This window comes from Podarcis bocagei (assembly GCF_964188305.1).
Source record: "Podarcis bocagei genome assembly, chromosome: 13".
Classification (NCBI taxonomy): domain Eukaryota; kingdom Metazoa; phylum Chordata; class Lepidosauria; order Squamata; family Lacertidae; genus Podarcis; species Podarcis bocagei.
Genome location: NC_138138.1, coordinates 43,400,038 through 43,526,195, shown reverse-complemented (window position 1 = coordinate 43,526,195; position 126,158 = coordinate 43,400,038). Strand labels below are relative to the sequence as shown.

The following is a 126,158-nucleotide window of genomic DNA, read 5'->3' as shown; positions in this document are numbered from 1 at the left end:
CCTACAGATATTCCTTTGCCACCTTCCAATAAGTGAAAAGAAAAGTGTTAGGCCAAAAGGCACCTTCAAAGGCTTCCTCTCTATTATAACATTTAATTGATTACTATGGGCTAATATTTAGACAATCTAGAGCTCTCATAAGGGGGAGTTAGCTGAGTAGTATATAGACATGCATAAGCTAAACACGAAGTGAGATTATTGATTACTAGACATATTATATACTTTCATATGGACATACATATCCTGCTAGGCTACAGTTAGAAAAGCATATCCTAGTTTGTGCACGATGCAGTGAACCCAAGCTTAATGCCTTTTAGATAAGCTACTATTTCCCTGGTGCCTATGAATCCCTTTGCCAAATTTGTGCCTTCATCTTAATTTGTACCTGCTGAACTCTGGAATCTGTCCCAGTGTTATACAAATAAAATAAAATGAATAATCAATGGTTTAAAAATGTGTTATGTGCGCTTTTCACATTTGTGTACAAAATGATTTTCAACATATATTTTCCAGAAGACACAAATACCTTCTTCCTTTTGCAGAAGCTTTTTCCAGAGGGTATTGAGGAAGTGGGGAGCTCTATGTACAATTTCATGCTGGTGTGCCATCAGAAACCTTCACTTTTTTACATCATAGTTTTTAGCTGTCTCCAATTTTGAGGGTTGGCTTAGTTCAGAGAAGGGTCCAGGGGCCTGATCCAGCACCACAAGCACATTTTTATGTCCCCTTCCCAACCAATCCCAGAATCCCCCTAATTCGGCAGCAGCAAAACCAATCTAAAGATCAGACACAGTGTTCAGGTGGTCAGAGAGATTTATGCATGTGTCCTGTGTTCACAGGCATGAGAGTGTGAGGTGACCATAGCCACTTTGGGTCACTCACCAATGGCATGCTGGTCCTGGAGAGCTTCCTAAGGGTGAATGTGCCCTTATATCTAAAAAGCAATAGCCCTTTTAGCCCTGCCCCCTCCCTGTTCTAGAGGTGCTAGGAAGGAACATTCTCTTTACTCTGGTTGCCAATTGATTACTAGCCCCAATTCAAATGCTGGTTTCGACTTACGTGGTTCAGAATCTCAGTACCTCAAGGACCTCCCCTTCCCATATCAACCTACCTGAACTCTGCAGTGATCACTGGAAGCCCTTCTCTGTGCCCCCCCCCCTCCAACGGAGGTGCCAAGGGGAGCAGCAAGAGAAGAGGCCTTGCCAGTGGTAGCCCCTGGTTGTGTAGTGCTCTCCCTCATCACGCTTGCCCGCCAGTGATTTCATTTGCTTTTGAATGCCAGGCACATATATTTTTCTCCTGGCTTCTGATTTAATTATATAATTACATTCTTAATTACTCATGCACACTTAAGCACACACTGGGCTGGCCATGGACTCCCCTAAGCTCTAGATATTAAAAATGGTAGGATTTTGACGTATTGGGATAGGACAGGATAAATACAAGCAGCAGAGGAATTAGCCTATGGAAAATGATCTGGCCAAGCTTGAACCATTAAGAAACAATACAGGGCTAGTAAGGGCCCTTGGGAAGGCAAGAGAACTCTACTTCGCCCGCTGCCCTGAGCTGTGACAGAGGCAGGGCATTTGGAAGGTAGCTAGGGTCACTAGGTGTGATGCTGCAGGAAGAGTTGGGGGGGGCTTTGGCACAAGACCTCAAGTAGCAGCAGGGGAGGAGGCACCACAATTTGTGCTGGCTGGCTGAAGTTATTTTGTGAGAGTTGCCTTGGATTCCAGTGCTGAACTAATGAAGAAAACAAGCCCCTATTGGAGCTTGTTAGGGGCTTGTTAGATGGATTCCCTCCAACTAAATTCCTCTTTAAATACGTGAATAAATCATGTTTCGCAAAGCTTTGGCAGCATCCGCCCTGTCTTCAAATCTTAAAATGAGGTTGAGGGCCAAGCAGATGCCATCAGCCAAGGTCACCCAGAGTCCATGGGTTTAGGCGATAGGGAAGTTGCTTGCCTTTAGCCCCATCAGAAGGCAAAGGGCGGAGGGTTCTGGCCGCCAAGGTGGGGTGGGGGTGGGTCAAGGAATTGTTCATAAAGTGCCCCCAGGTAAAGCCCGGTGGCAAGATTTGGATTTGGAATATGCGGCAAGAGATGGAGTAGGCTGGACCACCAAGAGGAAGCAGCAGGAATCCTGAACTTCTGTTTTGAAGTGGCCACAGAAACTCATTTGGGACTTGGGGATATGAGTTTGGCGACTCCGACCATAATCCTAGGAGAGCCCTAGGAAGACTGAATGTGTGAATTAACCAGAGTGGACTGGGAACTGTGGAAGGGATGTTTGATTTACTTAAGGGGAAGATTTCTGTGGAAATTCCAGGCAAACTACTGCAGCAAAGGGAATCTTTGCAGGCCCAGGCAAAGACCTCCTCCCCTCTTGGTGACAAAACGAGACCAAGGACTCACACATCACGACGTCTACTGGGATTTAAAATGGCCACAACTTTTATTATCAATTTCAGATGTAGGAAACCTTGGCTTAGGCATTGGGGGTCTATCCCTCTCAGCCCTGCAGCCGGGGGAACTGAGGCACAGCTGGGTTCATCAGATCAGAGGGGGCACTGCAAAATGCATGTTTACACAGCAAGCCCCCCCCCCCGCGCACCTTTGGGGCATTCACTGTGCCAGTCACTCCCTTCACAAACCTCCTTTAACCCTGAAAACGCTGTTGCAAGGGAGGAAGAGTCACCATTTCGCGCTCCCCTATAAGAAAGATAGACTAAAGGATTCCGCCTAAGGTCTAAAACCACTAAAGTTGTGACAATTGCTATGGGGAAGATGAAACCTGCCATGCGGGGGGAATTCCTTCCCGGTCCTTTAACAGCAACCATCATAGGACCGTAGCAACGCCTGCGAACCTGAAAAGGTTAACCTTTAATAAAGCTGGTGATCAAAGAGAGGGTCAGGTGGGTGAAGCTCCAGAGCCAACTGCACACTTAGAACAGGCTCCGCCCCATATTCCAACCCCTGGAGTGGAGCAGAGTGAAGCCTGCTCACCTGCAGTCTGCTCACCTGGCCCCACCCCCAACAGCGCTGCGGATAGGTGTGTTTGATCAGGGGGGTTGGCGGAACCCCCAACACTCCACGGCACCAGGAAGGTGGGCCACATCCTGCAAATCCCAGTGAGGATCAGGGTTTGCTGCACGCCAGGGGCCTCAAATAGCACCCAGCGAGCGCTTATTCGGACTCTAGGGACTGTGGAGTGATTTACATAGAGGCTTATATAAGAATTGCTTATACAATCTTTCTGTGTGTCCAAAAGTTGTTTGAGATACATAACGGTCTGGCACATGTACCAGAGATGAGAGCTGGAGAAGGGGGAATATTATGGAATGATTCATTTTGCACAACACTAGAAAATTGTATATATTCCAAGTTCTGCTGATGCAATATTTTTGTTCCTGGCAAACTCTGCACTCAGGGGAGGGGGGGCATTTCCTGTGGTTGTTATTTCTGTACATTGTCTGAAAAAAACCAATAAATTGTGTATTTGGTTCCAATGTAGGTGGAGCAGTGTGTAGTTTCTCCTTAATCCGTAGCCTCTTCTATCCTATTTAAACAGCAAGCGTTCACACATTTCCTTCATTCTCCACCAAGAGGAGCAGCTGCCACCTACTACAAAACTTTCTGCCTGAATACCACGAATATTCGGACTCTAGGGACTGTGGAGTGATTGTAGTCCAAAATATCTGGAGGGCACCCGGTTGGGGAAGGCTGGTATATTAGCCATCAGAAACCATGGGTTGTATATGTTGCTGGTTTTCCTCCTCCTTCTTCCTTGCATATTAAGTCTCCTACACCTGTACAAATGTAGTAAGAGCAAGCTGCCCTTTGATGGCTCATAAACATAAGAAGCTACCTGTAAGTGAATGTTTAATCTCATTGTGGAGGCAACAGTTATTGCATGATCTTACCTATAGCAGCAGTTGCAGATAGGTAGCCGTGTTGGTCTGCCATAGTCAAAATAAAAAAATTCCTTCCAGTAGCACCTTAAAGACCAACTAAGTTAGTTCTTGGTATGAGCTTTCGTGTGCATGCACACTTCTTCAGATACCATGGACTTCCATTTCATGCGGCCGAATGTGGTGCCTTCCATGGTTCCAGTTGCAGATAGGTAGCCGTGTTGGTCTGCCATAGTCAAAATAAAAAAATTCCTTCCAGTAGCACCTTAAAGACCAACTAAGTTAGTTCTTGGTATGAGCTTTCGTGTGCATGCACTGTGTATCTGAAGAAGTGTGCATGCACACAAAAGCTCATACCAAGAACTAACTTAGTTGGTCTTTAAGGTGCTACTGGAAGGAATTTTTTTATTTTACCTATAGCAGTTAGTGATATAATCTTCCACCCAGAAGAGAGACATACTTCAGATTAACATGTTTAAAGGATCCTATTCTGGAGTCGCATCCCCCCTCTTCCTGCTTTACCTTTATAGAGCTGGTATACTGTCAGGGGTCAGTTTTATGTTGTCTCTTTGGTTTCTGCATGCAAGGATGCTGCTAAGGGTGTTGACCCTGCCGAATTTTCAAGGCTGATGATAGATCCCAGAAACATCAGTTCCAGCATCCCACTACAGTTGTACCTCGGGTTACAGACGCTTCAGGTTACAGACTCCGCTAACCCAGAAATAGTACCTCAGGTTAAGAACTTTGCTTCAGGATGGGAACAGAAATCACGCGGCAGCAGCGGGAGGCCTCATTAGCTAAAGTGGTACCTCAGGTTAAGAACAGTTTCAGGTTAAGAACAGACCTACGGAACGAATTAAGTTCTTAACCAGAGGTACCACTGTACACTACTTGAAATGCACACAGATGCACTTCCTTTTTAAAAATATAATAATTTGTATTAATTTTCCAATTATTACCTAATGATAGCCTCATTATAACAATGCCAATTTAAAATACAATTACTAATATCATTCATTCAAATAGCAAATTATAAAATTTAGATAAGGCCCATGTGCTAGATTTGATGATTTTGATGATTTTCTTTATTTCAGTGTTCCAAAATCTTATTGATTTTAATTACATTCCAGTCATAATAATAATCACTTATACAACAGCGGCAATATTTATAACTTCTATTTGTGTTGACATGTTAAATGATTTACAAGACTACAAGTGAAGATCTCCTACTGTATCATTGTTCTTCCTGTGTGTGACATTTATTCTATTCCTGGCAGGACTCAAGAAGGCTTCCAGATAAAAACAAGGATCAATAAAAACATAGGAAAAAAACAATAAAGGGGGGAATACACACCGATAAAATTCAAATTATTTAGATATATAAATTTTGTTTAAAACATACAAATAAAAATATCTGTTTAATGCATACTTTCTGTGTGGGATAAGGGTTAAGAGCTAACTTTGAAAGAGGACTCTGCATTTTCTTTTCTTTCTCTATTTTTATTTAGATTAATCTGTTTTTAATGGTATTGTATTATGAAAAAAAAGCTTAATAAAATTTTATGGGAAAACACCAAGGCACCAGCCCTTTGATTAAACGCAGGCAGTTCCTACAATCCTGTTGGTCTATACCTGCCAGCAGAAGGGCAGCAAGGAGGAAGATCCAGAGTCCAGGAGCATCCGTGGAGAAGGTCCTTCCATATAAAGCTGTTGAGTAGTTCAACCACTTACAGTGTTACATGCCACCTGCAACCTCCAGGGGGTGGCAGGCACTTATTGAGGGTCCATGTATCCTTTGGAAATTAGGCACAGTGGAAATGGTGGTGTGCTTATGATATATGATTTATTTACACATATGTAACCTGGATCTAGGGGGACACAGGTGGCGCTGTGGGTAAAACCTCAGCGCCTAGGACTTGACGATCGCATGGTCGGCGGTTCGAATCCCCGCGGCGGGGTGCACTCCCATCGTTCGGTGCCAGCGCCTGCCAACCTAGCAGTTCGAAAGCACCCCCGGGTGCAAGTAGATAAATAGGGACCGCTTACCAGCGGGAAGGTAAACGGCGTTCCGTGTGCTGCGCTGGCTCGCCAGATGCAGCTTGTCACACTGGCCACGTGACCCGGAAGTGTCTGCGGACAGCGCTGGCTCCCGGCCTCTAGAGTGAGTTGAGCACACAACCCTAGAGTCTGTCAAGACTGGCCCGTACGGGCAGGGGTACATTTACCTTTACCTTTAACCTGGATCTAAGGGACGCAGGTGGCGCTGTGGGTTAAACCACAGAGCCTTGGACTTCCTGATCAGAAGGTCGGCAGTTCGAATCCCCATGAAGGGGTGAGCTCCCGTTGCTCAATCCCTGCTCCTGCCAACCTAGCAGTTTGGAAGCACCTCGAAGTGCAAGTAGATAAATAGGTACCGCTCCAGCAGGAAGGTAAACAGCGTTCCTGTGCGCTGCTCTGGTTCGCCAGAAGCTGCTTAGTCATGCTGGCCGCATGATCCGGAAGCCAATAAAGCGAGATGAGCGCTGCAACCCCAGAGTCGGCCACGACTGGACCTAATGGTCAGAGGTCCCTTTACTTTTACCTAACCTGGATCTACAGTGGAAGGACTTCCAGCATTATACCCCAAGCAGGTCCTGTCTCTCTCATGGATCTAAAGCTGCCAGCCCCCATGGTACTCCGACCCCCTCCCTGGCTCTCTCTTGCAAAATGCAGCTATTTTATCTCTTCTGCTTGCATCCAGTGGCGTAGCGTGGGTTGTCAGCACCCGGGGCAAGGCAAGTAATTTGCGCCTCCTAACCCATAGATTTGTGCCCCCTAACCCTAACCCCCAGATGTTGCCCCCGGTGCAGCCGGGCCCCCCCTGCACCCCACGCTACGCCACTCGCGAGCGCCTCCTAAGCATGTGCAGAGCGCCTCCCTCCGCCCCCGCCACGTGGCGCTCAGTCTGCGCGTGGGCAGGCCCTTTGCGTCACGCGCGCTTGGCAATCCCCGGCACCTCTCCTCTCCTCTCTCTCTCCCTGGAGAAATGAAGCAGTGACCCGACAAGGAGAAGCGAAGGATGGGCGTGTTTCATCCCTGATCCGGATGAGATCAAGGCGCCGGCAACGGGAAGGAGGCAGGGGAGAAGCAGGAGCAGGCCAGCCGGGGCTGCTCCAGACTCCCCCCCATCTCTCCCATCGTTGCTGGAGGGGTCATGGAGGCACTGAGCCCGGGAGGACTCGCGCCCCCCCAGATGTTGCACCCGGTGCGGCTGGCACCCCTGGCACCCCCCACGCTACACCACTGCTTGCATCTGCACCCACTGCAGTTCTGACCCTCCCTCCTGGCCTTTTTTCCTTTCTAACTAACCAACTGTTGAAGGAGGGTAAAAGGTAAAGGTACCCCTGCCCGTACGGGCCAGTCTTGACAGACTCTAGGGTTGTGCGCTCATCTCACTCTAGAGGCCGGGAGCCAGCGCTGTCCGCAGACACTTCCGGGTGACGTGGGCAGTGTGACGAAGCTGCTCCGGTGAACCGGCACCAGCGCAGCATACGGAAACGCCCTTTACCTTCCCGCTATAAAGCGGTACCTATTTATCTACTTAAGGGTGCTTTCAAACTGCTAGGTGGGCAGGAGCTGGGACCGAAAGACGGGAGCTCACCCCGCCGCGGGGATTCGAACCGCCGACCATGCGATTGGCAAGTCCTAGGCGCTGAGGTTTTACCCACAGCGCCACCCGCGTCCCCATAGGCTGTCCCATTTGCACTCTGGCACAGAGACCCTCCATTGTCCCAGCTAATGACTCATCTTTAATGCACAATCAGCAGGCTTTGTTCTCCTTAATGGTTCCTCTGCCAGGCAGATTCCTGGACTGGAAAAACTGGTTTGGCTGGTCTTGTATTTTCAATGCCCCAAATTTCGATTTAGGGCCTAACTTTAATTAGACCTTGAAATTTAGTGGGATCTGCCCCCCCAACTCATAACAATATATTTGAAGGAATACAGTTCTGTTACTTGCAATACAATAACCTTAAAAACAGGGAAGGGACAGTCCTACCATTAGGTAAAGGGAGGAGGCCGCCTCTGACAACTCATTCTGAGCATTGGGAAATTTAATGCTTGCTTCTATTATTATTATTATTATTATTATTATTATTATTATTATTATTATTATACCTCGGGTTGCATACGCTTCAGCTTACAGATGCTTCAGGTTACAGACTCCGCTAACCCAGAAATAGTGCCTCGGGTTAAGAACTTTGCTTCAGGATAAGAACAGAAATTGTGCTCTGGTAGCGCGGCGGCAGCAGGAGGCCTCATTAGCTAAAGTGGTGCTTCAGGTTAAGAACAGTTTCAGGTTAAGAACGGACCTCCGAAACGAATTAAGTACTTAACCCAAGGTACCACTGCATTATTATTATTATGTTTTTCTTCCAAGGGAGAGGTGCTTGTGGGATATTGTTTCAGGTGCCACAGTAACATGGCCAGTCCTGGGTAACCTGTGTTTGGAATGGCGGGGGCGTGGTGTCCATATGCTATTCTGCATCAGGTAGCAAAATGTCTTAGGCGGGTGTTGCTTTCTGTGTTTCCCGCCTGCATTTGATCAGCTCCGAATGCCTTTTCTTAATTTCATTTCCTGACTTATGCAAGAGATTCATGTGCATGACGAATTTGCATGCACGGATATGATCGCAGTCACCGGGATCAGTCATGCCTCATGCTGCCCACCACTTGCGATGCAGTTCTGCCAGCTTTGCAAATGAAGACAGACGGTTTGTACTGTTTGTTTCTGCTGCTGAATGGAAAGTTGAGAGGACAGTGCAAATGACAAAAACAAAGCGCATCACCCAGCCTGAGTCATCATGCCCTAAGCTAAACACTCCACCGATGCTCTTTTGGGGCATTCTAGATGTGGGCTATTAACAGGAATATGAGGGATGGTCTCTTTGAAGTAGGCTCTGCTCCTAACCTGCAGACACTCATGTTATAAGAATTTTAAGGTCTTATATATAAAAAATAAAGGTAAAGGTAAAGGTACCCCTGCCCGTACGGGCCAGTCGTGTCCGACTCTAGGGTTGTGCGCCCATCTCACATAAGAGGCCGGGGGCCAGCACTGTCCAGAGACACTTCTGGGTCACGTGGCCAGCGTGACGAAGCTGCTCTGGTGAGCCGGCACCAGAGCAGCACACGGAAACACCGTTTACCTTCCCGCTATAAAGCGGTACCTATTTATCTACTTGCACTTAAGGGTGCTTTCGAACTGCTAGGTGGGCAGGAGCTGGGACCGAAAGACGGGAGCTCACCCCGCCGCGGGGATTCGAACCGCTGACCATGCGATCCGCAAGCCCTAGGCGCTGAGGTTTTACCCACAGCGCCACCCGCGTCCCCCTATATATAAAATAGATGTTCATAAATGTACCAAGCAAACACATACAAATATGTAAACCACATGTCTGAAACCCACGGAAAAGTCCTGAAACCATTTACTCTCTCCCAAAATGACCTCAAACATTTCTCTGCAAGGTCGAAGGAAATGGGAAATCTCCCCATTGTCTCTTTCACAAATCCTGTCTTAAGGGCACATTTAAGATATGAATAGGGTGTGAGTATGTGACCTGGATTCAGGAATTGAGTAACAAAAGAGTGGTCAGGATGCCCAGGTAATCCAATCAAGCAACCTAGCAGACAAGAGAAAAAAACAACGCACTCAGATTTCTCTTGTAGTTTGCCCCTTCTGTGATGTATGTATGATGTTTCTGAGGGTGGTCTGGAGTTTGAGGGTGGGCAATTTAAAAAGTCTATATAAGTGCGGACACACCTTTGTTCTGGGTCCCTCCCCCCCCCCCCCCGCGTGTGAGGGGAGCACCCTGTTGCAACAGCTTTAATAAAGATCAGGCTTACTAGCTGCTTTGCTTCTCAATATCCTCTGGTTGGTCTCTGTGATTTTCTCCCACCTATAGAGAACCTACAGAAGGACTCTATATGGGCTCTTGGGTCCCCCATAAGGGAAAAGGATCAGTTTACAGTGTGAACAAGCTGTAAGAGCTGATTATTTTCGCCCAGATAACGTTCCTGTGGGAGTAGCCAGGTAAAGTCCAACTGGCAGTTAAAGTCCAACTGACAGTTCAGCTGCTGTAGGGCGCTGGCTTTGGGATGCCATTTGTCTACACGGGATTTGCACCTTCCTGATTGTGAAGAGGACCGTAAATTAATTCAGCCTTGAACAAGCGAATAAGGAAAGGAGTGGTTTAATGGGAATCTAATAGCCAGTAACCAGATACAAGATATACAAGATGGCAGCGCGCATAGACGCTGTGGCTTAGTGCTCTCCCTCAGCGTTTTGTTTTGTTTTTATTATTTTTACTTGGTCTGAGTATGTCTGGCCGGGCAAGAAAGATTTACAGCAGGCAGGAACTTCTGAAGGTCGGGTTACAGTGTGAACAAGCTGTAAGAGCTGATTATTTTCGCCCAGATAACGTTCCTGTGGGAGTAGCCAGGCCACCGGGCTCTCCATGGATTACTATGCCTCCAGGGAGGAGGCGAAGGCGGCGTAGAGACAGGAGGCAAAAGCGAGGTTGTCGGGCTGGCGTCCTGGTAAGATTGCAGAGGAGTCCATCTAAACCTCCGCTCCCTAGCATATTTCTTGCTAATGTGAGATCTCTTACCAACAAGATGGATGAATTGAGGCTGCAGGCAGCAAAGAACAGCCTTGTAAAAGATTGCTGCGTTTTATTTGTCATTGAGACATGGCTTCAACCGTCCATACCAGACACAGCTATTCAGTTGGAAGGCTGTGCGGTACATCGTCATGACCGAGGCATGGACTTCGGAAAAACCAAAAGAGGGGGGCTGTGTGTATATGTGAACAAATGCTGGTCCAATAATTCGAAGACTGTGGGCAGTCACTGTTCACCGGATTTGGAATATGTGGCTGTTAAATGTAGACCAGCCTATCTCCCTAGGGAGTTCACAGCTGTTATGTTAACTGGTGTGTACGTGCCACCAGATGCCAATGCCAACTTGGCTTTGGGATGCCTGCAGGACCTTATCAGCAGCCAGCAAGACAAGTATCCTGAAGCTGTGCACATCATTGCGGGAGACTTCAACCATGTTGAACTTAAAACAGTGCTCCCAACGCTCTATCAGCATGTGAAATGTCCCACAAGAGGGGACAAGACACTGGATAAAGTTTATTCGAATGTAAATCACGGCTATAGGGCTTTACAGCTGCCACACTTGGGCCAGTCCGACCATATGTCTCTGTTCCTGGTACCAGCATATATCCCAGTCAGGAAACGGGCTCCCACAATATTAAAATCTGTTAAAATCTGGCCTGAAGGTGCTATTCACCAGCTGCAAGACTGTTTTGAGAGAACCAATTGGGATATTTTCGATAGTTCAGACCTGGAGGAGCACACGGCGGCAGTTCTGTGCTATATCAATCACTGCACAGACACTGTCACTGTAAATAAATCCATCCGGTTTTACCCCAATCAGAAACCCTGGATGAATAGAGAGGTCCAGTGCCTGTTGCGGGAAAGGAACAGGGCTTTCAGGTCAGGCGAGGTGCAGCTTTACAGTGTAGCAAGAGCAAACTTGAGGAGGGGTATTCGACGGGCAAAATTGGATTATAGGCTGAGGATTGAGGATAATTTAAGGAGCAACAACACAAGACAGATGTGGCAGGGGATTCAGCATATTACCAACTACAAACCTAACCTTGGTGCTGTCGACGGTGACCCCTTGCTAGCGGAGGAGCTTAACCTCTTCTTTGCTCGCTTCGAGAAGGAGCCACCTGAGACGCCGGTATTACAGCCACCAGCCCATAGGGGCCCCTCATTCACGGTAGAGGAACATGAGGTGAGACAGGTTTTGAGGATGGCGAATCCGAGGAAGGCGGCTGGACCTGATGGCATCACTGGAAAGGTGTTGAAGGGCTGTGCGGATCAGCTGGCGAGGGTCTTTACTAAGATCTTCAATAAGTCCTTACACCAGTCTATTGTCCCACCCTGCCTGAAGTCGTCAACTATTGTCCCTCTGCCTAAAAAATCCACAATCAGTAGTTTGAATGACTATAGACCAGTTGCACTGACTCCAATTATCATGAAGTGTTTTGAGAAACTGGTGCGCCGTCACATTATTTCCTGTCTTCCATCAACTTTTGACAACTACCAGTTTGCATACAGAGCAAATAGATCCACAGAAGACGCCATCAATACCACTCTCCATGCTGCTCTGTCCCATCTGGAGCAGCCGGGGAGTTATGTGAGGCTGCTGTTTGTGGATTTTAGCTCTGCTTTTAACACTATCCTCCCCCATAGACTGGTGTCCAAGCTAGAGGCGATTGGACTCTCCAACTCCACCTGTCTCTGGGTTTTGGATTTTTTGTCAGAACGTTCTCAGAGGGTTAGAGTAGGGTCACACATGTCCACAGCCCTTAGCCTTAACACCGGCTCACCACAGGGTTGTGTGTTGAGTCCCCTGCTCTACACTCTCTATACGTATGACTGTACAGCCATCTATTCCAGCAACAAAATCATCAAGTTTGCTGATGACACTACAGTGGTAGGGCTCATTTCAGGAGGGGATGAGTCCGCCTATCGGGACGAGGTGGAGCGGCTCTGTGTTTGGTGTGGAGAGAACAATCTGGCTCTTAATACGGCTAAGACCAAGGAATTGGTGGTGGATTACAGGAAAAAAAAAAAGGCGGACATTCAGCCCTTGTATATCAACGGGGAACGGGTGGAGAGGGTGGCGGAATTCAGGTTTTTGGGAGTAGCTATCGATCAGGGCATGACTTGGAGCGCACATACCACTGCTCTGGTGAAGAAGGCCCAGCAGAGAATTTATTTCCTCAGACTTTTAAAGAAGAACAATCTGAGTGAGAGACTGCTGGTGTGCTTCTACCGAGGCTCCATAGAGAGCATTCTTACATACTGTATTTGTGCTTGGTTCTCCGGTTGTACAGCTAGGGAGAGGAAGGTGCTCCAGAAGGTCATAACCACAGCCCAAAGGATTATTGGTCATCCTCTCCCATCTTTGGAAGAACTGTACGGTTCCCGTTGTCTTAGGAAAGCAAATAACATCCTGCAGGATTCATCTCACCCGGGACACGGTCTGTTTGCACTACTGCCTTCTGGCAGGAGATATAGAAACATCAAGTCAAAGACAAATAGACTGAAAAACAGTTTCTATCCAAGAGCTGTGGCCTTTTTGAATGCTGTAACTCGATAGTGTGACCTGGGAGTTTGATGGGTGTGGTGTGGGTGTGGCTGGAATGTGGTTTGTTTGGTTGTTGTTGTTGTTTTGCTTTTGATGTTTTAAGGGATGGCATCCAATTTCGTTGCACTTTGTACAATGTTGCACTTGTGTAATGACAATAAAGAATCTATTCTATTCTATTCTATTCTATTCTAAGGGAAAAGGATCAGTTTTTTCCTCATAACACTCATGTAGTGAGACACCAAAGGCAGAGTGCATTGCAGGGGGTGGGATTAAATGACCCTTTGGGTCCCTTCAAAGTCTACAATCCCATGCTTCTATGAGAGGGATGGAGCCTGCTGCCCAGATGCTCTGAGCCAACCACATTCATTACGCATGTTTATGAGTACCTGAAAAGAGCCTGAAAATTGACATTCACCCATGTCTAGTCCCAGGACGGGCTATGTGTCTTCTCTGCAGACCATCTTCCGAGAGAGATATTTTGGTGCTGAGCTGAATGGTATCTGCTTTCCTCCTTTTGCCACTTATCATGAGCTGTAAGTAGCAAAGGGGGATTTGAACCCTGATGAGATGCCCAAGGACTCGTAGTGCTGGGGTCTTTGCTGCCTGTGCCCCAGGAGTTCATGCAGGAGTGGGCTGTGGATGTGTGCTGCAGCTGCATTATGTATGTTGTTGTGTAAGGAGACAGGAGGCTGTCCTGAGTGGCAGGTCCCCCCACCAATGTCAGTTCACTGGCTTCCCTCCATGTATGGGCAGCATGTGGTTGTTGTCATGTTTGTTGTGTATTCATTTCAATCTGCCTTTCTGGGCATGCCTTCCACACACACAGTTTATGTTATGTACTGAAGTTCTCACCCTGGGCCAGCAGGGGATACTGTAGATAGTTTTCACTCAGGTCCGCATATGCAAATAAGGAATTGAAAGTGACATTCAGTGATTGGATAGTTACATAAAGTTGATACTGTTGCTTTGTAGTGGAGCTCTATATAAGCAGGTTAGCTGAACCCTTCAATCACTTCTGTTCTGGCCTGTGAATAAACAAGAGCTGTTTGAAGAATCGCTGTGTCGTCTGTTATGTTCACCCACAACTTAACAGTTTATAAAACACAAAGGGTGGAATCCAACACTAATGCAATCAAGCTGCAAGATCTCTGGTTAGAATGGCAGCTAGTATTTTGATGGTTACCAGTATCAGGCAGCAAAAAAATTAATGCACGTGTTCTAGGTGACATGTTAAATCGGGGATCTCCATGTATTTTGTCCTTCACATTTTCAATGTAGCAGGAAGTTCAGGGAGGTCTTTACGGGGGAGCAAGTATCTCTGGGAGGAAGAAGTGCCCTCACCTAGGTACACACTATACATTTAAAGGACATGATTTCACCCAAAGAATCCTGGGAACTGTAGTTTCTGCCTCTCTATAATACAAGTCCCAGCACTCTTAATAAGCTATGATTTCCAAAATTCTTCAGACTGAAACCCTGAATTAGCAAATATTAGTTTAGGAAGACTGAAGCACAAAATAGACTCGAATAAATTACTATCAAGTCTGGCAACTGCATGAACAATTAAAGTTTCACAAAGTGGAGGAATTGCTTTCCTGAGATTAGACAACATAAAAACCATCTCATCAGCAAATGAATTGATGGAATGTTCCGCTCCCTGAATGCCTACCTGCTTCTTATGACAACTGGGTCTAGTTTTATTCTCCAGAGTTCCAGTGACCGATACAAATAGCAGTGAGGACAAAGGATGCCCTGCTTAGTTCCTGTCTGATCAATAGATATAAGCTGACCAATACATTTAACCTGCGAACTATAACAGCCGATAACAGTTTGTGGGTCTGCATCCCTGACTATTGACCATGCTGCCTGAGTTTGATGGGAATTAAGTGTCCAACAACATGTGGATTTTGCAGGCTTCCCTTCCCTTATAATGATGGAGGTTTGTGAGTGTCAGTGGTTTGATTAACCCTTAGAGTCTTTGCTTATACAGTGGTGCCTCGCAAGACGAAATTAATTCGTTCCGCAAGTTTTTTCTTCTTGCGAGTTTTTCGTCTTGCGATGCACGGTTTCCCATAGGAATGCATTGAAAATCAATTAATGCGTTCCTAGGGAAACCGCCTTCAGACCAGGTCCGGGGACAGTCTGTCCCCTGACCTCTTCTGAAGGCTGGGGGGGGGGACAAGGGCTTTTCTTCCCACCGCCAGCCTTCAGAAGGCTGTTCTGAAGGCTGGCGGTGGGAAGAAAAGCCCTTCTCCCCACCTCCCGCCCAGCAAGCTCCGGGGACAGGAGGGCTTTGCTGCCGACCACCAGCATTTTAAAAGCCCCCGCTGTCCCAGGGCAATTTTAAAATGCTGGTGGGTGGCAGCGAAAGCTTCGCTGCCGCCCGCCAGCATTTTAAGATCGCCCGGGACAGCAGAGAAGTCTCCGCTGCCCCGGGGGCTTTTGAAATGCTGGGGGTCGGCAGCGAAGGCTTCGCTGCCGCCCGCCAGCATTTTAAGATCGCCCGGGACAGCAGAGAAGTCTCCGCTGCCCCGGGGCTTTTAAAATGCTGGGGGTCGGCAGCGAAGCCTTCTGAAGGCAGGCGGGGGGCGAAAGTCTTCCCCCCCGCCTGCCTTCAAAAGCTGTCCGGGACAGCGGAGAAAGGCGCTGCCTTTCTCCACTCTCCCAGGAAGGCAGGCAGGGGGGAACAAAGACTTTCGCCCCCCGCCCACCTTCAGAAGGTGTTCCCGCCCCGCCGCCCAGCTTCGGAGCACCGTTCCGAAGCCGGGAGGCGGGGGCAGGCTTCTCCCCACTGCCCCTTGCTTCAAAAGAGGTCCGGGGACAGCGGGAAGCGCTTCCCGCTGTCCCCGGACCTGGGGCTGCAGGGAGAAGATCGCTTCTTCCCCGCTGTCCCCGGACCTCTTTTGAAGCAAGGGGCTGCGGGGAGATCGCTTCTCACCGCCGCCCCTTGCTTCAAAAGAGGTCCGGGGACAGCGGGAAGACCCGCTGTCCCCGGAGCTTGCGGGGCAAGCTTCGTCTTGCGAAGCAAGCCCATAGGGAAATTCGTCTTGCAAGGCAACTCGAAAACGAAAAAACCTTTCGTTTTGCGAGTTTTTCGTCTCGCGAGGCATTCGTCTTGCGGGGTACCACTGTAATATTCTTCTGCCCTTTTTTCTCTTATTGAGCAGGCTGCGACTTTGCAAGAGGCATTCTCTACTGGCCTCCCACTTTTCCTGGGATGTAGCAAGACTGCCAAGGAAGAAAAGTTTAAAGGCATTTTATCAACATTTATGACACCCAATATATCAGTGATGTGAGACTTCCGGGGAGGTGCCTCCGGTAATGGCGGAATTCCTCTGATCGGGAGGAATCTGCTCCGTGGGAATCTGGGTCTGGCCACCACGGCGAAGGCGGAGACCCGTTAAAATCACAGGTCGGAGAAGCCTGTGAGCATGGGATTCGGCGGGCACCTTTTGCGCCTCCCCCACTCGCGGGGAACCCCGGTTTTTGGGGGTCCGGAGCGACGTGGGGTGAGCGGTGCGGTGCATCGAATTGTCTGCTTCTTCCACGGAGCAAAGCCACATAGCTGTTGCCGGAGAGCGCTGACCTTTTCCTGTGGACAATTTGACTTTAAAGTAATTACCCGTGAGTAGAGCTGAAGCGGAAGAATTGGATTTCTAAATGTTTAATTTGGTATCGTAACGGGGAGGTTCAAAACAGGAAGTGCGCCTTCCCCTTTTGTAAATAGACTGAGGCAATGAAGTTGCAAGCTGGAGTCTTGGAAAGCCTTTTGTAAAAGATTAAATTTCCATCGGCAAAGAACATTAAACCCCCTCTTGGAGGCAGGAGAAGAGAGGGGGAAGTTGCGGACTGAGTATGCCTGTGGGAGAGAGCGAAGAGATTTAAAATACCACCGCTCTGACCCTGGAAACGGGCTGCTAGCAGGACTGATGTCTTTTGGAATGTTCATTGACAGCGTTTAGAACGTTCATTGACAGCTAGCTAAACAAGAGAAATACATTGTTTCCACTGTCTCCGGCTGCTTTAAAAAGGAGTAAAAGTAACTGAAAATTGAAACTAATTTTGGATTGTTTAAAAGAGGATACTATTGACTATTACAAATAGAAACTGTTTCCCCCTAGTGGAAGCCTTTGAAACTGGTTGCTTTACAAGAGCTGGGCTAGGGGAATTTCCAGCTGCAAGTTAAAAACCGTGAGACTCTGGGACTGACCTTGAATCTTTTAAGTGTTATGGTAAATGGAAGAGGAAAAACAGACCAGTCAACTGCTGACAAAACATTAAGGTCTGGGAGGACTTGGCAACAATCCAGGAGAGGTCCATCATCGGCCCCCCTGCTCCTTCTGTCGCTGCCTTTGTACCAGTATATTTAAAACCAAGAGGAATGTCGACAGAAGAGGCTTTAGTGGCTGCATTATATAAGATAAGTGACTCACTGGATCAGCTTAACAGGAAAATGGACACGATAAATGCGAAAGTGGATGTTTCAATTACTAAAATTAACTTAAATACAGAAAGTATAAATAATACCAATACAGAAACCACCCAGAAATTGATACAGGAACCTACTTTGATACGGCAAACTGTGGAGGAAGCCAGGGAAAAAGCCGTTGCTGCTGAATGTAAAGTAACACAACTGGAGAGAAAGAGAAAGAGAGCCCCAGCCCTACAGAGGCAATTTGATGAACATAAGTTGACGCTTGCTATGACTGAACTTAAAGAAAAACAGATGAATTTGAGGATTAGAGTTCACCTTTGGTAGACATGCCCAAGGATTAAGACACTTTGGGAGATGATTCATAGCGAAATGAAAAAAGGTATTTAAATATACCCTTTTGAAGAAACCAGAGGCCTTTCTCCTGGGCATGGTCGGCCAATTGGTGCTAAGAAGGATAGAACTTTTTTCACGTATGCAACAATAGCAGCAAGAATACTCATTGTGAAGTATTGGAAGACACAAGATTTATCTACTCGGGAAGAATGGCAGATGAAGTTGATGGACTATATGGAATTGGTGGAATTGACTGGCAGAAATCCGAGACCAGGGAGAAGAGTCGGTGGAAGAAGACTGGAAGAAATTTAAAGACTATCTACAGAAATACTGTAAAATTAATGAATGTTAGAATGATGTTGGATAGAAACTAAGTGGTCTTTAGCTGTAATGCTATAAGAGAATACGAGAAAATGGTTATTAATAGGTAAAAACTTAATGTTATAATATTTTAAAATTGAAGATTAAGATGATTGAAGAGAGTCGGTGGAAGAAGACTGGAAAAAGTTTAAGACTATTTATAGAAATACTGTAAAAATAATGAATGTTAGAAAAATGTTGGAATGAAGTTATATGGCTTTAGTAGAAATGCTGTAAGGAATCAAGTATAAACAGATTAATAGAGTATTAAAGGGAAAAATAAGGTTAGAATGTGTTAAGATAATTATAGGATAGAAAACAGAGGAAGATGGAAAGGAATTGCTGAAACAATTAACAGAAGTGGAATACAAAAAGGGAGGTGGGAGGAGGTCGTGGAAATAAGGGAATGAAAGATAAGATATTGAAATTGTTCTGTGTTTTAAATGGTTTGTGTCTTGTTTTGTTAGTCTTATGTGTTAGTGTTTTGTAGTGTTTTTGTATTGTATTGTATTCCTGTATTTTTTTTTTGTTTTTCTGTTTTGTTGTGTTTAAACGGTTGGAAAATTAATAAATATTATTTTTTAAAAAGTGATGTGCAGCTGAGTGCGCCACCTGCTGGCTGTGCAGACATGCAAGATGGCAGGGGGGTGGGTTGCAGCTTCTAAAAGGTTTCTCTGGGAAACACCTGGTTATTTGAGTGTACTCCCCGGAATACCAGAGGAACTACACCCTTGGAATCTTCCACAAGGCTTTTGCCAAGCAGCGCACTGAAGTTGTGGGAGGAGATAATCAGGTGGAAATGCTCTTCTCAAAACCCGGAGAAGCCCAGAACTTCTCAGCATGGAGGGAAAGTGCAAAAACAAAGCCTGGGCTGATTTTCCTATTTGCAAAGCAATTTTTGTATGTGTTACTACTTTGTCATCCTTTTGGAGCTGCATTGTAACTTTGTACTTTTGCTTTTCCAGACTCTTGTGCTTTAATGTTCTCATTTTTTTGACTCTGCGTTTCCTTTCTTTTTGTTATGTCTGCACATCTTTGATAACAAATCAAGAAAATTTATTTATTAATTTTGGAGGGAAAAGCAATCTGTTTTAGTCTATTTTATTGTAGCTTTAACTTTCTGTTTAAAATTATGGTTGAAAATTCTTTAGTGCAAATTTTATTACAGTGGTACCTCGGGTTACATACGCTTCAAGTTACATATGCCTCAGGTTACAGACTCTGCTAACCCAGAAATAGTACCTAGGGTTAAGAACTTTGCTTCAGGATGAGAACAGAAATCGTGGGGTGGCAGCGTGGCGGCAGCAGGAGCCCCATTAGCTAAAGTGGTGCTTCAGGTTAAGAACAGTTTCAGGTTAAGAATGGACCTCCGGAACGAATTAAGTACGTAACCAGAGGTACCACTGTGTTTTATCTTTTTCGTAAACTGCCTTGAGGCTTTTTCTACAGTCAAGCGGTATATAAATTGTTTCATTTTAAAGAAAGATATGAATGGGGGAAATGCTTATTTTCATGTGAATGTGGTTTTGGAAATTGTAATATTGAAAACTGTAAATAAAATTTATATTTTTTAAAAAAATAAACTTTACTACATAAACAAATAAGTAATATGAGGTCTCTCCATCCACTGCACCACCATTGTAGGGAAATCTATGAGGAAGACGTTTGTATCTTGAGGAGATAGGTATTGGTTTGTACTAATCTTCCTCCCTGCTTATTATCACCCTGGGAACTGGCAAGCGTTTTTGGATTGGATTTACTGCTTGGGCTCCAGGGATCAGTTACAGCAGGATGAGGAAAGATAAATTTCTCAAATGGGCTCCGATCCTTGTGCTTTGATGTAAGCCCAGACTCCAGCCACTGGAGTCTCTCTGTTATCGATCCCTAGAGCTCCTGATAAATGAATGGGGAAGTATCCTATCTTGTTTGTGCTGTGTGTTATCTTGCTTAAAGACTGTTTTGGTCGTGCTGCCTATTTAATAAAAGCACTGAACTTCCTTCCACTTGTGTTGCTGTTGCCTTTGAATCCTCAAAGAACACTTGCATTTGGCAAAACAAGTGTTGAGGAAGGAACCACTGCTCCATTTCACTGCATTGCAGGTCTGGATTCTCATCTTCCCTGGGAAGGGAATTTGGGATGCAAACAGAGCTGCTGAAGGGGACCGAGAGTGAAAACTACAACCACCAGATCAGGTTGTCACTTGATACCACATCGCCTTATAGATGTTGTCGCCTGAGGAGACATCGCAGGAGAATGAACATGCATAATGGACCCCAGTACATGAAGCTACCCATACTCCTGAGCATTTTAGCATCAGCCAGAACTATATGGAAGAACCTTCTCCCTCTAGATGAAGTTTCTCAGATCTCTGTGCATTGGCAAGATCTTGCCATACCATAAGAACCAGGGCACCGCCAGCCATCCCTGAACTACCATTTAAAGAGACCTAATAGACTACTTGGGACGTGGGTGGCGCTGTGGGTTAAACCACAGAGCCTAAGGCTTGCCGATCAGAAGGTCGGAGGTTCGAATCCCCACGATGGGGTGAGCTCCCGTTGATCGGTCTCTGCTCCTGCCAATCTAGCAGTTTGAAAGCACATCAAATTGCAAGTAGATAAATAGGTACCGCTCCGGCGGGAAGGTAAACGGCGTTTCTGTGCACTGCTCTGGTTAACCAGAAGCTGCTTAGTCATGCTGGCCACATGACCCAGAAGCTGTACGCTGGCTCCCTCGGCCAATAAAGCGAGATGAGCTCCGTAACCCCAGAGTTGGTCACGACTGGACCTAATGGTCAGGGGTCCCCTTTACCCCTTTAATAGACTACTACAGTGGTACCTCAGGTTAAGTACTTAATTCGTTCTGGAGGTCCGTTCTGAACCTCAAACTGTTCTTAACCTGAAGCATCACTTTAGCTAATGGGGCCTCCTGCTGCTGCCGTGACACTGGAGCACAATTTCTGTTCTCATCCTGAAGCAAAGTTCTTAGCCCGAGGTACTATTTCTGGGTTAGCGGAGTCTGTAACCTGAAGCATTTGTAACCTGAAGCGTATGTAACCCAAGGTACCACTGTATAAAGCTTGGGGGCTGCTGTTCTTATGAAACAGGCAGTATAGAAAGAACCATCTTCTTGTCCTGAATCTATCAGAAACATTTCCAAAGGGGACTATCTGCCAAAGAAAGGAATGAAGACACATTATTTTACATTTAAAGAGCACACTTAATTTAATAATGCACTGTCAAAAAACAACAACACCCCACTAACATTTCCATGTGTAAGCCATAGCCAATTTAAGCATACTGTACAGACAACTAACCTCTATCAAGTATATTCCAGGAATTTAAGCCAATGAATTGAAAACCCTGAGGAAAGAAGAGCAACTGTACCTTTACAAAAGCTAAAGGAGAAGCTTCACAAAACTAGAAAAATGACAACCCTATCTTGTTGTTGGTCAGTCCAATCCATCTTCAAACTTCTTACAGACTCATGAGGTAATCATATTTATTTATTTCCAACTGCAGCTACTTAGAAGGACCAATTGCTCTTGGAAATGTTTCCATCTATAGGGGTCTAGGACATACTCTTAGAGTGAAAAAAGAGAGGGGAGACCTTTTGAAGCCTCATGAAAAAAAATGAGTGTTTTTACTTTTATTTGACAGTGGCACTCTAGAGGCTTTTGTCTCGGAAGAGAGAGAGAGAGAGAGAGAGAGAGAGAGAGAGAGAGAGAGAGAGAGAGAGAGAGAGAGAAGCAGCTCTCTTGTTGAGAGAAACATTTTGATCCAGAAGTTTTTGTACCTTCATCGTGGAGGAGGAAAGTGGGAAGGCTCCTCAACTAAAGGACAATCCCAATGTCTCTGCCCAGTTTGCTCCCATCCCTGTTTGTTCTGAGGAGATAGGGTTACCATACATCTGGAAAAGCTCAACAACCTGGCCAAAAAAAGCTCAACAACCGTTTTCACTTTTTGAAATAATGGCAACCATAATCTCTCCACATAGACAACACTGGAACTTGTTAGATTCCTCACATCTCACCCTTTAAGTCCCTGAGGTAGGAGAGAACAGACATACAGGCAGAAGGCTTAGAGGAATCTCTTTGTAACACCCCAACACAGACAGAACACCCTGGATGTTCAGATAACCACAATCCTAATAGTGGGTTGGTGTGTAGCAGTTTTTATTTTGCTGATTTTGGCTAAGGAAACAGAGCAACTGTGCATCAGCAGGGAACTGGAATGTGCCTTCCTGTCTTTTATTTTTTAAGCCAGGAATTTCTCTTTCATATTGTCCACAGAAACACATGACAAACCATACGGCTGAGGCAGGCTGTGTGCTGTTTATGCAGTTTTATGAACATGGCTGAAACAGAGTGGAGTACACCTGACAATTATTTGTAAACAAACCTTTCAGCTGTGCAATGATTTCATTCTAGATTGTGATAGAGGCTTCTAAATCTAATCACATTAGAAGTTGAAGTGGAAAAGGAGAACTTGCATCAGAGAGAGTGCAGTCACAAGAAATGTCCTGCACAACATCCCAACCAGTATTTGACTCAAACACACTACAGATGTTGGTGGGACACACAAAATGGTCTCCATAGGAAATCACCCATTCATGGACATGTCAATATGGAGGAAGGTGTTCTGGTCCAAAGCTATATATGGCCTTGGAAATAATAACCTGCACTTTTTAGTTCCTCCCAGAAACTTTGGATGAAGGGCTCCTCTGACCATGGTTGTCACCTGAGTATTCAGGTTCCAAGCCAGAATCAGCAGCATCCCTAGACTGTGAAACAATATTTTTGAGGGGAGTGCTCCTTTCAGCCCTGCCCTGTCAAATTCCCCCCATGAGGCTATATCTGATAAGAATTTAGCCTGTGGAACCAAAAATATTCCCCACACCCTGGCATGGAGCATTGGCAGTGCCACTGTTTTTATGAGGCATATGACACCTCTTCCATTAAAAACAAACAAAAACAATGGCTTCTTTATAAGGACGTTTCTCACAAAAAGAATTTTTTTTCACACCAGGGGCCTCTCTCTATTTCAGTATGATTGTTCTTGTTTTCTTAAATTTTGAACTCCAAAAGAGAAGAATTTGAAGCGGTCCTCTGGTCCTCTCAGGCTTGCTAGCCCAAGGAACCTTTCCTAGTCACTGGAATCTGGTAAGACAAACAAAAAATAACAATTACAAAATCTTTTGTTTTGTTTTTTTAATGTGCAAAGGAAGGCGTTCTTGACTCCATGATTCTCATAGTCCTTCTTTTGAACCAGGAATGGCACACTGGAAGCATTAAATTGCACTCAGATGCCTTTAGTGCAATAGTAGAATGGAAAAGGGCAGGGTGCTGAGGGGGCTCAACATTGGGGTTCACCATTCTTCATCTTGTCTTACACACACACACAAACGCACACGTGTTTTCAGAGAAGCCACCAAGGAAGCCCTTCCTCTCACCACCACATCCAGCCATTGTGACTCACTCCTTGTCACGAATTGGAAACAGCTAGAATGGAGACAAGCAGCAAGGCAGAATAATCTTATTTGTTGAGAATGTCCTGTTTGTTTAGGGGGGGGGTGAGTGAATGTTCACATATCCAGTATTGGTTCATAGAGAATATGAAAGGTCGGTGGGAGAGGCTGGGAATTGAAAAACAACACCAACATGTGAGTAAGAACATGGGATAAAAGCCACTTGTAGTGCAGTGTAATACACTGAGAGGGAGAAGCAATTTGGAAAAGAGGGAACAGGTAAGGTTGCCACTCTTTTCTTCTTCTTCTTCTTCTTCTTCTTCTTCTTCTTCTTCTTCTTCTTCTTCTTCTTCTTCTTCCTGCTGCAGCTGCTGCTGCTGCTAATTCCACTACTGCTGCTGTTGCTGCTGTTTATGAATGAATATATACCGTATTTTTTGCTCTATAAGACTCACTTTTTCCCTCCTAAAAAGTAAGGGGAAATGTGTGTGCGTCTTATGGAGCAAATACAGGCTGCGCAGCTATCACTGAAGCCAAAACAGCAAGAGGGATTGCTGCTTTCACTGCACAGTGATCCCTCTTGCTGTTCTGGCTTCTGAGATTCATAATATTTTTTTTCTTGTTTTCCTCCTCCAAAAACTACATGCGTCTTGTGGTCTGGTGTGTCTTATAGAGCGAAAAATACGGTACTTCACGAAATACTGCTGATGAGACCCACAGACTGAAAGTCCCTCATGAGCTGACCTTAAAAAGGTGAGAAATGCCCACACGGTGCAAACATGACCTCTCTGTTTTATTCCCTAGGGTAATTTACAAGCTTTTCAATCGGAGCAGTCATGTCCAAACAGCGCCTTTTCCTAGCAGCCTTCCTCTTCCTCCTCCAACTTTCAGCAACCACTTCCAGCCCCTGCCAAATATTCCAAAGATCCATCTGCATGAAGCAGGACAGCTTTGTGCCCGGCCATAGCTTCATTGGCGAGGGGGTGGACATCACCTCACTGGAGAGAAAGGGAGCGTTTGTGATGGACACCAGCCAATGGGAGGGTCCCAACGGGACGTGCAAACTCTGCCGGAATCCCTTGATGCAGGGGCAGCTGCAGAAACTCCCCTTAGCTGGCGTGGACTGGCGAGTACTTCATACGTGCCATCAGGATGTCAGCAGTTCCATTGAGAATTTGGATGTGGATGTCGCGAATTCAATAGCCAAGGAGGTGAAGAACGACTGGAAAGCAGAGCTGGGGTTTGGCACAGTGCCGAGCAAAGCAGGGCTGGGGCTGCCTAAGATGCGGGTGGCCTTTGCTGGATCTCACTCCCGGATGGGCCTTTATGCACATGAGAAATCCCGTCAGGACAGCCATATTTTTGTGAGGCAAGAGGTCTCCTGTGCATACTACAGGTGAGCATCAGTACAGTGGTGGAGCAAGCCGATCGGGCAACTGGGCACCGTGGGGCAGGGCCAGCCAGGGCAGGACGCTCTGAGGGGCCTCCAAGGAGTCTGGCTGCCTCCTCCCACTCAGCCACACTACAGCTGAGGGGGAGGCAACGGGCGAACTGTTTGGGGCAGCACGGAGCCTGCGGGCACCAAAGTCACTCCCAGGAGAGACGCGTGACTCAGGCGTGCTGCAGGCCCCACAGTGAGTGTTGCCCGGCATATTGTCACCCCTCAGTGGTGACACCCAGCGCGCTCCGCCCCCACTGCATTCCCCCTTCCTCCACCCCTGCATCAGTACCCTATAGAGCCACAGTTGGCTGTTCAGAGTAGGTAATGAGATAGGGATCCTTGATAGAGACAACCCGTTTCTTTGCAGCACAATATGCTGTAAAGCTACCAGCATTTGACAGCAGAAAATTGATACATATGTTTTAGGTAAAATCAGTATTTTTGTGCTTCTTGTTTTCTCAGTTGCAAAATTTCAAGGAAGCCTTTACAAGGGGAAGAAGTATCTTTGGGAGGAGGAAGAACACATGACTTCCAACAAAGAAGCCTGGGAACTGTAGTTTTCCCCTCACAAAGCTATAATGCCCAGCACCCTTAATAAATAACAAATCTCAGGATTGCTCAGGATGAAACCCTGAATTGACAAATAGATGTTTTGTTCTAATATGGGGAAATCCAAATGCTTAATAGATGTGGAGCACTTAATTTCAAGGCCAGCAGTGGCATAAAAACCATATACAGTGGTACCTCGGGTTACAAACACCTCCCTTGATATTAGAAGTGGATCTAATTCTATTATCCAGAGTTTCTATGATGAATGCAAATAGCACTGGGAACACAGGATGCTCTGTCTCCTCTTAAGGTAGAGAACCCATTTGTGACTGTTGCTGATGACAACCCCAAGTATTGTTGGTCGATTAAGTATAAAATGGTTTCTGAAATTAAAACAACATTTTCAGAAACACCCATTACACACTGTCAAACTTTGAATGTGTCTAGAGAGATAAAGAATTTCCAAATTCTTTACCTTTCCCCTTTGGATCACGTCAACAATGTTCCGTCTAGGAATAAAGCCTGTTTGATCAGTAGATATAAATCAACTAATATGTGCATTTTATCCTGCAAACTATAACTGCCAAATAGCAACTTATTAGGCTGCATCTCTGAGCAATGGCCGCGCTGGCTTGGGCTGATGGGAGCTAGAATAAAACAACATATGGACTCCTCAGGCTTCTCTTAGCTGTCGTATAGATGGAATGGTTGTGGGTAACACTATATATCTTTGTTTATACTGCTCTTTTTCCCTCTTGAGCAGGCTGAGACTCCGCCACAGACGCTCACTGCTGTCCTCCCATTTCTCCCGTGCTCTGGCCAGTCTGCCAAGGAGGAATAACTCTGAGGAATACCAGCATTTTATCAACATCTATGGCACCCACTACATCAGCAATGTGCAGGTGGGTGGGCGAATTCGCCACCTGCTGGCTGTGCAGACATGCAAGATGGCCCTGTGGGGGATTACCGCTACCAGCTTTGAGAGCTGCTTGGGCTGGGAGATTTCTCTGGGACCCAAGTGGTTCTTTGGGTCCGCTTCCATGAGTTCTAAGTGTAAGGAGCTCCAGAGTACCTACACCCGTGGATTCCTCCACGATGCTTATGCTGAGGAGCGCACTGAAGTTGTGGGAGGAGAGAAGCTAGCGGAAATTCTCTTCTCAAAACCTGGAGAAGCCCAGAACTTCTCCGCATGGATGGAGAGTGCAAAAACAAAGCCTGGGCTGGTTTCCTATTCTCTCCTACCCTTGCACACCTTGTTGAATGAAAGGAATCCAAGGAGGGATTTGCTGAAGCAAGCCATTGTGAACTATATAAACCAGAGGGCCCTGAAGAGGAACTGTTCACAACCATGTCCACACTGGAGCTCTCAGAGCTCAGATGAGGAATGCACCTGCCGCTGTCAACACGGCAGCTTCCACAGCAATATGTGCTGTGCCTGGGAGCGGGGCAGAGCACACCTCAAATTTAAAGTGAACAGGGGATACAACCTTAGGGGTAACTTCTTCGGTATCACTGATGGTTATGTCAAAATTTTCTTCCATGGTCAGGAAAGGAGGACCATCGTCATCCCACATAACAATAACCCCTGGTGGACTGAACCTATTGATTTTGGGGCTGTCACACTGTCAGGCCATGATGCCTTTGTAGTGCAGCTCTGGAACAAAAACGTGTGGAAAGATGAAATGTTATGCAGCTGTACCCATTACCTGCAGGCTGGAGCTGGTAGTGTCTGGAACAAATGTCACGCGAAGCATGGACACATTGATTATTATTATACACTGGTGTGTGCTCACACTTTGAGTGGCCCCTCCTGTCATAATTACGTCCCCTTACAGCTGCCCACTTCTTATTTCAATTAGTTCCCTCCCCAACCATCTTTTCCCATATGTTTCAGGACCTTACGTTGAAGAAGTAGGCAGGTTCATTAAAAAACCAGCCAAAGTTACTTAACAGCTACCCTAACTGCATTCCACAGCAGCTTACTGCAATCTGTTGTGAAGATGAACAACAGTAAATATGTATATAATTTTTTTGTTTTACAATTTAAAATACTCATTTTACATTCTTAAAATATCAATGACTTCCCTTCTTCTCTTTCCATGGTTCATCTTACATATCATAAATCCCTGCATATTTTACAAAAACTATGCCATTCAGTACACTGGTTTACGAACGCTTCTGGTTACGTGTGCTTTGGGTTACGAGCTCCACTAACCTGGAAGTAGTTGCTCCTGGTTGCGAACTTTGCCCCAGGATGCGAGGAAGCACTGTTAGCAAAAGCGCACCTTAGGATAAGAACGGTTTCAGCTTAAGAATGGACCACCAGAACGAACTGCGTTCATAACCAGAGGTACCACTGTATTCCATTATTGCATCTATCAAAACTTGTTTACGCCGCTGAATTTATCTTACTGCTGGCCAGTGTTTTCAACTATACACAATTATTTCCCATATATTCAATAAACGTTATCCAATCTTCTTTAAACGTATGTTCTTCTTGTTCTTTTATTCTATATGTTAAGTCTGCGAGTTGTGCGTATTCTGTCAACTTAAGTTGCAGTTCTTCTTTAGTTGGGACCTCTCTCGTTTTCCAATTATGGGCTAACAAAACACGTGCTGCAGTAGTAGCATACATAAACAACCTTTTTTGACACCTGGGAATTTCAGTCTGAATTATCCCAACAGAAAGGAACAGTAAATATGGCCTTTAATTTATCATGGTTACCAAAGTGCTTAGGATAGAGTACATTAAGAATTTTTGAAAAACAGATTCAACAATGCAAGCAAATATGGACCTAATGCAATATGCAAGAATGAATAGTGGTGGACAGATGGCGAGGAGGGCAGAACCCCTTAACCCAGGGGTTCTCAAACTTTTTAAACAGGGGGCCGGTTCCCTGACCCTCAGACACTGTTGGGGGCCGGACTATAGTTTGAGAAAAATATGAACAAATTCCCATGCACACTGCACATGTTTTATTTGTAGTGCACAAAAAACAGGAAAAACAATACAATATTTAAAATGAAGAACAATTTAAATCCACAATTTAACAAAACTTATATTTTTAAAAATAAAAAAATTATTTTGACTGCGTCAGACCAACATGGCTACCTACTTGAATCATAAACTTATAAGTATTTCAAGTATTATAAGTATTTCAATGGGAAGTATGGACCTGCTTTTGGCTAATGAGGTGGTCAATATTCGGTTCCATATTTGTCACTGCTAGTCATAACAAGTGATGCAAGTGCTCATCAGTTAGTTTCGATCTGGTTGGAGATTTCAGATGTTTCATTCAGGGAAAAGTATGTTCACAGACATAGGTGCTGCCAAAGATGGTTGCAATTCTGAGTACATGGTTCCTGAGATTAAGATATGTCTCAAAGGGGAGAGATGCATAGAAATTAGTAAGGCTGCATGATTTGAATGCGTCTCATTGGGGCTTGTGGGGAATAAATGCGGAGGGCGAAAACCACAAACCTTGAGCTCCTGGGAGAAAAAATGTGGGATGGAAATTCAGTAACTACTCAGTCCCACTTCTGGGGGGGGTGGATTCAGATTAACCCATACCCCCTTTTCCCCCCAAAGCCTGCCTCCACCTGGGCTCCTCTTGGATGGCAGGCAGATGTTTACTCGTGAGCAGCCTGATGCCGAGGGAGATTCCTCGCGAGCAAGCGCACCTTAGATCGCAGCCCAGCCCCCAAGCACTTTTCCCGGGACAAAAACCCGCTAGGATGATGGCGGCTGGGGCCACCGAGCTGGGCTGCAAGAACAACAGCAGCTGGGGCTGGATCAGGCAGCATGCCACGGCAGAGAGGGCGGCAGAGTGCAGGGCGCAAGTGAGCAGCATGGTGGCTGGGGATCGAGGGAGGCAGACTGTGACGTTACCATATATGAGAGAGTGCTGGAAGGGAAATAGTTAAATAGGTTGCACTGACAGGACCCAGGGGGGTGGAGTCAGTGGGTCTATAAAGGAGTTCTGAGAGGAGTTCTGGGAGTTAGTTCGTTGGGAGTTGTGGGTGGGTAGTTGGTTGGGTTTCATGGGTTGGCTGGTTGGGAAAGGCAGTTGGTAATAGAGAGACAGTTAGGGCAGTTGGTCCTTGAGTGTGGGGAGGCAGCAGAGATAGAGAGAGGAACGGTGTTTCCTGCTTGGCCGGGGGTTGGACTCGATGGCCCTTGTGGTCTATTCCAACTCTATGATTCTATGATAAGATTAAGAAAGTAAAGAGGAACACTGTTTGGAATGCTGTAATAGTTTTGTTTTAAGTCTGAAATAAAATACACTCTTCTTTATGAATTGAAAAGCTGACTGAGACTGAAGTGATTTTACCAGGGAGGACCTGGTTGGTGGCAGCGGATTAGTGGTGTACGGGTCAATAGTCCGTGAGACGACCTGGGGCTCCGTACGAACGCCACACAGACACACGTGGGAGAGACAGGCTGGAAGGCAAGGCAGGGCAGGGCCAGGAGGGGGAAATCCTTACCTGCCTCTTTCCCTCCTGCCTGCTCTGCTTAAAGTGCAAGCTCTCCAAAGTGTGTTGAGTGTCCTTTTCAACGGCTTCGTGGCAGGTTCTGCAATGGCCGGGCAGGCCGGATTTAGGATCCTGGTGGGCCAGATTCGGCCCGCGGACCGTAGTTTGAGGACCCCTGCCTTAACCTCTGTGTGATTTGAGCACAAGACTTTGGGCTGAACTCATGATTTCTGGAAATCATGAACTCTAGGCAGGTCTAGCACAGATCTCCAGTTTCAAACCCCACGCAAAAACTTTGATAGTTACATGGAATACAGTGGGGACAATGGCTCCCCTAAACAAACAGGATTGTTCCCACTGACATTTTTCAGCAAGTAAGATTCTTCTGCCTTAGTACTTGCCTCCTTTCCAGCAGTTTTCAATTCTGGAAAACAAGGGTTGAATTATAAGTGAGTCACAAAGGCTGGATGTGGTGGTGAGAGGAAGAAGGGCTTTATTGGCAGCTTCTCTGAAAATGTCGTGTGTGTGTGTGTGTGTGTGTGTGTGTGTGTGTGTGTGTGTGTGTGTGGAAGACAAGACGAAGAGTGGTTGACTCCCCTCAGCCCCCTATCCTTACCCATTCTACTTTGCAAACACTAAAGGCATCTGGGTGCAACTTACCCATTCTTGCCATCCCCAGTTTGGAACAAGGACTGCTAAAATCATAGCATCAAGAAGGCCTTCCTTTCCGCATTTTTTCCAAAATGGATTTTGGGCAGTTTGTTCTTTGTTCTCCGCAGCAGAGCTCAGTGGCAAGGACAGAGACTTGCCAAGCTGGCAAGCCTGAGAGGACCACTCCCAACCCTTTTCTTTTTGGGTTTGAAAATCCCAGTCAAACCAGAACAATCATACAGGGATAAAGGCTCCCAGAAGGAAGAAAAGGAATCGTATTTGTTTATGTGAGAAATTCCTTATAAAGAAGCCATTGTTAAAAAATTAAAATCTGGAGGCGGCCTCATAAAAAGAGTTGCAATGTGAATGCTCCATGCCAGGGGTGAAGGGACTTTTGGCTCTGCAGATGTTTATCAGTTTGAGCCTCACAGGCCAAATTTGATAGGTGGACAGGGTTATGTTGCTGAATCTGGCTTTGAACCTGAATATGTAGGGGACAGCCATGGTCAGGAGAGCTCTTCACCCAAATGAGGATGGTTCAAGAGTTACATCTGTTCCTTGAAAATATAGTTCTGGTCACGGTGACACATGCCTTAGTTTCTGGGAGGAACTCAGAAGTGCTGGTTCTGATTTCCAAGGCTATATATGGCTTTGGACCAGGATACCTAAAGAAGCAGCTTCATCCATACAGACATGGTCCATGAATGGTGATTTCCTATGGAAGCTGTTTTGGGTGTCCCACCAACATCTGAGGTGGGATGTAGGAAAGGGCAAATCCTGTGACTGCACTCTCTGATGCAAGTGCTCCTTTTCCCCTTTAGCTTCTAATGTGATTAGATTTAGAAGCTTTTATCAAAATCCACAATAAAGTCATTGCATAGCTGGGCTTTTTAGCCGAAAGCTTTGTTTACAAATAATTGCTGAGCATATTCTGCTCTGTTTCAGCTCTGTTCACAACACAGCCTGCTTCAGCAGGTTTGTCATGTGTTTCTCTGGATATGAAACGAAAATTCCTGGCTTAAATAATAAAGGACAATGGAAAACATTCCAGTTCTCTGCTGTTGCACAACTGCTCTGTTTTCTTAGCTGAAACCACCATAATGAAATATTGCTACAGTGTGTGAGAGAGTGAGGGACACACACACAGAGAGAATGTCTTTATCAGAACATCCAGTGTTTTTTTCTCCATTTTGAGGGGTTACAAAAAACAAAGCACTTTCCTCAAACCTTCAGGACATCTCTGCCAGGTCCTCCCTCTAGAGACTTAAGGGGTGAGATGTGTGGTGAGGAATCTAATAAGTTCTGATATTGTTTATGTTGAGAGGTTGGACTGTTCTCAAAAGAGACATGGAGGTGAGCGAACAGGGTAGAGGTATGGGAATAATCTCCTAGCTGAGAAGTTTCCCCACTTTCCCCCTCCACTATGAAGGAGCTAGAATTTCAGGATCAAAAAGTTTTTCACCCTAGGGGCAGGTGGTTGTTGTTATCGGCATCCATCTGTCTTAAGAGACAATGGAGTGTGCTTCCGGGGGTGAAGTCAAACTGCTGCGTTAGCAGCACTGAAGTGATATTCAATAGTGTGCAAGCCTGGGCAGTGTGTGTGCCCAGATGACAGGGCTCCACTCTCGGCCTTGCTGATATGGTCCAAAGAAAAGCAGAGCAAGATATAGAGGCTCCTATTTGTGGAAACATTTAAAAGGGCAGTTGGCACTTCTGAATTGCTGCCATTTGAAATAAATAATTACCTCGTGAGTCCATAAGGGGTTTGAAGATGGATTTGAATTACTCTGCAGGATGAAACTACAGTATTTTTTTCTAGTTTCTCCCTTCGCTCTTGAAAAGGCACATTTCAATTCATTGGCTAAGGAAACTCCTGGAATACGGTAAAGGGACCCCTGACCATTAGGTCCAGTCGTGGCCGACTCTGGGGTTGCGGCGCTCATCTCGCTTTATTGGCCGAGGGAGCCGGTGTACAGCTTCCGGGTCATGTGGCCAGCATGACTAAGCCGCTTCTGGCAAACCAGAGCAGCGCACGGAAATGCCATTTACCTTCCCGCTGGAGCCGTACCTATTTATCTACTTGCACTTTGACGTGCTTTCTAACTGCTAGGTTGGCAGGAGCAGGGACCGAGCAACGGGAGCTCACCCCGTCATGGGGATTCGAACCGCCGACCTTCTGATCAGCAAGCCCTAGGCTCTGTGGTTTAACCCACAGCGCCACCTGCGTCCCAACTCAGTAGAGGTTAGCTGTCCATATATTATGTGTAACCTAGCTATGGCTTGCACATGAGAGTAGATACAACCTCCTTGGAGAAGCCCACATTTTACCACTGGATCAAATCAAACAGAACTGTGCCTGGGGGCAGGGCAAAGCACACCTCAAATCTATTGTGCACAGAGGGTACGACTTTGGGGTGACATCTTCAGTGGCACCGATGGTTACGTCAAAATTTTCTTCCAAGGTCAAGAAAGGGGGGCCAGGCTCATTGAAGATAATGGCAACCCTTGGTAGTCTGAAGCCCTTGATTTGGGACTTTAATGCTGACAGGCTACAATGAGGTCAAGCTAGAGGTCTGGGACAAAGATATCTGGTACGATAAGCTTAGCATCCAACCTGAGTTCCTCTCTTCATCATGGAATTATATATTTTTTAGTTTGCATTGCATTGGGATCCCTCTGACCTGTGGGGTCAAATGTGAGTCACCAGGGGTTCAAATTTGGCCTGCAGGGCCATTCCCCCAAAACCATACACACCCATCCCACTATATACTGTATATGTGATATCAGTATGGGGCAGACAGAGATGTGGCTGCCAATGCATAATCAGGAGCCTTACATTAGGCTCCTTATCATGCATGCTGTGGGATTGATGGGTGGTTGAGTGAAGGTCAGCAGAAAGCAGGCTTTGGCGATGCAGCTATGCATTGTGTTTTGCAGTCCCAACTTTGGGACTTCAAGGCACCCAATCATTTGACAGCATTGTGGTGACTGGCAGACATGCCTACTTGTCATATTTGGCCCATGAGGCTAGCCGTGATAAGGATAAATAAAGATATGGCTTCTTGGAGCCAAATGGTTTCTCCACATCCTGGCACCACTGCATCTCTTTTTATGAGGTCCCTTCCAGACATTTTGGGTTTTATTTTTTAAAAAATTGGCTTCCTTATAAGGTTTTTCCTCACAAAAATAAACAGTCCCTTTTCCCCAGTAGTGGCCGCTCACTATCTTGGTATGATTGTTCCTGTTTTGTCTTAAATTTTAAACCTCAAATAGACAAGAGTTTAAAGCGGTTCTCTCAGGCTTACCCATGTAGAAAGCTTCTCCTTTCCACTGGACTCTGCCAAAGGTAAGAAAGAACTACCCTTCGAAACTCTCGTTTTTTTAAATGTGCAAAAGCTTTGTGACTGTAGCAATCCTTGAATGACAGGCTGGAAACATTGAATCACACCCGGAAGAGGCCTTTAGTGTTTTCAGAAGTGGGACAGATGAAAAGATGGGGTGTTAAGAGGGTTTGAGATTGGGGTTCACCCTTCTTCTTCTTCTTCTTCTTCTTCTTCTTCTTCTTCTTCTTCTTCTTCTTCTCCTCCTCCTCCTCCTCCTCCTCCTCCTCCTCCTCTCTCTCTCTCTCTCTCTCTCTCTCACACACACACACACATACACACACAAACCACTTTTCAGGAAAGCCGCCAGGAAACCCCTCCCTCTCACACAGACACAGAAACACACAACACACTGGCCTTTGTTATTTTCCTATAATCCAAGACATGTGTGCCAGAATTAGAAGCAGCTGCAAAAGAAGAAAGCGGGAAGGCCAAAGAAGCATCCTATTTGCCAAGAACGTGATTGGAAACTGTCCTGTTCGTTTTCGGGGCAGAGGGGTGAGTGAGTTTATACCCGTCCAATCTCTGTTTAGCAAGAATATGAAAGAGAAAGTAGGTCAGTGGGAGAGGGAGGGAATTGGAAAAATAGCCTGTGGGTGGGAACAGAGATGGAAAGACAATTTGTTGTAGCGCCATGTAATATATACTGAGAGGGCAAAGCAGTTTGGAAATGACAGAACGGGTAAGGTTTGCCACTGCATTCATTTTTATTATTATTATGAATGAGTTTATATTGCACCGTATACCCTTAATTAAACCCACAGGCTGGAAGCCCCCCCCCCCCCCGCCGCCCAAATGAATATCATGCAGAGTATATTTGGGTTTACACTGAATTGATGTTCTGCATTCCCAAGATGCAAAGATATGTAACACTTAAAGCTTTGCTCCTTGTTGCAACTCTATGGCATGGGAAGTGACATCTGTTGGGTTTCTGCCTGTCACCAAGCTATTAAAGATAGAGGGCGGGATAGGCGATGGTGCCAGGTCAGGAACAGCTTCTGGTACCCAGGTGGTACATGCCTGTTTTTAGATTGCAGTCGGAACGTCCCTGCTTAGTTCCAGGGCTTCCTCTTAATGTTTACGTTCCTGCTGTACGTTTGGTGGCCTCATCAACCATGAAGTTCACTGGGTGGCCAGTCCTTGGGCAAGTTGCTGAACTTCATCCTAATGAGGGAATAGCCCATGTGGTGCTCTTCAGACATTGCTAGACTACAGCCACATCCCTGACCCTTGACGGTGCTGGCTGGGCTAAAGGGAATTGCGAGTCCAGCAACATCTGAAGAGCACTATGCTGGTCACCCATGCCCTTAAACCACTGTGGATAAGCTGTGGCCCTCCAGGTTCCCATCATCCCTAGCCATTGCGACATGCTTGTTGGAGCTAATGGGATCTGTCGTGAACCAAAGTGTAGGGCCAAAAGTTCTCCACACTGGGCCTCAGATACATTAGCAATGGCCATGGGTTGCGGGGGGGGGGGGAGAGACCTACTTGGCATGTATAATGTCCCAGGCTCACCTGCTGGTAGTTCCAGTTCAGAAGGATCAGGTAGGAACAGGTGATGTGATACACCCTCTGCATTAGACCCTGGAGAGCTTCTGCCAGAGTGGACAGTCTTGGGTTAGACAGACAAATAGTGTGACTTCGTAAAACACAGCTCCCTGACGCCCAGTACGATGAGATAAAAGTTCATTTAAGCAAGGTTGAGTGTTTTATTTGAAAAGAGGGGCTCACAGGTGTGGGAAATGCCTAGACAGTGCAAAGAAGCCCTCTCTGTTTTGTTCTGCAGGGTTATTTACAAGCCTCCTGGAGTGAAGGATCCCACCAGAGCAATCATGTCCCAACAGCACCTCTTCCTAGCAGCCCTCCTCTCATTTCTCTTCCTACTTCCACCAACAACTTCCAGCCACTGCCAGACATTCCATAGATCTGCCTGCATGAAGCAGGACACCTTTGTGCCCGGCCATAACTATATTGGCGAGGGGGTGGACATCACCTCTCTGGAGAGAAAGGGAGCGTATGTGGTGGACACCAGCCGATGGCAGGGCCCCAATGGGACGTGCAAACTCTGCCGGAATCCCTTGATGAACGGGCAGCTGCAGAAACTCCCCTTGGCTGGCGTGGACTGGCAGGTGGTCCACTCGTGCCATCGGCAAGTCAGCAGCTCCGTGGAGAATTTGGATGTGGATGTCGCCAACGCGATGGCCACGGAGGTGAAGAATGACTGGAAAGTAGACCTGGGTTTGGAGATGGAGATGAACAATGACAGGGAAGAAGACCCGGGGCTGCCTAAGGCCCGCATGGCTTTTGCTGGGTCTCGATCCCGGATGGCTATTTATGCGCATGAAAAATCCCGTCAGGACAGTTACAGCTTTGTGAGGCAAGAGATTTCCTGCGCGTACTACAGGTGAGCACCAGTAGCCCTCTCAAGAGGGACTTGTGTGGTCTGATACAGCAACTGCCCTGGTTGACAGTTCGTTTCTGGGCCCAATTTAAGGTGTTCACATTAGTGTTTAAAGTTCTAAGTGATTCAGGACCTAAGTACCTGAAAGACTGCCTCCTTCCCCATAGACACCCTCTGGTGTTATGAGCAGCAGAGGGGACCCTCTTGGTTTCTCCGCCACTCTCACAAGCATGGCCTAGGAGAAAACATTCTCTGTGACAGCTCCTACGCTGTGGAATCCCTCCCCACAGAGGTGGGTCTGGCATCTTCATAATTCAGCTTTCAGTGAATGCTGAAGACACACCTCTTTACCATGCCATTCATTCATTTTTTTCCAGTTTTATACATTTCAATGATTTTACAATCAGTTTAACGCTTCAAAACTCGACTACCTTCCCCCTTTTTCTGCGGTTCATATATATATATATATATGCTTTCGTAGATTTTCACGGGTACAGGAATGCAGGTTTTGGTGTCTTCGGGTGTCTTCCCGTGTAAGAGTTGGGGTGTCTAGGCGACGTTTCGACGAGGTCTCACTCGTCATCTTCAGGCTGGTGCTTTCGGCTTCTTGTTACTGGAACAGAGCAGGATCTCAGTGTTTGAGTTCCTATAAATACTGTTGAGGGGGTGTGGTGTATAGCCTCCAACGTTCTGGGCAGAGAGGAAGTTCCCAGGTTAGTGTGCCTTTTCTTCTTTTGTTCATTAATTACTTGAGGGATATCTTGAGTGATTTCTTGAGTGATATTCTGAGCTATACACCACACCCCCTCAACAGTATTTATAGGAACTCAAACACTGAGATCCTGCTCTGTTCCAGTAACAAGAAGCCGAAAGCACCAGCCTGAAGATGACGAGTGAGACCTCGTCGAAACGTCGCCTAGACACCCCAACTCTTACACGGGAAGACACCCGAAGACACCAAAACCTGCGCATATATATATATATATATATATATATATATATATATATATATATATACACATATTCCAAATTAACTCAATTTACTCATTTATTCGTCTACTTTAAATATATACCCTTATAAAACTGCAGGTTATTACAATAATCCTGCCAATGCTCTTATCTGTTTACAGTTTATTTGTAAATATTCCATAAATCATTTTCATTCTTTTACAAAAAGTTTGTTATCTTGATTTCTTATTTTTCCAGCAAGCTTCGCCATTTCTGCATATTCCACAAGTTTTTGTATCCGTTTTTCTTTCGCTGGGACTTCTTTTTCTTCTTTCCCTTCCTTTTGACACTTGCTGTGTACATTTTTAAGACCCACCTTGTTTCTGTGGTTGTTAAGTTGTTTTATACATCATGTTTTAATTGTAACCATTCCAGGATGAAGAGCAGACAATAAAATAATAACAATCTTTGCTCCTTCAGTACAGAATGCTATAAACTTGCTATAAACTTTGCTTACAAGCTCCACTTTCTCTCTGCCTCTGCAGGCTGAGACTCCTCCAGAGACCCTCACTGCTGGCTTCCCACTTCTCCCGCGCTGTGGCCAGGCTGCCAAGGAATAACAACTCTGAGGAATACCAGCATTTTATCAACATCTACGGCACCCACTACATCAGCCATGTGCAACTGGGTGGGCGACTGCGCCACTTGCTGGCTGTGCAAACGTGCAAGATGGCCTTGTGGGGGATTACCGCTTCCACCATCCAGCGCTGCTTGAATTGGGGTGCTTCTCTAGGAGTTGACTGGCTGTTCGGCTCCGCTTCCCTGAGCTCCAAGTGTGAAGAACTCAAGAGGGCCTACTCCCGTGGAATCCTCGAGGACGCTGATGCCAAGCAGCACATCGAAGTTGTGGGAGGAGATAAGCAGGTGGAGATGCTCTTCTCCAAAGCTGGAGAAGCCCAACTCTTCTCTGCATGGATGGAGAGTTCAAAAACAAAGCCTGGGATGGTTTCCTACTCCCTTCTACCCTTACACACCTTGTTGAACCAAAGAGACCCAAGGAGGGATTTGCTGAGGCAAGCCATTGTGGGCCATATCAACCAGAGAGCCCTCAAGAGGGACTGTCCACAACAGTGTCCACGCTGGAGCTCCCAGAGCTCAGGTGAGCAATGCACCTGCCTGTGTCAGCAGGACGGCCTCAACAACGATATGTGCTGTGCCTGGCAGAGAGGCAGGGCCCGCCTCACGTTTGTTGTGGTCAACGGGTCCAAGCTTTGGGGCGACCACTTCACGGCCACCGATGCTTATGTCAGGATTTTCTTCCAAGGTCAAGAAATGAGAACCAGCGTCGTCAGAAACGACAACAACCCTCAGTGGTCGGAAACCCTGGACTTTGGGACGGTCACATTGGCAGACCACAATTCTTTTGAGGTTCAGCTCTGGGACAAAGACGTCTGGCGGGATGACCTTCTGCAGGGCTGTTTCCACCGGTTGGAGGCCGGGGCTGGGACTATCCGGCACAGATGTTATGCGCCTCATGGATACGTCGAGTATTATTACTTGCTGGAATGTGGCCGCACATTGGGTGGCCCTAGCTGTCAAAATTATGTCCCCCTACGACTGCCAACTTCTCATTTCAACTAGTCACCCCCTGCTAATTCAGTGCTTTTTCCTTGTTCTATTCATTTCAGGACGGTGGGATTTGTAGTCCAACAACGGCCAGAAGGCCACAGGTTCCCCCACCACTGAGGGACAGAGTTGAGACAGACTCTATTGAGACAGATTCAGAAGGAATCTGGCAGATCTGGGGCCTAGTTGGTCCACATTGTTATAAACATAAAAAGCATCTTTATGCAGAGTGAGACCACTTGTTTGTCTTGCCTTATACTCTGCCTGGTAGAGGCCAGGCTTTCAGGATCCCTCACGCAGAGATCATCTCTAAGACTGTTTCCTATCTCTGCTGTTTTCCTGCAGCTATGAGTCAGCGTCTGGAGATTCCCAGCCCCACAAGAGTGAGTGAATCACCAGTTTCTTTCTCTCCAACTCCTGCTTTACAAATACATATTTGTGTTTACACATGCGTCGCTTTTATGCACCTCACCCTGCAAAATCCTCCATGGATTACAGACATTCCGGATTAGAAATTTGGTATTTTGAAAAAATAAATATGTTGCAAGGGAGCAGATATAATGAGCTTTATTCATTATAGTGGTGGTGAAATTACAGCAAACAGCAAACTCCCTAGACAAACCTGTCTATCCCACCTCTCCTGATACAAATGCCCAGAGTAACAAAAGTGAATTGTTTTTAGACCTGTAGAGGAAGAGGTGGAATTCCACACCACGGGCTCAGCTGGGTCCAGTTGCTCCTCTTCTGGAACAATTTGCTCCCAAGAGAGATAGCTATGGCTTTTAAAGAGGCTTTGAAAGAAGATCAGATAGATTCATGGAGGTGAAGGTTATCAATGGTTACTAGGCATGATGGCTAGCTTCTACCTCCACTGTCAGAGGTGGGAAGAAGAGTTTGGAAGAAGAAGAGTTTGGATTTGATATCCCGCTTTATCACTACCCGAAGGAGTCTCAAAGCGGCTAACAATCTCCTTTCCCTTCCTCCCCCACATCAAACACTCTGTGAGGTGAGTGGGGCTGAGAGACTTCAGAGAAGTGTGACTGGCCCAAGGTCACCCAGCAGCTGCACGTGGAGGAGCGGGGAATTGAACCCAGTTCACCAGATTACAAGTCTACCGCTCTTAACCACTACACCACACTCAACAGTGCTGTTGAGCTCAGGACCTGCTTCCGGCCTTCCCCCGGGCATGGTTTATGGTGCTTTATGGGCTTTTCCTTGTGCCTTGTGTCCTTAGCAATAATCTTAGTGGTTATCCCACCTAGTGATTATGTAATTGGGATGTTTTGGTAAGCACCATATGGGACCCCGGATAAGCACGCCTAGTACCCCTGGAATTTCGCACTGCTCAGAGATTGGGGTGCTGTGTAATAATACAAAAGGGAAGGAGGTCTGTGGGAGAGGGGGGGAATGGGGGGGAAGCAGCTTGCAAGTGACAATGATCAGAGTAGGGAAAGAGATGAGTACCCTCAGTTGAGATTTCCTTCTTCATTGCAGCATATTATGTTATAAAGTCACCAGCATTTTACAGATGTTTTACAGCATTTTACAAGCACTCCCCGAATGCCTACTGGATAAATACAATCTAATTTTATTCTCCAAAGTTTCAGTGATCAATGCAAATAGCAGTGGGAACAAAGGATGTCCTACTTAGGTCCTGTCTTAAGATGTGCACTCAGGTAAGAGAATCCATTTGTGGCTGTTGTTGCAGACAACCCCAATATCAATTAAAGATAAAATCATTTCTAAATTTAGATGTGTGTGTGTGGTTTTTTTTAGAAAAACATTTTCAGAAACACCCACTCCACATAGTCAAAATCTCTGAATGTGTCTAGAGAGACAATTCCCCCCCCCCCCAAGTCAGATTCTGTGTCACATTGAGTGCCATTTGGATCAAGTCAACAATGTTTTCTCCAGGAATAAAGCTTGTCTGATCAGTAGATATAAACCAACCAATACAGTGGTACCTCGGGTTGCATACGCTTCAGGTTACAGACTCCGCTAACCCAGAAATATTACCTCGGGTTAAGAACTTTGCTTCAGGATGAGAACAGAAATCGTGCAGCGGCAGCGCGGTGGCAGCGGGAGGCCCCATTAGCTAAACTGGTACTTCAGGTTAAGAACAGTTTCAAGTTAAGAACAGACGTCCAGAACGAATTAAGTACTTAACCCGAGGTACCACTGTATGTACATTTAACCTGAAAACTGTAACTGGCAATAATAATTTGTTAGGCTGCATCCCAGGCGTTTGGCCATGCTGGCTGGATCTGATGAGAATCATCATCATAATTAAACAATTGTACTTAACATGCCAGTCCCCCACTATATATGTGATGTTGATCTATGGGACAGGTAGAGACACGACTGCCAGTGCATAATCGGGAACATTATAGTACAGTGGTACCTCGGGTTACATACGCTTCAGGATACAGACTCTGCTAACCCAGAAATAGTGCTTCAGGTTAAGAACTTTGCTTCAGGATAAGAACAGAAATTGGGCTTCAGCGGCGTGGCGGCAGCAGGAGGCCCCATTAGCTAAAGTGGGGCTTCAGGTTAAGAACAGTTTCAGGTTAAGTACGGACCTCCGGAACAAATTAAGTACGTAACCAGAGGTACCACTGTATGCTCCTGATCATGGAGAGGCAAGAGAAAACAGGTGTTGGGTCCACAGCCCATCAGTTGAGCCAAGGTATGCGGAAAGCAGGCTTTGCGGTATTGCTCTACGTGGCGCTTTGAAGTCCCAACATGCCCAATCACCTGACATCATTGTGGTGAATGACAGATGGGTGTCCCCGCCCCTTTGTCACATTTGCCCCACAAGGCTAGATCTAATAAGAATAAGGATCTGGCCTGTGGAGCCAAAATGTTCCCCCACTCCCCAGAACAACTGGAACTTCTTTTATGAGGCCCCTGCCAAACTTTTTGCATTGGGGGGGGGGGAGGCTTCCTTATAAGGAATTTCCTCACAAAAGCAAACGGTCCGTTTAGTGGCCACTCACTATCCTGGTATGATGGTTTCAGTTTTGTCTTGAATTTTCAACCTCAAAAGAAAGGAGTCTGAAGTGGTCCTCTCAGGCTCACCAACCTGTGGAAGCTTTCCTTGCCACTGGAGCTCTCAGCCAAAGGTAAGAAAGGACAATCCTTCCCAAAAAAATATTTATTTGTTTATTATGTGCAAAGGAAGGCCTTCCTTCTTGGCTCCATGACTGTAGCAGTCACTGATTCGAACTGGGAATGACAGACTGGAATGGCAGACTACTTTTGGTATTTACAAAGCTATGGAGTGGATAAAGAATTGGGTGATAAGAGGGTTTGAGATGGGGTTCATCCCTCTTCTTGCCATATACATATATATATATATATATATATATAGAGAGAGAGAGAGAGAGAGAGAGAGAGAGCGCCATCAGGAAACCCCTGCATCCACCACCACCACCCCTCTCTCTCTCTCACACACACACAAAAATACACTGGTGTTTGTGACTCCTATAATTCACACTATTAACACAATTACAGGTAGGTAGCCATGTTGGTCTGCCATAGTCAACATAAAAAAATTCCTTCCAGTAGCACCTTAGTAGACTAAGCCATTTTTCACCTTCTCACCCATTGCCTTTTCCTGTAAGACCTATTACAGTCGTTAAGAGTCGTCAACAGGCTCATCTCAGCTACCTGCCAATCTCCCATTCCCACCACCCTTCTGAGTAATACCCCTCCCCACCTTCTCACTATATATAGAAGGATCTGGCAACTTCTGTTTCAGTGTATCTGAAGAAGTGTGCATGCACACGAAAGCTCATACCAAGAACTAACTTAGTTGGTCTTTAAGGTGCTACTGGAAGGAATTTTTTTATGTTGACTATTAACACAAGAATTTGAAACAGTGGGAAAGAAAAGAAGAATCCAATTTTCTGAGAATGTGACTGGGTGCGGTCCTGTCCGTTCAGGGGTGGAGGGGTGAGTGAGTGTCCACCAATCCAATCTTGGTTTAGAGACATGCAAAAGACAAAGCAGATCGGCTGGCAAGGGAGGGAACTGGAAGACTAGCTCATTGGTGAGAACAGAAACCGAAAGGCAGCTGTTGTAGTCCCACGTACTACACTGAGAAGGCAAAGCAGTTCGGAAATTACAGAGCAGGTAAGCTTGCTACTATATTCATTATGTATTCTAAATGAGTTTATATTCCACCTTGTACTCCTAATTACACCCACAAGCTGGAAGCCCCCACCACCCCACAGACACTCCCAGCATAAAAGATTTAAGATGCAGAGTGCATCTGGGCTTACACCAGACTGATGTTCTGTGTTCCCAAGATGTTCCTTGTTGCTGCTCTATCTTGGGGAAAGTGACATATGTTAGTCTTCTACTTGTCACCAGGCTAGGAAAGAAAAGACAACAGTGCTAGGTCAGGGAGAACATCTGGTGCCCAGATTATACATGCCTGGAAATCGGGACTTCTATGGTTAGTCCCAAGGCTTCCTCTTCATATTTATGTTCCTGCTGTACATTCAGTCGCCTCCTCAGCCATGAAGTTCACTGGGTGGCCATCATTAGAACTTCAGTCTAATTATGGAATAGCCAGTGTCCAGACATTGCTCAACTAAAGCACATCCCTGACCACTGACAGCCCTGGCTGGGGTTGATGGGAGTTGCGAGTCCATCAACATCTGATTTCAATTTGAACTTAGCTTGATCTTTTATTCCCCTTCCTTCCCTCCCCCTCCCCTTTTTATGAAGATTACCCGCTCTGGGATCCCACAGCTAATTCTCCCCTGGTCTCCTCGCTGGCCCAAATAGGACTAATTTAGCCAGCTAGCTCTGGTGATCATCTAATGTTTATTGGATGGATTTCCCCCCCTAAATTGATTTTTGAATTCTGGATTTATTGTTATTCACGTTTTACACTGTATTTTATACTGGTTTTTGTTGCATCAATTAAGTGTTTTAAATTTGTTGTTAGCCGCCCTGAGCCCGGTTTTCTGAACCGGGAAGGATGGGGTATAAATAAAAATTTATTATTATTATTATTATTATTATTATTATTATTATTATTAGCTCCATGCTGGTGACCCATGACTCAGCCTGTGGTCCTCCAGGCTGTTGCTGAACAATAGGTCCTACATTCCTTGCAACTGAGCCATGGTTGCTAGGGCTGGTGAGAGCTTTAGCTCAGCAACATCTGCAAGGCCTAAGGTTCCTCACACCTGCCCTAGCATATACCATTAGGAGTAGCCATGGCTCAGTGGTAGAGCATCTACTTTGTAGAAGCCAACAGGTTCAGTTCCTGGTACCTCCAGTTAGAAAGGGTCAGGTAGCAACAGGTGATGTGGAAAGAGGGACTCTCAAATGTGGGAAATGCCTGAATGGTGCAAATAAGTCTTCTCTGTTTTATTTCCCGTGGTAATTTGAAGCCATCTGCCCCACTGGCGGTGGGAGGATCACAGCAGAACAATCATGTCCAAACAATACCTCTTCCTAGCAGCCTTCCTCCTATTTCTCTTCCAACTTCCACTAACAACTTCCAGCGACTGCCATCGGCACCCCAGCTCCATCTGCATGAAGCAGGACACCTTTGTGCCTGGCCACACCTATATTGGTCAGGGGGTTGACATCACCACTCTGGAGAGAAAGGGAGCGTTTGTGGTGGACACCAGCCAATGGCAGGGCCCCAACGGGACGTGCATCCTCTGTCGGAATCACTTGATGAACGGGCATCTGCAGAAACTGCCTTTAGCTGTCGCGGACTGGCAGGTGGTCCGCTCGTGCCATCGGCATGTCAGCAGCTCCGTGGAGAATTTGGATGTGGATGTTGCCAATGCAATGGCCACGGAGGTGAAGAATGACTGGAAAGCAGATTTGGGATTGGACATGGAGCTGGGGTTCGGCGCAGAACTGAGCAAATTAGGGCTGGAGCTGCCTAAGATGAGGGTGGCCCTTGCTGGATCTCACTCCCGGATGGCGATTTATGCACATCAGAAATCCCAGCATGACAGTTACAGCTTTGTGAGGCAAGAGGTCTACTGCACACACTACAGGTGAGCATCAGTATCCCTCTAGAGATACAATCAAAGTAAATGATGAGTGGGCGTCCTCAACTGGAAGTTGGATCAAACAGATATAGCAATTGCAGCAGAGGTTTCTAGTGAACTGTGTTCTGCCCCCACAGGGTTCAGTTATTCATTCGTTCTTACTATTCCATTGTTAGACTTCTCTCTCAATTCAGATAGCATTCAACAAAACTCCACAAAGCTCTCATACATAGAGTTACTGAAGACTCAAACAAAGGAGGAAGGGAAGCTTTCTTCTTGCTCTGGGCAGAGCCAATAGAAAGAAAGGATAATAGGAAGCAGGAGGCAGATCATCAGCTTGGTTGCAGGCTCAGATGTTCAGGAATTAGGGAAGTGGGCTGGAGGTGGTTAAGTGGCCAGGTCAGGCAGGGCAATTCAGATCAAGAGCTTAGCCCCAGAAGAGCCGGGAGTGGGTCCTGGGAAATAATGCACACCAGTTGATTGACTGATTGTCACCATATCTTTGGTCAACACTGTCACTGGAGGCTCAGGTAACCTTGGTGGCTAGCAGTATTTTGCCCCAGCACTGCCTACTTTATTATTATTATTATTATTATTATTATTATTTATTTGTACCCCGCCCATCTGGCTGGGTTTCCCCAGCCACTCTGGGCGGCTTCCACAGAAACCAAAAAACACTAAAATATCATACATTAAAAGCTTCCCTGAATAGGGCCGCTTCAGCAGTTCTGGGCCCCTTTGGAGAGAAATCATTTGGCCACTGTCTTCCATGCTCTGGTAACTCCCAGATTGGATTACTGCAATGCATTCTACATGGGGCTGTCCTTGAATAACATTTAAAAACTTCAGCTGGTCCAAAATGCTGCAGCCAGCTTACTGGCTGGGATTTTTACAAAGAGGGCCAGATTTGATGGCGTGACCATGCGTGAGGGATGACCAAAGTTGTGGGTTTTTTTAGGGTTGAGGTTCAGCTTTTTTTAAGATTGAAGGGTTTTTTTAGGATTTTACCCCAGGAGATTAACCGCCACAAGGGCCAGATTAAATCGACCAGCGGGGCGGATTAGGCCCCCGAAACAGACATTGGACATGTCTGGTTTAGCTCTAACATATACCCCACTACATTTTAAAGCAGCTGCATTGGTTGCCAGTTCGTTTCCAGTTCCAATTCAAGGTGCTCAAATTTGTGTTTAAAGTCCTCTTGTATGTGTACGCTTCCTCTCTTCTGATTCGCAGGAAGCTCTGTGGGCCTTTACAGGGGAGGGATAACATGTTGGAGAGGAAGAAGATCCCTGAAACTTTGCAGGCTTCCCTTCCCTCAAAAAGATGGAGGATTATGGATGTGGGTGGTGTGGGTAAAACTATAAACTTTGCTTCTAATATCCTGCTCCTCTTTTTCTCTTCTTGAGCAGGCTGAGACTCCCCCATAGACCCTCACCGCTGTCCTCTCACTTTGCCCAGCATGTGGCTGAGCTGCCAATAAAGAACAACTCTGAGGAATACCAGCATTTTATCGACAGCTATGGCACCCACTACATCAGCCAGGTAGACCTTGGGGGCCGAGTTCGCCACCTGCTGGCTGTGCAGACATGCAAGATGGCCTTGTGGGGGGTTACAGCTTCCAGCATCCAGGATTGCTTAAAGTGGGGGTTTTCTTTGGGAAACAACGAGGTATTTGGGTCCACTTCCCAAAATGCCAGGTGTGAAGCGATCCAGAAGTTCTACAGTCATGGAGTTTCGCATGAAAACTATGCCAGGCAGTACATTGAAGTTGTGGGAGGAGATAAGCAGATCGAGATTCTCTTCTCAAAAGCCAGAGGAGCTCAACTCTTCTCGGAATGGAAGAACAGCGCAAAAGCACAGCCAGCCTGGGCTGGTTTCCTATTCCCTTCAGCCCTTGCACATGTTGCTGAACCACCAGGACCCAAGGAGGGATTTGCTGAAGCAAGCCATTGCGAGTCATATAAACCAGAAGGCCCTGAAGAGGGAGTGTCCGCAGCGGTGTCCACGTTGGAGCTCCCAGAGCTCAGCTGAGCAATGCACCTGCCTTTGTCAGAAGGATGGCCTCAACAACAACATGTGCTGTGCCCGACAGAGGGGCAGGGCACACCTCACCTTTGTTGTGACCAGAGGATCCAACCTTTGGGGTGACCACTTCACAGCCACCGATGCTTATGTCAGAGTTGTCTTTCAAGGTCGAGCGCTGAGGACCAGCATCGTCCCATCTGATAACGACCCCTGGTGGTATGAAGCCCTGGGCTTTGGGACTGTCATGCTGAATCATGAAAACCCCGTTCACATAGAAGTCTGGGACAATGATGGCTGGCGTGGTAATGAACTTTTGCAGAGGTGTACCGACAATCTGGAGGCCAGGGCTGGTGCTCAATGGTACACATGTTCTCCACAATATGGATACATCGAGTTTTATTACTTCCTGGAATGCGGCCACACGTTGAGTGGCCCCACCTGTCAAGAATATGTCCCGCTCCAGCTGCCAACTTCTTATTTTAACTAGTGTTCCCATCCGCCCATCCAAACCAGTGCTATGTCCTTCTATATTTGAGGACCTTATGCTGAATAGGTGAGGGCAGGTCCATGGAAAAGTAGGATCAGGGCATCCGGTGGCCTAACTGATGTTTCTTGCTGTACTACAGCTCCCAGCACTCCCAGCCAGTATGGCCTATCATTAGTGGTGATGGGATTTGTAGTCCAGCAATGGCTGAAAAGCCACCGGTTACCTCGCCTGAGATAAATCAAGAGGCAGAGTTGGGACAGATCCTGTTGAGACAGATTCAGATGTAATCTGGCAGTTCTGGGGTTGGGGCCTAGTTGGTCCATGGGTGGTCACAAGGAGCAAAGATGCTTTTATCAGATGAGCTCTAGCTCTTGAGGCCCCTTGACAGCAACCACATAATTGTTTAAACTTCCCCAACCCTGCCGAAGGTTCTTATAATCATACAAAGCATCTTTATACAGAGTTAGATCACTGTCTAATCTGGCGTAGGCCAGGCTCTCAGGATTACTGAGATCATATCCAAGCCTGCTTCCTTTCCTATCTTTGCTGTGTGTTTTTTTAAAACAGGGTAAGCCGCCAGTTTCTTTCTCTCCAACTCCTATGTTACAAATACATATTTGTGTTTACATATGTGCTGCTTTCAACCTTGCAAATCCTTAACTGGTTAAGGATATTCCAGATTTAAAATGTGGTATTCTAGAAAAATAAACATATTGCTAGGGAGCCAATATTCTGCGAACTGCCCTTGCAGACTTATGATTAAGGGCAGTATATAACAAACAAACAAACAAACAAATAAATAAATAAATAAATACTATCTATCCATGGTGGACTTTGTGCTCTCATATTTCAGCAGCGTCCTGTTCGACTCAGTGCAACTCAGTGCCCCCTCCCCCCCCCCACCTCTCGCACTCCAATTAAAGAGATTACTTTCTGCAGGACATGATAAAGGCCGATAGATAACGAACAGCAAAGTGAATTTGTTTTAAGAACTGTAGAAATAGGAGTGGAATTGCACACCGTAGGCTCGGCTCGGACTAGTTTCTCCTAGTTTCTATTTTATTTTATTTTTTGCTATAAAAACAATGGTGATGCTGGAAACTGGAAAATGCTGGATGGAGACTAGTCTGAATTGGGTTATGAAGCCGCTGTTCGCTTACGCTTCACCTCTTCCCATTGTACTCAAGATTGCTGGCCGTGAGTCATTCCCAAATCCCAAGCGAGCCACGGAGGCATCCGCTGGAGGGGGGGGGGAGTTCCCCCGTTTCCAGCTTCTCCTGCCCAATATCGGACTTCGCCGGGACCCGTATCGCTGGGGACTCACCCACCTCCAGGAGGCGGCACCCTGCTAGGGTGATGATCGGCCCTTCTCTCAGACCTTCCCAGAGGCGCAACAAGGGTGACAGACACCCAGCACGTGGCCTCTTCGGAGAGCTTCCGCCCAGCCAACGGGAAGTGAAGCCTTATTCCAATATATAGTGTCCGGTGTTTAGTCGCCAACAAGGTCATGGTGCGGAGAATCCATTATCTTGGAACCCATATATTGGCCAGGTCCTTCGTGGCCGCAATCTCGGAACTGTACAAATAATAATAATAATACTAATACGAATAATAATAGTGAGATAAAAGAAACGCCAGGGAGGGAAATGCTAAACTGTGAGCGGCGACCATCATGCAACGCTTCTTAATTTGCATTTCCCTGCCTCCTCAATGGCGCGAAAGCTGGAGGTCCCCTACGCGTGCGCGCGCAGGTTGCATTTTATCGATTCGCCCGAGGCGTAGCATGCAAAACAGACGTATGCAAATGAAGTAAAAAGGGGCTGGCCCGTGGAACGTTCCCCGGGAGCAGGAAAAAGGCGCTGTTTGCAGCCTCGTAAAAGCTTCAAAGAAAAGAGGAGGCAACGCGGAACAGGTTGGTTGGGAAAGCGGGTCAGGGAGGGAAATCGATGGAAAATATTGCACAGATATTGCACACATATTGCGGTAGGGTTTTTTTTTGAAAATAATAGGAAGCGGGAGGCAGATCACCAGCTTGCTTGCAGGCTCAGATGTTCAGGATCAAGGAATTAGGGAAGTGGGCTGGAGGGGGTTAAGTGGCCCGGTCGCGCAGGGCGATTCAGATCAAGAGCTCAGCCCCAGAAGAGCCAGGGGTGGGTCCTGGGAAATAATGCTCGCCGGTTGATTGACGGATTGTCACCATATTTTTAGTTTATCTTACGATTAGCAAGGTTTGGTCACGCTGGGGGGTCGGTATCACCGCGGTAGCTGAGGAATCCGCACTTCCCCGGAGCCGGGTTTCTATCTGCGGGATCACAGTGGGGCGGAAATGGTGTCTCGAGGGCGTGTGACGAATGCATTTCACCGCAGCTGATTTGAAACAGTCCTCCGGGCCAGATAAATGTTGGTGAAGTTCGGTAGGTAAAGCACAGGCAAAACCCGGCAGAAAGACCAGCGTGACGATTGCAGCAGGAGCTTTTTCATTGGGTGCATAAAACGCCCCCTTGTGTGAACATAGCAGCAATGGTTCGTTGTGTGTGCTTGTACATAAGAATTGTGAACATCGGGGCCATAAAGGCAGTGATGGGCAAGAGTTACGGCTTGTGACATTTCTGTGTTTGTTTCATTTCGGTACCTTTTGGCCACCATGTTGACAATTCCTGTTCCTGTGCATGTATATCTGAGCAGCATTGGGTGCCAGCCTTTGTTGGGCATCTGCCAAGCCCAGGAAGGGTCCCCCTGCCAATCTTCTGCTCCTCTTCCTTGTCCTCTCCCTAGTGGGAATGGGACCCAGAGAGAGGGGAGTAGCCACAGGCTTCCCTGTTGTGGCTTCATAAAGGTCTGAGGGAAGGCAGAAGGAGGGCCTGACCCAGTACAGCCAGGGAGTATATACTACCGGATCCTGACAGAGCCGCCAGTGGCTTAAGAGATCTGTTGGGCCAGCCCACCCTGCTTCCTTAAGTCTGCCATCAACCTGAGAGGACTTTGCATCATTTGATTTAGTATTTTAAAATTGCATCCTGCAATTTGGCAGAAAGGCAGTCCGTGGCACAAAGGTGTGCCCACTCAGACAGAACAGCCCCATTGGCTGTGCCTGGCCTGAACGCCCCCTGCCCCCCCCCCAAAAAAAGCAGGAAGTGGTGCTACAACTTTCTACACATACGACCAAGTGTATGGCTTCTGCTGCAATAATTTTTTTGGTCTATACCTGTATAAGGTGCCACAAAACTCTTATTAAGTATTTGCCATAGTAAGGCATGTAGTTCTGAAGCCTGTGCGTGAAGAATCATAGAACTGTAAAGTTGGAAGGGACCCTAAGGATCATCTGGTCCCAACCCCTGCAATGCAACTGTCTCATATGGGGATCAAACCTGCAACCTTGGTGCTATCAGCACCACACGCTAACCAACTGAGCTATCCAGAATGAGGCATCTTCTTGCTGTAGAGGTCATCTGCAATGATCCCCAGTGATACTTCGGCTTCTTTGTTTAGGTGATTGTGTGAGGTGTCGACTCAGCCTCCTTTGCACGCTCTGACGCCACCTCAGGGATGAGACGGAAGCGGAAGGCCCCCGAGCGCCAGAACGGGGAGCCCAGCACTGCCGGGGCTGAGCTGGAGCTGCGCTGGGAGTGGGAGACCCCTGGCGACAGGTGGCAGCAGTTCTTGCCCGAGCAGAGCGAGATCCTGAGCCAGGCAGCCCGGTGAGTTAGTGCAGGAAGCTGCTTAATATTGGGAGTCGGATCACTGGGTCACTAGACATTGACTGGCAGCATCTCTCCAGGGGTTGAGGGTCTTTCCCCAACCCTATCTGGAGATGCTGGGGATTGTGGCACTCCAGATCAACCTTTCTCAACCTTGGATCTCCGGATGCTGCTGGACTACAACTCCCATCATCCCTGACCAGTAGCTAGGGATGATGGGAGTTGTAGTCCTACAACATTTGGGAGGGGGCAGTGGTTGAGAAAGGCTGCTGTAGATGCTAGATGACAACTCCCATCATTCCTCACCTGGGAAGTTCCCTTATACCAAGCCAGACCATTGGTCCAGCTAAGTCAGTGTTGTTTTCATTGACTGGCAGAAAGGGTCCCCCTCCCCCCCAAAAAATCTCTATTTGGAGATGCCAGGAATTGAACCTGGGACTCTCAGCATGTGGAGCAGCTGCTCTCCGAGCCAGGCCCCTTCACCACATTGGTGCTCCCATTGTTGACCCCCACACATGGAGAAGGCAGGCCGAATTGAGTCAGGGCGATGACATTGGAGGCGTCTGCGTTTCCTACAGAGCCGGGAAGCTCTCTGCGGACATCGGGGAGTCCTGTGTGGACCTGTGCAAGATGCTGCAGCGGAATAAACAGACGGGGCTGGAATCGCGTGTGGCTGCAGCTGTGCGGGATCAGGATTCTTGTGAGCAAACTTTTAATTTTCTAGCATTTTCTTAGTGGATCCCGCCAGCGGACCAAGAGTCTTTCCTTTCCCATGGGCCAACTTTGACAGATGAGCAAGCCCACACATCTGTCAGTCGCCTGATGTCCTTATTGTCAGGAGCTGGTCCTACTCTCGAGTAGGACCTTGGCAGAGACACATGCCTGACTGGCATGTTCCCTCCATCCTGGTCAATCATTCGGGAGCTTCAAAAGCTTTCTTCTGCCCAAACATCACAGCGACCGATGCCAACAGATATCTGCACACTTAGGGATCTGCAGAGTCTTCGCATCTTGCATAACAGACCTCAGCAACTCAGCATTTTGGCTAATCTACTTTATTTACATATAAACACACACAGTGCATTGCAACATGGCTCCCTCTCTCTCTAGCATCAGACAGCAAAGAGAAAAAACAAAGGACAATAGTTCCACTTCATGGAACACAGTAACACAAACATCCTGTCATTGTCACTTCCCACTTTGTGGAGTCAAAACATACACTCTCATGTGATAGACAACAATCCCATGACTGCAATCATGGAGCAGGAATTCTAACACTTATGACATCAGACAAAACTTCAGAAGGGCCACAGTACGCACCTTCAAAAGGATTTGCTATGAAGTCCATTTGCAGTTTAAATGCTGAAAGCTTCCAGGGGTCTGGTCTGAAGTCATGCAGTGATGCAACTGCTATGAGGAAGCTGAGCAGGTTGGTCCGTCTGGTCAGTGCATGGATGAGAGATAGCCTGGGAACCTCCATGGAACCCACCATGAGTTCCTGGAATAAAATGCAAAGTGCTTTTCATGGTGCTTTCCCTGGCTGCAGCATCACCTACAGTGTCGCACTTCAAATGCAAGACAGATTTGCTGCTCAGTGCAGACAGGGGTGTGTCAGCAGGTTAAATGCAGCCCATGTTGGGTGGCAAAGCCTTGTTGGGCAGTGAGGGGACATCACTGCAGGTTTTGGCCCTTAGCGCAGGGATACGGAACATGTGGCCCTCCAGGCCGTGTTGGACTACAATGTCCATCATTCCTGACCTTGTTGCCTGGGGCTGATGGGAGTTGGAGTCCAGCACCATCAAAACCACCCCTGTTGTGCCCTTTGCCTTGAAGGCAAGTGTTCCTCTGGGCACATGTTCATTTACCCATTTCTCCTCACTGAAGGATTGCTAGAAAATGCCTCCTAGTGCCTTAGGACTTGCTTCGCCAATTTTGACTGAGAAATCTTCTCTCCTCCTGCTCTCTCCCTGCCACTGTGCTGGTCCAGATTTTGTTTGGTGCTGGCAAGGAGACGAAGAAGGCGAGTGGCTTCCTTACCCTGTGGACACCTGCCTGGCCCTGCAGGCAGCCAGGAATGGCCATGGAGAACCCACAGTGGAAGTGATGGTTGGGCGGACACGCTACAAGCTGGACACAGCCCGCATGGTGCAGACCAACAGCCGGACTGGGTTTGAACGTCTGATGGAACGCAGGGAGTCAGGTACAAGGATGTAGGGTTTTACGTTGGTGATAATACTTTGCATTCTTCCAGTCCTCATTGAGGCTTCAGATTAGCGTTGCAAGAAAGGCCAGCAAGAAAGGTTGGGAAGCTCAGGCCTGTGGACCTAGCATGCCTGTAGGACTCTCCCTGTGCTGCAGTCCTGCATTGCACCCACCTTGAATGTTTTTGCCAGGCCAAAATATTCCCTTCCCTTCCAATAATGCCTTTTCATTGCACGGGTGCAGAATGGAGAGGGGGCGGGGCTGAAATGGCGAAATTAACAGTGAAATCAAGAGGACATGTTGACGAAGTGTTTAAGGAAGAATGGAAACAACTGATGGATTATCCATCAAATTATCACCCATATATGAAGTCTCCGGTAGGATTTGAAAAATAAGCAGTGGATTACTGAAAGGATTAATGATAGCAGGGTTTAGACAACAACAATATATGTGTTATAAAACAGCTAATAAAAAGAAGTTTAAAAAAATAAACAGGAAAGGAGGGGTGGAAAGTCAAGAGGAAACTGTTTAAAAATGTATATGATGATAAATGTTTTGAAATATTTTTGGAAACTTCATAAAAATGATACGAAAAAATGAGAGGGGTGTGTGGGAGATATATAAAGGTAAAGGGACCCCTGACCATTAGGTCCAGTTGTGGCCGGCTCTGGGGTTGCGGCGCTCATCTCGCTTTACTGGCCGAGGGAGCCGGCGTACAGCTTCCGGGTCATGTGGCCAGCATGACTAAGCCGCTTCTGGCAAACCAGAGCAGTGCACGGAAACGCCGTTTACCTTCCCGCTGGAGTGGTACCTATTTATCTACTTGCACTTTGACGTGCTTTTGAACTGCTAGGTTGGCAGGAGCAGGGACCAAGCAACGGGAGCTCACCCCGCCATGGGGATTCGAACTGCCGACCTTCTGATCGGCAAGTCCTAGGCTCTGTGGTTTAACCCACAGCACCACCCGCGTCCCTGGGAGATATATAGATGGGGATATATTTATGCCAAGGTAGAACTAGTTCATAGCCTCCCAAAATCTCTCTTACACTTTTCAGAACCTGCAACCAGCAGGCCTGCTCCACCTTGGGCTTTTCTCTCTCTTTCAGATGCTGCAGAGACTGAGGATGGAGGATCCCAGCCAAGCAACAGCATCTCAGGGACCGAAAGCCCCGTTCCTGCTAAGAAGGCCCGGGGCGGAGGGGATACCGCAACATCTCAAGGAGACACAGATAACAAGGGTAACAGCCAAATGGACAGGTCTTAGTGGATCGGCCTGTCAGCCAAATCCCCCAACAACTTGAGCCTAGCAGCTCAGACCTTGGGGATATAAGCAGGTGGTGATTTATAGCATGAACTGAAGCACCTCTCCCAGGAGGCTGCTGGCTGTGTTTATTGCCAGAACGTACTGCCTGCTTTTAAGCAGCTCGGGATTAACACTCTCAGGAACTAGAACCGTGTATATTTTTAAAGAAATGCCGAGGTTCTTAAGAGGCTAGCTAGTAGCGTCGTAGATGCCAAGTTTGTGAGGGATCGGGGTGAATTTAATCAGCACATCTGTGCTCCAACCCACCTCCTCCTTTCCCCCCGCAGAGGCCGTGAGGACGCTGATAGTGAAGGGAAAAGCACCCGTGGATCCAGAATGCTCTACCAAGCTGGGCAATGTAAGGCACCTACTGGCATGAATGGAAAACTGTTGGCCTCTAGTTTGCTGAAACTACCATTCCTGACCCTCGGCCTGTCATTCTGGGGCTGAAGGGATTTGGAGGCGAGCACCACCTTAGCTAAGCCTCATAATAGCAGCCCCTCCTGACTGAAAACATATAAAACGCACGTTCAAAAACAGAAGGGAGGTGGTTTTTAATTTACAGTGGTAGCTTGTTTCTCAAACTTAATCTGTTCTGGCAGTCCGTTCCAAAATCAAGGCACGCTTTCCGATAGAAAGTAATGCAAAATGGATTAATCCGTTCCAGACTTTTATAAACAACCCCTAAAACAGCAATTTAACATGAATTTTGCTATCTAACAAGACCATTGATCCCTAAAATGAAAACAACAAACAATGTACTGCAGTAACACATTCAATCAATCAGTAATAATAGTAATAATAATAATAATAATAATAATAATAATAATAATACCTTTATTATCATTGTACAACCTGTGTAGCTGAACTGGGTTCCACACAATCAGAATAACAAACAAAAAAGAGCCACAAAAAGGCAAAATAAACAGCAAAAACAGACAGACCTCAGCGTAACACTCAAAACGGAAGCGTGGCACTCAAATCAGAAGCATAACACTCAAACAGAGCAGGTTCAGCTTCCAGAAAAAGTTCGCAAACCAGAACACTTCTGGGTTTGCAGTGTTTGGGTTCCAAGTTGTTTGAGTACCAAGGTACCACTGTATTGTACTACTCTTTGAATAATAACAGGGATGGGCCTTCCCTATGGCCTTTCAGATGTTCCAGACTACAAATTCCCTCATATTGCCCCAGGGCTGTTGGCAGTTGGAGCCCAACAACAAGGTCAGTGGTGGGGGACGATGACAAGTACCTGCATTCTGAAGTAAAAGCTTACCAAGGACTTAAGAACAGGCATGTTGGGCCACAACAGTTGGCTGGTCAATCTAGCTTGGTAGCTCGATCCCGCTTGGCTAAAAAAAAATTAAAAGGTTAGCCACCTCTGCTCATGCTATTTTCTAATCATTTTGCTCTGAAAATAACCATCTTTTTTCTTCTCTCTTTCCTGCTGCTCTTCCTTCCCAAACAAGGCTCACGTTTATTGTGAGGGAGACGACGTTTACGATGTGATGTTGAATCAGGTGAGCGGGCTTGTAGGCTACTTTTCACCTGCATTTTAGTGGATAGTTAAACTAGATGCCTGTATAGCGCAGGGTGATGGAAGCAAACAGGGAGACTCATGTTCAAATCCCCACTTAGCCACAAACCGTGAGCCAATCTCTCTGCCTAACCTACAATTGCAGGGTTGGTGTGAAGATTAAACAGTCCCGGGGAGGGGAGGTATATATACTTTGCTTGGGAAGGGGGGGCATCACTTGCTCACGAGGAGATACTTTTCTCAAATTGCACAACAGCCCAGATCCGGAGCTTTGGGGGCTCTGGAGTTATTTGAGACCGGGAAGTGGCTCCACCTCTTCCTCTGACAGCCGCAAGTGTTCTTCAGCAGATTCCCAACTGAGGGTCCTTCAGCTGTGGTTCTAGGGGACCTGCTTGGTCCTCAAGTTCCTCAATCTGTGGAGTATCTGGTTTATCCCCCAAGGACCCCGTACCAGATCAGGGCTAGGCATGACTATAACATATGCACCAGATGAACTTTTTCAGGGAGGGGTGCTGCCACTGATCTGCTCTCACCGTCTTCCTTCTCCTTGGTTCCTCCCAGACAAACCTCCAATTCAACAACAACAAATACTACCTAATCCAGTTGTTGGAGGATGACAGAGCCCGGAACTACAGCGTCTGGATGCGTTGGGGGCGTGGTGAGTCATGAACTTGGGGGCGATCGTATGACACAGTCGCTGAGGATGGAGCCCCTAGAGGCTGTATAACATTTGGAGTTGTATCCAAAGTTAGTCATATGCAGAGTAGGTAAAGGTAAAGGGACCCCTGACCACTCAGTCCAGTCGTGACCGACTCTGGGGTTGCGGCGCTCATCTCGCTTTATTGGCCGAGGGAGCCGGCGTATAACTTCTGGCTCATGTGGCCAGCATGACTAAGCCGCTTCTGGCAAACCAGAGCAGCACACGAAAATGTTGTTTACCTTCCCACCAGAGCAGTACCTATTTATCTACTTGCACTTTGATGTGCTTTTGAACTGCTAGGTTGGCAGGAGCTGGGACCGAGCAATGGGAGCTCACCCCGTCACGGGGATTCGAACCGCCGACCTTCTGATCGGCAAGCCCTAGGCTCTGTGGTTTAACCCACAGCGCCACCCGCGTCCCTATACTCAGAGTAGCCCCATGGAAATCAATAGACATGGCTCACCTACTTGCGTTGATTTCAAAGGGTCTACTCAAAGTTGAACCTCTGGTTGCTCATGATGGATTGCAACAAGATGGGAAATCTCACTTTCAAGTCTTGTTTGTGAGCTTTGCCCCAGCAATCTGGTTGACCACTGTCGGAGACAGAGCATTGGATTGGCCCCATATAGCAAAGCAGTTATCTGCTTCCCTCATTCCAAAGTGTGTGGTTGTGGCTCTGTAGAAACCATCCCTTGGAGGCACGGCTCTTGGACTTCCTTCACAGCTCCAGAAAGCAACACATCGTCTCTTCCACTGTCCCACACTCTACAATGGTGTGTTTTTTTCTTAGCCTTCCCCCATTCTCTCTTTGTCTCTTTCCTTCTCAGTTGGTAAGCCGGGTCAGCACTCGCTTGTGAGTTGTGCTGGAGATTTAGCTAAAGCCAAAGACACCTTCACCAAAAAGTGAGTCACATTGGGAATTTTGGAGGTATTCCCCCATCCCATCCAATGCCTGCCCTCCTTGAACTGGTCTCACGTCTTCTTTCCTCTACCTCTTTTAGGTTTTTGGACAAAACCAAGAATGAGTGGACCAAGCGTTGCAGCTTCCAGAAGGTTCCTGGCAAATATGATATTCTCCACCTGGACTATGAAGCCAATGATGCAGTGAGACTTCAGGGAGGGAAAGAGCAGGGAGGGGCGGTCTTGTGGCTGAAGGACGCTCTGCCTCATAATCTTTTGCTTTACATTCTTTCCAGAAGGAGGAGAAAGCTGCCTCGCAGAAGACAGCCTCGTGCCCCAAGCCTGTGTCACAGCTGGACCCACGAGTTCAGGCCTTGGTGGAGCTGATTTGCAGCATCCGCACCATGGAGGAAATGGTGGTGGAGATGAAGTATGACACCAAGAAGGCTCCTCTAGGCAAGTGGCCCTAACTTGTCACTTTTATATCTTAGTTCAGGAGCTCTAAAGAGAGAAGAGTGGCAAAGAGGAAATCTTTTAATACAGAAATCTGGAAACCACAAGAGGAGAGAGTGTTCTCATGCTCGAATCCAGCTTGCGGGTTTCCCACAGGCATCTGGTTGACTACTGGGTATTGGATGGGCCATTGGCCTGATCCAGCAGGCTCTTCTTGTGTTCTTACGTTTGGAGTGAAATCTGGAAGCAAATGTCTCATACTATATAATAAAACCCTAAGGATGTCGTCACGCTACAGTTCTCATGGCCGCCAATAGACTTTGGCCCTTTCTTTCTCCTTCCTCCACAATAGCGGCGGCAGCAAAGGGAGGGGTGAATAGTTGTGGTTTAGGCAAGGGGGGTCATGTAGGCGAGTGGCGTGTGCAGGGGTGGGAGCCCCTAGTAGTTGTTGTTTTAATTCCACTGTGCTACACCATTGGGAGAATTGTTGCTTTCTATGTCATTTCAAATGGGCTGCATTGCTTGGGCAAGTTAAGGCATAAAGCCCAGTAACTTTTGGGGGGCAGACAGAAACACCTTGGGCTGAGTTCTTCTCTCTCCCATGTCCCCTCCAGGAAAGCTGACGGCTGAACAGATCAGCGCAGGGTACCAATCGCTGCAAAAGGTAGAGGCATGTCTCAAGCGGAAGCAGACCGGCCGTGCCCTGGTGGAGGCCTGCAATGAATTCTACACGCGGATTCCCCATGATTTTGGGTTAGTGCTGCCAGGCCAGGGGCAACCCTCCTTACCTTGGGCTCCCAGTGGCTCAGGGATGGGACTCTGTTGTCTCTCTATACTCAGAACTCCGTACAACCCACTTTCCAAGTTATTCACAATCATGTAATATATGCCTCCCCCCCCCCCTTCCTGCCACGGTGTGGATGCAGAAGGACCAATCGCCTCATCCTCCAGGCTCTTTTCATGTTGTCAGCGACAACAGTCCTCTGCGTTCTTTACATAGGCACATAAGAAAATATTGATCAAATCAAGCATTAGAAACTAGAATAATGTGTACCAAAATATAGATAAACTCAACAGTTTTAAACCAAGTATAAAAACCAAGGAACGCGGGTGGTGCTGTGGGTTAAACTACAGAGCCTAGACTTGCCAATCAGAAGGTCGGCAGTTCGAATCCCCGCGACGGGGTGAGCTCCCGTTGCTTGGTCCCAGCTCCTGCCAACCTACCAGTTTGAAAGCACGTCAAAGTGCAAGTAGATAAATAGGTACTGCTCTGGTGGGAAGGTAAACGGCGTTTCCGTGCGCTGCTCTGGTTTCGCCAGAAGCGGCTTAGTCATGCTGGCACATCACCCAGAAGCTGTATGCTGGCTCCCTTGGCCAATAAAGCGAGATGAGCGCCCCAACCCCAGAGTCGGTCATGACTGGACCTAATGGTCAGGGGTCCCTTTACCTTTACCTATATATGGTAAAATTCCCAGCATGGATAGGCATTCCTTAAAGTTTGTAGCAGCTGTTGAAAACATCAACAGTGAAGGTACCTGCCTAATATTTCATAACTGGGGAGTTGCAGAGAGCAGTTGCTGCCGCACGAAAGGACCAATTCTTTGCAAGTGTAGAACAGTGTGTGTAGGAGTGCAAAACCCAATGAATGTATATACCCCCCCTTCGTTTCTACAACCTTTCCTAAAGTCTGTGCCCCCATCCCGATCCCCTTTTGCAGACTGAGGACCCCTCCGCTGATCAGCACAGAAGAGGAGCTGCAGGAGAAGGCTCAGCTGCTGGAGGTAAGAGAGCTCAAATGCAAGTGGGGGGAGCGAATGGGATGCCCCCAGTATCTGGCCAGCAGAATGCCAAGATCATGCTAGGAAAGGGAATTTCATTTTTTTTTTAAAAAAAAAATTCTTTTAAAGCAAAGAAGAACAGCAATAACAAAATGACATAACATATTCTTTCTTTGTTCTTCATTCTTATTTAATTCACTAATAGTCTCAACAAAATTGTAAATATATCTTTTTAAAGGAAATTGAATTTCCTTCCCATGCAAATTTGGAGCAATGAGTGACTGGGCCTCAAGCCTCCTAACTCCCTTCATTCCAGATGGGGAGTGGGAGAAGGAACTGATTGAGACTATCCCAATCAATCAATCAATCAACAGACAGAAGATGCCCACCATGGATGGATCAATTTGGGTAGTGCTGGTGGTCCTGCTGTCCTGTGAAAACGCTCCTGCCACTCCCGCCTGCTTTCCTTTTGCCCCTCAAGGCTCTCGGCGAGATCCGTGCTGCCATTAAACTGGTGCGGTCAGAGCAGCTGGACAAAGAGCACCCGCTAGACCGGAACTATCGCGGCCTCAGCTGTGAGATTCGACCTTTGGAGAGGGATAGCCCTGACTTCCCAGTATGTGGGGGAAGGGGACTGGGCCCGGGGTGGGGGGAGGAAGTCCCAGGAAAACTCTGCCCATGCTTTAAAAAAATAAAAATATGTGGGGAGTTGTTGCTTCTCCTCTGATAGTTCCCTACTCCTTCCCAGGTCTTAGAGCGCTACCTGTTGTCCACTCACGCTCCCACGCACCAAGATTACACCATGACGCTGCTGGAGGCCTTTGTGCTAAACAAGGAGGGCTCCGATCCAAACTCGACCTTCCGCTCCGACCTCCCCAACCGGTAAGTGGAAGGAGCGGGGTGGGGTCGAGGAGAGAGACACCCCACTTGAGCCTGTTTTTATTTATTTATTGCATTTATATAGGCCACCTTTCCCCCAAGAAGCTCAAAAGTGTGGCCTACATATCCGTCCTGGATAGCTCAGTCGGTTAGAGCATGGTGTTTCTAACCCCAAGGTTGCAGGTTTGATCCCCCGTATGGGACAGCTGCGTATTCCTGCATTGCAGGGGGCTGGACTTAGATGACCCTCAGGGTCCCTTCCAACTCTACAGTGCTATGATTCTCTTCTCACAACAACAACAACAACCCTGCGAGGTACATTAGCCTGAGAGCGAGCAACTGGCCCAAGGTCTTGCAGTGAGCTCAAGTGGGGATTTGAACCTGGCTCTCATGAGCCATATCATTCTAGAATTGTAGACTTGGAAGGGGACCCCCAAGGCTCATCTAGTCCAACCCCCCTGAAATCCTAGCCCAGCACTGTAATCTCTAATCCAGCCTTTCTCAACCTGTGGGTCCCCAGATGTTGTTGAACTACAACTCCCATCACCCCTAAGTAGCAAGGCCAGAGCTCAGGGATGATGGGAGTTGTAGTCCAACAACATCTGGGGACCCACAGGTTGAGACACCATGCTGGCTCTCAGCCTAGAGATCCCCATTGTGATTCTCTTCTGGGCTTCTTCCCCTTTCTCAGGACACTGCTGTGGCACGGATCGCGCCTGGGCAACTGGGCAGGGATATTGAGTCACGGGTTGCGGGTGGCCCCCCCAGAAGCCCCCGTCACTGGCTACATGGTGAGTCTCCCCACTTTGTCCTCTGCTGAGCTCTTGCCCTGTTGCTCCTGGCTCACCTCATGGCAGGGCTGACCTTACTGAGCTTCCTTTCGTTCCCTTCAAGTTTGGGAAAGGAATCTACTTTGCTGACATGTCCTCCAAGAGTGCCAACTACTGCTTTGCCACCCGTGAGAAAGACGTCGGCTTGCTGTTGCTGTCGGAGGTGAGATCTGCATCCCATTTTGGGGTGAGGGGGCAAAGAGCGCCTGCACACGTAGACTACAATTCCCTCAGTTCCGGGTTTTATATGTAACTGTGTGTTTTTGTAATATTTCATTTTAAGTTGTCTGTTGTTTTTTTGTGTTTGTGTGCACACTGCTTAGAGGTGTTTTAATACTAAGCAGTATCAAAACTAAGTGATAAAAAAAATCACAATTTATATGCACACAAAAAACGGGAATGAAGGGCAGATGAAATTAACGGACTATGCAGGATTAGATAAAATGACAGGAAGGATTCGAAACCTGCAGGATCAGAGATTCTCAGAGGAATTATTTGAAGAGTAATTGTAATCAACAGATTACGCTAGTAGGACTACAAGAAGTTTTGTAAGGAGGTCTATGTGAAATATTGCAGAGAAAAGCATGAAGAGAATTATTAGTGAAGGACTATTAAAAATAATAGTGAAACTAATGAAATGCAGATTAAGTGATAAAGACTGAAAAATCTTCAAATGTGGTGGATGGAAGTCCAAAACATTGTATAAGATAAGAAAATATGTTGTATGCCTTTTGGAAACTTTATGTAAAAATTAATAAAATGTATTAAAAGAAAAAAGGGGAATGAAGGGAACTGTAGTCCAAAATAACTGCTTACCCCAGCTCTAGCCTTCCCTGGAGTGTAAATAAATACATAAAAGACTCGGTGGGGCAGCCCTGTGATTCAAATTTGCAGAGTATAGGCCCAGTTTAGGCTGACTTTTGGAGAGAAAGAGAGACTTAGGCTGGCAGGACTTGTTGCTGAGTTGAGGAGTGACAGCGGGGTGCTATGGGCTCTGTAGACGGTAGATGGATTGAACCCTCTGACTAGCCTTTAGCTTACTGGCAAGAACTGCTGGTTCAGTACAAATTAGCCATAGTGGTTAGAGCATCTGACTAGGACCTGGGAGTGACCAGGGTTCAAATCCCCACTTGGACCAAGGCACTGCCTCTCAGCCTAAACTACCTCACAGGGCTGTTGTGGGGAGTGAGATGAGGGAGAACAATGCCCCCCACTCTGAGCTATTTGGGATCCAAATGCAAGAATTGATAACTAATATTAAAACAGGTGCCTCTGTGCAGTTAAGATTGCAGTGAGCTGAGATGGCACTACTCCATACATTGCATACAGGACAACTGGACATACTACATTAAAAAAAAACCAAACAAAATGTTAAAATAACTTTTAAAAAGTGTAAGGGAAAGGGGGATGTGTGCCTGGGCCAGACCTGGGGCTCAACCTTGTAAAACCAGTATCCCCACAACCCATCACCGCCACATATTCCTCCTTCCTCTGATCGCTTCTCAAATTAGAGGCCATTTACAGGAGTTCAGCTACAGTGTTTCAAATATTCAAGTGATGAATGCATGAGCTGGGGATGAAGTTCTGCTCTCCTGCCTCTGTAGGTAGCTCTGGGCGAATGCAACGAACTGTTGGAGGCAAACCCTGAAGCGGAGAAACTGCTGACCAGCAAACATTGCACCAAAGGGCTTGGCAAGATGGCGCCGTCCCCGGCCAACAGCATGACACTGTGAGTTTGGAGTGGGTGGAGAAAGACTACCTGGCTGAAAATTCAAAGGCTGTCCTTAAGGCAGCAGAGAGATTTGTGGACCAGGGCGTTTCCATGCATCTCTGAACAAATAAAAAAATTCCTTCCGGTAGCACCTTAGAGACCAACTAAGTTTGCACACGAAAGCTCATACCAATAACTTAGTTGGTCTCTAAGGTGCTACCGGAAGGAATTTTTCTATTTTGTTTTGACTACGGCAGCCCAACACGGCTACCTACCTGTAACTAGATCTCTGATTAAAAACACTCCTGGTGCAGGCGAGGCACATGGGTGCTTGTGTGCAACATGAATTTCTAAACACTGTGTTCTCTTTTTCCTTCCCTGGCAGCCATGGGGCTCTGGTCCCCCTGGGCCCTGCTGCAGAAACCGGGGTGGTGAACCCCAACGGCTACACCCTGAACTACAACGAGTTCATTGTCTACGACCCACGGCAGGTGCGCATGAAGTACCTCCTCAAGGTGCGCTTCAATTTCACCCAGCTCTGGTGAAGTTCAGCAGGCAAAGCAGAGGACGACGGCAACAGAAAAACCACAGGCCTTGTTTTTTCCAAGCTGACGTCTCAAGTGCCTTTAAGCTGAGAGACTTGAGAACTTGACCTCCTTCCATGGAATTTTATTCCTAGAGTGCAGTTGATTAAAACTTGGTTTAATACACTGGCCTTGTTAAGGGAGTTGACAAAGGCACCCCTTTTGTAGAAAGCAGGCTATGGTGTTGTGTTAGGAAGACTGTGGAACAACTAAAGCCTTGGAGCAGCAGTGGGCTGTAGGCCTGCAAAGCCTTTCTCAAGTTATTTCAACAGCCCTTCCCTCCCCTGGGGTTTAAGGTGCTTCACCTGTTTCTTCACCCTTCTAAGCCCACAACTGCTGCTTCTGCAGATCAGTCAGTAGTAACACGCCTCTTCTGATGCTTGCCAAGTGCTCTGGAATCCCCTTGAAGCAAGACAAGGAGAGGGCAAAGGAAGGTGATGCCTCAAGGCCCCTTGAAACAGTGGACTGCAAAGGTGCAGGTGCCTCCTTTGCTGTTTCCCAGTCAGCTGAGTGTCGGGGGAGGGGTACAGGACTCCCCTTCTTGCTATATGTCTTTCCCCTCCTCCCCTTCTTCAATAATGAAGAAAGGTGTGAGAGACTGGTTGTGGAGTGGTGGCCTCAGTCTCTACTGGCATGTTCTCTTCCTCCTCCCAGGAAGGCATGCAACGAAAGAATGGGGGCCTCTTGTCTCAGAAAGCTTCCCCATTCCATGCCTTAAAGCAGAGTTTCAGCTCAGGAGGTCTCTCTTATTACCCAAAAGGCAATTTTGGTCACACAAACCCTTTTGTCAACTGCATAGGATGTCACGTGGGGACAAGTATAAAGGTGACCCAGCCAAGCCAAAAGGAGCTTCTGAAGTCTTGCCACAAAGCACAGGGACTTTCAAAGATGCCCCTATGCTGTGCCTTGAAGGCCCAATATCCGGGCTTCAAAGCACAGCGCCAGCCCACGTTGCCATTTCTCAGCCCTGCTGCTCCTCACTGTTTACTAAGTACGGGTTCTTTAGCACAGAGGAACACAAAAATGGTTGACATTGCTCCATTTTATTTCTTAATTGACTTGTAAAATAAGGGAAGGCATATTAGCAAAATAAAAACACTATACAGAAGGCATCAGTGGTTGCAAATTTGTCATCACAGTATTTTGAAGGCAAAGGGGGCGCAGGGGAAATCTGTACACACAATAGATTTAGCCCTTCTGAAACTTGTCTTTCACCTCTGTGGTTAGGTAGAGGTGAGCTACAAAGCTTGATTGGCTAAACCCCAGACTCCAGCCAGGTTTCTAAGGTGGTTCCTCACATGGTATCTGAATTCTGTGGCCTACAGTTGCTAAGCAAGCATAGGCTGTGACAGAATCACGGCCTCCACATCAACTAAGAAGCCATGCGGGATCTGCAGATTCCAGCTGCTGAGAGGGTAGGGGCAAGGCTGAGGAGGTAGCAGCAAAACAGCTGCATTCATGTCTGGAAAGGAGAAGTGCCAGGCTTAAGAGGCTGCTGGCAGGAGCTCTACCCCGAAAGCCACGTCCCTCAAGCAGAGACGGAGCCCCACTCCAAGGAATAAACGTTGCCCAGAGTGTCACCCGCGTAGAGAAAAAGGGAGGAGTCTGCATCGGTCCAAGGCTGGAGCTGTGAAACTGGCCCGTAGCATCGGAACTGGCCCAGCTGTGTAAAGGAAACAGGATAGAGTACAAGGAAGGGTTAGAAGAAAAGCTTTGCATACAGAAATGAAAGATGGGGAAGAGGTTAGGTTTGTTGAATTCATATATATAGTGCTTTATTTACATCCTGAAGCAAATTTAGTCATGTTGAAAAACAACAACACTAAGGCATAAAAGACATGATTCCCTACCGCAAAAGAATCCTGGGAATTGTAGGTTAACCATTCACAAAGCTACAATTCCCAGGACCCTTATGTAAGAAATGCCCCAGAGGGAGAGGAAGGGGAGTGTGAAGTTACTCACCAGTTTCATAGTGTTGCCATCCCAAATCTTCACATCTCGGTCATGTGATGCTGTTACAATCCTGTCTCCGAGGACATGCAGGGCTGTGATTTTGTCACTGTGAATCTAGTAACAACAGATGCAGAAGAATTTTTAAAGTCTGCTAGGGCTTAGGAAGTGCTTCCTTGGGGCCACAGGGAGAGCGAGAGAGAGATCACACTGCCTTACCCCACCCTCTCTGTGACCCTGAGGATTCAGGCCAATTAAGGAAGTCCCAGTTCTCAAGCCCCGAGAGCATTTTTAAAGTCACTTTGCATACTCACAGTCTACTATTACACTGCATTTACTAAAATGTATCTGTGCTCAAAGTGGTTCACATTTTAAAAACAAGCCAGTCTAAATGCATCATGATGAATGTATGTAACGCACTCACGGCAATTTCATCTCATTAGGAAATAGAATGTAAAGTAAGAGTCTGGTTTGGAGTCCAAATTTCAGTGGACTTTTTCACTGTTCCCCACAAGGCAGTATTTTCCTGCTCCAGCAGAACAACAAAAGTGCATCCATGCCACAAACCTAAGATCATTTTGTAAGCAACCTCTGCTCTTTTGGTTTACACTGCATAACCTTGGGCATTGTAGGTTTGTCAAGGAAGCTTAGATTTTCCTGCTAAGAGACCTAAAACGACCTTCCTTTACAAAACTGCAGTTCCCCTAGATGTGGATGCATTGCAAGTGAACTCTATGGAAGCATCTCCAAACTGGATCAGGCCCCAGAGGTAGGCAAGGGCTCAAAATCCCGGGCACGTGACTCAAAATTGCACCCGGGAGGCATCCCGCTTGCTGCTCAGGCTGATGATTCAGGCGCAGGTGGGTCTCCATTCATCTTCTCCCCCCATCCCTAGGACTTGCCTTTTTCCTCTGCCAGCCATCAGGCTTCCATTTATCCACTCTCTCCTCAGTCTGCCGGGTCTGAGTCCAGAGGCATCCTTCAGAGTCTGCGCATAATAGGAGTTTACCTGCCCCAATGGAAAAGCCAGAATTAAGAGTGCATCTCTCCCTCCAACTCTAACTCCACTCCTTTCAAATCAGCTAGAGCTCTGCTAGATCAGGCCTATAGTCCAGCATTCTGTTCTCAGAGTAGCCAACCAGGTGCCCACAAACCCATATCCAAAATCTACCACTTACGCATCCACCTTTCTAATGCAAACTGATTTCTGCTGTCTTTTACAGGGCTTTTTATATTCTGTGCTGGAGTAGCCAATAGGGTGCCTGCCAGATCTCATTTTAATACAACTTCCATGCTTGCTGAGGCCTATGGGAATTGCAGTCTGGAGTTTTGGGGGAGCGTGACCTTTGGCTACCCCTGCACCATGCCACTCTCCACCCAGTTACAACCTACAAAATTATTGCACCTCGTTGGAATCTTAGATATCAAATGTTTTAAGCCCATTAAATGTGATTTCATTCCAGAGGCAGGCCGTCAACACGGGCTCGTCTGGGGTTGCCAAGCCGGGGACGCCCCCAGAGTTTCAAGTATGTCTGCACAACATTAAGCAACAAGAAGGTTCTGAGCGCAAGAGTGACATTTTGCTTCAGCAAAAGTCTCTCTCAAAAAAATATAAAAGTGAGACTGGGATAAGCAGGAACCTGGTCTTGGCCTCACCTTTGACCTGCCGGGCAGCAGTGACCCAAACAGAGGGCCTTTTGGGTACCCATGGTATCTTCTCCAGGGCGTCTGTGTCCTCTAACTTCCCAGATTCGGTTACCCTCTAAAGGAACAAACAGAAGACGGCTCTGGTGAGGAAAGGGCAACTCAAGAAATTAGCAGGCCTCTCCTGGCAGAAGACCCACGTCCCACCTGCCTTGGGAGTTCTGAGCTGGTCAGACCAAGGGCACAACATCACAGAACAACTGAGGCAGCCGTGCCACAACGGCAACCGAGCTGCAGGATCTCCTTTTGGACTGGACAGCCTGGTGGAACAATTCCTGCAAAAACCAGGCATCACCGGAAGTACCTGGAATGAGGGTGGGTAGTGGGAAAGCTCAGGTGTGGGATGAGCAATCGGGGGAGGCCTGCAGAGCCACATTTGCCCACCCCCACCCCCAGGCCTGAGGCCTGCACACAGAGACACATATATGCTTGCTTAAAGCCACCAAAGGAGCTGCTTTCTGACCTGATACTATCCCTGGGCTCAGGGATCAGGAGACTTTGTACATAGTTTCCGCTAGGACTTGGAAAACCTGGGCTCAAGTCCCCCACATGGAGCTCCCTGGGCAAGCCCCTTGCCCCTTCCCCCTAGTTCACAGGGTTGCTGTGGGGATGAAAGGGGGGGAGAACCATGAAAGTCACCTTGGGCTCCCTTTGAGAAAAAAGTGGGATGTCAATGCAATCAGTCCACCAATAATAAGTGGGGGTTATGCAGGTAGACAGCATCTTAAAAAGCAGAGACATCACCTTGCCAACAAAGGTCCGTATTGTTAAAGCTATGGTTTTCCCAGTAGTGATGTATGGAAGGAGAGCTGGACCATAAAGAAAGCTGATCACTGAAGAATTGATGCTTTTGAATTATGGTGCTGGAGGAGACTCTTGAGAGTCCCATGGACTGCAAGAAGATCAAACCTCTCCATTCTGAAGGAAATCAGCCCTGAGTGCTCACTGGAAGGACAGATCCTGAAGCTCAGACTAATACTTTGGCCACCTCATGAGAAGAGAAGACTCCCTGGAAAAGACCCTGATGTTGGGAAAGATGGAGGGCACAAGGAGAGGGCACGACAGAGGACGAGATGGTTGGACAGTGTTCTCGAAGTTACCAGCATGAGTTTGACCCAACTGCGGGAGGCAGGAGTGCAACAACATGCAGGTAGACGCAGCCTGGCAGGCTCAGAGCTCAGCAATTGGCCAAATCCTGTGGTGATTCCCACCTGGGCCACTCAGTGGCCACTCACCATCTTGAACAAGGTCGGGCTGTGCACGGAGTCCCAGATGTGAAATATATGCCCCTCCTCCTCCTCCTCGGACACAGATATGTCAAAGCTCACGTGCTGCTGGATATCCCACACTTTGTCTGTGTATCTGAGATGGAGGTGAAGAAGATTAGCACTGGAGCCATGGAAGTAAGACTGTTCCACCACCCAGAGATGTCTTCCCCTGGCCCCTCGAGGCCCACTCTTCTCCCAACTCACGGGTTCTGCTGGAAGCTCTCAGCTCCAGGCTGCAGCACCAGCAGGTCTCCGCTGGCCATCCCTAGGACTATGGGGCCACTGGGCCTGAGCACCCCCACACAGAGCGCAGACGACTCCTCTGCTTGGCGCAGGCACTTCTTGCGGGTCAAGCTGTGCAATGGGAAAAGGGAGAAATACACACACAGAGAAGAATACAAAAAAACTCAGGATCAGCGACATGCTGTGGAGACACAGCTGTGGAGAAGCAGAGGCCTGGAGGAGCTCTCTCTTGGTTATGGGGCTGAGAGCTCCATCGTGCAGTCAGGCACTTCCAGGACAAGTGGCTCACACTGGAGACCCAGCAGTCCTGGGACGGTTTGTGCAACCTTACCTGATGGTTCCATCGCGCTGCCTGCTTATGTACCAGAGGCTGATCCCATCAGCTGCCACAAGGATGGTGTGGGTGGAAGTGAAGGCTAAGGCACTGATGCAATGCTGGCCGGCCTGGATGGTGAAAGAAGCGAAGCCACTCATGCAACGGTTTGCTATACCAAAGGGCCGTACGAAGGCCAAGGTGCATTTGGATAGCTCAGTTGATAGAGCACAAGACTCTCAATCTTGGAGCTGTGGGTTCTAGCCCCACGATGGGCAAAAGATTCCTACACCGCAGGGGGTTGGGACTGAATGACCTTCAAGAATCCATTCCAACTCTATGGCCACCAGGTGGTGGCTTCTCTCTCCAAGCCTTCTTTCCGGCACTGGAAAGGCGAGGGGTGAGGAAGCTGTGGCCCTTCAGATGATGTTGGGGAGTCCAGCGCCCTTGGGCTTACCTTCACTTTCTCCACAGCCTTGGCTTTGTGCCAGAGGACCAGGTCTCCGCGTTCCCCACCAGACGCAACGAAGTCGCCATCGGGGGACCAGGCCAAGGCCGTGACGGCACCTTGGTGAGTGGGAAGGTCTTTGGCGGCTCCTGCTGGTGAGCAAGGGGGAAAATGGCTCAGCAAGAAAATGATAAGCTGGGACCAACCAGTTTGCAGTTTTAAAACATGTATTTGGTCACATGCACACATGCAACTTCTCCCCAAGAATTCTGAGAACCGTAGTTTGTCAAGGGCACTGGGAAATGTAGCTCTGTGAGGGGGTAGTTCGCAGGATTCTTGGGATGTGTGCTTGAAATGGATGGTGTTTGTGCGACCCTAATGTGCACAGTGAGGGGAAAGGGTGGAGCCACAATGTGTCGTCGTGAGAGGTCAGCTGGAAATCTCTCCACCCTCCACTCCAAACACAGCTGGTTTAATCGTGTGGACACAAAATTCTGACAACAAATGAACACACCCAAATTGGTCATTAAACGTGGGGAAACCTGTAAGCTCAGTGGGAAAGCTTAACTGCCTTGCATGCAGAAGGCTCCTGGTTTCAATCACCAAGGAGGGCTAGGAAGAATCTGCCTGAACTTCTGGAGAGCCCAGAGCCAATCCACATAGACAATACTGAGCTAGGTGGACCAATGGCCTCCCTCGGTATATGGCAGATGGTAACGGACGCAAAGCACAAGCAACTGGGCTCCTCTGACCCAGCCAACCTTTTGGTTTGACCCACAAATGCAGGAAGAGCAGGGAGCCGTGAGCAGGGCCCGCCCCCCGATACTAACCCTTTTCCTTGGGGACGGCCCACACTCGGACTGTGTTGTCTTTGGATATTGTCAGGAAAGAGGAAGATGCTGGGGAAGCAGCAGCCCCACAGATGGCAGCGCAGTGGCCAGGGAAGACGTCAGGTTCCGCCAGCTGTGAGGAAACAGGAAACAAGTGAGCAAGGAGCTGGGAGGCAGAACAGGGCTTGGGTCTAGGTGCCAAGAGTTGCCCACGCGGGAGAGATTATTATGGTGTAGGTCCAGAGCAGACCAGGTTGGCTCCTATCCAACAAGAATTATACCTAAAAGTTGATAAGAAGACTTTAAGCCGTATGCTAACCGAGTTCTCAGTAAGTGTTCCAGCAGCTCTGAAGTTGAGCCAACTTTTGTCACTTTCCCCTCATGCGTGCCCTATTTGTGAGAGGCAGACAAGCCTAAGGTGTGCCCAAGCTGTACCTTTGAAGCACATGCCAAGCACACTTTCCCTCAGAGGATTCTGGGCCCTGTAGTTTGTTAAGGGCTGCTAGGACTTGTCCCTCTGTGAGGGGTAAACTACTGTGCCCAGACTACTGTGAAGGAAAGTGTGTGCTTGGAATGTGCTTTAAAAGGTGTATTGGGTACACAGCCTCAGAAGAGGTGATATAGGAAACATTTAAACTGCTGCTGTGGCTGGTTTGCCCAGCCTTACAAGCGCAGCCAAGAGGTTGTGGGTTGTTTTTTGGGGTGGGTGGGAATATAGCCTAACAGGTAAACGTTAAGATATTTATTAGGCAACTATGGATAACAGGCTGCCCTTAACACAAGTAACTGCAGAGTCTTTGAGTTGTCAAATCACCAGCCAAATTTCCAAGGGCATTTTTGTTTAGGGCAGCCTTTGCCAACCTGGTGCTCTCTCCAGATGTTCTGGACTACAGCTCCCATCAGACAGCACAGGGCACTGGCTAGGGGCTGGTGGGAGTTGTAGTCAAAACATCTGGAGAGAACAAGGTTGGCAAATGTTAGTTTAGTACATTAAATCTACACACACACACACACACACACATTCCCCCCATCTCTTACCTTCAGGGGCTTCCAAATTTTCACTGTGCCATCACCGCCAGCTGCAGCCAAAATAAACTCTTTTTCCCCTGTGAAAAGAAAAAAAAAAGAAATGTACTAACAGTACGCTTATGAAGGTAGGGCAGAGGGCAAAAAGCAGGTCAGCTATTCCAAGTGACAATACCCCTCACTCCGCAACTTTAAGGGCAATACTTCCCCACTTTGAAAATCTGTTTTCACATGTTTTCTTTAATTCTGGCTATTTATAAAATCATATCTGACCAATAATAAAATTATTATTATTTCCACATTCACTAAAATCTTCCTCATCTAACTGGCAAATAAAACAGCCAACTTTCTCACGGGGAGGTGACTTTGCAGGAACCAAAGATCTTCAGTCACGTAATTAAGCTAAGCTTCTTCAGAGAGGCCAAGCTGCTCAGCAACCCACAGCCCCCTGTCAGACCTTGGTATTCTTACATTACCAAGTTCAAAATCTGCTAGACAGCTCAGATCAACAGTCTTGAAAGGGCTGCTTGCAATACCTTACTTGGACAGTGAACAATTTGAGCATTCAAACTTGTACATACTCGTGTGAACCTTAACCTCATCTAAAGTAAATGCAAATATGCACATGGATTCATTTGTATCATACTGTCAAGTAACGGAGACCAGAATTTCAGAGCTCATTTCCCTTCCCCAGATTTTCAAAAAGTGGTGGCTGAAGTATCTTACGTGGATCTCTGAAGCCTGCACAGTGGTTGGCCCGGTCAGGGTGAGCCAGGAAGCGAGTCATCTCCAGCCCCTGTCGGTTCCACGCCACCAGCATCCCATCCCTGCCCACGGAGAACACATGTTCTTTCTGTCACAGGAACCAGAAAGAGTAGCAGTCAGCAAGGGATGAACCAAGGCCATGCATATTTATCCAGAGGACGACTGCAACAAGCGTTCCATGCACAGAGTTAAGGCAGGGATGGGGAACCCTGCAGGCCGCACCCCTCACTTCACTGCCCCAAGTGGTTTTGCCTGGATGGAACAGGCCCTTGCATTCTGATAGTGCTTCTTGCTTGCATGGATGGAGAAGGGGGCGTTGTGCGGGGAACATTTACATTTGTTGCTCCACCCACTTTTGCCTCTGGCCCCACTCACCACTGGCATGTGGCCCCAGGAAGCCTGCCCAGAATGGAATGTGGTACCCAGGATGAAAAAGGGGAGCCAAGGCAGGATAGGCCACAGACACAAGGTCAATAATAGAGTTGGGGAAACTAGAATGGACCTGGGAGGACCTGGGAACAGCACTGAGGTTTTTTTAATGGCATCCATAAGACACTCAAGGCCAAACTATGCAAGATGGTATCTGTACTCAGCTGGGATAGCTCAGGCCCACGCTGGACAAGAGATTCCTGCACTGACAGGGGCTGCACTAGATAAACCAGCTCCTGGTGCCTTCCAACTCTGCAATGCTCTGATTTAACCTGTACAGCAGTGTTTCTTTGTTTTTGCTTTTTAATGTAAGGATTCGCTGTGGCGGCTGGTATCTGTGGGAGATTTCCTCCCAATGCAAATATGGCATTTCCAAAAAAGGAGGGATTCTCTTCAGGAGGGGAAGAGAAGGCAACCTAGATAGGTTTTTCTCCCACCCACCGCCGTTGCTATTTGCAGCCTTCACCCACCCTGGCGCTCCCCAGAGGTTTTGGAGTACAACTCCCTCCAGCCCCACCCAGAAAAATATGCACATTAAAAGCAAACATGTCTTTAACGCGACATCTGGTTTGTCCCCTCAGGTGCCATTTCAGGCAGATGAAGAAGAGGATGTTCTGTGACTTGCCGCCTCTTCATTTTAGAATCCGCAAAGCCCAACGTAGCATGCTTTGCAGAATTCAGGAAAGCGTCTAGGGCCAAGGTAGGAAAATGAAGGACGAAGCCTCAGAAGGATTCTATTGCCTACCTCACTCATGACACTGCATACTGGGCTTTGGTGGCCCAGGAATTCCTGGAGGCGCTGGCCAGTTTTGGGATCCCAGAGGCAGACGGTGCAGTCGTTGGAGCCAGTGAGCTGTTTGGGGAACAATGCAAAGGACAGGAAGGAAGTTAGAAATGGTGGGATGTACATTAGAGGCTGCTAGATTTAGGAGACCTGTTGTGGGTGATACTCCCAACCACCTCAGTTTCCCCATTGGAAGATGACAGGAGGAATCAGATGTTCCAATTAATCAGCCGGCAAGTTATCACCAGGGTACCAAACACATCAAGGCCAGTATCAGCACCTAGCATCCTTGGGGCAGCTGCCACCCTCCCAACACCCTGACAAGGGCCCTTCACTGGTGCCTGCTCCGGGGCCTAGGGATGCCAGAGAATTCAGAGGAACGTAGAAAAGGAAGTGAACAAATGCTGCAATTCACATGTCTGCCTGTTGTCAGGAACAGAAATTAGTCAAATGGGATTCATTCACGTTGTTTGGAAGTCCACAATGGATATGTAATTGATGACTTTTTGCCATCATTTTGACACTCAAATAAATGTAAGTTACGTAAGTTATATAGACAGTTTTGTAATTTATGTTTAACAGAAGACACGTAGTGTTTAGCAGAAACCAAACGGCATCGTAATGGACAAGTATGATGAATACAGGTCAGAATTGAAATTTCTGCCTTTTCCCATCCTTTGAATCCAAATAATAAATGTCTACTATTGGCCCTGCTGGCTGCAACTAATGAGAGCTGGGAGTCCAAGACAACATAGAGGAGGGAGAAAGGTTGTTTTCTGCTGCTCCAGAGAAGCGGACACGGAGCAATGGATCCAAACTACAAGAAAGAAGATTCCACCTAAACATTAGGAAGAACTTCCTGACAGTAAGAGCTGTTCGACAGTGGAATTTGCTGCCAAGGAGTGTGGTGGAGTCTCCTTCTTTGGAGGTCTTTAAGCAGAGGCTTGACAACCATATGTCAGGAGTGCTCTGATGGTGTTTCCTGCTTGGCAGGGGGTTGGACTCGATGGCCCTTGTGGTCTCTTCCAACTCTATGATTCTATGAACCCAAAAGCAGCTTGTTAGCTTCCCTTGTGCCCAAACACAAGCTTTCCTCCCCACTCACTGCATGCAGGAGCCAACTGCATGCAGGATGAGCTACTGCAAAGAGCTGCTAGGTTAAATAGGTGGGTGACCAGACCTGCCCTTTGGGAAGGGTCGTAAACTGCCTCTGTTTGGTCCTCCATTTCTGGGATTCTTCGTGCATGAAAAGCCCACCTACCCACCCACTCCGTGCGGTGGCCGTCCAAACTCACCAACATGGGGCCTGCCCAGGCGCAGCAGGAGATCCAGTCCTGGTGGCAGAAAAGCATGGAGCGCCAGAGGGAAGGGGTCTTCTGGGAGGGGTCCCTGACATCCCAGAGAAACAAGGCCTGAAAACCGGAGCAGAACACAGTGAAAAAAATAAAATAAGAACCTACCTTTTGTTAACATTACACCAGTCTTTTGCCCTGTTCCTTACTCTGCTCCACCTCCAAAAGCAGTAATTTCCCCCCCCCCACTTTCTGCCTTTTCATATCACAGGGATGACCAACCTCTGGCTTGGAAGCCAAATGTGGCCCTCTAGGTTTTTCTATGTGGCCCTCAGGACTCTCCTCGGGCCATGCCCACTCCATATCTCTGCTCTATACCCTCCCTTGAGTATTTTTGCCTGACTGGAATGTGTGTCACTGAACTCCAACGGTGCCGCTTCCTGGACTGGATGCAGGACGGAGCAGGGTGCATGGGTACAGACACTTGCCCACTGCACAAGAGGCAAAATTCACATCTGTTGCTCTGCTCACTTCTATCTCTGGCATGTGGCCCTCAGAAAGTTGCCTCGGAGCGCATATCAACATCTATTCGGAGGTATGCTTTGCGAGGGGAAGATCAAGGAAGCTCTGTGCCACCCCTGCTGGGCCTTGCAGAAGAGCCCTGTCCTTGAGACAAGGCTGCCTTACTCACCCGGTCTTTGCCTCCCGTGGCAAGGTAGCGGCCGTCAAGGCTGAAGGCGCAGCATGTAACCCCCCCGGTGTGACCCCGGAGGACAGCAAGGGGCAGGATGTCAGCATCTGCAGCAGGATCTGTTGGTCTCAGAGTCTCTGAAAGCCACAGCTGGACAGTGAAATCCTCTAGAAAAGAGAAAAAGAATATGAGGGGGGAAATTCTGGTGAAAGAATGGTGGCCTCAGACTGAGGGATCACGAGGGGAGGCCTCCAGGCCTCTATGTCTGACCCTCGGGACTCTACTCAGTCCTCACTGACCCAGATGGAAGACAGGGCTGTGCAGCCAGTTTCTCCTTTGCCATAGACACCCCTAACAACATGGCGACTGCAGCAAGCTGCTTCTGTCTAGGTCTCTGGCCTTTGCTCTCCCCACAGACTTTGACAATGCAGGGCCCTAGTTGCTCTGATAGAAGTTGCTCCACTTTCATGACCAGCCAAGTCACTGGGCCAGCAAAGAAAGCCAACTTTTTGAAGGCCTGCTCTAGAAAGTGCGGAAGCAAGCCAGGGAGGGGCACCCATCCCTGAGGCACCAATCACTTCCTAGGCTCTGGAAAAATCTCAACACAAGCAGTTCTCGAGTAGGCTGGTATAGCCAGAATACAACAGGAGAGGGAGAGGGAGAAAAAGGAAGGAAGGAATTGGAGGAAGATAAGAAGCTCTTATCAAGAGTACAGTGGTGCCTCGCAAGACGAAATTAATTTTTTCGTCTTGCGGTTTTTTTCGTCTTGTGAAGCACGGTGTCGGAAAAGTTTTGGAAAAGCTTCAAAAATCACCAAAGTCTTCAAAAACCTCAAAAAAGGCTACCACACCGCGTGCTATGAGTTGCTCCTCGAAGTCAAGTCGCAACTGTATTAACGGTTTTAAGAAAAAGGAAACAAACTTGCAAGATGTTTCCGTCTTGCGAAGCAAGGCCATGGGAAAATCGTCTTGCAAAGCAACTCAAAAAACCAAAAACCCTTTCGTTTTGCGAGTTTTCCGTCTTGCAAGGCATTCGTCTTGCAAGGTACCACTGTATTGGGTCCATCTAAACTCAATGTAGTCCTGCATTGACTGAAAGTGGATCGCCAAGGTTTTTCAGACGGGGGGGAAAACGCAATGGGCCCACATGATAACTGGAGCCTAAGCCCAAAGCCCGCATCAGCTCTGCCTCTTACTACAAGCTTCCCTCTCTCCTTCCACTGTCATGCAGTTTGCAAGGCAAAAGAGAAGCTACTTAGGTCGTCTAATTCAACCCCTGCATTATCCAGCCCAAACTCTCCCTTCCTTTCATCCACAGCTTCTGGCTGAGGCCCTAAGGAGAGGCAAGGATGGAGAAAGGCAAGCAACGTAACGCCTCCCACCAGGGGCTTCTTCTCCAAATCACCTGACACCGACGCCACCAGCTTCTCGAAGACGGCGAGGCCCGTCACGGCTCCTTTGTGGCCTTGCAGCTTACGGAGGCAAAGGCGGCTGTACTGGGAGGTGTTTGTGACGTACAGGGACCCGTCGCTGCTGCCCCCAACCAGGTGGAGGCTGTCCAGCCAGGCCAGGCTACAGAAAGCAACCCCCGTTGCAGCAGAGTGGGTAAGTGGAGTGTCTAAGAGAGACAGAAATAAAATGGAAGAACTTGGAAGCGCTGAAGACCAGTCCTCCAGGATAGAATTGCACCTGGGTAGCAATTCTTACTGGGGAACCAAGTAAGATGGGCAGCATATACATCATCATCATTATTATTAACACCAGGAACAGCCAATATGGTGCCCTTCAGATGTTGCTGGACTGCACCTCCCATATTCCCTGACCACCGGGCTGCTCTTGCCAAGGCTGATGGGAGCGGAAATCCAACAACATATGGGAGGCCGCAGGGTTTCGTCGAGGATTCAAATGGCTTAAGGAGACAAATGCAAAACGTACGCCAAAGATGTATGAAGACTTTGAGGTCTCCCGAATGGTGCCCCACAGCCAAGCGGCTGCAGTCGGGATTGGCTGCAGTGCACAGAGCTGGGGAGGAGACTCCTGACCGCAAGGTCCTCCACAGTTGCCCCTGGTGACCTGCCCAAAGCTGGACCTGCAACTCAGAACGCACAAAGTCAGTTATGCTAGGTACAAAGACATGCACACGTCATACTGAGAAGAGATCCCTCCTGCAATGTTAACACACTCTCTCTCTCTTCAGTGGCCGCATCCACACTGTTTAAAGCACTATTATCCCATTTAAACGCTTCAGGGGTTCCTTCCAACTCTGTAATTCTGTGATTCTACAAGGTGTGACCGGAAAATTCAGTGAATGGTCACAGAAATCGGACAGCGAGAAATATTCGAATGTACATGCCTTACAGGCCTTCAATGTAGGCCCCCTCTGATACAATGCTCCATTGACAACGTCCGTAGAACTGTTGAAAGCTACTGGAGAAGTCCTCTTTTCGTACTGCTTTCAGTTCCCTTGTCAAAGCACTTTGGATGTGTGAAATGTTGGAAAATCTGTGCCCTTTCAGTGCAGATTTCAGTTTTGGGGGGAAAGAAATCTGGTGGGGCCAGATGGGGAGAATATGGAGGGTGGGACAACTCAGTAACCTCAATAATGATTTCACACAGAATATACAATTCTTCCGCCATCATTTGAACAGACAAACGCCGATCCCACATCAGTAACTCATGAACTCTGTCGACGTTTGCCGACGTTCTGCTTGTCGACAGTCTGCCAGACCGGGGGTCATCTTCGATGGTTTGCCGCCCTTCACAGAAATGCTTAAACCACTCACACACTGCCTTTCAAGTTACAGCTTCATCTCCATGCACAATTGTGAACATTTTGTGGGTTTCCAATGCTGAATGTACGTTTGAATATTTCTCGCTGTCCGATTTCTGTGACCATTCACCGAACTTTCCAGTCACACCTTGTATGAACAGTCATAGCTTCCCTGCTGCCCTCCTGAAGTATCCTGAGAACTGTAGTTTGTTAAGAGTGACCACGCCATGGAGCTACAATTCCCAAGATTCTGGAAAGGATACACCCAACTCTCCATATACTTCTTCCCAACATTCCACCCATTCCCAATCAATACAATATTATTATTATTAGTAATAATACCACCTTGCAATCTTCTCCTGCTGTGAGCAGTTCGCCCCCTGGGAGGAACAGAGCAATGGAGACACAACCCGAGTGACTTGAGAATGTTTTCAAGACAACAGCCTCCTGCCACGACCAGAGATGGACAGATCCCATCAGGGTTCCTGCTGCCAAAACATTTCCGGCCGAGGAGAAGGAAATGGAATGGATGGAGGCATCATGGCCTTTCAGCACCTGTAAGGGGAAACAGGAGTCAAAAAAGCTGCTCCGTTCTGTAGGAGGTGCATCAAGATGGGGAACCTGTGACTCAGCAGATGTGGCTGGAGTGCAACTCTCATCGGCCCCTTCTGCCAGCAGAGGCAATCAGGGGAGTTGTGGTTGTCAGAAGTGAAACAGCAGGGATGTTTCAATTTGTAACTTAAAGGTTAATTCTGTTATCAGTAAGACAGCTAACCAGGTACAGAGGAGGCTTAGCAGAGTGGCATGATTTCTAGTGAGGTAGCACATGCTCTGATTGGCTGTGTAGTTCTGAGAGAGTTTTCCCCTGTATATTTGGCTGAATGTCTCCCTATTTTCTGTTTCTCAAATTATATGCTGCTTTGTTCATTTTCCTCAATCAAGTGTTATCAGGACTTTTCTCTCCAGACTCCAGCTGTGTTATTTAAATGACTTTGCAAATAGGAGTTCTGCAACATCTGAAGATCACAGATTCTCCCATCTCTGAAATACACTAAATCTGAAAGCTGCCTCTGTTTTCATTGTCTTGATCTCTTTAACCCACCCCTAACCAACAATATTTAGAATATTTCCCCCTTCCTCACCGAGGTCACACTCATCTCATTAGCATCCAGGACGGTGACAGTTCTGTCCCACCCTCCGGTAGCGACCAATTGACCTTCGGGGTGAAAGGCCACACAGTTCAAAGGACACAAGCAGTCTCGTTCATGTGTCAGCTGACCATGAGTAGATTCCCAGAGCTGAAAAAGAAAATTACAAACAAGCGCTATTGCTACTGCATCCTAAAAGGATTCCTCCCCTATTAAAAAATAAAAGTGTCACTATTGCCAATCCATAATTTTTCCCCGTTCCCTTAAGGAAGCGTTCTGTAATTACTTGCACATGAAAGAATTTGCCCCCCCCCCATACCTTGATAATGCAAGTAAACTGCTGGCAGAGCTATAATCCCCAGAGTGGTTTATCAATCAATCCACCTTCCCAGGGGATTCTGGAAATTGTAGCTCTGTGAGGTGTACAGTGGTGCCTCGCAAGACAAAATTAATCCGTTCCGCGAGTCTCTTCGTCTAGCGGTTTTTTCGTCTTGCGAAGCAACCCTATTAGCGGCTTAGCGGATTAGCGCTTATTAGCGGTTTAGCGGCTATTAAAGGCTTAGCGGCTTAGTGGCTAAAAGGCTATTAGTGGCTTAGTGGCTTAGAAAAAGGGCGGGGAGCGAAAAAAATCGCAAGACTCGCAAGCCTTTTTCGTTTTGCGAAGCAAGCCCATAGGGAAATTCGTCTTGCGAAGCGCATCGAAAAACGGAAAACCCTTTCGTCTAGCGGGTTTTTCGTCTTGCGAGGCATTCGTCTTGCGGGGCACCACTGTATAGGGGTCTCCTAACAACTCTCAGCACTCTTAAACTACAGTTTCCAGAATTCTTCAACTTTTCAAACCAGTGCTCTAGCATGTGGCCTTTCCTTGTCAAAATGGCCGTCATCCCCCTCAAAGCTGGGACAGAAACAAGTTGGAAAGAAAAGTTTGGAAGAGAGCAAATACCTTGAGGTGGCCATCCAGGGAGACAGTCGCAAGCAGCTTGCAGCCAGCGTTGGTGCAGCAATCCGTGATCTGGGTCTTATGGGCATCTGTGCCCATGAGCCTAAGCGCCCCGCGAGCAAAACGAAAAGAAGAACATGTCACTTAAAGCTGGCACCCAGCCGAGCTAGTCAAGCAATATTAAGCAAGAAGCAGGATGGAAGATACTGGAAAAATTAAGAATTAGCAAATTAGCTACAGCAGCCATTTTGGATTCGATTATCCTCAGGTCTTGCTTGCAAACTTCCCAGAGCCATGCAACTATTTGGTCAATGTGGAGAACAGGATGCTGGACTCGGCCTGACCCAGGAATGCTCTCCTCAAAATTTCTATCCCACTCTAATGAATGAATAAATAAAAATAAATACATTTTAAACAGCCTCAGCTGCTCCTGAAGGAGCATCTCCACCCCCATTGTTCAGCCTGGACACTGAGGTCCAGCTCCGAGGGCCTTCCGGCAGTTCCCTCACTGCAAGAAGTGAGGTTACAGGGAACCAGGCAGAGGGCCTTCTCGGTAATGGTGCCCACCTTGTGGAACGCCCTCCCACCAGATGTCAAGGAAATAGACACCTCAAGGCAGTCCTGTTTAGGGAAGTTTTTAATGTTTGATGTCTTATGTTTTTAATATTCTGTTGGGAGCTGCCCAGAGTGGCTGGGGAAACCCAGCCTGATGGGCGGGGTATAAATAATCTATTAATATTATTATTTTTCTCAACATCAAATCCTTGGGTGACCAGGAATGTTTTTAAACACCACCTGGATGTTGATAACGGAAAGAAAAACACACGTCACGAGGGAAGAAACTTGCAACGTACGTTGTTCCTGGGTCTGCCATTAATTGGCACGTGGACTGCCAGATCCTTGCCAGGAACATCTAAATCTGCGTGCCCTGCCTGCCGTCCCAGCACTACAGATCCATGGGAGACATTTCCCTCTGGCCAACCTCATGTCAGACCATCGCTGCTCATTTTGCCTCACAGGTAAACAACGAACAGCTATCACCATCTGTGCTATGGAGCCGTCTCAGACCACCATTTTGGACAGGCTTACCTGCACCCTTCCCTCAGGCTCCACAGCTCCAAGCGTCCATTGAAGGCCCCAAGGCAGACCGTTACCTCCGACAGGAACTCACAGGCTGAGATCCCATCACAAGCACTCAGCAAGGACTTCAGTTCCTAGGTATTTGGGGAAGGGATGTGGGGCACATCAGAACTTCAGAACAGTCTTTGTAAACCATCACACACACACACACACACACACACACACACACACACACACGTCAATCAAGCTCCTGGGCTCACAGGTAGAAGATGCAGAAGGTCCCAGCATTCCCTGGCTGGGAATGCCACTGTCTGAAGCCCTGAATAACTGCAGCCCATCAAGTGCAGACAAGGTGGACCAGTAGTTTTTAGGTTCTCCGCAAAGCGGCAATTTAGGCCTGGCAGTTACTTGGTGCGTGTTATGTGAGGGGGTGCTATTAAGTGGGACACATCAAACCAGGTTTTTACCTGCCCAGTCTCTACATCCAGGAGGTGCAGGATTCCATCAGCAGTGCCCACAGCAGCCAGCTTTCCAGAAGGGGCAATGGAGACACAAGAAGGAGTGGCAGGCAGGCTCAGGACAAGGCTGTTGGGCAACAGAGGTGGGGGGCGGGAGAGTGTGAGAAGGAGAATCCAAACAAGATCCGTGAGTCTTACAGAAAAAGGAAAAGATGAAATACAGCAAATACTTTGCAGAATTACCTGTTTGTCTTCTGAGCTTCCTGGGGCTTGTTAGCCCATTTCAGGATAGGCCTCCCGTTTTCAATGAGCTCATTCATAGCCTGAACACACAGCAACAAGCCGTGCGGTTCATTGGCTGCCTGCTGCAGAAGCAGCAGAGGATTCTGGGAAAGCAGCCTCATGTTTCTTTGCAGGAAGGCCCGGAAGGTCCTCACAGTCTCATCGACCTCCAAGTCAGACGCAGTCTCTGAAAAGGCCAAAGAATCCTTTTACAACGGAGGCGGACTGGATGAATTCAAATCTCAGTATGCCCATCTGACCTGAAACGACCCTTCGCATTTCCGCAGTGCTGCCTTACATTTTGGCCCAGCCCAGGAGCAGCTTTGCCAATACCCAGCCTGCAAATTTCTCATCTCGGTCAGGAAGAGAGCAGCTTAATCTCCAAACCTCTAATCCAACAGGGGACAATGGCACGTTATGAACTGCTACCCCCATTCCAGCCACTAGGGGGCATCAGTGGCTCACCATAGAGTGCGTAGGCCTCAGAGAGGCTGTGGAGGAGACCCAGCCGGACGTGAGCGCTCACAAAGCTCAGGTCCGTCAGCAGAGAACCCAGCACTTCAAAGTTTTCACTTTGGGCCTAATGGACGAGAGAGTTGTGGTTTAAGAAGGCATCTGCAGAGCTCACAAATTTACTTGACAGTTCTAGGCACTAAGCTAATAATAACTGCATTTAAAAAGACAGGGTAACTGGAATAGGTAGGTTGAGGATCGAAATTCCTTCCACAATGGAGAGCGATTATTGCTTTTAAAGGGTTTATGTTGCCGCACACCACTCTCAGGTTTTGCAAGAGGGTGGCATACAAATAATTTTGATAAATAAACGGGAGGATGTTCATTTCGCTGAAGGATACAGTTCAGATCCACACCTCCATGCAACAGCTCTATTCTCAAGTCTCTCCACCCCCCCCCCAATCTTGAGATCTACAGTTGCAATCAAAATTATTCAACTCCCATTGCAAATCAGGTTTATTATCAATATTTACAGATTTGGAGCTGTTTGCAATGAGCAAATCAAACAAAAGCATCAATGAAGCTTCCCTAAATTCAGCTGAAAATGCAACTTATACTGGCTTCTCCAGTATCAATATTATTCAACATGGCCTCCTAGTTCCCCAGTCGTCAATGGCTAGCAGAGTCGTCACTTACCATGTGATAGGGAAGGGCCATCAAGGCCTCTGCCTCACAGCTCTGGTTCCAGGAATTGTCCAAGCCTACCAGTTTCCACCAATGAGCTGTAAGAAAAAAGAGATCCGAGACAACTTCTCTGTTAGCGCCCACTACAGGCCACTTGGCTGAACTGCAACACCCCTTGCTGACCTATTGAGCCGGCTGCCACCTAGAGATTGGTTGGAGTTCTACCAAGGTCTGCTGAAAGGTGGCACATTTCAACCCGCTGATTAAAAAAGAAAGAAAAAAGCAGCCAAAGACCAAGAATTCCATAGTACCAAAAAGGTGAGAAGGGTTACCTGCCAAGAGCATATGAGCTGTGTAGTCCAAGCCTGAATTCTTCAGATAGCGCCGTTCTACTGCCTTCCTCAAGGGGGCGCTGGAGAGATGCAGCCGAGAGCCTGAAGGCCCTGAGGGGGAGCCACATGCCCCAAGCAAGCTGTGGGGTGACAGCAGAGAGTGATAAACCCAGTGCTCCCCAAAAACAGAGCTCTCAAAAACTACCTAAATGTGCTTGGATAGTATTCTCCACCCAGGGCCAAGGATGGGAGCCCGAGTCTCAACTCCCCAATGACAGGAATAATAATAGTAATAATAGTAATAGTAATAATAATAATAATAATAATAATAATAATAATAATAATAAATTATTGATGATGATTATTATTTATACCCCATCCCTCAAAGAAGCATCCATTTCTCAAAAATATTCTCCAAAAGATTATTCTGGGGAATTTAATATCACTACTCACCCCCTCAGGCTCCGCAGGAAGTCAAAGAAGGGGGCCATGGGATGGCTCCTGGCTTGTCTTTCGACACAGATGGCATGTTCCATGGTGAAGTCAGTCCCATTCAGGTCCTTCAAGTCAGCAAGGATGGTGTAGAGATCTCGCTCCATGAGACCTGCAGAGGGTCACGACCACAGTAATCTATCTAAGAGTAGGCCCAGGGGCGGGGGAATCTGCGCCCTCCAGGCCTATGATTCCCAGCGTCCCCCAACAATTGGCCTGATCTAGATCAAGTGCCACTGGAACCTGAACAGCTCAGTTGGTTAAAGTATGGTGCTGGTAATGCCAAGGTTGCAAGTTCGATCCCTGTATGAGACAGCTGCATATTCCTGCATTGCTTGGGGTCGCACTAGGTGACTCTCAAAGTCCCTTCTCAACTCTAGAATTCTATGACATTGTATCCGAGCCTCAAAAAAACCAGCATTTTTTAGTTAGTGGTTATAAGAAGGAAGCTCAGCCTGCCCCTTACCCATCAGTGAGAGACACAGCTGTAGGAGGGACCAGGCTTCCCCCCTCTCTGACAGAAGGAACACTCCCATGATAATAATAATTTATTATTTATACCCTGCCCATCTGGCTGGGCTTCCCCAGCTACTCTGGGCGGCTTCCAACAAAATATTAAAATACCGTAATACATCAAACATTAAAAGCTTCCCTAAACAAGGCTGCCTTCAGATGTCTTCTAAAAGTCTGGTAGTTGTTTTTCTCTTTGATATCTGGTGGGAGGGCTTCTCTGAGGGCCTTCTGGCGGTTCCCTCACTGTGAGAAGTGAAGTTACAGGGAACCAGGCAGAGGGCCTTCTCGGTAGTGGCACCCGCCCTGTGGAACGCCCTCCCATCAGATGTTGAGGAGACAAAAAACTATGCAACCTTTAGAAGAGATCTAAAGGCAGCCCTGTATCAGGAAGTTTTTTACGTTAGAGGTTTTATTATTATTATTTTGCATTGGAAGCTGTCCAGAATGGCTGGGACAACCCAGCCAAATGATGGCGAGAGTGAATCCATTGCTGAAGTCTGGAGGGGCACTCTTGTGCTATAGTGCAACAGAAAAACAATAACCCACCGCCTCCCCTGTCACATCTGTGGTATTTGAAAAGTTGGAAGGATTTCAGATTGGAAACAAAGCAGTGCGTCTTCCCTGAAATATTTACAGGTAGCAGAATTATCGAAAGCAGACAATTGCCCAGAGACCATCACAAACAGAAATAATCACAAATGGCAGCATGGGAAGGATATTTGGTGTGGCCCTCACAGGCCCAATAGCCTCTGGTCTGTGCGCAATGTCACCATTAAATTTCCCCCTCGCGTGGGACTTACCATCTCTGCTGGCCCAGAGACACACGAGGGCAACAGAAACCATCTCCTCCCCATGATCTTGCTCCAGGCAGCCTAGCAGATGCTGCAGCAGCAAAGGAAGTGACACAGGCAGTTTCTGGATCCTCTCCGAGAGCTTGTGGATAAGGGGGGGAGGAAGGAGAAGAAACAGATGGTCCAACAGTGCAGAAAGACCCCTGAGGTCTGGAGCCATGCGATGCCTCATTGTTCCTCCTCCCCAACCCACAATCCGTCTCAACAGCTGCCTCACCTTCTCATACAGGGCAAAGAGTCGCAGGTCCTGAGTCAGTAGGGTCAGGTACAAAGGTTGCCGGGAGCCTCGCTTTAGGAGCACCAGCCGCATCTGTAGGGAAACAGGCGGAATCAAGAGTCTCAAAGCATCCTCTACCCGGGCGACCTCAGGCTACAGCGCCCACAAAAGCAGCTCCCCAAGCCTTTCTATTTATCCCTTGGGGCCTTCACCAGCCCCTCTGGGTGTTTTTGCCTAGCTAAAATGTGTGCTTCAACTCCAGTACAGTGGTGCCTCACAAGACGAAATTAATCCGTTCCGCGAGTCTTTTCGTCTAGCGTTTTTTTCGTCTTGCGAAGCAACCCTATTAGCGGTTTAGCGGCTATTAACGGCTTAGCGGCTATTAAAGGATTAGCGGCTAAAAGGCTATTAGCGGCTTAGCGGCTTAGAAAAAGGGGGGGAGCGGAAAAAAATCGGAACACTTGCAAGACGTTTTCGTCTTGCAAAGCAAGCCCATAGGGAAAATCGTCTTGCGAAGCAGCTCAAAAACGGAAAACCCTTTCGTCTAGCGGGTTTTCCGTCTTGCGAGGCATTCGTCTTGCGGGGCACCACTGTAATGTCCTTTGTTTGCCTACAGAAAGGAACGTGTGATTGTGTGAATGAACCAGCCTACTATACAACATGTAAAATTTACATCTGTTGCTCCGCCCACTTTCCCCGCCCACAGTGGCATGTGGGCCCCCGGGAGACTGTCCAGGTAGTGATGCGGCCCTTGAATCTAAAAAAGGCTCCCCATTTACATTCCAGTCACTGGAGTATTGATCATTGGAGGGGGAAAGGGGAGAAGCACGGGCACAACATTTTAGTACGTTCTACCCCAACTGTCCCTCCAGGGAGCCCCCTTTTATCCTCGCAACCATCCGCGTGAGGTAGGTTAGGCCAAGGAGAGACAGTGGCTGGCCCCAACGTCACCCAGAGAGTTACATGGCAGGGTCGGGATTTGAATCCAGGACCCAGTAGTTCTCCAGGCACTACTAGGCCATCCTCTGGCTCTGAATAGCCCAGGAAAACCACTCCTTTTCTTTCCTGCTTCTTTCTCAATAATCAGGAAGAAACACAGGTGGAGCAACAAGCAAAGACCAACCACTTCACAGCTGATCTTGAACCTGCACTGGGATATAGGTGGTGCTCAAGAGTCAACACGGTGTAACGAGTGAAATTCTGCATGTGCTTTACCCATGTTACATGGGGGAAAGCAGTAAGTACTAAATTTTCATTAGAACAGCATCCTTCCTTCTCTTTAACCCCAACACATGCATTTCTTTCCAAAATCATACCAGGAATTGCCCACATGTTTTCAGTTCCATGAGGACTAGTAACTTAAGCAAAAGGAAAAGGCTGAACAGCCCTGGACATGGGATCCTACAACTGTTATTTAAATCCCACACTTGTGCAGAACAGTCCAGGTCCCAGAACTTACACAGCTTACTTATAGCTTTCCAGACCACACCATCAAATAATTCAACCCCCAAACACAACATTTTATTTTTCCATTTACTTGGTTGTTGAAAGCCGACTCCTCCAACTTTTTGCCATACAAGGCCAGGTCTTTGCGGACCATGGCAACTCGGTCAGGGGGGTCCAGAGGTCCAAGGGGGACGGAGAAGGCATCCTTCCGCCGCTTGAGAGACCCAAGGAGTACAGATTCCTCAGAGACGCTGAGGACAAGGCTGACTCGCTGCAGGGAGAGTCAGACAAAAGACAGAAGGTTCATGCAAAGAGCAGGTGCAAGGGAACTTTGGGCCATCATCTGTATGTGGCTGGTGGGAAAGGATGCACACTATATTCATACACAGGTAAGGGTAGCTATAAAGCTCACCTGGGGCAGCTCCTCAGGCAGCCAATCAGAAACCAGCTGCCCACCGGCCGTGTAGGTAAGGTCAGCGCCATCCACCAAAACCACAAGAGATTGGCGTCGCTTCAAAGACAGGGCCACAGAATGGAGGAGGGAGTCAAACTGGCCAACCAGCCCCCTGAAAGGAAACAGAGCAGCCCTCTTATTCCCTTACGCAGAAGCTTGCAGGTGAAGCAACATCAGCCCTGATAAACCAGGCTCCTCAAAATGGCCGCCATGCTAACCTGTAGCTTTTGGGTGGGGCTGGAGGATGCGCCAGCAATTCCCTCAGCTGGGCACACAGGTGGCCCAACACTACCTGGGCTTCGGCCTGATCGGGCCGAGCTTGGGTGAAGTGGGTCACGACGTGGTAACTGGGAGCAGGGTCTTCTTTCTGCAGTGGGGTCTTCGCTCTGAGCACCTGGGAAAGGGCCGCCTGAGGTAAAAGGAAGACAGCAGAAGAGGAGGATTCAGCAACAGGTCTGAGCTGAGCCAAATCAGGCCTGGCCAGTGTCGACCGCATAACTCATTCTCCTAGCTTTTATTCCCTGCTAATATTGACAAACAGCAGTGTCTTGCAGTAAATGAAAAGGAACCACGCAGAGTGTCAAAGATCTACAGTAAAAGGAAAACTTTACTGAGGCAACAACTTCATTCCATACAATGCACAAGCAGAGTAAGAGAGCAAAGAGATAAAGCAGCTCGCTGAGCCCAGAAATTTATCTCTCTTGGCTCCACATGACCCTGAGTTAGTCAAAACAATATGAACCTTCCAGAGTCTTCCAGTACATTCCAGAAACTTCCAGTATTTTCTAGTAGTTTCTGCCCTCAAATACCTTAGTCATGACAAATATGTGCTTTCCGTGGGTTGAGGAAGTCACTATTCCCTCAGCTCTCAGGTTTATTAATTCCTTCAAGCAGCTCAGTGTGATAAACATGGGTTTTCCCCTCCCTAGTTTATCCTCACAACAACCCTGTGAGGTAGATGTTAGGCCAAAAGAGAAGAGGGAGACTGACCCAAAGTCAATCCAGTGAACTCTCAGGGCCAAGTGCAAGATTTGAACTCTGGTCTGTGAGGTCCTAGTCCAACCCTCTTAAACACTGACCCTCTTTTGATGAAAGCTTTACTGCTGCTTGAAAAGAGTGGCAGAGCTGTAAAGCCCAGCAGCAATTAACATTCTCCACTGCAAGCATCCCAGTGGAATGATCCTGCAAATAGCATGCTGTCATTCCCAGGGACAATGTCAGTAAACAAAAATTTAATTTAATTTAAAAGGTAGCTAACCACACCCACAGGTTCTAGCCAGCCATTCCGTTCCAGTTCCTCTATCAACCCAGTCTCCACTCCATCCCCAACCCAGCATTCAATGAACATGCTCAGTTCTTGTTAGGACATTTTGAGGTCCTCCCCTCTAGCATTTTTTGGTTTATTGTTCTTAAAGACTCATTTTTTGTGCTACCGCAAACCAAGGTTTTTCCCCAACCCTGCGAATGCATCTCCTTGGTGCATGGATGGTGTTCTGGCTACCTACACACTTTGAGAACCAGGTTCACTATTTGTATCTAGTGACTCCTTCCCACCTCCAAATCTCACTTCCTTTACTTACCAGGAAGACAGTCTTCCCCTGGCCAGGCTCTCCGCTCACAATACAGAGCTTTCCTCCGCGCAGCTGGGCAGCCACAGCATGGACGAGTTTTGCCCGGGCACAAAACCTCCTCTGCTGCAACTCCTGGAAAGAGTCTTGCAGGCCAATTTCTTCCTCCTTTTCTGGTTCGTCATCGGCCAGAGTGGAGCCATCTCCCTGGGGGGTAAGCAGGGATGGGAATGATGAGAAAGGCAGACAGGCACCCAAGGGTGATTGGTTTAGAAACAAACACCCGTGGCTTCAAACTGCAGTGTTTTAAAAATGAAATAAAAATTTGCAAGTGTGGTTGATGTTCTTCACTGTGCCTCAGAAAGCCTCCATTACATTTAGGTCCATCCCCCTGTAACGAAGGAAGCTTTCGCCTAACATAGACTGGAACTCATGACCTTGAGATCAAAACGTATTATATTTCTTGCTGGAGGGCATGTTGTTGATGATGTTAGGAAGGGGGATATTGGGGAACTCTTCCCGCTCCATAAACTCACCATTACAGAGAATGTTTGTAGTCATAACTGCTGGGAACAAGCTTCCCTCCACGCAAAAAGTCCGTTAAGAAAAAAAAAACACGCTTGCCCAGTCTTTGCTTTTTTCAGTCCTTACCTCTATAAACTGGTGCCGGAGGCATTCCCATACATCCTGCAGTACCTTGACACCGAAATCCTCAAGCCCCTTGACGTACGGCCTGCCCTGGGCTACCCCGCCCCATTGACAAACGTATCTAAAACAGAAGAAGAAGAGAGAACCCACAAATAATGAAAACGTATCTGGAAGGGTTATGGGATCTCTCACTGCCCCCACCAATACCACTTTCCCATCACCTGCTACATGAAGCCAGGTTGCCATGGTTCTCAATGCTCTCCTTCAGGTCTCCCAGCCGGCGCTTGGCCTCCTCTGACTCAGCCACGAAATCCGCCCTCCACGTTTCTGGCACGGAGCTGCCAAGAGTGACAGAGGAGCAAAGAGGCACTAAATTACGACAGACCACAATTCTGAATCAAAGGGAAACCCACATTCTGTGAGATTTGCTTTCAAGATTCATGTTTTCGAAAGAACCTGAGTGTTTGGGTTGAAAAGCCAAAGCTGGACAACCAAGAAGTTTGGATACGAGTTATACATATATGCATATACAGTCGTACCTTGGTTCTTGAACGCCCCAGAACTCGTACGTTTTGGCTCCCAAACGACTGAAAATTGGAAGTGCATGTTCTGGCTTTTGAACTTTCTTTTGGAAGCCGAACATCCAATGGGACTTCAGCAGCTTCTGATTGGCTGCAGGAGCTTCCTGCAGCCAACCAGAAGCTGCACTTTGGAAGTCAAATGGACTTCTGGAACTGATTCCATTCGACTTCCGAGGTATGTTTATTGGGGGGGGTATGGAGGGTTGAGAGCTCATAGCTGTTATTGGCATTATTGTTGTATCTTTAGTTTTAGATCTTATGATTTACATGGAAATTGTCTCCATCTGGTTGTGTACGTTTTGATGTGTTTTATTGTTTATGACCTCTGCTATGTTTGTAATTATGTAATTTTGTAATTATGTAACTCTTGTCATGTTGTAAGCCGCCTTGAGCGTAGTTGCAACTATGGAAAGGCGGCATACAAACAAAATGATGATGACTATAATCCATTGTCCCTCCTGAGTCATGCCTTCATTCAAAGGAACCGGACAGGAATCCAGTTTGCTTTGCAATAAACAATCTCCCTTTTATGATGGGAGTTGCTTGTGATCAGCAATTCTACAGTCACGCTGTATATGCAATTTAACAATGGAAGGGAAATGTGTCACCCCGATTATTTCAGTTGTCTTTCACTCTCTTCTTGTGGGCCTACAGCTAGAGGAATCTCAGGCCATGTTACAAATCAGATTTAACATCTTTCCAAACCATTTTGTAGCTTTGCTTGTACGTATCATGGTTGCATACCAAGAGATACTGGAAAAATGTGATTCTGCCAGCACATGCAAAAGAAGAGATACCCAAGAGAGACAAGGAGGCCAATGAATTAAATTCTCAGCACCTCTCACTAGAGTTGCAATCCTCTGAGGCTAGCACAAGCAGCATAACTATAACCAGAGTATGTTTGGAGCAGAGGTGTTGTCACAGTACAGTACTGTACTATGGAGTGAGGGGAGCTTCAGGACCCTGGACAGCTCCTTGCCTCCCAGCAGAAGCACTAAAACTGGTATGCACACATGCACAAATGTGTTTTTAATGTCCATAATGTATGTCAGATGTAAAGGTTGTGTGTTGTAGTGGAGACACAGTAAGATCAGGGAAACATGAGATTCAAATCCCCACTCAACCACAGAGTGCCAAATTTCAGCCCAAAATGGCATCTGGAAAATGTTGCACCAAAACCAAGTGCAATTTCCATTGGGATCAGCAAATAACCAGAGTTGGAAAGTACCATGAGGGTCATCTAGTCCAACCCGCTCTGCAATCCAGGAATCTTTTGCCCAACACGGAACTGGAACCCGTGACCCTGAGATTAAGAGTCCCATGCTCTGCCGACTGAGCTATAAAGCAGAATGAGACTCTTGGTGATTTTGTGCAATAACTATCATAGGTTATGGCAGGTTAATTGATTTTTTAAAACATAAAACAAACATTAAGCTACACTACATTACAGGCATATGGAAATATTTTAAAACAAAATGCATTACTCAAGAAAGTCTGGCTGCCGGAGGTAGAAGAAGCTCCTGGATGGTGCAGCAGGGTTCTCACAACCGTTCAGGAACTGAACCACCTCCAGCTCAGTGATGGAGCGGCCCGCTGGGTAAGACTTCACCTGCAGAGACAACATACAAGCTTTGAAACACCCAACCTCAAGGACTCCTTAGGGCTGTTTTGAGGTCATCTTCTCTTTGACTGCATTCTTGCTCTTTTAATGCCAGTTCTCCCTCACATCCTCTTTCCCTTCCCATTGAAGTTTAGTCGGACTCAGAGTTCTCTGCCTGCTAGCACAAGGGTGGGTTCTAATGTGCAACAGCTGCCCTCGCAGGAAATAATCGAACAACAGGCTGTGGAAAGTTACCAGCAACCTGCCTACTATGCATTCTCTCGTGTGACAATGTTCCACTGGAGCAATACATTTTCACAGTGGAACAAGTATCCCCCTAAGTGACTTTAATATAGAGCTGCATTAGAAGCAACCCTAAGTCTCCTAGGGCAGCAAATTCATTTTTTAAAAAATATTTATCCTTGCAAGGTGTTATATCCATTAACAGTATTCCCTTTGATAGGGAATATTGAGAAGGTTGCTAACAGAATGAGGGAAGCAGGGACACGCCATGAGAGATCAGCATCTTTTGCCTCTTCCTTGCCTACTGTTCCCATTCCGCACAGTCATTCAAAAACTAACTAAGAACTGATACCAGAGTTTACTTACCATATTTTTCTGTCTACAAGACGTCCCCATGTACAAGACACCCTCTATTTTTGGGGACTCAGATTTAAGAAAATGGGGGGAGATGACCCAGAGTATAAGATGCCCCCTAATTTTTGACATTATTTTTTAGGGGGGGGGAACCTAGTTTTATACACGGAAAAATACGGTGGTTCCTTCTCCCTCTCCAAATTAGTATTCTTTCTGTGCCATGCCTTTTTTTAAGATTGCAAGGCTAAGAACAGGGAGTGTATTCTTTTCACAGATCTGTAAGCTATGCTGGGGAAAACCATTCAGGAACAGAAATGCAATGCACATACCATAAATATATTATTATTATTATTATTATTATTATTATTATTATTATTATTATTAATGCCGCTCATGGGGCGAGCAGCAAAATTTCTATCTATGAAAAGGAGAAAACTGCTAACCAGACTGTGCCCGTTTTGTTTGGGAAAGAATGCTTCATCCTGGGTCCAAAGTGCTACTGAGCAGCACGAGAACTGGCTAACTCACAGTCTCTTCACTCACCCACTCAAAATGGGGTTCATCTGGCAAAGAATACTCCGTAGGGACGTGGCCATACCGCTCCCCAAGGATCCCAATGAACAGCTGACTCCGACAGACTTCTGACAAGCAGAGCTCCAGCTGCCTAGAGAGAGAGACAATGAACCTTTAGAACATCTGTCTGCTGAACCTCCAATCCCACCACCGCCTTCCTAAATGCATTTATGGGAGACAGAGTTACACAGGGAAGAAAAACAAGTCAAGGTGTTCTGACTGAACTCCCATAATGCCTTGCTTCCGACGCACAGAAAATTTTGATGCTGTGTTTTCTTTATTCGCTCAGTCAATAGGGGAAAGGCCACAGTCCAGTGGTAGGGCACCGGTTTTGTGTGCAGAAGGTCCCAAGTTCAACCCTGGCATCTCCAGGTAGGGCTGGGAGAGACTTCCTGCCCCAAACCCTAGAGAGCTGCTGCCAGTCAGTGTAGACAGTACTAAGCCAGAGGACCAAAGATGTGGCTCAGTATAAGGCAGCTTCCCATGTCACTTTTCCAAAGAACAAATTTGAAAAGATCCCCCCCAACTGCACAAGAGAAGTTACGGACATGAGACTGGGAGTGGCAATTGTGGGCATCAGGCTCCGGCCCAAACATTAGGCAAAGTGATGCAGCTGCCTCAGGCAGCAGCAAAGAAGGACTGGAGGAGTAGAACTGTGTATGTGCCACATGGCCTGCCCTCTACCCTGTAAGCTAGGCTACTACCCTCCAAGTGTAGTCAAAGGGTGCTGTGCTTAACTAAAATTCAACTATCAGACTAGTTGACTTTGGTATGGAGAACTGAGGAAGTTTGGAGCACCCCCAAATAACCCTGGTCTTTCCCCTCCTCTCCTCATACTTGTTCTGCTGGCTCTCATGCTCAGTGATCCCCCAGCGGAGGTCGATGTCCTCTATCGCCAGGCAGAACTGGGCTGCCCGGGCTCGTAGCTCAGGGAAGACGGAGCGGATCAGCAGGTCCCGTTCACCATGCATGTCGCGGAAGGTGGAGGAGACAAAAATCTTGACGGAGCGCCACCTGTGAGGGAAATGATGCAGGATACAAAAGCAGTCATAACCCTGAGAGGTCTAAGCACCACAAGTGCCCACTCGGCCATTTTGATCAGGCAGGTGCCTTCACTGTACAGCTGTACCTTGGAAGTCAAACGGAATCCATTCCGGACGTCCATTTGACTTCCAAAACATCTGGGAACCAAGGTGTGGCTTCCGATTGGCTGCAGGAAGCTCCTGCAGCCAATCGAAAGGCATGGAAGTCCCGTTGGATGTTTGGCTTCCAAAAATAGTTTGCAAACTGGAAGAGTCACTTCCGGGTTTGTGGCGTTCGGGAGCCAAAACATTCGAGAACTAAGCTGTTCGAAAACCAAGGTACGACTGTACTGTTTTTGCTGCCTGCTAAATACATTTTTGTTTAACCTGTTCAGTTTGTAGAATGTGGACTGGCGTTTTAATGTGGATTTTAACTTATTGTTGATTTTAATTTTTTTGGATGCTTTAAATAGTTGTTTTTAACCTGCTATTCCTTCTGTGAACAGCTTCAAGGTTGCTGTTGGTTTTTTTTACAATCAAGCAGTATATAAATTTTACGAAGCTCCACTTGTAGGGCAACCCATACATAAACCTCAGTTCACAGTCACCTGCTCTTGGGGGGTGGTATCAAGGAGGCAACCCCAGTTTCCACCTCAGCCGCCACGGCCTTCCGCTTCTTGGGCAGGCCATGGATCTCGTCTGCCTTCCCAACGTGCTCGAGGAACCGGGAGTTGCCACATTCGGCCATGAACCTGCAAAATACAGAAAGGGGAAGAAGAGTGGAAGAAATTTAAAATTTATCTTAAAAAATATTGTAAAATTAATGAATGTTAAAATGTTGTGGTTATATAAAGTAAGGGATTACAGCTGTAAAAGATTAAGTAAAAGAAAAGAAAAGAAAAATTGGATAAAATTAAGGGGAAGGATTTGCTGAAATAATTTGGGGAATTGGAATGCAGAAAGGGGAGGTATGGGGAAGTCGATGAAGTAAGTTTAAGAAAAAAGGAGTTGAAATTATACGTGTTTGTTTGTTATTGTATGTATATTTTTGTATTGTGTGTATTGTATGTGTTTTTAAAAATTTGTGAAAATTTAATAAATATTTATAATTAAAAAAAATAGGAACCGGGAGTTGCCACATTCGGCCATGAACCTGCAAAATACAGAAAGGGGTTATTAATCCAGCACAAAATGCAAAAAAACAAAACCCAAAATGAACAAGGTGCTTCTCAGGTTTCTGTTTCCATGGCTGGCTGCATGCCAAACTGCTAGTAGCCACCAGCCATCAACGCTCATAAACACACACTTTAAAAAATCATTTTCTGGCTTTCAGTGACCATTTGCAGAATTAATCCTCAGCTATCCAAAGGAACAAAGACGGCTGAAGTTCTCTGAGTAAATACACATTGGAAAATAGTGTCCTGCCAACCAGCAGTTCTTCTGCATTTGCTCAGTTCTGAGACTCACCTGAGCACTTGCTCATTGAACCCGCTTATCACAACATTCCTGGAACCGGAAGTACTTGGATTCCTAAAATTGGATAGGGGAAGGAACAGCACTCAGTAAAGTTTTGGGGGGGTGTTCCACCAGACCCCCCTCCCATGCTTCCTCCCCCCCCACTCTTTCTAATGCTCCAAACCTAGGTAGAACTCAAAAAAATAAAAATCAAAGTGGGAAATGCAAGTACCATATATTTCCGTGTGTAAGACGAGGTTATTTTATTGGGGGGGGGATGCTAAAAATTTGGGGTCGTCTTATACACGGATAGTGCTGGGATGGGACAGGCGATTGGTGGGTGCCTCGAGCAGGAGATTGTCAGTGGCGTTTAAGGGGGTGAATGGTGGCTGCGATTTGCTGCTGCGGCAACCGGGCATGCGATTGTCGGCTACTGGCTTCGTGGATGCGTGTGATTGGCAGCGGCGGTTTGGTGGGTGAGCAATTGTCGGCAATCCCCCCCCCCCGAAAGCTCAACAACTGTGGGCAATCTCCCCCCCAAAAAAGCTCAATAACTCTGGGCAATCTTCCCCCAGAAATAGGGGTCATGTTATACACGGAAAAATACGGTATTTTATGGGAAGCTGCCTACTACATAAGGGCAGAAAGTATTTCAATAAATGACTTCATTAGTTAATAAATAGTTTGAGATACAATTAAACAGTGGTAGAATTAAATGACTGATTGATTGATTGATTGATTAACTGAATGAAATGATACAATTAAAAATGACTGATTTTTCTATGTTTTTAGCAGTTCCTGTAAGATGTCTTGAGTCCCATCAGGGGAAAAAATAAATATATAATAATTATCTTCAAAGAAGGGTTGTAGCTCTCTCTACCAAGGCGGGGGGCAGGGGGAGAGACAGCAATATTAGGGGGGGGGGAGCTCCTATTGGCCAGTAATGTACATGAAGAACTTGGATACATTTACTTAAGAACATGATGCTATCACTCTTCCCAAGAGCACTGGATTAAGTCGATGGGATTGGGAAGGACTAATAGCTGAAGCAGATTTCCAAAGCTAAGCAGGGTATGTTATGGTTTCAAAATGGATGGGGGAACCACATGTTGAGATTCCTGCATTGGAGGTGGGGAGGGAATTGAACTAGATGATCCTTGGGGTTTCCCCCTCCAACCCTACAGTTCTACAATTGATTCTATGCACCGGTTCACTATAAGGCAGCTTTCCTAGTCCCTGCGACTTCTCCCCTACTTACGCTGCATTCGCACAGACATTGACAAAGAGGCAGTCGGGGGACACATGGTGGCGATACAGCCAAAGGGCAGAGCCAAGGAGCGGGACGTGGGGCTCAGCGCTCAGAAGAAGAATTCTGTCCACCTGGCGTGGGAGACGTGAGAAGCAAGCAAGCAAGGAGGAGTCAGGAACTTGTAGGAAACCAGAAACCCCATCAGCAGCCCAAAGCAAATTGCCTGAGCGCATGGCTAATCCCCACAGGGCCTTCCCCATTAACTGGCAGCGTTCACTGGTGAACTGAAATTAAATCATTCAGCAGCTGCGCTCTGCAAAACCATGGAAAGCTTGGAGGAGTTGGGACGCCACACTGAGGCTCTCTGTCGCCAAAGGAGATGCACAGATCTGCTAACACTATCCTAGAAGAGCATCGTCTATGGTTCATTGCATCAGGGCCACACACCACCCCCTCGGTGTCACCGCCCAAAGGGTCATCATTCTACAGCCCAGCACGCTGCTTCCAAAAGAGGACAGCCTTGGGGAGGCTCACTGCACAAGGGCAGTGGCTGTTGCTGTTTGGCAACATCATTCCTTAAGTCAGAGGGGGACTGCCCTCTCAGCACTGTTCATAAATCTTTGGATCCCCACCTCCTCCCATTTATACTGGCTGCCCAACAATATAGTTCTCTGGGCACATCACAAGTGGCAGAAAAATAAAGCAGAGCTTTAAAATGCAAAAACAAAGCCCAAAAGGGGCTCCTTTCGAAGGAAGGATATAAATTTGATCAATAAATGGAAGTGTAACGCTTTTTTAACCCAAAGAGAAAAATGTAAGTCCTCATATGAAGCGGATCCCAAATTATTTTTAAATGCCTAGGTGAATAAATGGGTCTTCACCTAGCACTAAAAGCACACACTAATGTCTGGTGTGGTACAAGGTAGCTTCAGAAGCAACCATTTAAAAAGCACCCTTCGTTAAAGCAGGCAGCATGTTTTATTATATACGTTATAAAAATTGCAAATGGCAGGCTCCATCCAAGAAGATTCATTTGTTGGCAATACTAAAAGCTTTGTACCTCGGGTTACATACACTTCAGGTTACACACTCCGCTAACCTAGAAATAGTGCTTCAGGTAAGAACTTTGCTTCAGTATAAGAATAGAAATCGGGCTCCGGCAGCGCGGCGGCGGCAGAAGGCCCCATTTGCTAAAGTGGTGCTTCAGGTTAAGAACAGTTTCAGGTTAAGAACGGACCTCCGGAACAAATTAAGTAGTTAACCCGAGGTACCACTGTATTGTTGCCTGGAAGAGATACTGTGCATCATGGTTTCAATGAGCGTCACCTTTCTGAGATTTTCATTCTGAAACGCTGCATATACTCATTTGAAATAAACAAATTCCAACACTGTGTTTGCTGTAACAAATATACGTACCACTTAAAAAGGAAATGAAGGACTGCTCTATTCAGTCGTGTTCAAATTCAAATCAATTAGCTAATCCCTTTCTTTCATTCTTAAGACAGCCAGCCAAAATAAAGAGGTTGTAGTCAATTAATTCATCCACAGTGCAAGCCCAGAGACTCACCTTTTGGCGGCGAGCGATGAGGTCCATGATGACGTCTCTGACTCTGTGATCCTCTTCATAGTTGTAGTATGCATCCTAGAAGTGGAAGCAAACAAAACAGGCACAGTGAGCGGGTGCAGAAAGCCCCAGATTCAAGCCTTGGCATCTCTGGGTAGGGCTGAGAGAGACACCCCCCCCCCGCCTCTCCATCTGAAATCCTGGAGAGCTGTTGCCAGTCACTACTGTGGGCAACCTGAGCTAGATGGAGCAATGGTCTGGGGGCTCAGTGTTAAGAGTTGCTTCTTGGGTCCCTGAGGCAAGGCCTGTTGCACCTAGAAGCAGCAGGCAAGCCTTCCTTGTGAGAAAAGGGAAACCTAACTGAAAAAGACTCACACACAGGAAATACTGCAAGCACAAACTCCCATGATGTTATATAATTGGGGGGAAGGGGGCAATAAAAACATACATTGCAAAACCAGCACAGATGGAGTGCTTATTGAGGGCTCCTGTGCACGGTTTTTTTGCTGTTGTTGTTGTTGTTTAAAAAAAAGTTTTATTAAAATGTACGTGCATTGTCTCTATTTTCATGTCATAAGAGTTTCTACAGATCAGTTGCATTCAATGTGAGACATTAATGCTGTATACAGTACAAAGGAGGGGGAGAAGAGGGGAGAGAGAAGTTGACTAAACTTTTGGTTGGGTCAGAGGACCACCCTTGGCCAACCTTCCACATGCTGCACGAAAGCAGTCGTTGTGTCCAAAACAAAAAACAAAAACCAAGGTGGGTGGGTGTGTGCGCGCACGTGCGCGCGCGCACACACACACACACACACACACACACACACAGAGAGAGAGAGAGAGACTGTCCTCTTTCTCAGCTAATTTGCATCTATTTTTTTCTTTTTTAAACGTTGTTCAGGTGCTATGCTAAGTGGTGGCATTTTGCCCGGGGGTGGGGAAACAAAACAAAAAAGGGAGGCTGCAACAGGGACCTAAGGTTTGTCATCCATCCCTTTTTTTTTTTTAAATAAAAAAAATCCTTCCAGTAGCACCTTAAAGACCAACTAAGTTAGTTCTTGGTTCTTTTTTTTTAAAGGAACACTTCCTCTTTGCAAGCTCACAACTCAGCTCCATTTTAAATTTATCCCTTGTGATCTGGGATGCAAAGTTTGTAAAGAACATCCCCTTAAGAAACTGAAAATGCCAGCTAAGTACAGAAAGGGGTAGGGAGATGTGACTGATTCTCTCCCATGTTATGATTTGCTTAATTCTATTTGGCATGAGGCGGTCGCAGCTCAGTGGCAGAACACATGCTTGGTATGCAGAAGGTCCCAGGTTCCACCCTGGGCTCCCCCAGAAGAGCTAGGAGAGGACCCTCTCTGAACTTCTACCTGCCAATCAGCAGGTGGATCAATGGGCTGACTCAGTTTCCTATCTTCCTCATCTGTTATGATTCAGGACCTAGGGGAAGGAAGAAGATTAATCCTGCCATGGGAAGTCACACCCTTGGACCAGGAAAATGAACTCCACACAGACCCCAATTCCAGGTCTTACCAAATCTCGCAGGGCTTGCACATCCGTCAGCACAGAGCCCGTCATGGCAGCAGGCCTGAATTCTGGTCCTTCGTAGCTGAAGAGAATCTGGGCTTCCTCCGACGCAAAATGCACCATGGAACCCAACAGCATGGCCACGTCCAGCTTCTGGAGGAGAGACAGTGAGTCTTTCCTTTAAAAATATATATATGCAAAGCTCTAGTCCCTTTGAAGGCCTCCCTTATGGCTGGAGAAGCAGTCGCCTCGACATGCCCAATATTCGTTTGGCTCTAGTGTGGAAAAAGCCAAGCCGCTTCCAGGTGATCTGTTCACTGAGCACCCACACTTACTTGCTTCTGGGGAGTTTAGACAACGTCGTGTCAAGCAACTAAGGAGAGCTTATTCCACACTTCCCTTGTCACACAAGGATTTTGGGGTGGGGGGAGGGGAGCGAAGCACGTCTGCAACACTCCAAATCTAGTAGTAGATAGGTAGCCGTGTTGGTCTGCCATAGTCAAAATAAAAAAATTCCTTCCAGTAGCACCTTAAAGACCAACTAAGTTAGTTCTTGGTATGAGCTTTCGTGTGCATGCAGTGTATCTGAAGAAGTGTGCATGCACACGAAAGCTCATACCAAGAACTGACTTAGTTGGTCTTTAAGGTGCTACTGGAAGGAATTTTTTTTATTTTTACTCCAAATCTACTTTAATTGCTGGTATTGGCACGTGACTGAATCCCACCTAAAAGCAGCTGCAGTCTGGAAGCAACCCTCAATTATCCTAGATATAATTATATCTGCCAGAGGCAAGCTCAAATCGCCAGTGGATTTGCCAGGAAGAAATTTCAGGATGCCGTTTTACATGTTATAATCTTGCAGCTTCCAGACACAGGTTTTAAAATTAAGGGACTGGAAGGAACCATCTTGCTGCAGAAACTGGCCTCTGAGCTGGTGTTGTGTGAAAAATAAGAAGTTTTTTGGCCTACCGAGCTGAAAATTCTCTTTTACTGACAGGAGGATTTTATTACTCATCAACCAACATAACCTTTTCCTGTACAGCGGGTGTTTCATTTTCTAATTCTTATTTTCTTGTATTGATTAACAACAACAAAAAAGTAACAACTGAGGTTTACAGCTGTTTTAAAAATTAGGTTACAAGCCACCATCTGCATTTATTTTTAAGTCAAACAGAGGGGCATTGCTGTCAACTTTTCCCTTTTCTTGCGAGGAAGCCTATTCGTAATAAGGGAATTTCCCTTAAAAAGGGGGGGGGGGACTGACAGCTTTGCAGAGGGGGTACAAATACTAAAACAAATAATAAATATTTGAAGATTAAATGAATCGAACATACAGTGCCTGCAAACAACTGGTACATTTTGCTGGAAATCTAGTAGTACGGGGGGTGGGGTTGGCAGGGCAGGGCTGTTGTCATGTTAATAGGGAAAGAAGCTGAAGTATGAGAAGCCCCATCAGTATTGGCATCCCGCAGGCTCCTGAAGAGACACCTGTTCAGCCAAGCAGTTGCCCAAACTTGGGATTTCTTATTGTTTTACCTGATTTGTCATGCTTTTAAACTAGTTCATTTATACATTTTAAACTAAAGATGTTTCAACGCTCTGATGAATTGGTATTATGTATTTCAATCAGGTATGGGTTTTAGGATTGATTTTACATTTGTAAACCGCTTTAGAAGCCATTCGGTATAAAAGCGGCATACAAATGAATTAATAATAATCAGTGGATCCGAAGCCAATGACAAGCAGAGTCAAAGGTTTTCCCTCCCTCCCGAGTTCTACGAGGGCAGTACAGAGAACTCAGGAGGAAGATGGCAGCCAGCGACACCCTCTGGGCTGGTTTTAAGAAAGGAAATAGGCAGGTGGGGGCCAAACGAGGTTGGCAAGGAAGTGTCCCAGTCGCCCTAATGCAGCTCCTATTATGGAACAAGTCAACAGGAAAGGGAAAACAGAAAAGATGAACAAACCGTAAGGGGGAGAGAGGCCCGTCCAGTGTCATCCTGCCCGTTGGTGCTGGGGCAGCAGAGACCCTGGGTCTTCACGTAGGGCTGAAACATGTCTGAGTTTGTTATCAGGATGAGGGTGCGGCCAGGGATGGGGGGCAGATTGTGCCGAACGGCAATGTGGATTGCTTTCTCCAGAGCTTCCTGGTAGCGCTGCAGGAGGGCGTGGCTGCAGCGAATCTCTCTGTAAAGGAAGACAAACAAATGAACACACACATGCCAGTCAACACCTGAGCCACCGCTGCAACACACTTCCCCTGTAGTGTTTTGCAGCAAAGTGAGATGTAGTGTTTTTTCTATTTAAACAAGTAAGTGAAATATATAAACAACCTTGAATGTATCTGTTAACAAAAAAAAGACAATAGCTATGCCACAGTGCTCTTCACTCCAAGTACCCCGCCATATCAGACCTCACATCCACATCTATTCTAGCATCCTGTCCTTACCATGGCTGATCAGATGCCCACTGGATGGTTAAGTCCAGTCAAAGGCAACTATGGGGTTGCGGCGCTCATCTCGCTTTCAGGCCGAGGGAGCCGGCATTTGTCCACAGACAGCTTTCCAGGTCATGTGGCCAGCATGACTAAACCGCTTCTGGCACAACGGAACACCATGACGGAAACCAGAGGGCACAGAAATGCCATTTACCTTCCCGCCGCAGTGGTACCTATTTATCTACTTGTACTGGTGTGCTTTCGAAATGCTAGGCTGGCAGGAGCTGGGACAGAGCAACAGGAGCTCACCCCGTCATGGGCATTTGAACCACTGATCTTCCGATCAGCAAGCCCAAGAAGCTCAGTGGTTTAGACCCATGCACAAAACCACTCTCCCCTCCTGTAATTCCCAGCAACTGATATCCAGAGGTATACTTCCTCCAACAGTGAAGGGAGTAACATAGCATTATCCCCCTTCAGGATTTGTCTAATCCTGTTGATAGCGAAAAATGAAATTCGCATATTCCATTGCAATGCATCTCTGGGTCAAAGATGCTGGAGACAGAAGGCCCCGCCTCCAAGCGTCTCGGAAGCATTTGATTGGCTGCTGTTGGCCAAACAGGATGCTGGGCGAGAGTGACTTTTTGCCTCCTTGTGGAAGCACGTACTTCCCCTCTTGCTTCCCTGAACTTCTGATGTGAACAGTCCGCCTCTCACTTCTCACCACACAGCCAGCCCTATCGCTACCTGGCCTTCAGGAGTTTCCTCTTCTCACGCTTCACCATACTGAAGATAACCGGGATCTCCAGACACCCACGCAGGCTTCGCCGTGTCCAAGATAGCGATGACCTCCCATAGGAGATGTTCAGCCCATGTCGCTGTATGATCTTTAGGATTATGTCTTTGTTGCTCGGGAAGGGGGTCTCTGTAGGGAAGAGGGAAAGAGAGGGGGCTGGTAAGGTGTTTATCACAGCCAGCAACTTCCAGCCCACCTGCTCCCTTCGAAGGCTGCTGCAAATTTGTACAACCTACAGAAAACCTAGCTGCCCTTGCTGTCATACTAACTCACCCACCCCACTCAGGTGTCTAGAAAGTCACTCAGCCAAACTCCTTCATCAATCCCTTCTACCTTCCCTTTCTGCTATTTTTCCTGTGCCGCAGACAGATCACCGACACCTGAGGCCAGCAGTGATAGAATGCATTTCATATCTAGGGTGTTGTTGTTTAGTCGTTTAGTTGTGTCCGACTCTTCGTGACCCCATGGACCAGAGCACGCCAGGCACTTCTGTCTTCCACTGCCTCCCGCAGTTTGGTCAAACTCATGCTGGTAACTTCGAGAACCCTGTCCAACCATCTCATCCTATGTCGTCCCCTTCTCCTTGTGCCCTCAATTTTTCCCAACGTCAGGGTCTTTTCCAAGGAGTCTTCTCTTCTCATGAGGTGGCCAAAATATTGGAGCCTCAGCTTCATGATCTGTCCTTCCAGTGAGCACTCAGGGCTGATTTCCTTAAGAATGGATAGGTTTGAACTTCTGGCAGTCCATTGGGGAAGCCTTATTCAGGCTGAGGGACAGTCCAATACACAGCCCAAGGGCCGCATGCAGCCTTGAGTATTTTATTTGCGGCCCTCAGCCACATTTCACACACACCCAGCCCTTGCACTGCCTTCCCAAAGCCAGGTAAGCAAGCCACTAGGCTTTGGGAAGGAGGCATGAAGGCTCTGACAGGGTCCTAGCAGAGTCCGGTGCCTCACTTATCCAGCTCTGGGAAGGCAGCACAATAGCTGGAGGGGCATCAAATTTTGGGCTCGCTTTCTCCCACCCACCCACCCCACAAGTGCATCAAGGCAGTGTGCAGGCCATGGGTTCCGTGCCAAAGTACTGTTGCGGACCGCTTGGTATGCAAAGCTGGGCTGCCCTATTACAGGGCCTACATGCCAGTGGCCCCTGGTGGCAGAGGCAGAAGTGGGAGGAGCAATGGAAAGGACCATTACTTTTGTACTGTAGGCTACATGACAGCCATGCAGAAGTCAGGTTTACACACACACACCCCTCCTGGGCAAGGCAAGAGGTACCAGCATAGCCTAAGGTCACATTCCAGTCAGGCAAATGCACTTGAGGCAAGTGTGGGACAGAGCTGCTGGTGGGTGTGGCCTGGAGAGAGTCCCTGAGGGCCATACAGAGAGGCCTGGAGGGCCACATGTAGTTCCAGGCCCAAGGATCCTCACCCCTGTTTTCTATCCAGTTCCCACTGGTGCCTTTCAAAAATGCCCTCTAGTGCAACTTGGGTGGTGCGCAGGCCTTACCCGCCTCTCTGAGTTCTTTTTCCAGATCTTTCAGGACCTTGAAGGCCGAAAGGAACCGGAAAGGGAGTTGCCTGCTGCGAATGACGGATTCCTGGGAGGGGCAGAAAAATGTCAACAGGAGAAGCAAGGGCAGTGGGGGTGTGAAATGAACAGATTAAATCAATGCACTGCGCATTAAAATTGCTATTACAACTGAGGTACTGAAAATTAAAGCTGCCCTTCATCAGGGGCAGATTTTGCTGTCGTGCCAATAGTCCCGTCCCCCCCCCCCCGCAAAAAAAAATACTTCAACATTTCTTCCATAGGTGCAAATGGAAGCCATACTCTTGTTGCAACACAAGAACGGTCAAAGCACCAAGAACAAAAACAAAACAGCGCTCAGACACGGAGCTCTAAAGCACATACCTATGTCTAGAAATGTGGCAGAAAAGGGATGAGAAGCTTGAGATTCAGGTAGCAAGTGACCTTTCTCTAGGAAAGAACCTGGAGAGTTTAACCCCATAATCCTGGGTTAGAAAGACAAATCCCCTGAGCACCTTCCTAAGCTGCTGTTAAAAAATGAAAGCTGTACGAGGGCCTCACCTTGTCCTCCAGGCGCTTCAACAGTCGCATGTGGTGTCGATCGCTGACCCCAGTCCGCAAGATGTTGCGCAGATTCCGCAGCATGGCCATGAAAGGCAGCTTGCCTGCATCTGTGACAAGCCAACAACAGAAGCTTAGAAGGGACTCAAACTTTGGGCCAAAGTCAGAACTCTGCACCAACATCCCCTCCCTCTCATGCTGAAGCTAGAGATTTTCTGCAACCTAGAGCCTAGTTAACGTTCAATATTTGGAGGGTTCCCCAATTTTGAAACCAGGCCAAAGTTTTCACATCGCGGAAGGCATGCTCCTTCTACAGGCAGAATCCTAGTGGTCTAGTTGTAAGCAGAAACACAGCATACTTAAAGCATTTGTACCTCACTGTTCAACCAAAATGGTTCCCAGAACAGCATGTAAGCAATCAAGAACGTGCAAAAGGGGGGGAAGAAGACAGGGGGGGGGAGAAAACAGCTGCTGATTCTTGAAAGTTAAATAGTATTTCTGTATCATGCCTGGCTGGAACAGAAGCAACTGAGGGTCTGGGGGAAGCCGGATGGAGCTGGTCTGCTCAGGAGACCCAACTGAACCGAGTCCTGCTTCTCCCACAAAAACGTATGTCAGCGAACAAAATAACTGTTTCCTTCACTTGCCACAGGTGTGAACTGGGATATTGGGGCACCACTTTTCAGCAGATGGGGAAACAACCACAACAAAAATCAACTTCTCTCTCACACCTACCAATCAGCTCTTCCCAGGCCTTGGCCTTGTTCCCCAGTTGGCTGAGGTCCCGCTCCCAGGTTTGAGGCTTCGGCAGCCTCATGCGAGTGCCAGCAAGGCTGGAGTCCCAGGGCCCAGGGAGGCGACTTCGCGAGAAGGCATTTAAATCCGAAGGGTACCTGGAGAGTTCAAGCAAGAGGAGGAGATTTAGGGTGAAGGTGGGCTGCCTGAAGGCTGATTTGAAGCCCATTGGTGAATCATGGCCCATGTGGATCACTTAGTACGTGCTGATTGCTGGAATTCTTGCAAAATGATTTATTAGCTCAACCATGAAATTTAACAGGCTAGGTGGGTTTGTCAAACCAAGGTTTATTTTATTTTTTTAATTGTCATGCATGCCTCTGCTTCCACTGCAAGCCTGACACAGCTCTGGGGCTCAAGAGCGCCATCTAGGATGCAGTTCAACAACCAGCTGAAGCATTCCGTCAGCTGACTCCCTCCGAGGGCCAATCGCTGCCCACCAGGCCCTATAAAAGCCCCATCCTCAGAACCTGATGTTCAGTCCAAGCCACATGCTTCCTTTCGGAAGGAATGAGTTCAGTGGCAGAGCATCCCTTTTAACATTCGGAAGATCCACAGGTTCAATCCCTGGCATCTCCAGATGAAGTAGTAGTAATAAATAATAATAATAATAATAATAATAATAATAATAATAACAACAACAACAAATAATAATAATAGTAATAATTTATTATTTCTTCCCCAGCCACTCTTGGCGGCCTCCAACAGAACACTAAAATACAATAACCTATTAAACATTAAAAACAGGGCCGCCTTCAGTTGTCTTTTAAAAGTAAAATAGTTGTTTACTGCCTTGACATCTGTTGGGAGGGCATTCCACAGGGCAGGCACCACTACTGAGAAGGCCCTCTGCCTGGTTCCCTGTAACCTGACTTCTTGCAGTGAGGGAACCGCCAGAAGGCCCTCGGCGCTGGACCTCAGTGTCCGGGCAGAACGATGGAGGTGGAGACGCTCCTTCAGGTATACTGGACTGAGGCCATTTAAATCAGGTGGAAAGAAACTCCCGTCCGAAAGCTTCCAAGAGCCACTGTCAGTCAGAGCAGAGAATACATAGGCCTTACCTGCTCACACTTCAGAAACCGAAAGGCTACCATTGGCCAGGAGGAGGGGGGATTCACAGTGCTACCCAGGAAGCCTCACCTGCGTCCCAGGACACTCATTACAAGCTGGGCTGGCTCAGAGATGTGAAGGCGCTGGATCAAAGCCTTTAGGGAGAAGAGGTCCTTGGTGGCTGCTGGACACACCTTTTCCTTTTTCAACTCCTCTTCAAACTGGTGGGAAGAAATTGACAAGAGGACTAAGAAAGCTCAAAAGCCACTTTGCATCTTCAGGGAAGTTTTGAAAGCCCTTTCTTTGAAGACAGGAGACCTCAACGCAACACTTCAAAGTTTCCTAGCCCTGAGCTATACACAATTAGAGACTTTAAGTGTTAGGAAGGGAACGTGGTACCCAGGACAACACTTTCCTCTGCTCCCCCAGGTATGTCTCACCTTCCTCTGGAGCAATCTGGCTTTTGTTGCAAATAATGTGCTCCGACCAGGCCAATGCTCTTCCCAGTGAGAAGCTCTTGGCTCTTGCTGAGGAAATGAAATGAACAAGCATTAGCCACATAAACAAACAGTGCAGGGTCCCTAGGCCAAGTACACATCACAAATACACCTGGTACTACAGATATGCCCCAATATGGATAAGCTTCTATAAGCCTGGTGTCTGCATTTTACAGTTTCTGGCGCTCAAAGCTCACAAAGCAAAAGATAAATACCCGATTGGCGCCTCCACCAAAAAAAGAAAGGAAGAAAAGAAAGAAAGGAAGGAAGGAAGAAAAGGAAGGAAGGAAGGAAGGAAGGAAGGAAGGAAGGAAGGAAGGAAGGAAGGAAGGAAGGAAGTAGGTAGGTAGGTACAGGGTTAGATACAAGGGAACAAGACATTTCTGTACATTTTTCCAGCACAAGAGTTTGTCACATTCCACATGAAGATTTTTTCAACGAGCGATTCCTGCATCTTACACAGGAGTAGCTATAGATTAGTTCTTTCCAAACCAAAAAAGCAAAAAACATATTTAGCCCTATAGCCACTTCCTGGCCCCAGGCTCAAAACCTCCCAACTCATCCAAGCCCAGTGATGCAGGCTCTGTCCCCACCCAACCATCAAAATTGCAGCTCGCTTCCCTCACACTAAGCATATTCCCTGCTACAGAAACCTTCCTCCAAGCCGTTAGAATGTTTCTGAACACTCCGTGGTATCACAGCAAGTCAGCTCATGTTTAGCCTATATTAAAAAGTACAAAGATGATCAGGAACTCTGAAATCAAAGCACCCACCTTCCTGGGTTTCAGCCGACGGTTTCTCTTCCCCTGGCTCTTGCGGTTATTGTATTTGGCCAATTGGTACATGTCAAACTGCCGGAACTTATCAGCCATTGCAGCACGAAGGCAGCAAGGCATTGGAGCCAGAGCTTTTCCTTCCCCTGCTAGGCTCTGCATGCAAGAGAAAAATAATAGCACCATGTGATCACCGGGACAAGAAACAGTTCTGCATCCTGGATACCACTGGAACTCTCTGCTAAAGGATATTGTGTGGTCATTCTCGCCTTACCTGATAGAGTTTGGCCACCTCCTTCCAGTCAGAGGGAAGCTGCACAGTGTGGCAAAAATACCGTCGCAGATGTGGGCGGCAGGGCAAAAGGCGGGCAGACAGCGCCAGGAGAAAATTGGCCGTACTGCGGATATTCAGTTCCTGGCGAGTGTACAGGGCAACCTGTCATTGAGGGAGAGAGAAAGTGCACAGAAAAGTATGTCAAGGAGAGCCCAGGGAGGTTTCTAGAGATGTTGAAGTGAATATGAGGACACCACTACACAAAAATGAGGCAGCTGGTCTGGACATTTTCCTAGAAAGGTGGACCTCATTCGTATCCTGTGTTTGTCACACCTCTCAGATTCTGTTTTTTTTAAAAAAAATTATTGGTTTTTCACATTTTATAAAGACATCACACACACGAAAAAGACAAAGACAAAAACATGTATAATTTCAAAAATCTTAATTTCTTAACCTTGTTCCTTGACTTCCCCCCACCCCCCCTTCATACATCCCAATTCCCATAATTATGTCAGCAAGTTGTTATTTCTCCTCCTTACCATATTAATATTACATCTCTTATGAAAAATTAAGTTCTTTCCTAAGGTGGACCCAAGTTCCCTTCCATCGATTTCCCATTTTATATTAAATATAAATCATACTAACTAAACCCAAAAGTCATAAATGTTTTTGAAGTTCTGTTTTCCCCTCCCTCCCATCCCCGGTTTCCGTCCCTTCCCAAGTACGTGTCCACATTAACAGTTCTTAGCCTGGATTCCTCACGTCCGAGGCCTTCAAGTCTCTTTCAGTCCCTCTCTGCTGGTTTTGTTGGTAGTCCTTTATGTTGGTCATCGAATCTCGAAGGAGTTCTATCCCAATCAAACCAGGTTTTCTTCCCACAAGAATACTTGAAAACAACTGCTGCAAAAGTTCCATCAATCCTTCATATTCAGAGTGGGGGCCCCAATCATATTTCTTCTTTCTTTTAAGTTCCTGTATTCCAAATACTCCAGGGGCCTCCTCCTTCATCTTTCGCATCTTTCGCAGATTTGTAATCCATGTAATCCAAGGGTCTTCTTCCTTATAATCCGCTAGTGTAGGCTTCTGGTTGGTACTTTCCATCTGTACTTTCTCCATTCCTTGCTTGCTGTCCTTCTGTTCTTGAGATATCTCTTCTAGTTCAGCTGCAGATTTTTTCTCATTCAAGTCCTCAGTACATTCAGCAGAGCTGCTTGTTCCAGAGGTCAAGGTCGTAAGTTGTTTGTTCATAGCCAGACTCTGCTCTTGTAAAATTCATAGAATCATAGAATCATAGAATCATAGAGTTGGAAGAGACCACAAGGGCCATCGAGTCCAACCCCCTGCCAAGCAGGAAACACCATCAGAGCACTCCTGACATATGGTTGTCAAGCCTCTGCTTAAAGACCTCCAAAGTAGGAGACTCCACCACACTCCTGGGCAGCAAATTCCACTGTCGAACAGCTCTTACTGTCAGGAAGTTCTTCCTAATGTTTAGGTGGAATCTTCTTTCTTGTAGTTTGGATCCATTGCTCCGTGTCCGCTTCTCTGGAGCAGCAGAAAACAACCTTTCTCCCTCCTCTATGTGACATCCTTTTATATATTTGAACATGGCTATCATATCACCCCTTAACCTCCTCTTCTCCAGGCTAAACATGCCCAGCTCCCTTAGCCGTTCTTCATAAGGCATCATTTCCAGGCCTTTGACCATTTTGGTTGCCCTCCTCTGGACACGTTCCAGTTTGTCAGTGTCCTTCTTGAATTGTGGTGCCCAGAACTGGACACAGTACGAGGACTTCCGGGTTGACGCGATCTGGAAATGGCGGATTCCCTCCGAGCTGCGGAGGGAATCGGCTCTACTGAGGACGGGTCTTTGCCGCGCCGGCGACGCGGGGACCCTTAAAAACCGCAGGCGCGGAAGCCTGCGGACTGAAGACTCGGCGGGTGCCTTAAGCGCCCCCCCCTGATCCACGAAGAGCCTTTTTAAAGGCTGCGGAGAGGATACGGGGGTGGCGTGGCACTGAGAGTCGACCGCTACCTCGGTGGAGCGAAGCCGCGAGCCATGACCAGAGAGCGCTGACTTTCTTCCTTGAAAATCTGGACTGAAAGAATTACCCATGAGTAAGACGGATTGGGACTTTAAAAATTTTACCCTGAATTGGAGACGACCGGGGGGTGTGCTAAAAGGAAGTCCGCACCCCCCCCCCTTGCAGACGATCTAAGCAACGACATAAGAGCTAAGCTGGAGAGCCTACCCTTGGTGGGGTGAGTTAAAAAGGACACTAACTTTCAAGATTTAGCTAAAGGAAATTTTGTGCTGGAGAGTGGAGTTTTGGAGACCCTCTTTTTGTTTTAAACAACCCCCCCTCCCGGGCTCGGGAACGTCCTGCCTTTGTGCCTGTGTAAGAGCTGCGGAGTTTGACAGCTGTCAAAGCTGCAAACGGGCAGTTTAAAGTGGAAAAATCACTATCTAAGATCCCTCTGGATTAAGACGAGTTATAATTGAGCCAAAACTGTTGGAAACAAAGTAATAATAATAAGTTAAAGGACTGTTGGAGAAAAGACTAATAAGTAACCAGATTCCCCCTAGGGGGAATTCTGTGAAACTACAATGGATACAATGGCTGTGGATGGAAAGTTACTAGTGGAAATCGAAAGGATGTTTCAATTGGTGGGAATCTTACAGGAGCAGAGCTTAGCCATGAATAAACAACTTATGACTATGACCTTGGGAACAGGCAACTCTGCTGTTTGTATTGAGGACCTGAATGAGAAAGAATCCACAGCTGAATGGGAAACAATGTCTACAGAGGTGGAAGAGACTAAACAAGAAAAAGAGAAAGTAACCTTGGGAAGCAACAACCAAAAGCTCACATCTGTGGAACACAAGCAAGGAGACTCTGGGAACATATCTACCACAAGTCTGCGAAAGATGCAGAAGAAGAAGGAGGAGGTTCTGGGACAATATGGAATACAGGAGCTTAAAATAAAGAAATATGATTGGGGCCTCCGTTTGGACTTTGATTTTGAAGATACAGGCTTTGTGGAAATTCTCCAGCAGTTGCTTTCAAATCTCCTTGTGGGAAGAGAATATACTTTGATGGTGAAAGATCTTTTTCCAGACTCGACGACTGACATAAAGGACTACCAACAAGACCGGCGGAGAGGGACTGAAAGAGACTTGAAAGCCTCGGACGTGAGGAACCCAGGCTGAGAATTTTGACTTTGGATTTTTATTGGGAAGGGACAAAAACCGGGGATGGGAGGGAGGGAAGAGGAGATTCTTAAAAACTCTTAAGACTTTTAGGTTTGGTTAATATGACTTTTAATTAAGATAAAATGAAAAATCGATGGAAGAGAACTTAAGTCCAACTTAGGAAAATCAATTTTTTTTTTATTAGAAAAGAGGTAATAAAATGAATAAGATGGTTAAGAGGAGAAATACCAACTTGCCGATATAATCTTGGGAATTGGGATGCACGAGGGGGGGTGGGGGGAAGTCAGGGAACAAGGTTATGAAACGAGGATCTGCTGAATTTATACATGTTTGTGTCTTGTGTTATTTTTGTGTCTGTATTGTTTTTATAAAAGCGGAAAACCCAATAAATATTTTTTTTTAAAAAAAAGAACTGGACACAGTACTCCAGGTGTGGTCTGACCAGAGCAGAATACAGTGGCACTATTACTTCCCTTGATCTAGATGCTATACTCCTATTGATGCAGCCCAGAATTGCATTGGCTTTTTTAGCTGCCGCGTCACACTGTTGGCTCATGTCAAGTTTGTGGTCAACCAAGACTCCTAGATCCTTTTCACATGTACTGCTCTCAAGCCAGGTGTCACCCATCTTGTATTTGTGCCTCTCATTTTTTTTGCCCAAGTGCAATACTTTACATTTCTCCCTGTTAAAGTTCATCTTGTTTGTTTTGGCCCAGTTCTCTAATCTGTCAAGGTCGTTTTGAAGTGTGATCCTGTCCTCTGGGGTGTTAGCCACCCCTCCCAGTTTGGTGTCATCTGCAAATTTGATCAGGATGCCCTTGAGTCCATCATCCAAGTCGTTGATAAAGATGTTGAATAAGACCGGGCCCAAGACAGAACCCTGTGGCACCCCACTAGTCACTCTTCTCCAGGATGAAGAGGAACCATTGATGAGCACCCTTTGGGTTCGGTCAGTCAGCCAGTTACAAATCCACTGAGTGGTAGCATAGTCAAGACCGCATTTTACCAGCTTCTTTACAAGAATATCATGGGGCACCTTGTCAAATGCCTTGCTGAAATCAAGGTAGGCTACATCCACTGCGTTCCCTTCATCTACCAGGCTTGTAATTCTGTCAAAAAACGAGATCAGGTTAGTCTGACATGACTTATTTTTCAGAAATCCATGCTATTGGTGATCACAGCATTCCTTTCTAGGTGCTCACAGACTGTTTGCTTAATGATCTGCTCCAGAATCTTCCCTGCTATTGATGTCAGACTGATTGGGCGGTAATTATTTGGGTCCTCTCTTTTCCCCTTTTTGAAAATAGGGACAACATTTGCCCTCCTCCAGTCTGCTGGGACTTCGCCTGTTCTCCAGGAATTCTCAAAGATGACTGCCAGTGGTTCTGAGATCACATCTGCCAGTTCTTTTAATACTCTTGGATGCAGTTCATCTGGCCCTGGAGACTTGAATACATCTAAACTAGCCAAATATTCTTGTACTATCTCCTTAGTTATTCTGGGCTGTGTTTCCTTTGCTGAATCATTTGCTCCAAATTCTTCAGGTCGGGCATTGTTTTCTTTATCGGAGAAGACTGAGGCAAAGAAGGAATTGAGGAGTTCAGCCCTTTCTGTGTCCCCTGTTTGCATTTCACCATCTTCTCCTCTGAGTGACCCAACTGTTTCTTTGTTCTTCCTTTTGCTACGAACATACCCATAAAAGCCTTTTTTGTTGCTTTTAACCTCTCTAGCAAGCCTGAGTTCATTCTGTGCTTTAGCTTTTCTGACTTTGTGTCTACACGTGCTGGCTATTTGTTTGAATTCCTCTTTGGTGGTTTCCCCCCTTTTCCATTTTTTATACACATCCTTTTTTAATCTTAATTCAGTTAAAAGTTCTTTAGATAGCCACCCTGGCTTCTTTAGGCACCTTCCATGTTTCCGTCTCATTGGTATTGCCTGACGTTGTGCTTTTACTATCTCCCTCTTAACAAACTCCCAGCCATCATGAACTCCCTTTCCTTTTAGTATTGCTGTCCATGGGATCTCACCCAGCACTTCCCTAAGTTTTATGAAGTCGGCTTTCTTAAAGTCAAGAAATTGAGTCCTAGTATGCTTGGCTGCTCCTTTCCGCTGTATAGTAAACTTCAGAAGAGCATGATCACTCGCGCCTAATGATCCTTCCACATCTACCCCACTAACCAGGTCATCAACATTGGTTAGGACCAGATCTAAAATGGCTGTTCCTCTTGTTGCTTCTCCCACTTTCTGGACAATGAAGTTGTCTGCAAGGCCAGTGAGGAATCTGTTTGACTTTATGCTCTTGGCTGAGTTTGACGTCCAACAAATATCCGGGTAATTGAAGTCCCCCATTACTACTATCTCCCTTCCTTTTGCATGCTTGGCCATCTGTTCCAGGAAGGCATCATCTATGTCCTCCGTTTGGCTTGGGGATCTATAGTAAACTCCCACAATGAGGTCTCTGTTATTCTTCTCTCCCTTAATTTTGACCCAAATGCTCTCACTTTGGCTTTGAGGTTCTAAATCTTGGATCTCTTCACAGGTATACACATCCCTGACATATAACGCCACTCCTCCTCCTTTCTTGTCTGGTCTGTTTCTCTGAAATAGATTGTATCCCCCCATTATTACATTCCAATCGTGGGACTTATCCCACCAGGTTTCAGTGATGCCTATTATGTCATATTTAGTTTGCTGTACCAAGAGCTCAAGCTCATCTTGTTTATTTCCCATGCTTTGCGCATTAGTGTACAGACATTGAAGTCCATTAATCATTCCCCCGTGTCTCTTATTTAAGGATTTTTTCCTCCCACCACTAGGTCCGCGTGCTGTTTGCTCCATTTGGTCTATGACATTTGGATGATCATCTTCATTAATTGATAGACTCCTACCTTCAGGAGCACTGTCTCCCTCCCCCACATTAGTCAGTTTAAAGCCCTCCTGATGAGGTTTCTGAGATTTTTGGCAAAAACCTTTCTCCCAACCGTTGTGAGGTGCAGCCCATCACTTGCCAGAAGTCCATCTTCAAGAAACTGCAGTCCGTGATCTAAGAATCCAAACCGTTCCTGTTTACACCATTTGCGAAGCCAGCTGTTCACTTCCACTATTTTCCCCTCTCTCCCTGTGTCACGTCGTTCAACTGGGAGGACAGACGAGATGACAATTTGTGCATTTAGTTGCTTCAATTTCCTGCCGAGAGCCTCGTAGTCTCTTTTGATCTTCTGGAGGCTATTGCTTGCAGTGTCATTGGTTCCCACATGAACCAAGAGGAAGGGGTATTTGTCAGTGGGTTTTATGATTCCTTGCAGTCGTTCAGTTACATCTTGGATCTTAGCCCCGGGGAGACAGCACACTTCCCGAGACATCTTGTCAGGCCCACAGATCACTGCTTCTGTTCCCCTCAGTAGGGAATCCCCTATTACCACTACACGCCTCCTCTTGGGTTTGGTCGGGGTTCTTCCGTGAGCTGTCCGTTCCAAGGTCGCCTGCACATTCCCTGAGGACTGACTTTGCTGCTCGTCTTCATATACCTGATCGACTGTAATGAGGGAGAGATCCTCAAATGGAGTCTGCTCTTCGTCTTCCATGCTAGGGGAGAGGACCTCAAAGCGATTGTGTATTTCTAAACAATCAGAGTGAACCCTGGGCCTCCTACTTCTTTGAGTCACGTTTCTCCATATATCTGGCTCCTGTGTTGGTGAACTATCCTCCTTCTCAGGGGAGTCCCCTGTCTCCTCCTTGGTGGGGACGGTGTGCTCTGTTGCTTCCAAGAAGAGCTCCAGCTCTCTAATTCTTTGGAGCGTAGCTACACGTTCCTCCAGTTGCTGGACTTTGTCTTTTAAAAGGGCAATCAACATGCAATTGCTGCAGGTAAAGCTGCCTGCAACCTTTGGCAAGATGGCAAACATTGCGCAGGAATCGCAGGCGACTGCAGGTGTTTCCTCCCCTTCCATCTTGAGATCGTGTCGTTGGGGGTGGCTACAGAGGTCCTCCATCATAAAAAGCTTGAAGACAGGACAAATAACTTCCCCCACACAAAAAAAACCCTAGGTCTCCCCCAACAAACGTTTGAGACTAGCTCCCCTAAATCTAAAAGATGGGTATAACTGCGCGCGCCGCTAGGCGCGCGCCGCTGCCCTGCAAACTCTGATAAGCTCCTCCCACAGCTAATCCCCTGCCTCAACAGAAACCCTGCCCCCTCTGACCTTTACACAGGGAAAACAGCTAATCAGCCACAAAGAAACACACACACACAAGAAAACCCTTTTTGCTCCTTCTTCAACTGCTGCCCTGCAAACTCTGATAAGCTCCTCCCACAGCTAATCCCCTGCCTCAACAGAAACCCTGCACCCTCTGACCTTTACACAGGGAAAACAGCTAATCAGCCACAAAGAAACACACACACACAAGAAAACCCTTTTTGCTCCTTCTTCAACTGCTGCCCAAAATTCCCACCAGGAAAAACATTCTTTCTATCTCAGCTAGTAATTTTCCATCTGCAGCCATTGTAATGTCTCAGAATTCCCCCTAGAGGGATTCTGGTTACTTAGTAATCTTTTTCCAACAGTCCTTTACCTCGTTGTTTGTTTCTTTGTTTCCAACAACTTTAATTCAATTGTAACACATTTAGTCCAGAGAGATCTTAAGTAGCAAGTTTTTTAACTTTGAACTGCCCGTTTGACACAGGACGCTCCCGGGTCCGGGAGGAGGGGTTGCACACAACAAAAAGAAGACTTCTAAAGTTCCACTCTCACACTCCAGCTCAAAACTTCTTTTATCAAATCGTGGAAGTTAATATCTTTTAACTCACACCAAAAAGGTAAACTCTCCACCTTAGTTCTCCTGTTCTTGCTTTAGATCATTTGTAGGAGGGGGGGTGCGGACTTCCCTTTAACACATCCCCCGGTCGTACCGAATTCAAAGATAAGTATTTTAAAGTCCGAATTCCGTTCTACTCACGGGTTATTTCTTTTCAGGTCCGAATTTAGGGAAAAAAGTCAGCGCTCTCCGGCCATGGCACACGGCTTCGCTCCACTGGAGTAGCGGTCTACTCCCAGCACCACGCCACTCTCCGTACCCTCTCCGAAGCCTTTAAAAAGGCTCTTCGTGGGTCGGAGGGGGCGCTTAAGGTGCCCACCGAGTCACCAAGTCCGCAGGCATCCGCGCCTGCGGTTTCTAAGGGTCTCCGCGTCTCCGTCGCGGCAAGACCCGTCTCCAGCAGAGCCGATTCCCTCCGGAGCTCGGAGGGAATCTGCCATTAGCCGATCGCGCTAACCCGGAAGTCGACACCTCTCAGATTCTGACACAAGAAGGACAATGGCACAACTACTGTGCCAAACCTGACATAGAACACCATCGTTTTTGTCGGGCAAGAAACTGCCCCCAGCAATTCCAGGTTAGCACTGAAAGCTCCAATGCAGATAATGCTCTTAGCACAGATTCCATGCTTTTGAAGATGCAAGTTTTTAGCCCTCTGTGATCACACAATAGAAGGAACAAAAGCAAAAATGACACAATTTGATATGAGGATTCTTTTCTTGCTGTTCTTTAATTTCCACATTCCTTCTGCAGCTCAAGATCTTTCAAGTACCAGTTCCCACCTGGAGACAGTTTCAGAACCAGTCTCTTTTAATTTATTACAACCAGATAATTTGCCAAGGACAATGGCAGCTTCTGGAAAGGAACAGCATCCCAGAGCCTAGGAAAGAAGATCTATCTACCTCCAGGGAAGAGCTCTAGAGAAATGAAATGAACTCTGCAAAATTTCTTTTAGCATTCCCAGAGTTCCTGGGGGAAAAGATTGTTTAACTGCTCTGGGAATTGTAGCTCTGTGAGGACAAGAGAAATTTCCAATCAACTTTCAGCACACTTAACAAACCAGAGTTCTCAAGATTCCTTGGGGGAAGCCACTGCTGTTTACAGTGGTGAGGTGGTGCTTTAAATGTGAGGCATAGATGTGGCTTAATGACATTTAGAAAAACTGCTGCATGCCGCTCTGAGCCTAGGGGGGCAGTACGGGACATAAAAACACAAAATAAAAGAAAGAGTCAACATTAAAAGGACACAAAAGAGACTAGCATACAGATAAAAAGAGCCACATTCTTCTGCACTTTAATTCGAATTTATCCTTATGCAATAATTTAGGTACCCTATTGGAAGAAATTCTCCCACTTGCAATTCTCAACAATTGGCACTCAGTCACACTACTGCCAATGTCCACTATATAATTGACAATATCCTCAGGTTTTTTTAAGAGAAAGAATTATTATAATGACATTTTGCAACAAGAGTGCCGTCAGCACTTGGGGAATTCAATGGCATTCATGAAAACAATCTAGGTAAATATTAAACACACATCGAGAACAGGCAAGCTTTTCTTTCTGGTCCAATGATTGCACTGCAATGCCTCACACACACCCCCTTGTGACTTTTTGGGTGCAACCCCCAGAAATCCAGGCTCCCACTTAACTGCCCCCTCGTACCTTGAGAATGAATTCAGGATCATGCTCTGCTAGGCTCTCACACACTTCCATCAATGCCTGCTGAAGCTCACCAGGAGGATTTCCAAACTTCGGCCCTTCCACCAGTGAACAGCATGCCAGGCTCAACAACATCAACTAAAAAAGATGGAAGGGGTTAGAGGAGAAAGCCTTAGGAAGCCACTCGTGGGAGTTTCCTTCAAATTTCAAGGTTCTAGTCCAGTGGACACCAACCACTCTTAAGCTTCTAAGAAGCCACCACTGGAACTGGATGAAAAGCTGGAAGCTCTGGATTCACTTAGGGCTAGATTTAGGGGCAGGTGACTGTGCCTTGGGCTTGGTGGGTGGGTGCTGGTTCCAGTTTGCCCATTACAAGAAGCCCCTATCAACTCAGCAGTTGAAACGGAAACCTAATACTAACAGCAAATCTTCACCTCTATATCTAAGAACACTCGGCTACACAGCCCATGTTGTATTGTGTGCACTATTTTCCAGTGCCCATTCAAAAACAACAAACCAGAACCACTGTGTTCCTACTAGGAACAAGCCAATTTGTCCATTTCAGTTTCTCTTGTTTCTCCAAACTCAGCTCTCAACATCAGTTTGCAAGTTAAGGAAAAAACCCTCATGAAAGTTCATATACATTTCAGTGCAAACTTCTAATACGCACCTGCCTGTATGCCGTTTCACCTACCATAGACATTTATAATAAAGCAATTATTTCCATACGCAAAAATGCATCCCATGTTAATTTCACAAATATATGCAGTTTTATGCAACTTGGCCCTATTATATGCTTTTTTCGTATACTGTTGTGTACACTCCAATCACTTTGTGATGAGAGACTTGAGGGGTGGCCTCTGCTTTCCTGGGGTTTAGATCCCTTGAAATGAAGGTCAATGGAAACTGCAGTTTCTTTGGGATATTTTGGTTTTATTAACACAACCCGAGCATAGGATGGAGATGATCAACACAGCATTAACATCCCAGCAGATCTTTCTTTCCCGTTACGTTTCCAAGGAAGTTGCAAACTCAATTTTGGATCCAACACAGAACAAAACATGTCTCCATCTCTCCAGCATCAGCAAAACACTTTCTCTCTCTCTCTCTCTCTCTCTCTCTCTCACACACACACACACACACACACACACACTTTCACATTCATTCACACACACACACACACGTGTACATGTTTAGCCTATTCTTTTCCATCCCAGAATAACCCGGCATCCAGCCAAGCGTGGTGGAAGAAGGCCCACCCATTTGTCTCTATAGCAACAGAACTCACTCTAAGAAACAGGTGATGGGTAAAATTAGCTGAGCTGCACAAAGGTGCCTGTCTGACTTGTTCCGCAACTCTGATAGATTCTAACACCAGATGCACAGAATCACAGGTTTGGAAGGGTGCTATGGTCATCCAGACTGACCCTCAACCCAAAACAATCTGTTATTTGGCTGGAGAACCGTACTGCAAAATTTGGAGCAATGTGAACTTAGAAAAAGACAGTATTCCAGTTCACATAGAACTTTGGAAATTGCAAAATAGGCAATTTGTTTTTAATTGCAAGGTGAATCCAATGTCTCCCCAACCCCTAGTTCCTACCAGCACAACACCTCTCACCTTTTGATCTTTCACTTGCTGCTCTTTGCTCTCCACAGGCAGCTCATCAGCCAAAGAATCGTCCTCTTCCGACTGCACTTTCAGGTCATCTTCGGGCAAAGTCAGAATGTACTCTGGGATCGCGCCAGCAGCTTCTGCCTCATCCCTTTCCTCCTGCAGGGGAAGAAACCCCACTGGCCCTTAGTCAAAGTTGCGCCCACTCTACAAGCATTATCCAATATTCATTTTCCAGGTGTCTTTTACCAGTGAGTATAGAAACACCAGCAAAGTTCTCAGGCACAAGACCTGTGCAAATGCTTCATCTGAAACCCCTGAAAACAAAACAAAAAAGCAACCACAACCAGGAATGTTAAAGTGTGTATTAATTGTGGCCACATCTGGCTACACTCCTCAGATGTATTTTGTAAATAATAATAATAATAATAATAATAATAATAATAATAATAATAATATTTTATTTATACCCTGCCCATCTGGCTGGGTTTCCCCAGCCACTCTGGGCAGCTTCCAACAAAATATTAAAATACAATAGTCCTTCAGATATTAAAAGCTTCCCTAAACAGGGCTGCCTTCAGATGTCTCCTAAAAGTCTGGTAGTTGTTTTTTCCTTTGACATCTGGTGGGAGGGTGTTCCACAGGGCGGCCGCCACTACCAAGAACCCTTCACCCAAGTAAAAATAGCAATGAACATGTGTGGACTATGACTGAGGATTCCCCCTCAAGCCTAGGGAGGGGGAACCTGTGACCCTGCAGATGTTTTCAGGCTTCAAATCCCATCAACCCCAGCAAACCATCAGGGATGATGGGATTTGTAGTCCAGTGGAGGGCCACTGCTTTGGTTGCTGGCCCGAACTTATGGAAGGAAAACTCTTAAAATTCAGGTTTTCCTAACTGCCTAGATGTGTTTTCTTTGTGCTATAAAACTTTCCTCCATTCCCTTTGCCATCCAACCCAACCTTCTCCAGCTGGCCAAAGTTACTGCTGCTGAAACCTCCCTCACACAATATCCTGTTGCCACGACAATACTCCAGCAACTGGACCTGGCCTGTATAGGCTTTTGCCCAAATGAAGTCTTACTTGCAAGTGTGGTTGTTCCAGTTTGGTGCTTGGTCCAAAAGCCTCATCCTGGGCTGCGTAACCCGGTGGCAACCCCAAGGATGTCGAGGCACAGATACTTTCATGAGGATCCAATCGGGGAGAGAACTGCACGTCCAAAGGCTTTGATAAAGCAACAGAGGTAGAAATAGGGCGCAGCAGGCGAGCCTTGGATTCCTCCAGCCCCTGAACAGCCAAGTGGGCAGGCTGCTTCAGAAGGGAATTATCCAACCAGAGCAGCCTTGGTTCAGAGAAGGCAGAATACGACACAAGTTTCTTCGCGTCAGATGCTGCAGGCTGCCTTGCCTGGAGTAGGGAACGATAAACGAAAAATTAGTGGCAGGAATGAGGGTGTTCATGCAATACCACCCACAAGTGTATATACAGTGTGTGGAAAACACTTGGCTGTACAGTGGTACCTCGGGTTACATACGCTTCAGGTTACAGACTCCGCTAACCCAGAAATAGTGCTTCAGGTTAAGAACTTTGCTTCAGGATGAGAACAGAAATCGTGCTCCGGCGGTGCAGTGGCAGGCCCCATTAGCTAAAGCGGTGCTTCAAGTTAAGAACAGTTTCAGGTTACGAACGGACCTCCGGAACGAATTAAGTACTTAATCTGAGATACCACTGTACAAATCAGCAAGCGTACATTCTTTCGCACAAACACATGTACCTATATAGACAGCCTGCACCTGTGTTCAGCGTAACACATGAAAAAGCTTAACGCCAAGTAGAATCCCATTCACCTTTACATCTGCCATACAACTCTGACTTCCCTTGGCTGGCGACAGAACACTGGGGGGGGGGGCAGGTATAGCAGCAGCAGCACACCGGCCTGCAGCGCAGATCTACACATTCAGGTGTATCACACGGGACCTATTTCCTGGTACTATGCTACTTCTGAAATGTCGAAACGTTTTCCCTGCATCAAAATCTCCCCACCCACATTAGAGATGTGCAGGAACTGAACTGATCCCACAACACCCACCCATCTGGGAGCACCCAAAGGGGGAAAGGAAAAGAAACCCCAGCTCCATTTGAATCAACTCCTAGTGATGACGCCTTGTGGCTTCCGCTTCTGAGCACACCTAAGAATTATCATTTTGTGAAAAACCTGCCTTTCTAGCATGGTCACGAAAGTGTCTTTCCCAGGATTCTTTGGGTGGGGAGGGCTTTGACCATTAACCCCATCATGGATCAGACATGCATCCAAATAAACCATATCTTGTGAAATAATTATTGTTGGTGGTGGTTATTGCTAGTAGCATTACCACAGCCATGCTTACCTGTGTCTGCTCAAGGACTGAGCCAAGCCATTTGAAATCCAGAGGATTTGGCATTGTCAAGGAGCCTGCCACGACCTGGCTCTGGGCACTGAGGGGCTTCAGCGAGGCTAGCCATGAAGCAGACGGGGTAATGGGCTGCAAGAGTCGGGCCTGGACTTCCTCTAGCTTTGGAAGGGTGAGAGAAGCAGGGGCGCAAGCATGAAGCGAGGGCTTCTCCCCAAAGAGGGAGGCAGAGGAATCCATGGACTTCACTGGGAAGGCCGCTGGGTACTTGGATGTCTGCAAAGAGAAAGAATAGACTTTGGAACTCAACACGAACAAGCCCTATGCAGATTGGAGACCAGGATACCTGAAAGAGCCTCTCATCCCTTATAAAACCAGCTGAATGCTACACTCTTAATGCATTTTTAATCTTTTGTTGGAAGCCGCCCAGAGTGGTTGGGGAAACCCAGCCAGATGGGCGGGGTATTATTATTAATTATTATTATTATTAACTCTGCAGAAGGCTGTGCTGCACATGCCACCACCTCAGGTGTCATAATCAGGCCTCTGGTGTGGTGGCACCTACTTGTTGGAAAACCACCACCACCCCACCATTATTTATTATACAGGAACTTTATTGTATTTAAAATTTCTCTTTTTTAACCAGCTGTCTTAAGTGGAGATCTTCAGCCCACTCAGTACCCGTATTGGATTTGTAATTGTTTTCATGGCTTTGCAATTCCAGATGATGCCTTCAGAATACTTAGAGGGGCATACAATTCTTGCAGAACTGCATCTCTGGTGCACAATAAGTGGAAGATCATTATCACTGTTTATTACACTGTTCTTTGCATTCTGAACCAAGGGAAAGTTTATTCTGAATTTGTTAAGCAGGGTACCCGATGCCAATGATCAAGCAAAATCATATATTTGCTGTGCAACTCTTCAACAGATTTGTGTCGGATAAGAGTGGCAAGATTTGCAGTGGCTGCTCAAAAGTTTTTATTAAAAGGCTGGCTGGTCACCTTATCAAGGCTGCTGTAGCGGTAGAATACCTGAATGGGCTAAGATGACCACTGAGGTCCCTTCCCAATTCCTGTGTTGCTACCTTTGTACCTTCACCTTGCACATAGCACCTAGAAAGCTTCCTGTAAATCAGCAGCACAAGTTAATGAACAAACTAAGCATCCTTAGTGTGAATTTAACATGCTGGTGTTTTAACGAAGTGTTTCTTAGACCCCATACTGCCACGTCTTTAAGCAAACATTGCTGGCTCTCCAAATGTTGTCAGGTCTCAATAGATCTCAGGAAATGCTTCACACAAGCTCTCAGTGAGAAATGTTGCAGTTGTGGGGTGGTATCCTTTCAACACTTGGGGTGTAAAAGACTCCAGGTTTAAGGTTATGCATCCTTTTAGCACAGCACCCCCTTGTGGCACCATAACATGGTGTAAATATATATATATATTTTGCAAAGCAGAAAATTTGAGGGAATGAAGTTGGAAGAAGTCTGAAGGTCCAGGCAGCAGTGGCGTAGCGTGGGGGGTGCAGGGGGGACCAGCCGCACTGGGCGCAACATCTGGGGGTTAGGGTTAGGGGATGCAAATCTACGGGTTAGGGGGCGCAAATTACTTGCCTTGCCCCGGGTGCTGACAACCCACGCTACGCCACTGCCAGGCAGGGCCCACCCTGCCACTCATAGCTGCAGCCACAGCATTCCACCCTATCCAAATGTTCACTGAGTCACAAAGCCTTGCACAACCACCCCTAGCTGCAACCCCCAGGCTCTTCCTGCCTCCTGGTTAATTCAATTAATTCCCTTGTTTATCTGAAGCCACTGTCTCTCGGTTCCTGCTTTCAGTTCCTGTATTTCCCTGCAGCGTTGGCGCCCGCCACAATGAAACTCCCTCCCTTATCTCCTATTCTGCACATTTAACAAACAAACGCGTTGGGCAAACATCCATAGGGATCTGCCATGTAAACCAAAGCCAGACCACTGGGTCCATCTGGCTCAGTAATGCATACACTGACCTGCAGCGACTCTTCCGGGTTTCATGCAGTGATTGCTCACTCCCCCCCAGCCCCAAGGCAGATATACCTGCCACTGAACCGGGCAACCTCTACATGCCAAACTCTACCACTGAGCCACACCCATGGCTTGGAGAAGCTTTAAGTCAATGAACGTTAAAGGCACAGGAGTCACACACACACACCCAGCAGCCCCTTATTGCCAGTTGGCAACCAGAAACCATGGTTTGCGCGCGTTGCAGGAAACCAATTCCACCCGAATTCATTGAGGCTTGCAAATTCGGTACAGGTTGGTCAAAGAGTCACCGCTAAAAGCTGCTTCCTCCCTCCATTTAGTTATTATTATGATATACCACCCACCTGAGCTGATCACAATCTTTCTCTTTCTCTTTCCTTCTATCAGGGATCCCCCCCCCCCTCTGCGAAATTTTCAAAAGGACTCTCAAGGCGGGGTCCGCCTCCGCTGCAACCTACAGCCTCTTTCCCTGAAATATTAGCCGGCGCCACCCCCTAACCGCCTTTGGAGAGGTACGGGGTGGGAGGTCAGCCCCACCAACAGAGCCTGTTTTATCGGTTTTCTTGGAGAGGTCGGTGCTCACCCACCCCTGAAAACCGAGTCGCCTGCACGCCTCCAGCCAGCCCTTCCCGGACGCGGAAGCTCAAGCGGAGAAACCACAGCCGGCGCAAGCACCGCCTAGGCGGAGCCTGGACTGCGCCCAAGAAGCGTCTCCCTCCCTGCCTCCCTCCCGGCAGCAAAAGCCCACGCACCTCCGGAGGTACCTAGGTGTCCAAGTCACCGGATTTGTTCCACGCGTCCGCGCTAGAGCCCCCCGGAGAAAAAAGGCGGTCCCGGCTGGTGGTTTATAAAGTGTCACGTTTCAGAAAGAGGCTTTGGGCGAGGAAACCCGGGAAGCCTGACCTCTCTGGTCCGCCAAGGCTTTTAACCCGTTAGAGCTCATGTTGCACGAGAAGAACCCAGGAGTCCTGGCTCTTGCATCCGGAGAGCGCACTCACCGTTCAAGGAGTTGGAAAGGGAGGAAGCGGGAGTCCTGGCTCCAGCTTCGACTTAGTCGTTTTGTTTATAAATCACTCGACTGCAAGAGCGTCCATGCAGTTCACAAAGATGGGATACAAAAACTAATTTTTAAAAAATGAATCAGTTATGACTATAAAATCAAATGCCAATTAAAATATCTCATGGGTTTCTGTATTAA

The 126,158-nt window shown here is 47.1% G+C and overlaps 5 protein-coding genes across 11 annotated transcripts; 4 read left to right on the top strand and 1 right to left on the bottom strand.

Annotated features, from left to right (window-relative positions):
* The first annotated feature begins 23,762 nt into the window (after nucleotides 1-23,762).
* Nucleotides 23,763-28,181, top strand: LOC308572707 (perforin-1-like). Its single transcript, XM_081169034.1, has 3 exons — nucleotides 23,763-23,985; nucleotides 24,511-25,102; nucleotides 26,460-28,181. The coding sequence occupies exons 2-3, from the start codon at nucleotides 24,543-24,545 to the stop codon at nucleotides 27,553-27,555; spliced, it is 1,656 nt and encodes a 551-aa protein (XP_081025160.1). The 5' UTR covers nucleotides 23,763-23,985; nucleotides 24,511-24,542; the 3' UTR covers nucleotides 27,556-28,181.
* A 5,912-nt stretch (nucleotides 28,182-34,093) lies between these two features.
* On the top strand, nucleotides 34,094-39,726 carry LOC308570862 (perforin-1-like). Of its 4 annotated transcripts, none has more exons than XM_081165897.1 (3): nucleotides 34,094-34,166; nucleotides 35,987-36,604; nucleotides 38,095-39,726. In XM_081165897.1, the coding sequence occupies exons 2-3, from the start codon at nucleotides 36,033-36,035 to the stop codon at nucleotides 39,188-39,190; spliced, it is 1,668 nt and encodes a 555-aa protein (XP_081022023.1). In that variant the 5' UTR covers nucleotides 34,094-34,166; nucleotides 35,987-36,032; the 3' UTR covers nucleotides 39,191-39,726. The 4 variants fall into 4 exon arrangements, with proteins under 4 accessions (XP_081022023.1, XP_081022024.1, XP_081022022.1 ...); XM_081165898.1 differs by lacking the exon at nucleotides 34,094-34,166 and adding an exon at nucleotides 34,519-34,659; XM_081165896.1 differs by lacking the exon at nucleotides 34,094-34,166 and adding an exon at nucleotides 34,519-34,698.
* Nucleotides 39,727-44,626: 4,900 nt separating this feature from the next.
* Nucleotides 44,627-48,495, top strand: LOC308570861 (perforin-1-like; the record flags this gene model as incomplete). The annotated part of the gene is given in 3 exon segments (XM_081165894.1): nucleotides 44,627-45,207; nucleotides 46,611-47,052; nucleotides 47,054-48,495. Coding segments are annotated over 3 exon segments (1,683 nt in total). The 3' UTR covers nucleotides 47,714-48,495.
* Nucleotides 48,496-49,468: 973 nt separating this feature from the next.
* On the top strand, nucleotides 49,469-65,393 carry PARP2 (poly(ADP-ribose) polymerase 2). Of its 2 annotated transcripts, none has more exons than XM_081165880.1 (19): nucleotides 49,469-49,625; nucleotides 51,203-51,411; nucleotides 51,990-52,111; nucleotides 53,399-53,611; nucleotides 54,720-54,851; nucleotides 55,204-55,274; nucleotides 56,383-56,433; nucleotides 57,012-57,108; nucleotides 57,978-58,053; nucleotides 58,152-58,254; nucleotides 58,347-58,506; nucleotides 59,118-59,256; nucleotides 60,221-60,284; nucleotides 60,763-60,897; nucleotides 61,030-61,163; nucleotides 61,852-61,951; nucleotides 62,055-62,153; nucleotides 63,595-63,719; nucleotides 64,087-65,393. In XM_081165880.1, exons 2-19 carry the CDS (start codon nucleotides 51,260-51,262, stop codon nucleotides 64,244-64,246), a joined length of 2,133 nt encoding a protein of 710 aa, XP_081022006.1. In that variant the 5' UTR covers nucleotides 49,469-49,625; nucleotides 51,203-51,259; the 3' UTR covers nucleotides 64,247-65,393. The 2 variants fall into 2 exon arrangements, with proteins under 2 accessions (XP_081022006.1, XP_081022007.1); XM_081165881.1 differs by lacking the exon at nucleotides 49,469-49,625 and adding an exon at nucleotides 49,876-50,127.
* On the bottom strand, nucleotides 65,310-123,178 carry TEP1 (telomerase associated protein 1; the record flags this gene model as incomplete). Of its 3 annotated transcripts, XM_081165798.1 has the most annotated exons (56): nucleotides 65,310-65,948; nucleotides 66,248-66,352; nucleotides 67,138-67,244; nucleotides 67,892-67,997; nucleotides 69,175-69,301; nucleotides 69,412-69,561; nucleotides 69,782-69,894; nucleotides 70,221-70,363; nucleotides 71,042-71,174; nucleotides 72,080-72,147; nucleotides 72,794-72,920; nucleotides 74,007-74,114; nucleotides 75,341-75,457; nucleotides 76,029-76,195; nucleotides 77,433-77,645; nucleotides 77,963-78,116; nucleotides 79,143-79,352; nucleotides 79,940-80,095; nucleotides 80,889-80,988; nucleotides 81,975-82,099; nucleotides 82,433-82,550; nucleotides 82,667-82,892; nucleotides 83,171-83,285; nucleotides 83,855-83,940; nucleotides 84,175-84,314; nucleotides 84,628-84,778; nucleotides 85,980-86,112; nucleotides 86,248-86,340; nucleotides 87,785-87,964; nucleotides 88,106-88,259; nucleotides 88,366-88,556; nucleotides 89,728-89,922; nucleotides 90,367-90,484; nucleotides 90,585-90,701; nucleotides 92,429-92,553; nucleotides 93,685-93,805; nucleotides 94,552-94,728; nucleotides 95,345-95,488; nucleotides 96,204-96,266; nucleotides 97,450-97,571; nucleotides 99,008-99,082; nucleotides 100,541-100,687; nucleotides 102,499-102,718; nucleotides 103,716-103,893; nucleotides 105,273-105,363; nucleotides 105,855-105,964; nucleotides 106,590-106,747; nucleotides 107,790-107,920; nucleotides 108,140-108,226; nucleotides 108,970-109,125; nucleotides 109,244-109,405; nucleotides 118,937-119,071; nucleotides 120,555-120,707; nucleotides 121,632-121,955; nucleotides 122,936-122,955; nucleotides 122,989-123,178. In XM_081165798.1, the coding sequence occupies 56 exons, from the start codon at nucleotides 123,176-123,178 to the stop codon at nucleotides 65,814-65,816; spliced, it is 7,770 nt and encodes a 2,589-aa protein (XP_081021924.1). In that variant the 3' UTR covers nucleotides 65,310-65,813. The 3 variants fall into 3 exon arrangements, with proteins under 3 accessions (XP_081021924.1, XP_081021922.1, XP_081021923.1); XM_081165796.1 differs by having other exon boundaries at nucleotides 122,936-123,178; XM_081165797.1 differs by having other exon boundaries at nucleotides 70,221-70,360; nucleotides 122,936-123,178.
* Nucleotides 123,179-126,158: the final 2,980 nt, after the last annotated feature.

Excerpts from the sequence above, each read along its gene's own strand:
- LOC308570862 (XM_081165897.1), top strand. The coding sequence starts at position 36,033 with ATGTCCCAACAGCACCTCTTCCTAGCAGCCCTCCTCTCATTTCTCTTC. Across the intron at positions 36,605-38,094 it reads ATTTCCTGCGCGTACTACAG|GCTGAGACTCCTCCAGAGAC; the intron begins GTGAGCACCAGT and ends CTGCCTCTGCAG.
- PARP2 (XM_081165880.1), top strand. The coding sequence starts at position 51,260 with ATGAGACGGAAGCGGAAGGCCCCCGAGCGCCAGAACGGGGAGCCCAGC. Across the intron at positions 58,054-58,151 it reads AAAGACACCTTCACCAAAAA|GTTTTTGGACAAAACCAAGA; the intron begins GTGAGTCACATT and ends TACCTCTTTTAG. Across the intron at positions 62,154-63,594 it reads GCTTGCTGTTGCTGTCGGAG|GTAGCTCTGGGCGAATGCAA; the intron begins GTGAGATCTGCA and ends CTGCCTCTGTAG.
- LOC308572707 (XM_081169034.1), top strand. The coding sequence starts at position 24,543 with ATGTCCAAACAGCGCCTTTTCCTAGCAGCCTTCCTCTTCCTCCTCCAA. Across the intron at positions 25,103-26,459 it reads GTCTCCTGTGCATACTACAG|GCTGAGACTCCGCCACAGAC; the intron begins GTGAGCATCAGT and ends CCTCTTGAGCAG.